The 144,179-nt window shown below is 41.1% G+C and overlaps 1 protein-coding gene across 2 annotated transcripts; it reads left to right on the top strand.

Moving 5' to 3' along the window:
• The first annotated feature begins 42,310 nt into the window (after positions 1-42,310).
• col5a1 (procollagen, type V, alpha 1) lies at positions 42,311-121,960 on the top strand. Of its 2 annotated transcripts, none has more exons than XM_080510111.1 (66): positions 42,311-42,725; positions 59,860-60,027; positions 65,635-65,848; positions 66,272-66,434; positions 77,459-77,590; positions 78,318-78,431; positions 78,521-78,967; positions 79,475-80,113; positions 80,228-80,284; positions 81,785-81,826; positions 82,230-82,292; positions 82,401-82,475; positions 83,913-84,005; positions 84,337-84,393; positions 84,552-84,605; positions 84,803-84,856; positions 84,993-85,046; positions 85,138-85,191; positions 85,276-85,329; positions 85,741-85,785; positions 86,520-86,573; positions 87,068-87,112; positions 87,798-87,851; positions 87,942-87,986; positions 89,471-89,524; positions 90,593-90,637; positions 90,844-90,897; positions 91,649-91,693; positions 91,981-92,034; positions 95,173-95,280; positions 97,733-97,786; positions 98,303-98,356; positions 99,424-99,468; positions 99,674-99,727; positions 99,818-99,862; positions 99,965-100,018; positions 100,117-100,170; positions 100,262-100,315; positions 101,739-101,846; positions 102,378-102,467; positions 102,944-102,997; positions 103,253-103,360; positions 103,459-103,566; positions 104,621-104,674; positions 104,796-104,849; positions 105,998-106,105; positions 106,202-106,255; positions 106,356-106,463; positions 108,001-108,054; positions 109,048-109,155; positions 109,247-109,300; positions 109,389-109,442; positions 109,536-109,589; positions 109,695-109,748; positions 109,882-109,989; positions 110,361-110,414; positions 110,519-110,572; positions 111,010-111,117; positions 111,284-111,337; positions 111,417-111,452; positions 111,538-111,591; positions 111,738-112,005; positions 114,355-114,467; positions 116,190-116,258; positions 119,149-119,382; positions 119,535-121,960. In XM_080510111.1, exons 1-66 carry the CDS (start codon positions 42,626-42,628, stop codon positions 119,679-119,681), a joined length of 6,174 nt encoding a protein of 2,057 aa, XP_080366237.1. In that variant the 5' UTR covers positions 42,311-42,625; the 3' UTR covers positions 119,682-121,960. The 2 variants fall into 2 exon arrangements, with proteins under 2 accessions (XP_080366237.1, XP_080366236.1); XM_080510110.1 differs by lacking the exon at positions 116,190-116,258 and adding an exon at positions 116,059-116,127 and having other exon boundaries at positions 42,312-42,725.
• Positions 121,961-144,179: the final 22,219 nt, after the last annotated feature.

The raw sequence follows: 144,179 nt of genomic DNA, 5'->3' as shown, positions 1-144,179 counted from the left end.
TTAATAAATTACCTAAATTGCTTGCAGCCAGGATTGACGTCATGTAAGGTTAAGAGACATATGCTCATCATTCATGTTAATGGGGGAAACACATTCCTGTGTGCCGTTGAAGGGGATTTAAAGAAGTGGTGAGGGAAAAAAAAAGTTTTCTCATGAGGTTAGCGTTAAATTAAAAAAAACACTAGATGCTGATGCATAGAATATAGATGATGGTTTGGATAGTCTTAGTAGCAGTGCATATGTTGGTTCCTCATTCTACTTCTTCTTGACACAGACACTCAGATGGCAGTAATTATCAATCAAAAAATGTGTGGATGGAACAGAATCTTGTAGGCAGTCAAAACTTTTATAAAATCACCCCTCTCTCCTGTTTCAGGGACTTCTGTTTTTCTTTTCTATACCGACTCCCCTCCCACAAATTCAGTGGGACCTCTCAGCTCTGAGACATCTGACCCGGTGTTTTGGGCTTCAAGGAGCACTTTTGTTGAGCCTTTTTTTGCTTTTGTTGGATACTTCCAAAAATAAACAAAAGCACAATATGCCTATTCTTGAAGGTGAAGTAGCGTTTTAGTCCTCCCGTCGGCCTGCAATCACGGGTCACTTGTGGAACTTTAAACAGTTTTTTTTCAGTCAGCGTTCCATTCAACTGGTGTGTGTTATTACAGCAAATGATGAAGTATGTGTTTGTTTGACTGGGTTTATGTCTGTGCGAGGATTATAAGGACATACAGGGAGGAGGGGGACACAAAGAGAAGCAACGCAGTTCACTCTCCTGTATCCAAGGCAAAAAAGTAGAGGAAGGAAATCAGTATTTTCTTATTACCTGCTGATTTGAGTCTCCCTCTTCCAAACCCATTTCCCTTGACAGCACAGACCTCTGACCCGTTACCAACCAGGACCCGGGGCAAAAACAAATGAGCTCATCCTACGCCCCAACCACCCCTCACTTCTCTCAAGTTAAGGCCATAAATTACCTCAGATATCAGCTCAAAGATCTGAGCCACGGAAGACATCAATACCCATAAGAAGTACACCATCTTCACCCCTTCTCTCGACGTTTACGCCCCACAGCTCTTCCTTTCGGCTCCTCGCAGTCTGGTGAGCCTGCTGTGGCCACATCGACATTTTCTCAGGCTTTTCTTGCCTTTCGATTGACGAGACCGAAGTGTTTGTTCTTCAACAAACCACCCCGGGGGAAGATAACCTTGTCTGGGCAGATGTATCAATCCCTCAACTGCTGTGCCACGACTCCAGCATGTCGCCACATCACAGATCCGTAACCAACTCCCCCATTCCAAAAAACATAATCGAAACTTCTTCTTTTTTTTTTTTAAATGTAGCATGAACCACAGGACATAAACACGGTTTTTCACTGAATTTATGATCCAAATTTGTTCTGATTTCTCATGTGCGGCAGCGGTTGGCTTTCCTTTCGTCAGAATTACTCAGAGTCTGTGCTCGATTCCATATTGGTCATTACTGGTAAGACGGGGGGGGGGGGGGGGGGGGTAGAGGTATGGTCTGTAAAACCCAAATGAGGGAAATTGCTGTCTAACTGCACCGTGACTCACTCCTGTAGCACATCGCTTCAGTCACGCTGCACAACGGTCTCACACTGTACGTCTCAGGATGGCAACGCAGCATCTCGGTGCGTGGGCTGAAATAGAAAGGCGAGAAGATGTAGCCCACTTCTTAAAGAATAAACAAACTGGCTGCGCAGACTTCACAGACGGCGGAAGATGTTGACAGTGGAGATGGCCGGCGCTCTCTGATCTCCTCTCAGTAATTGTTCAGCTGTGGGAGGATTTGCAATGCTCCGTCGTGAACATGTGTTGATGTTTGTGCACATGTGTCAAAGAGGGGAAAGAGGCATGTTTTGTGGAAGGCTGCATTTGTGGTAACCCAATGAGTGCTCTCCATCCTCAGTCTTTCCACCCCGGCCACATCTATCTCAGCCCCCCCCACCCCCTTCTTCGTCTTGATTTTGTGTCTTGTGTTTTAGCTGGCAGACATAAATCAAGTGTCTGGAATGGAAACACTCACGTTACTGGTGTGCCACATGTGTTTATATTTAAAGCCTTTTCCTCTTTTTTTCTTAAACCCTCGTGCACGAGCGAGAGCACCTGAAAAACACAGGAGCAGGGGGAAACCACTGGAAAGTGTGATTCAACCGAAAATGTCTGCCCCCCCCTCCTCCTCCTCCTCTTGAGCTCCCACTCCAGCAGCTTAGCAGAGTCATATCAGTGTATTAACCAGGGGAAAAGGAGGAGAGAGAGAGAGAGAGAGAGAGAGAGAGAGAGAGAGAGAGGGGAAAAGAGGAGGTATGGTTTTGCTTGACCCGTGAGGCCGACAGAGGTGGAAAGAATGTGCTGTCCAGCCGGTGAACACGTTAACATAGAGGGAGAAAAAAACTTCCTACAAGCAGCTTTCCCACCATCCTCCACCCCCCCCCAACACCGTTTACACATGGACGAGAGGAGGAAGGGAGCATGGAGGAGGAGTAAGAAGGAATGGGAGGAGGGGAACGGGGGGGTACAGAAAAAAGAAAAGCAGAAGTAGCCCAGAGTAAAAAGAAAATGTTAGCTTTTATTTCAAGGAGATTAAACAGAGCAAATTCAAGGACTTACAAAAAAAAAAAAAAGAGAACAAAACATAACAATAATTTGGCCGATTGCTGCTGAGCGTTAACCAGAATAGCCAGAATAACAAATCATGCTTTAATGGCACGTTTTTCCTCCAACTCTAATAACACCACACCTCAGTGTGTTGAGCACTCCCTTTACAGACACTTTGTCCTCCTGAGGTTACATATAGACTGGATCTTAAACCCTAATGCACCAACTCCAGGACATTACATATTATGTCAACGTTGGACTGAGATGAAACACATATTTAAGATGTAATGGGGCATATACTTTCCATGCATTTTTTTTGTGTGAATATAACAAATAAACACCAACAAAAGGGAGTTTAACTGCACAACATCAACATCATCTCTCTTTCTGTGTAGCTGTTAGCTGACATTGACTTCAAAGGGTCGGAACATAAAAGGCCATATCAAATATAAAAAAAAACACATAAATTTTCAAATATATAAATAAATAAAATTATGATATTGAAGTCACATGTGTGAAAAATCCAGTTCAGTCCAAAGTGGCTCTGCAGGGTTTGATTAGTTGCTTCACCAACAGACCAAACAAAGTGTTTGCAACTTCAGAATTGTTTATGACAGAAAAAGTAAAGTCAGAAATGGATTTTCGCTCGATGCACTGGAGTTCATGTGACAGAAAATGATGCAGACCCTGTTCTGCTCCCTGAATAGTTTGTATTAATGTCATAAGACATAAAGTCTATCTCAGCACACTAGCTCACCAGATAATGGCCACTTCCTTAAAGAACAGAGATGCTATATATTACAAATAATGTGGCAGCTTTACTGTATCGCAACTTTATTGCAACAACACATCATCAGTAGGGTAAAACTAACCTGTCTCACGACGGTGTAATCCCAGCTCACATTTCCTATTAATGGGTGAACAATTCAACGGTCGGTTGCTTCAGAAAGACAAAAGAGGCCATAGCCAGTATTTTTTCAGGGTGGGGAGATGAACTCAGCAATGAACTCAATGTGTGGGGTGTATTTTACACCGGGTGTGCATTCTACACAACTCTCTTTATGAAAGGTGTGCACTATTTTTCATGAGTCACACACTTTACATGTTGGTTTCTTGAAAACAGGTGGACCACAACTCACTCCACACACTGCACTGTGCACTCATATCATCACACTTAAGTTAATGTACAGAGATTTGGGGCTATGCAAACAAATGTACACTGCAATGGTATTTGCAAACTTCTGAAAATCCTCAAGGGGAAGGATTCATTGTGCTCAAGGGGTAAAGAACACAAGTTAATCTTCTTTCTGCTCCCTTTCATTCATTTTTTTCTGCAGTTGTATTGTATGTTTTCTTTTTATTTCAATAAACAAAACAAACAAACAAATAGCTTATTGCGCACCAATTGTGAAGCAATTTGATAATTCATTGACAGACCTACATGTTGTGAAACAGGTCATTGAAGTAATTGCCGTCATTTTATTTGCCCGAGAATGAAGAATGAATGCTTTATGAATACTATAAAGAAGAAAGAGAAATAAGCGAATAGATATCAAAGATATTCTATCAAATAAAGATAGAAATATAATTTCCCATTAAACATTTGGCTCAGCTGAGGGCATCAAAGGGAAAGTTGTCATAATTTGTATGACTGGTGAATGTACATCAGGTTAAAATAATCATCATCGTCATATTATGTGTGTGTAATAAATAGAATAAGTACAGGTATTTTCCCCTATGGATGTATTACACAAGCATGAGCAAGTTGGATAAAACACTCCTGCCTCTTTTCCTAAAAAGAGACTCTTTCACTATTTATACAGTGTCTCATTTCCTTTGTTGCTCTTGTTAGATCAAGCTTGATCCCTCCAGGTTACAATAAATGTTTCTTTTTGAATCCATTCATCCAAAGAAGCACAGATCTGAGAATGACGCCTCCCACCTCGAATGATCAAGTGTGGTAAAGTATGTTGCTCAAGGGCACAACTTGGGGAATCTCATGGCCAGTGGGTGGTCAGCAGAGGATTTGACCCTCTGACCTGTTGGCTCTCCAATTTAATACACAGACCAGTGAGCCACTTTGCAATGTTTGGAATGGACCAAAGCTGTCTTTTTTCAGAACGATGAATCATAGAGACGTTTTAGTAACTAAAATGTGAAAAATAGTGGGTTAAGGTCTTTTAACTGAATTCGAGTGAATTCTGTGCACAAATACACGTTAAAAAAGATATTATTGAATATTCTATTGACAAGTAATCGATGAGCATTTTCATAGTTAAACTGAAAAGTTTGAAGAATCCTTCTGCATAAGAAACTTTTAGGGTCCTCTTGGAGATGGAAACTGATTCCTTGCCAGCACCTTTAAAGGTTCGCTGTGGCCTTATAGGGTTCCGCATAACAGGCACGCTGTTCCTGGCATAGCGCGACAATATTTTTCAAATGCAACTTCTAATGATTTGTGCAGCCGACTTTCCAAATTCCATTGACTTCCATTGTATCTGAGGGGAAATCATGAATCTCAAAAATGGCCAAGCCGAACCTGGATGGTCTGGGGTTTTTTTTTCTTTAAATAAATGAGAAATAATCACTTTAAGAGTAAAGAGAGTATGGAAACTGTCGAACCAAAAAAACGCGATTAAAACAATGCTGAAATGTTGACAGCCGAGATGTTTCCTGTTGTTTCTGCAAACAAGTGGGCCCACCCAGCCAGCCTAAAGGTGCCTGTGTGTGTTTGTGTGTGTGTGTGTGTGTGTGTGTGTGTGTGTGTGTGTGTGTGTGTGTGTGTGTGTGTGTGTGTGTGTGTGTGTGTGTGTGTGTGTGTGTGTGTGTGTGTGTGTGTGTGTGTGTGTGTGTCCACAGTTACAGACATAGGTGTCAGGCCTCTTCTGGGGGTCTCTGGCCCTGTTAGAGTCAGTTTATGGGAAACAGACCCACACCTGTTCGCCTGTCTGCTGTTTCAAGCAACAGCCAATGGTCGGCATTCGTCTCCAAGCGAGGGGGGGGGCCTCTCGAGTTCCACGTGGAGCCAGCTTCCTACTGTGGGAGGGAGGGGTGGTGGCTCTATGTCATGAATCGGGATGACCTCCCAGGAGGTGTAGCATCCTGTGCATCAAGCCAAGAGTCCCACTGGAAATGGAAACAGTGTGAGTCCAAGGCGGAGAGGAGGAGGACGGGGAGAGGAGAACCAGGGAGGGGTCAGAGGGGCCCAAGCCTGCCCAGAATCTGGCTCCATCTGACTGGGATGACTCAAGTGTAAAGCATCTCTTTCCAGGCAAAACATCCACGTCAGCACTCTCCCACAAGCCCATTGGGTCTTTTTTACTCAAAGTCTGGACTGACTTTTCCATGATTGCAAGACTCGGAGAAAACTTTATGCCTTTCTAAAATACTCTCACATTTGCGAAACAGGTGAACACAGCAGATTTTAAAAAATCTTCTTTTTCTTCATTTGCGAGGGTGTAAAAGATTTAATCCGAGTAGTCATGGCTGAGATTAGGTGCTATCATTCCTGGAAGTGTTGCCGGGGCTGAAGGGAGGCGACTCCTGATGTATTTAGCAGGCTGTGGATTCTGTAAACAGCCGTGACGATCTCAGTCCGGAACCTCACGAGCAGCATCCTGTCCTCCAGAGGGACCCTCAACTGCATCTTCATGCAATCCATTTGATTTTTTTTCTCAACTGACCACAATGAACTCCCAGCAACCAGAAATTATTTCATTCTGAATTGTTTTTTTCTTCACTCAAGAGCTTATAACAATGCATATACTTTATTTTTGAATGTCACAGTGAAAACATCACAAAAAAGGATAATAAATAGAGTCTCATCACATAAAATCTACAGTTGATTGGTGGATGATGTATCTTGGCATGGGCATGACCTCAATGTTCAGCCGTCTATCTCGCATTTATCTAATAGAAACAAATGTGCTTCGATTTTGGCTCCAGCTTTTTTTAAACATGTAACAACAGCGTGAGAATTATCTCTACACAACACTTGAATGCATTTACAAGCGTTTTAAACGGAGGTGTTTCTGCGATGTCCGCCAAAACGTGAGGTAACCTACGCCCAGCGATGTGCTTGGAGGCATCTGGTGGAGACACAGATGGAGGGCTGGAGCCGCTGCTCCGCTAACACGACGCTTTCTGCACACAGTTTGTGTATACACAGATCAACTGACAGGCAGAATCTGTCCCCACTGCAGATAACGTAACGAGAACCGCTGCTCAAACTTAGCGCTTCTGATAATAATGATGGCCTCGATGATAACAATAGGTCTTTTTGCATGGTTCCAGTGATGTGTTTAATCACTAAAATCTGATAAATAATTAACTGGATTCATTTCGTTCTTTCATATCTGCTCTTGTTTTAAAAGAAAATCTTTGTAAGCGGAAGGGACTTAGTCACAACATGAGCATATAACAAAAAGATAACTGAGATAAGAGTGCTGCAGTGAAGAACAGGGGAATTATTGTTAAGTTAAATGAACACCATCCCATACAGGTAATGTTAAATGTGTTACACCATGTTCAACAAGACCGGGCCAAACATTTCTCTTACGTCACTATTTCCGTACTACAAAAGGCAGGGGAGTGAATCTATCACTAAGTAAATATAGAAAAGCAGACCACCACACATAATTACAATCACACCTGTGGTAAATGTGGAGAGACAATTAGACTAATAGGCGCGTTTTTGCCCTGTAGCCAGAAACGTCAAAACTGATTTTTACGGTTATGTTAGATGAACTGTAAGTATCAACGAAGGCTGCCAGTCATATTCCATTTTCACATTCTCATAAAACCAAGGTGCACTGACCGCATTCAAACTCACGAGATGGTGACCGTCCTTCTCCTCCCTCTGATCTATGGTTCAGTTGGTTGAGCAAATCCTTTTGGGTTTTTTCCCCAATCAGAGGGTTTGAGCCCCAATCTGTCCATATGTCAAAGTGCCCTTGAGCAATGCACTAAACGCCAAGCTGCTCCCAATAGATGGTTGAGTACCGTCCATGGCAGCCGCCTCCGTTGATGTTGGAGTGTGTGTGAATGGATAAAATTAACAATTTTCAAGTGTTTTGGAACCTGTGAAATCAGCTTTTTCCTTCTCCAGGGTGTGAAATGCTGCTTTCTCATGTGAGATTCTTGTTCTCCCCCCCCCCCCATAAAAGGACATCAATGTAGGACTCCAGGTTTATTAAAGCTAAAATTAATTGAGGGGAATTTTATTACATTGTATGTGTAGGAATAAGTAAAACAACCCCACCACTTATATATATAAGTAACTAATGACTGTAACGAATTCTCGATTTTCAGTAACTACATAAGTGACCGTGATTGGTTGAACATGAGAATCAGTATGCGAGGACAACTATCCAATCCTAACTATCATGTAGAAATACACGTGGTTGATTGTTGAGTCCGGGAAATTCCTTTCAAGTGACGACAAAGTGCGAAAGTTGTTCTGCTGACGCTGCATTTCATGATTTCAGAGCGCTCGATGGTCACACATCTAACCAGCGTTCGTGAGCAACACTCCGAGGTTGAGAAGTCAACCTCAAGAAAGTCTCCAGATGCCTTTAAACACATGTTTTAACACCACCTCTCTGAGTGTCTAGGAAAACCTTTTTTTTCTTTCTTTTAATGTTTTCTTAGCAGCACATAACTGTTGCCCTGAGCTGCATTACAAGCAAGTGAGTACATGTTAAAAGTTGGGACTGTGTTTCTGTACATTGTAGTCATGCGTAACCATGCACAACTTTCTCGTTTCTTCAATATTTACCCGGATTAACTTTGGTTTATGTTGATATTTAAAGCCTGAGCGACAGATTTCCACCAAAACCAGAAGCACTCCTGCTTTGGCCTTTACATGACCAGCAGCACAATCATTCATATTGATTAATTGTTTTCTAAAAGAAAAGGATGGCGGATTAGTGTAACCTTTGCAAAGGTTGCTGTCTGGATTTTATGAATATTTGTCACTTCCAGTTTCAGCTTTCTTTCCTTTTTCGCTTTTTCGTTGTCATTTGCTGACATTTCAATGCTCAAACAGTGGGATGAAAGTTGTCAGGGAGGTAACTTGAATGTTAACAAAATACATCCCATGTACTCTCTTTAATCTACGGCAATTCTCTGAAAGAGTCATTCATTGTTCACTCTTTTGGATTTCCTTCCACCTGAAATACAATATTTATATGACACCACCTTAAACTTTTAATCAAGTCCAAGCTTTTTCTTCTCCACGGCTTAAAATTAATCTGGAATTCCACCACAAAATCTCTTGCAGTGTTTTAGACTGTGTTACAGAAAAACATTGTTATGCTTAGAGTTGCTAATCTCAGAACCAGTGCCCAACCACATTAGCTAAAAGCCAGATGATGCCAATTAAGGACAATGTGCAAGTAAAAAAAAAAAAAGAAATTGTATTTTATTTTCATTATGGCTAAACTTTCAATTTTGTTGAAAAACTTATTTGACAGGATCTTGGTAACATAAGCTCACCCTATATTAAAAAAAACCCCAAAAAAAAACATTCCAAACAAATGCATTTCATGAGAAGACACTAATGATGTTGTATTGTTTGGTTTTACTGCTATAAAAAAAAGAAAAAAAGAAAAAGAAAAGGCAGCTGAAGTTAAGGCTCATTAAGTGGTGCTAAATACGATATCCTGGAGCTTGGGAGAAGTTCAGAGTGAAGGCAAAACATGCCTTGAAACAACCCACATCACACAATGCAGTCATGCAGCCACAGAATGCCAATCACTCTATGTCAGAGGTTGTAAGTAGTGACTTTGAGGAAGTGCACTGCACCACAGATCCTGCCAGTCTGAAGGGATTTCAAATAATTAAAATAAAATGTTCAAGCCAAGTCCAACTTGCTTGAGCTTTAGTGGCAGAGACGTTCAGAATGGAGATAAAAAATGGAATAATGGAATATTAAACAAAATTTTACTCAAGGAAATGTGCGAACATAAGCTCAAAGCGCTTTAAAATATAATTCACATTGTCTGCTCTGCAAAGACTTAACGTTTGTGTCATTTTTTCTAAAAATAAATTGGTTAGGCCGTTGCACCTTTTTGCAGAAAGTGAAGCGAGCAAGGGTATTTGGGTACACCAGGAGCTGCTGTGCTCTGCCTCAACCTGAATTGGAAAAAGAACTATCACGCCCTTTTCTTAACCTGTGGCGAGACTTATCTATATATTAAAAAAATAGATGAAAAGATATTTTCCATTTTCAGCCAGCTGTGCATTCCAAATGTCAAATTTAATTTGACATCACCTGACACCTAAATTGTGCATCAACTACGAAAAGCTACAGCTCCAAACAGGCAATATCTCAGGTTGAATCCACGTAGCCATAGAGCAGCGTGACAGACAAGCATCCACAAGGGCATGATTTAAACACTCGTTTGATCACAGGAGCTAAAAGTAGTTGTGGTAATGAAGCCTTAATTTTCCAAAGTTGTGGTGTTCTATAATTTCCTATCAACCTGACCTAAATCAAATTTATTTACGACTACATTAGGAATGTTTAGAGTTGACTAATTATCATGATTGTGATCAAGGTGGTGTGGTTTTGTCCAATTTGTGTGTGTTTAAGTACAATAAGTAAACAATCCATTAATAAAATAAAATAAAAATGAGTCAGTGACAAAGTGGATCATATTAAAAAAAAAATCTGAATAGAAATAAAGTGAAATCATTAAAATGTTTGAAAGTTTTGACCCTGATGAAAACTTGGTGTATTCCCCAGAATGGCATGACGATTACTTTAAGCACACTTGAACCTGGCATCAAGTAGATGAGAAGTAACTGAATCACTGAGCTTTCTTCAATATAAAACATGCATTTTGATCACAATTAGAAACATACAATAACGTTTTTTTCAATCAAATTAGCTACTATAATTCCAACAAATCCTTTTTGTAGAGATGTCGTAATAGCTTGAGTTCTATTTAACAACAATAGTTATCCAATGTTATAGATTGGAGGTATTTTAATAGGTGGGGAGGCACCCCATCTATTAAATGGATAAATGGATCAAGATCTGAAACAAAGTTGTAAATAAGCTTTTTTTTTTACTTTCCTCTTTCTGATATTAATGGAGTTTTAGTTGAATGTTGTAAACACCAGTGAAAAAAAACAAATCCCACTAGTGATGCTTTTATGCAATAACACAAGGCTGAATAAGACCACAAGGACCACCTTAATGAGACCATATTTCAATTTCCATGAAAAGGGGATAATGGCTTGTCCCAACCTCGTGACACTTATAATGAAACCCAAAGTTTTCTCCAGTTATGCCATGTGCAGCAAAATATCGTGGTGTGCAGTGCAGAGCAGCACACTTAAATGTAATTGCATTCATCTCAGCTGTTAAAAAAAGAAAATTTCAAGGCAAATGTCTATGCTAAACTTTACTATGTGCAGATTTATCAATTTGGTACTATTATGGTGCAGATGAGAAGAAAACAGTCTGTAGCAGGAGTGAAAATGACAAGTCATGCAGTCACAGCACAGTCAACAGTTTGGATAGAAAGAGTATTCAGCCTGCAAAATCATGAAACTGTTTCATGTTATTATCCTGCTTAGCAACGCTTGGAATATGTACAGAATTATGTCGTTGTTGTAATATCCCTATTTGTGTGCTGGTACGTCGCTTGACAATGCTGTTTGCAAGACTTTTCATCTTTAATTTGATATTTGAACATGAGAAAACAACAAGAAATCCCTGTGTCTGCTGGGTGGAGGACTTAGTGGAATTTCAGTTTGACAAAACCAGCAACGGGCTAATCATGACACTCAATGTGTTTTTGTCCTTTCATCCCACAATAATACAAAATCTCCAAGCTTCCCATCATAGAGGACATTGAGAGGAACCACAGCTTGCTGTTTGTGTCATCTATTTAAATGCATCATAGACAGGGAGATTTCTCTCATTTAACTTCATTAACAAGAAGTTTTGAGGGGGGGAAAAAAAGGGACAAGCTCCGTGGAAAAAAAAAATGAAAAAAGAATGCTGTTTACATTTTTGTCTGGAACAAGAAGAGGGAATGTCTGTTTATCATCAGGACCAGAGTCTTCCTCATGACAGACCCCGGAGGTGTTTGTCACGTGGTCTCAGACAAAGCTGTGACATCCCAAAAACAGCCTTTTGTTTGTCCTCCTAAATCATCCAAGTTTGGTTTTTTTCTTTCTTTCTGGAGTCATACCACCCTTCACTCCGATTGGTTTGAATCATGCTGACAGTGCGATATTGGATACCCGGTCACAGTAAATGACAATCCTATCGTCCAAGACAGAAATGGAAGCAAAACCAACCTTTAGGAAGGGCTACATGGTGAAGAAAAGAAGGGAGAGAAGAGGAGGACGAGAGGGATCTGGAAGGAGGTCATAAAAATGGGGGGAAAGAAAGGAGGGGAGAGTTGAGAGAACCTCCTGAGAGGAGAAAAAGAGATTCAAGTGAAGGAGGGAGCAGAGAGGGGGGGGGGGGGTTGACGGAAAGTTAAAAGGTGGGAGCTTTGAGAACGTGAGGCGGGCGGAGCAGCGAGTGATGCAAAAGGGTGGGATGGAATTTGCTCAAAAGCAGGAGCCAAGGCAAAAGCGCAGCTGTCAAGGACTTTTGTTCTCTTAAAAAAAAAAAAAAAACATCTTTCAATCTTTGGGCAACTTGTTTCAACACACGACGATAGGGTCGAAGGTGTAAATCAGCGAGGACAAAGACAAACATGACAAGGGGGAACGACAGACACGGAGTGAGAATTTTGGAGAAAAGAAAAGTGGAGGATAAAAAAAATGGGAAGAAGAGTGCTTGAAGTACGGACCAGCAAGTTTGTCTCACATATGGAGCAAACTAAAAAGGTGGGGAGAAGTTCGGCAGACCTGTACGGTCCATGGTGAGAAAAGATCAACATAGCAGACGGGAAGTGGGAAGAAAGAAAGAAGGAAGGAGGAAGAGAATTAATAGTATTTTTTCGTGCACCGTGTATCCCTCACCCTCCCTGTGGACCCAGGGCCCATGCACATGTCGGCACACCACTGCGCATATGTTTCTACTATTACATGATAGGCTGTGGAGGAAATATAGGAAAACCGTATCTGTGTGTGCATTGGGAGGGGGCTGAGGGAGAAAAAGGGGCGGAGTGATAATCGACAAAGCTGCCTCTCCAACAATGAGCTCCACCTTCATGTGTCTGAAGTTTTTCAGCCTGGGCCCAGAAGCTCCTCTCTCTCTCTCTCTCTCTCTCTCTCTCTGACTGAACAATGAATATTTCACCTGTGAAATATTCAGTCCTGTCAGCAGCCGTACTTCCTCTCCTATTTCAGACCCTGACAGCCGTCGTGCACCTGTCCACCCTTGAATACTCAGCTGAAGTTTCAAAGTTTACTTCCTTGTTTTTTTTTTACACCATTTAAAACCTCAGGGGGTAACTGTATTTGTCACTTCGATGTGCATTGGTTTTCCTCATTCACAAATCCTCACACTGTACATCAACAGTTCCATGGGCGAGGACAGCGCGGTGACGCAATAACCTTAAAAAGCCCGTCTGGTATGTGGCCGCTGTGTCGTCTGAGCATCGGTCCCATGATGCTGACGTCTGGTGGGGCTGTGCAGCAGCCGGGTTAAATGAAGTATGTGTTGGATGGGAGAAGGAAGCAAGGTGCTGCAGTGATTTCACACCATGAGATCATCGGCAACCTGATGGGATGGTGTAATCGTTATGGGCGCTCGTTTTCCACCACATCTGTGCAGTGTCTTTAGTGGACCTGTCACAATACTGATATTGATGGTAACCATGATGTAAAAAATAAATAAATTTAAAAAACTGTATTTCAAAAATGTGTGTGACATCATGCGTTGCCCAACACTGAAATTGAGTAGCTGGACTTTAGTGTGGCTCCGTGGTGACTACTACTAAACGTGATAGATGGCCCAGTTGGATGAAATCCCACTTTAGCAAAAGAAACTAGAACAAGACTCTCATGTCTGGTACAAACTGTGCAATTTTAGAGTAAAACTTCCTAAGCGTACATCATCCATTCACAAAAAATATACAAAAAAATAAAAACCTTGCAAAGCATGAATAATGCTCTTGTAGCATTTATATGTTTGAAGACAATTCCCAAAAAGAGGTTTACTTTCCATATACGTTTTTTTTTTTTTTTTTGACAGATTTTGTGGTTCTAACTGCAAAACATCTATTTGGTTGTAGCATCAGTGTGTCATCTCATACTTTATTTCTATTGGATAGAATAGTTGATGTAGGTTCACAGGAGCAGACACAAACCTCCCAAATTTCACAGATGGAATTTTTTCCACAGGTTGTCTTGGGTCAGACCATGACGTGTCCGATTTAGAACCAAGACCAAAGATAAAGCCAGGATTTTCTCACAATTGCGATCTGTTGTTTGGGACAGCCAACAATTGCAGTGTGCAGAAGGCATAAAGGGACGGCACAGAGTCAAGACAAAGATCTTCAAAAAGTGGTCTTGGGTACTACAACACTACTGATCGCTGCAAAGAGTTAGAGCAGTGGCTGTACAAAGAAAGTGGCTGGAATGTGACTTTAACCTCTGGTGGAGGTTTGCGGGCTATTATTACTGGCCTCCTCTCACGCTGCAAAGACAAGATGAAAATCTTCTCAAACAGCTCCTCATTGTCTTTTTATCCCCTGCACTCCTGATTGGCTGGTCAACCAGGAAGCGTTCTGCCAACAGGTCACAGGTGATTTCAATCTCTCATCCAATGGAGCCCAGGAAGACCTAATTGTTAAACACCGCAAAACAACCAGATATTCTTTCCATTACAAAATAAAACCTGATTGATATGTTAAGTACATGTAAGAAATAAACTATATATAATGCAACAAACTTCAAATATCAACATTGATGTGAAGGTGAGAGAAATATGCACCTTTTTTTTTTTTTTTTACCTAAACAACACAGATCCAAAGAAAAAGCCACAATGAATATCATCACTGAAGTGAGACACCAGAATAAAGATGAGGATTAAAGTCAGTAAATCAGGTAACAATTTCCTCAATAAAGAATATTTGATAAAATATCCAGTGTACAGTTATTGCCATCGGGGCAGATCTTGTCAGTCGTGCTTTCCATTATAATGACTTTCCAAAGCATAAATCCACATTCAGGAAGAAATACACAGCTTGTCTGTGAGATTCAGTGATACCAATACAAATTAACATTTTTAAGATTAGATCTTACTGACAGATCATCGATAGCATTTTTGAACAAATGTGAAAAGTACTAGAAAGCAAATAAGAACAATTACAATGGAAAACTGTTTCAGGATGACACAAACTCCGTTTTCAGAAAATTTAAGGACAAATAATTCACTCAACTATGAAGTTGAACCAAAAAAAGCTTGACACAGCTGAGTCTGTATTGATTGCTTTCATATTGGACAAATGACGTTCAGAACAGAAATGTTCACGTTATTCACTTTCCTAAGAGAAATATCTTGTTCATTAGTAACAAAGTTAAACGACATTAGACTTTTTTTTTTTGTAGCATGCTGCTCTAGAAGCCCCGTTTACATGTGAAAACAGAGCACTTTTATTGCGTTTCGGTTTGTCAATTTGCATGACAATGGTACTCGGAGCCAGAGAATACACCCTAAAATTTGAGGAAAACAATTCCCATGGCAAAACTTTTTGAAAATGCTCCAAATCCATGTCTGTGTAAACAAGGAAAAACAACTTTTTGAGAATGCTCTGATTCTATCTCTGTGGAAATGGGGTTAAAATGCTACTTTTCTGAAATACTGCTTTTGTGCTGGCTCGCAAAAAACCCCAACAGCACCCACTAGTGGCCCGCATGAAAATGACATAATTTTAAGCGTTTCTGCTGTTTCCGAGTAAAAGGACATCATTGATTCACTGTGTGAATGCAAAAGTTTTCTGAACCGAAAATTTAGCGTGCATTTTTACATTTCACGTTAATCATGTAAACAGAGCCTGAAAACCAATTTAAATAAAGTTCCATTATTTTTTCCTCATTGTTGAAAGGAATCATCATGTTGTGAGTTTTTTTTTATGAGCTAAGTGTATGAAATTATTGGCGGCCACTTATCTTTAAAGTCGGAATCGTACGTCTTTCACATGCTTTGGGACGAATACCACCGAGGCACAGGAGAGGAAATACTCTGAAACATCCACTCGTCGCTGATGAGCCTGTCAAACAAACTGTGTGTGGGATCGAATGTACGTAAAAGAGAGCAATGGAGACATTCCGATGCTAATGAGTTTATATTCTCACACTTAGAGCGCAAATGTACATACTAGTGTGAATGGGGGGGGGGGACATCCATCTTTTTAATTCTGTCCTTTCTAAATTTGTGGGCCATAAACACGCCGTGTATGTTAGTTTGTGTGTATTTTGGAGGGGCAGAGTAAAGTGACAGCCAGAGAGTAAATGGAGATAGGGGCTGTGAGTGTCCCGTGTCAACAGACTTTATATTTAGTGAGGGGCCTTGTATATATAGACAGGCCATCCTAAATAAATCGGAGTGACCCTTCTTTCTCTCTTCATCTATCTCTGACTTACATCATAGGAACAGCATGCACAGGTGGCGGTTAATGTTATCGTACATTGAATGAAAGTGTACATTTCCTCGTCTGATTTGTGATTGTTAGCAGGGATGTCACGCGGCTGGAGAGGATCTCTGAATGGTGGAGCTTGTTGCTTTGTCATTTGACTATATTCTGTTAATTCCTGCCAAAAGGTAAAACAGGGTTTCCGCTATCCTTTATGCCCATATTGGTATAAATGCTGCTTTGCAAACGTCACAGGTCACATATAATGAAACTAGCATTCAATCTGCAGTGAGAAAACATCTTGAAAGAGACAAACAAAACTGTGTCCTGCAGCAGATGGTTTTATTTGCCTTTATTTGCCCCCCCCCAAAAAAAAAAAAAAAAAAGGGATCCAGCGACTGCACAGGGCTGTACTGGTTAATTTGATTCCAGGGTTGGCACTTTTTTGCAAAGATTGCATGTTCTCCCTTATCTAGGTTTATTTTCCTGTTTCCAAAAACTTGTGTTTGAGGTTATTGACTTTAAAATAATTGTCTGTCAATGTGAATGCTAGTGTGTGTGTGTGTGTGTGTGTGTGTGTGTGTGTGTGTGTGTGTGTGTGTGTGTGTGTGTGTGTGTGTGTGGTTATCTTTATCTCTGTTTGCCCTGTGATTGACTGGCGACCAGTCCAAGTGCATCCCGCATAGTAACCACTGACTCTGATAAGGCTAAATTGGATAAAGTTGTATTAATTAATGGTCCATAGCAGTGGTAGAGGCTGTGTTTCGCTGTAATTGTGGTAAGTTAAAATACATAAACAATGCTAATCTGCTGATGGTTCATCATTTACATACTTTGCTGCCTTTTCATTTCAGATAGGTGAATACACACAAAAAATATTGTCACTAGCATGTGTAAACGTGGCCTCAAACCTGGAGGCAGGGTAGTGGGTAAAAACAAGCAGAAGAACCCAGACAAATCAACAAGGGAGGCAGGACTGACGAGACACAGCAGACAACGATCAAGGATAATCATGGGAGGAGAGGAAGCGCAGAGGAGGACACGAAGGGGTAGAAAACAGACGCAGAACACAGGCAGGGATACAGAAGTCAATGAAAGACATGAAGAATAGGAAATGCACAGAATATACACAACTATGACATCTTGATGTTTTTGGCTCGCCACTCATCAGTGTGTATTATTTCTAATGTTCACAGCCAGTCTCATGCTTTTTACATCTTTTAATAAAAATTGAATTACCTTAGGGTTTTTTTTTCTTCATCTTGACATGTCCACATATATACTAATATACTTAGAGTCGCAGGGTGATAAGACGAGTGGGTAGAAGCTGAGTACACACTCGATGGACCGTTCACTCCCGAATAAAAAAAGAATAAATAACAAATACTAACTAAATCCTCAACATAAGCTAAGCATAAAGATTTTGATCTAGCAATGACAGACTGAAGCAAAAGTCAGATTAATGACCATCAAAAGCCCCTTGCTAAAAATAGTAGAGGTAAAAGACGTGATTTGAAGAAGAAGAAAAAAAAAAGCTCAGTGCCTCTTATGCCAAACATGTGGTTTTCTATATCATCGCACTGGATCAGAAGAAAAAGAACAAGCCAGTTGGCATTTTCTTTGCTCTTAATAACACTTTTCTTGATGTCTTTTTTGATTCTTCAGCTAAGTTGACTCTATCTCTGCCTCTTCCCATCTGCCGCTGCTCGAGACCTTGGCTTTGTTGTGCTATCGCTTTCAAAATATGGATGGTCTGTCTTGTTGTTCCTGCATTTTTTTAGGAATCTGTGCTATTTCAATTGTAATTGACCCAACAGGTTGTTGGGTTGCATTCCGACAGTCCAGATAGTTGCCAAATCAGTGAAAATGTGTACAGAATTTTCTCACTATATACATTTTGTTTTTAACTATATATTTTCATTTGATGCTTCTGAGTCTTTAAATGCCTGCATATGTTAAGACAAATTGCCGATGTGCACAGTTCAGAGAGTTCGGGCTTGTGTCTCCATCGTCCAACTTGGCTCCGTGTTAAAACCGCTTTACCGTCATTTTGTCTATTTTCAAATCAGTTGATGCAAGAAGTGTCAATAAACCACACAGGAAAATACAGTCTTTTTTTTTTTTTTTTTTAATAGATCATTTACCGGCATCCTACGCTACAGAGCAACCCTCAAGACTGAGAATCAGGAATTTGAGAGGAGTTAACAAGCAGCCCAAAAGCTCATATGTGACACAGATGGACAAACAATTGTTAAAAAAAAGAAAAAAGAAGTACTTCCTGAACATCTAAAGAACCGGTTCTGTTATTTGCCACGTTTTCTCTGCTTTTTTATTTATTTATTTTTTAACCATGATTATTCATAGTAGTTCTCACCTTGGAGGCAAGGTACAGTGTTTCTTTTTTTTTGCAATTTAAGAAGAAAATTAATGATTAATGTCTAGATTCAACCTTGAATGTCTTTATTGTAGACAACTACAGAGTATATCAAAATCTATTGTTCTCACCTCTTACAAAGAGAATTGCAGTTATTCCCCTCAGATTGGGGCCTTGTTATCTTGAAATGTTGAAAAGACAAATACAGGGGCAGCTTTTTCTTTTACCCTTTATGGTTTAACTTCAGTACATAGCTTGTTGTGTACATTTTAATGATTTATATTATCTTGCAGCAAATCATTGGAACTTATACTGTAGGCTTGGATAGTTTTTATATCAGAGGCCATAACTGCAGAGCCAGGAAAGGTAAAAACATACAAGCAAACAAAAAGGAATAAATCACATAAATATTACTGACTCCATAGAGAAATAATACTTCTTCGTAACACCCAAAGGCTCATCGGTACTCGGCATTGGAGGGAGGGATACACCAAGCCCTCCTTCAGTTGTTTTGTTGATGTTTGTGTCCATCCTCTAGCAGCTTCTGTTTAGGAGCCTCTGGAGCAGTGACACTAATGTTGCTGTACTTGAGACAGTCTTTTTTGAGACCTGAGATCTTGCTCTTGACTCTGTCTCAGCCCATTAAAATGTTGTGATGCTCTGGTCTTTGTCTTGACTTGGTTTCAGCCTCCTAAGTTCTTGGTTTCGCCTTGGTCGTGGAACACTCTGGTCTCGGTCGTGACTATGTCTCTGGACTGCAACTCAAAGTACCACAGGAAGCTGTTGGGGGCAGTGTCGGCATACGGGGTTGAATAACAATTAGAGGAAGTCTGTGAAGGTTTTCTGTATGAAGGTGTTTGCCTGCAACTCTGCCTCCGATTACAACATTTTGTAAATATCAATTGAATGCTACCTCCATCGCCATTATGGTTGTTGACTTCCTTCTTCCCTCTAAAGAAAAACACTGGTGCCCTAATTATGCCAATCCTGTATCCGAAATATAGAACAGTATTTACTCCCTATCGATCAACCCGGTGAACAAAGTACACTGTGTGTATTCACATCTTCATAGCCGTTTAGCTCATTCAACATTCGGGATATTTGATGAAGCTTAGCTTTTAAAAGTAAACAATAATATGACAATAATAAGTCCTTAATTTTTTACTAATTCAATGAGATTTTAAATGAAAAGCATTGACATGAGGGTTCTGATGAATGAAACGGACCAGATTTACATGTTTTGCTGGATTAACATTCTACAAATGGTAAATGACCCATTCTATATCATGGTAAGAAAGCTACTATATGTTGTTTATCCACAAAAATGTACCTCAAATGGGAAAAGTTTTAAGTTTTTCAAGTATGAGTATGGGGTATATTGTAGACTACTGCAATGTCATACTAACGTTCAGTTTTCCATGTTTGATGAAAATACTCTTAATATCATAAGCCTCTGAAATTCTCATCAACATGGTTCGTCAATACGGCCTTTTAGGGAAACACTTTTTTTTCCCGCTGTCTCCTTAAATTACTTTTATGAGAGTTGTAAAGTCTGTGTAAAATGGTAATGAATCTGAGTTTTCATATAGCTCCCAACCAAATTAGAATGGATACAACATTGCCAGTATTCAAAATTAGGTCTCAACATTATGAATGAGCCAGCATGGGTGTAGGTTCTGCATTAGTGAGGTGATGTCAGCTAATGAAGCCGAAAACCAAATGGAAAGGTCAGACTTTCAAATGTCAACACGAGGTGAAAATGGTTTTATGACGTAGCAATTATAAGGTCATTATGGCATAAACACACAAACACACACGCACACACACACACACACACACACACACACTGCAATGGAGAGTTATTGATGAAGCAGGAACAGTTGGTTATTTCTGAATCCGTGTCAGCTCTGATAAAAATGGGTAAAATCACAGCAGACAAAGTGAAATAGTCTTCAGCTGCTCATAAAATTAATCAGTTTCCACTGAAATTAGAGAAAAAGGTGAGGTAGTATTTGGAATGGCTCGGTGACAGACGTTATGAGTCTCTGTTGTTGATTGTAATCTAAATTACACACATGGTTACATCATTAACGTTGTGTTATAGTCACTTGTTAATGAGATTAAGCCACCGAGCAGCTTGGGTGGCTTCAAGCAAAGATCATGGTCTGCGGTTTATTACTGGAGCAACTACTCCTCCAAGTTAAATACTAAGTTAAATTCATGACATGAGTTGGAATATTTCTTTTTTTTTCACTTTTTCCTTCACACAAAAGTCCTGTTTTTAAACCATCTTGAGGAACTCCAATTAAGCTCCCCTTCTTAGTCAATCCTCATTTACAAAACAACAATCGGCTCAAAACTGTATGAATTTTATGTTTTTGTTCTAGAAAAGTTCACATGCTGATGGAAACGCAACATTTGGACTATGAACGCCCTGCTAAAACAAGATAAACATGGAAAACAATGCAGTTTCTACTATGGGGGGGTGTTGTTTAACCCTTTATGGGTCAAGTAACCATATATAGTCACTTTTAGGTTTAGCCAATTTTGAATTCGCAAATGATTTTTTTTATGTGTCAATACAAGATTGATCCTAGAAAAGTACGGCTTTACTTTCTGATTTCTAGAACATTGACTTTCTCATACACCCACATATCAAAACATTTCTCCTGTCCTTATCATGAATTATGAGCTATGCTTTGTCAGATGATGAATACCTGAAGTGACAGGCGGGCAAACTTTCTCCTGAAGAGCCTTGGATCTTTTTTCTTTTTTTCTTTTCTTTTTTTTTTTTGTGTTCAATCTAGTGCAAAGCCAATATTTCATGCTGGTCCAATCTGGGCGTTTGGCATCCCTGATGAAATGTTGGCACGGAGGATTCCTTCACTGGGTTCAGCTGGAACTGCTGGAGATAGTATTAGGATAAAGGAAGTCGGCAAATCTACGTGGGATTTTACACTCTGTGACCTGCTCCATTCGTGCCATGCTGTCAATGTAATCAGGTTCATTGAGTTACCCTTTAATTCCACTGATATGTGCCAGTGAGTGAATGACATGATGTCTCTCAGCTTTTCTATAGCCTGTCTGTCTGTAAAAAAAAAAAAAAGCAACTTCCATCTGCGTGCTCTACTTCTTTTAATTGTCTACTTTTTTTTTTTTAACTGTTCTCTTTGCGTACTTCTGTTTGGGGCCTCTGCAGTGTCTGTTGTGTCGTCACATCAAATCCCCTCGGCTGTGTGCCAAACTACAGCAACACCAACCGCAGAAGACGTTATGTTATCTGGTTTAATTAATGTGGCATGTTAAGTCCCAGCCTCTTTCTTTGTGAAAACACACTGTAAAGCAGTTTTTTTTTACAAGTTTCTAACTGTACATTTTTCTCAGTGGGTTGTATCGCTTAATAACTCCCAGCAGCTCCCATTCGAAAAGACAAACCTCCATGCTTCCTCTCCCCTACCTTCTTTCCCCTGGCCTCCCACCCCATCTTGTAATTTGCTGAAGATTCTGGAAAGGGCTACCTCACCCTCTCTATAAACCCCCAGCTCCTTAACAAAACAGGGTGCAATACTTCACGTGTGGCTTACTGACTTTCCACAGAACCTGCTAAATCTGGATTGTTTAAGAGCCTGTTCATTTGTGCACCAAATGTTAAAAATACACACCGTTTCTTGCCCCCCCCCCATGCTTTTGGTAGAGTCATTACCACTGTCATGTTTAAGCAATTTCGAGTGGAAGTGGCCAACCTCAGCATTAGGGCCTCGAGAGAGATCAGACAGAAAATCAATTAGAGAATCCAGGTATGAATCCTGTCTTTGCCGCTGATGAAAAAGTACAATCTGTCTCTCTATTTCTCTCTCTCTCACACACACACACACACACGTATCTACCATCTGCTAGGAATGTGGCGGGGGCCAGCGCTGCAGAAAGGACGGAAAAATGGCGTGAGGCAAGGCAGGAAGAAGAAAGAGGGGGGTTCACAAAGGGGAAAGGGATCAGTGGAAGGAATATGAATGGGAAAGGAGAGCGGAGTGAGGGAGGGCGGGGGGGAGCACCGTGTGATGGGCACGGAGACTATAAACCCGGAGATGATGGTCTAAAAACAGAAGATCTGGAGTAAGCCTCATCAGAGCCCTGCACACATGCCCTGAGAGTGCAGCACGCATTACTAACGCTCACTTCAAAGCACGGAGCTCAGGCAGGCCAGGAACAGTCTAGACACGCTCTTCCCATTCCACCATCCAGTCTTCTCCCCCTCTCTGTTCATTTTGGCCTCTCTCCACTTCTTTTAAGTTTATTATTCCCCCCCCCCCCCCAACTATGTTGTCCCCCTTCTGGACTTTGTCGCTGCCTTTTAAGAAGGACCGATAGAGCTTGATAATATTTATATGGCCTCTTTGTCCTCAGATGACTGAAATGGTGGAGGAACACGACTTCACAGCCACTTTGGGAGTGTGTGAGACTCTCAATTCAAACCTGTCATGCACACTTTAATGATCCAATAGTAAAGAAGAAGAAGAAGAAGAAGAAGAAGAAGAAGAAGAAGAAGAAGAAGAAGAAGAAGAAGAAGAAGAAGAAGAAGAAGAAGAAGAAGAAGAAGAAGAAGAAGAAGAAGAAGAAGAAGAAGAAGAAGAAGAAGAAGAAGAAGAAGAAGAAGAAGAAGAAGAAGAAGAAGAAGAAGAAGAAGAAGAAGAAGAAGAAGAAGAAGAAGAAGAAGAAGAAGAAGAAGAAGAAGAAGAAGAAGAAGAAGAAGAAAGAAGTTCTGGTTTGTTGTTATAACTGATCCAAGTCACAATCTTTCATGTGAACTACCCGCATGTATCCTGAAACGACCCGGCACAATTATGTGTGATCGCGAGGAAATAGCATGACATCATTTCAGAAACATCTGCATATTGTGCTGTGGAGATATTGACTTGAAACTAGCGAGCAAAGGACAGTTAAGGGATGTTTTGTCTTGTTATTCCACTTTGAAACGCAATATTGTGTTTTAAGTATCTCCGCTGTCTGTTCTGATTTAAGTCCAACAAGCGAGCAACAGACAATAACATATACTGTCTCCTGGTTGCTACCAACAATGGTTTATTTATTGATTTTATTTTTTTAACATAAAACTGTAATTAACAAAGCTGATTTGACCTTTTCACCACACCCACCTGCTCTCTGCAAGAGGAACAGAAGTAAAACAAGACTGACGTTGTTCTCTGCCACTGGAGACAACTGTTGGCAAGTAAAGGAATTGAGTTTGATGCTTGCGAAATCTCTTCGAGAGCGGTGAATAAACAGCTGTTAATGTCGACGTAGCCAACTGAGTGACATTACAGCATCGGTTCGCTCGCAACGTTCATGATGCTTGGGAGAGTTGAACTCGAGCGATATATCCTGATGTTGTCCAGCATGTCTCTCCCAGTAAAAATAAAAAAGGTCCTTCGGCGAAGTGTTTATTGATACTAATCCAGACTAGTTATAATAGCTGGCTAGCCCAGCTCCCAAATGAGATAATGTTATGAAAGAAACAAATCACATGTACTGAGCTCCACAAAATAAAATAAAAAACTACCTTCGAACAGATCTTTAGTGACTTTAATGCTGACAGAAACTGAACAAAAATAGAAAATTATGCAGTTTCACTCATGATTATTGAATGAAATTAATCCAAAGCAGACTATAAGCTGCTAAAAGCTTTCATCAGAACATAACATTAAGTTGAGAGATTAAGCTCACGTTAAAGTAACTTATTGGACTAGAGCAAAGTTGTTAAAGTGAGAATGCATCGTTTTTGCTTTTTCGTTTTGGAAAAGTTTGGTGTTTACACGACAACGTTTTGGATTGGGCGTCATGACACTCTCCAGGCCACCATTGGTGTTATTAACCATTTACTGCATGTGCAGAAGAACCATTAATTACAACACAGTAGCAGCATTTCAGAAAAAAATAGATTTTCCCCGTTTCTACAGAGCTGTTTTCAGAATGTTGCATTTTCAGTGGCTCCGAGCACCACAGTTGTGTAAACAGACACCCAAAGCCCAACGTTTTCAGTTTTTACTTCAAAAACGTTCTATAAACGGGGCCTTACATTTCTGTAGTTGCCTTCACTACTCAATTCTAGATCTATGAAATCAGTGAAATAGGAGAAATCTAACCCTGGAGTAAAGGTGGATAAGCTGAGCCTGTAGGGAGCCACGCGGCTGGTTGTGTTAAGAAACATTCAGCAGTGGGAAAAACAACATGGACAATGTTCAAACAGAAGTGAGAGAAACAAGCAAAATAGGGAATGAAACGTAGACAGAGAGTGGATGAGAAGCTCCCAGAAAGCATTACTGGGAAAATCCCCTCCTCCCTCCTCACATCTCTGTTTCCTCTCTCCTCCCACACCAGTGGTTCCAGTCTTAAGGGACCAGGCCTGGATGAGCCTGAACTGGACTGACTCAAGGTTAGACAGTGTGCAGACAGTAAGGCAGTATGTTCCACCGATCGTCACACACGTGCTTCTGGAGGGTTTTCTCCCGTTATGTTCCCGTCATTATTTCACCGTGCACACTTTTTGCGTTGTTTATGGAGCAAAGTGTCTGAACCCAGAGCCAGTCTGTTGTAGTCTGGGGTTTGTATTAAAGGAAAATCTTTGCAGACATTTATTGTTCATTGAGAGTTTTTTGCGGCGCGGGCGTGTGAGTGTGTCATCAGCCACATAAAAAGACCAACTTCACTGGGATTTCTGACGTACGCCGGCACACGACTGGCACCGCCGCGTCTTAAAAATGTCATGACCTGTGGCCTGTCTGCTTGATGTCCATCTGTGTTTTAAGAAAGACACCTAAACAGTTTTACGCCATATGGTGTTTCCCACTGAAGATCATCCTTCTTCACCAAATTTCATCCCCTCTCACGACCCCCCAAAACTTTCTGACTCCCTTTTTCGCTTATTCTCCTGCTCCCTCCCTCTTTTTTTTTCCACTTAGAAAGACCCTCCTCCTGTACTTTTTCCAACTGTGCATTCACCAGCGCACATCTGGATTTCAAGTGAACTCCATTACATGGTAACGGCTCAAGCTTTTATGATCTTAGCAAGAGGAGCGGCAAGTCGCGGCCATAAAATTACAGACATCTAAAGAGCGGCGTTACTGTAACAGGCATGAGTGCGTAAATTGTTCCCCCTGTGTTGCTTTTATCTCGAGCTTTGATTAGAATTTAAAGATTTTCATTTATACATGTTTTAGCTTTATATCTGCATCAAGACGTCCACGCTGCGCCACAAGTCTCCTCTCCAGACGTTGTGTTTATCAAGCCCCAATGAGCACTTTGGGATGAGTTGCAGTGTTAAGATTTTCCACGGGACCGCTGCCAAACCTCAATGAGATGTTTGTGATGAATCGCGTTAGATGGAAAGTGTATTAAACGGGGCCGAGCGGGGAGATTACCAGCAAGATGATGAGCGATGGAACAGTTGCGCTCATGTGTGTGCATTGTATATCTGTGTGCACGTGTGCACGTGCACTAAAAATCACAGGATCACAGGGATGCTTGTATAAACACGCGTTATACTCAGAAATCCATTACTCTTTGTGTGTAGAGCCTTGAGGAGAAGCAGGGGGAGGGGATGGCAGTGGATTTTGAGTGAAGTCCATGGGTCTCTGGTCCTCCTGCCTGCCTGCAGCTCCACCTGGCTGTTCACGCCTCTCCTTAATATGCTCGTCCACGCGTACAATAAACACGGGGTTTTCTTCGGCGGCAGGAACAAGGGCCGAGGTGAGATGGGTTCTTCCCTGAAGCTTGAAACACCACGGGGAAATAGTTTGCATGTCTGAAACGTTTGCTCTTGGACTCCAAAAAGACCCATCATCTGCATAAAGGACAGAGCTGTATTACATTTGGGCGAGCTTTATTATGCTTCTGAGAACGTCTGCCGGGCACATCAGGGATGAAAGTGAGATGAGGGCAAGGCAGGTATCAGCTCTTGATCTCGGCGAACATTATACATTTTGGATGATTCATCAACCTCAGCTTTATACTTGGCTGACCTTGTAAAACTGGGAAAATGTCCTATAATATTTATATATACTAAACTGAAGTCAGTTTGTGAGCGTGTATTAGAAAGACACATACTGTCCTGAAGTGTCTCTTTTAAAAGGTTTGCATGAGGTTGAATGAAAACCATCAAATTGGACCTCTTAGTCAGAGGGGAGGCTCAGCCAATGTCATCATAACCAGTCAGGGGGAAAAAGTTGACCACAGGCTGCTTGACTCAGCACATCCCACTCTTTTCCAACATTTCCTGGGAATCTGACTTTATACTCCAAGGAAGATCTGGAGAAACTGATGATAAAGCTCCAATTTGAAAAGGTTTTGGATGATGAAATGAATGAAAGATCATCCAAAACAGTCATCCAAGGGATGATGAAACTTTACATGTATGGCACATTTCAGCATTAAAGCAACAAGAATTCCTTCACAACAAGAAACACCAAGAGAAGCAGCAGTAATAGCAGTAAAATGAATTTATACTCTTCCCTGTCTTCTTCACAATTCAACCCAATTTAATTTTGTTGTGTTTTGCGAGTCTATTTACATGACAAAGATACTTGAAGCCGCTGAAAATGTAAATTTATGAATAAGCTCAGTGTCATATTTTTTCAAAATGTTGGCACATAAGCGCAAAACATTTCTGAAGCGAAAACCTGAAAACGATATGTTTCCACTTAAAATGTTGTGTCAACAAGGCCTAACTTAGAAGGTTGTATTCCCACCATTTGTTTTGTCTCTTACCTGAAGGCGGCGAGCGTGGTCTGTGTCATGGAGGTCTCGTTTGAGGGTTTATTTTTTTATTCATTCTTGTCCACTGTTAAAGATTTTTCAAGTTTTTAAACATATGGTCTGTATGTTATCTTTTTGTTGTTCTAAATTCTTTGTTCATTGTTTATATTTTTAGCATGTTGTGCTCTGTTAACTTGTTTTACTTTTAAATTAAATTAAATTAATTTATTTTGATTACATTTTTTATAATACTTGATTATGTTCTATCCATTCATCCATCTTCTATACCACTCATATCACGTCCAGGGTCACGGGATCCCATCTCAATTGTTGACTAATCTTATTTAGTTCACGATCTGCTGTGGCTCCTCCCTTTGTGTGTCCTCTCTGCAGATTACCAATCCACAGCTACATTTTGTTCCACGGTCTCTTTGGTATATTAAAGTGGTGTGCTTGCAGTTTCTCGTGTCCATATTTCAAGACTGTGTCGTGACTCGTAATCGTCTTCTCCTCTTGTATTGCATCCTATTTCAATATTTTTGAGTCATTAATTGCTCCCTGGCTTGGTTTTGACCCGACTGGTCTCAAGTTGTTTTTGCTTCTGTGTTCTCACTTGGATAATGTTGCTTTTTCTGCATACTAAGCTCTGTCTTCAAGAAACTTTGTTTATACGCATCGATCTGAGTCATGTGTTTGAGTTCTTGCAAGAAAACCGTGTCAATTTGGTAGAAACTGGGATAAGAGGTTTGTGTGTATTGGTATCTAAGCCTTATACTGGTTTCCAAAATTGGGATAATAGTCACATCAACAAAATGGGTAATAACTATACTAAAATTGACTAAGTAGATATATACCAAGTTGGGGAGTAATCCAGCTATTAGCTGTTGAAACCTTGCAAGTTAATCAACTTTAACAGGTTTTTTCTAGGCATTTAAGCTGTTACTGAAACAAAATGTTAATGATAAACATTTTATTACGTTACTTTCCCTTGTAATTTAGGATTTAAATTTCTGTTTTATCCTCTGGCAGGCCACAGGGAAGAAATCCCGCAGAAGATCCAAAGATCATCAAAGCAACAACAAACTGACAGAAAACGTTCTGCGATAAAATTCAAATTTAAACCAGATTTTGGGACAAACCCCTTCCAAACCCCCCGATGACACCACTTAAGTTTAAGCCATACCACTTCAGACATGTAATGTAGGCATTTTTCCCTCAACACGACCACCCCCACCCATACTGCAGCTGGCCTGGGCTCCATCTCTGATACTCCACTTCAACGGACAAGTCTGATGGTGCTTAATTCTTACAGCCTGCATGTGATATTTAATTCATGACATCAGCTCTGTAAAGAATAAAAAATAAATAACTAACAGAGTGGGACGGAGAACAGCAGGGCCAATGCGAGCCAAGAACAGGGGCTGCATGCCACATGTGAGACCAGGGTACTGTATCTGTATCTGCCTGCCTGCAGAGTTAAGAGTACAGTCAGCCTGAGGGCAAGCAGCAATCCAAGCCTTTATCGCACCTGATGACCTGGTCATTACGTCACGTACGAATGAAAAAAAAACTTCCTCCGACATGCATTGCTGTTCGCATCATTACTTTGTCAGCCACATTGAACCAACATGCTTACTTAAACCATCACAGACATTCTGCCGTAAACAAATACCAAAATAAAATCACCTTCTTCACTGCTTTTCATAGCAAAATGTATATTATCATATGTATTTCTAATTTTTCTGCTATATTTCTACTTTTTATTTCATGTGTGGCATGCAGACGTACTTTAATTGTCTGCCTTCATGAATTGCATCTTGAATCAAATCATAACTGAAAATGACTTAAGTATTTGTAAATTATTACTTTAACCCAATTAAATTGTATTAACAAAACCATGTTGACCTCTGAGTTTAGTAATGTATATGGATTCTTCTGCGACAGTGACTGTTTTGCTCTTTGTTAAAAGTCAAATGGAAACTATGCAGAAACGCAGTGATGAAAGCACCTTGATCAATAAACAGAAGGATATACTTTATCATTGCAACGGCAAACAAATACGCTGGTACGAAAAACATTTGGTGTAATGCCCTTCTGGACATTCACTTCAAGTTATGGGATGACAAATTGTTTCCTGCTCTTTAAAAGTAATTAAGCAATTTTAACATGGACACAAATAATAATAGTAATGTAGCTTTGAGTATCTCACAGCCATGATAAATGTAGGTAATTTGGCCCCAGCGTCACTGCAGTGCAAACGGTTGCTGTGCTGGAAGCAAACATGATGCAAGCACAACTTTCATAGATGTGTTAATCAACAATTGAGTGAATGAAATCTTACATGTGACATAAGAAAACATAGGTAGAAGATGGTTTAAGATAAAACCATCCAAAAGATAGCAGTTGATTTTAAATTAAATGTGTGTGTTTTTTGGTATACTTTTTATCCAAAAAGGTTTCACGCACTGAAAAGATTACACTCCAGACATGGGGAAGAGGTATTTCCCCTCCAGAGTACAAACATGCCGGCAACAGGACACTGCCAATGTCGGATTTCGCTCTCAGGTGATAACTGGCAGCTGGGTAGTTCATGACAACGTGTCAAGTGTGTGAAGTGTCTTTGTGTGCAGGGGAAATCTGTGTATCGGTTTGTGTTTGTTAAAGTCTGTGTGAGACTGAGAGTGTGTGCATATCCGTGCTTCTAAAGTCTAATCTGATGGGATGCGAGGAGCTGCTGAACACTCACACATGTGCACAAGTCTCATGCACTTGTGATAATATTTATATGCCCTCGGGTCGGTTAGTAAAGTTCCAATGGAAACTCTGTGTTTTCTGCACTCTGTGTTATCATGACCAACACAATCAGTGAAATAAGGGGGTGCATAATGTGAGTTTATTTACGTCTGTATAGGTGTCTCCAAGCAACCATCGAAACAGAAACTCGAAAATAGACGCTGAAGGTATTTACTTTCAAATGCATGCCACTTTAACCAAGTAAGTGTTGTGAAATTTCCCAAAATTGATTTGAAAGATGCACACATAAACAGCTGGGGGCAGTTTCGGATGTGACTGGGTGTTTTTGGGGGTGAGTATTCGCAATTACAAGAAAGACTATACACAAAATCCACGATGGTGGCCATATTGACATCATCCTGTTTTATTCTATAAATCTGTAGACTCATGTTAAATTCCTTAAGTAACACGTAAAGTATAAAAGCTAGTATGTGAACGATTATCTTCAACATCCCCCAGTGTTGTTTGCTGTTTCATGCATGGCTGCATTGCGCAGCCTGATTCTGCCCTTCAGATTTCTTCGCCCAGTTTATAGTGATGAGGGTAATGGTGGGCAGCAGTTTGGGAGACAAACGGGTCCATTACAGAGTCTAAATGTAGTAATCATGCGCTTGGAGCAGAGCGTCTTCATTGGTCTGCAGGTTTGACTCAAAAAGCTGACTTCTGCACTACTGTGTTACCACAGCTTGATTTTTTTCCCCCGGACTTGCTTTTATAAAGTAAATGTCTTAAATATATAAGACAGATAGTATAACCAGTAGCAGGAAGAAGAAGCCTGAGGTTGGTAGTAACATTAACACAGTGATTGCTTCCAGCCATGGATTATTCACTACACTTGATATTGTTAATGTAATGGACAGTTCAAATCATCACATGTTTTATTGTGCTCTTTTTTGGCTTGACTTGCCAGAGCAGAAAGCCGAACTCCCTACCACAGCGCTACTTGCATCATGGCGAAGTCGAAGTGCTTCAAGTCGATGATGATGTGGTGGGATGGTTGGACGGGTGGAATAATGGGGCAGTGTGGCAGTGGTCACACTTTTGGTTTTGTCAGCAAAATCTTAAATCGTCGTTTAATCATGAAGCCGATGTGTCAGAGTTGCCTTTTCCTGCTTTTTAATTTTTTTTTAAGGAATGCTGTGAAATCCCTATGGAAATGTAAACTCACGAGATCTGGAAAGTGAACTGTGTGTTTCGCCCCGGACAAAGGCTGGTGGCTTGTTTGAGAGGCAGCGAAACCCTTATGAAAGATGACCCTGACCCAGAGCTGTTTCCTTTCAATGCTGGAAAGACGGCCGCAAGCAGAGAATGTGGTGGGCTAAAGGGAGCAAATTAACTAATGATATATTTGTCTACCATGTTATGTAATCCTCCACAAGTTTGTAATCAACACTTTGGGGTGGACCTGTGTCAAAAAAAAAAAAAAAAAAAGAGGCCCACGCAGAGGCTACAGCGTAGGCTTGTATGCAGTAATAAGCAGGATACCGTGAGCTGTATAGGCTACCAAAGAATGTGGAAGTGTTGATTAAAAAAGCTGCTTCTTTCTGTCCTTCATCAAGTGATTGAAGACTATAAACACAGTTAACACTGTGGGTTGAGGTGGCTGTGTGGATTAAAAAAAACATGATCACAATTCACTTAAGTATGTTTAGTACAATTGTTATACTGCTATAATTACTATTGCAGAGTATGGTGTGGATCAACCAATAAAACACTGCCTGCTGGTAAAATAATTGTGAATATTTCAAATGTAAGAAAAGCCTTTAGCTTGATGAAATAGTAAACTATGTTTTTACAGCTATAATTGATAGTGCTTTACCGTATGCATCCTCAGTGAATGAGAACTGCAACTGCACCGAATGTTTTGGTAACCAAACTGCACAAAACTTACAAAAAAAGCATCTTTTTGCTAGAAATGCAGTTCGAGTGATGTATTTGGCTGCAGTTTTTAAATTTTCAATAGGATTTGTTTAAAATGCAACTCCTTAACTTATTACATTACATGCACAATGTTATTATGAAAATGGCTCACAAATCCTATCACATCATTGGCTTTATCACATTTAAAATGGCCACATTTGTTACATCATAGGCCATAATTACATTATTGGTTGTTGTAAACTGTGAGCAGTATAAGATAAACAATGTTTATTGTTTTTTTTTCATCCACAACATCTTCATTTTTGTTTTCACATCAACCCAAATCCAAAGCAATTTATTCACACCTGATTTCTCATAATTTTTGGATAATGTGGTTAATCTGAAGGGGGACATCTAATCACACTTGGAATTTGAATCAAATTCAACAAAACATTGTATCTGCAATTAGTCTGAAGGGATTTATTCATCTGTGCTTCACGAAATAAGGAATATGTCATCATCTTGGCTCCAAATGGAATACTTCTGTTCTGTCGACTCACACTAATGGGGCACTTAGCTGTGAGGAGTTGTCATAGCATATTTGTTAAAAATAGATGTAAAACTGAATTGTTATTCTGAGAATAAAATGGAGTTAATGTGAAAGAAATATTAGGATCTGATATAATCTTCATTCCTCATGCTCTTCTTTGAGGCGTCTCTGTGCAGGATTGAGGTCTGATGCAATCCCACCACGAGTCACCGTGAAGCTGCCAGGCCACAACCTTTGTGAATTTATTCAAATGGAAAAGCGTCTGAGAAAGTGAGTGAAATACAAACCCGTCTGCATTTTTCAGATTCTTCTGGATTCACTTTGGCCATCTTGAAAAGAAATTTCTCACTTTTTTTTTTACAGTTGCGCGCACAAAGTTTCAGTCTCATAAAGAGCTCAGAGGATTCCTGCAGTCCATCCGCAGTCGGCCTCGCCCAAGTATTTATTAGCCGCAATCATTTTCTATGATTTGATCATTGCAACTGTGGCTCTCTCCGCAACAACACAAACGCAGGTCAGTTTGCTGAAATGGGTGCTTATTGGTTGACTCTCCATACACCTCCAATTTAGGCTGCGTAAACTACTGTAACAAAATATGAAAATATATCAATAAATTGCTCTGCTCAGATTAGCTCGCTGAATAGAATAGAAGATAGCATTTGGCAATGCTGTAAAATACACAAATATGCTAAGTAACATAAATAATTAACATAACAATATTCTTAGAAAAAGTATTTCCTGAAACAAAACTTACCTCTCATACGTTTACTCAAACGGGAAAAAAATACAAAAACGTGGATATGAAACACTTAACATTTCGAGCATACGGCATAGCAATTACTGTATTAACCACACTATAAGTCACACTATTTTTAGTTGTTTAGCCAATCATGCAACTTGTTTAAATAAGCAATTTTACCTCCAATGACTTTCATATTTGAGTGTGCAAGCAGAATTGAGGCTAAAGAAAAACGACAGAGCAGAATTTAAACTAAAAATGTTATCAGCCAAACATTTTAAACAGTGAAACCTAAAGAGTATGGAATGTCTGAAAAATTGTGGGGGATTGATAAAAAGATTAGAAAACTGAACAAAGGCTAATTGAGAGTTAAAAGCAGATAAACTGACTGAAGATTGTTGAAAGTGCAGCTACATCTGTGCATGTATAAAAATAAATGCAACTTACACACCAGTGCAAGATTTTTCCTCTTCGTGATGCATTGCTTTGATAGAATCGACTTACAGTCCAAAAATTACGGTAATCTTACATCTAAAGAAGATTAGATTGCTGAATTTGATCTCAGGTGGAACAAATATTGAAAGTCAGTGATGGATTTTCAACTTGTTTTTCAACAGCTTTGCTTGTTTGTTTGAGGTTCAAAGAATTTCTCATCAGGACTTGTAACTCGTCGGCGCGGTGTTGCTCCTTAAGCTCGTGCAATTATACAACAGGCCTCCCTCAGCAGTCAGAGGAACATAACAAATGTGTCTTGTTAAAACACATGGGGTATAAACTGTCTTCCATAATTACAGTCACCACTACAAAGAGCCGACAGGGCGGAGCTGGGCGCGCAGGCGCGGGGAAGGAGACATGGTTAGTTAACGGGCGACAAGTTGGGCACTTTTAATCTTGTTTCTTTGGTCGGCGTGGAGATTTTATTTAAAGTCCCTTCATGCGAGGGCTGAGGATGACTCACAATCTCAACAAAAGATAATTTCAAAAATAGCTTTGCCTTTTGAGTGAATATATTCATATGTGCAATTTATAAAACAAATATGGTCTCATTAGAATAACTGTAATTTCCAGAGACAACAAAGACCACATTTCTCACCAGTATATTCATTAGGAGAGTAAAGTTTGACTAGTTAACACTGACATCAAAGTAAGCATGAAGTATTTTCCTCACTCCTCACAAGAAAATCTGTGAAGACTCGCTTCCGTCAACATCTTTTTTTGGCAACCCTGTTCTTCGTCCTAGTTTGCTCCCTGAACCTGAGTCCTTAATGTTTGAGTTATGTCAGTAAAGCATTTAAGCTTCACATTTACATCTACATTAAACTTAAAAGAAAAATCTACCATTAAGCAGAAACTTGCCTCGGGACGTGTGACCTTAATTATGGTATGAAATATGTCAAACTGAAGCGGCAATAAATCCATATATCACATTATCTTTTAATGATGAATGCTAAACACTCAGACAGATGAGAATAACAGTATATGTTTCAATGGTACCTTATAATACCCTGAATTAATAAGGTGAACTTGATAAACCTATCTTTTCTGTTTGGATGATTGATCACAGTCATCCCAGGCAGCTTTTTAACTGTGCTCACTTATACTTTTTTCCCCCCTCTATATATGTACCTTTGATTCGTCCAGCTCCTCATAAAATAGATCATTTATATCACTTGCATCTGTCACTTCAAGCACAAGCTTGCCTCGAGACATAGAAAGATGAGACATTGAAGTGAGCGCCACGGTACATTATCTAAAAAAAAGAAATGTTCTTGATTGAATGGATTGTACTATTTATGGTCGTTTGAACAAAATGTCTAGATTCTCTCGAAAGAATACTGCTAAAATGATCCACTTTTTTAAAAACCTATTTGGTACTATTTATGTGATATTTTCTGAAACAAACACAAATATGCTTCAAACTTTCACCAATATGGACATTTATTTTTGAGAAACAACAATTAATAGCATATCAAAGTTCCAGGCCTTGTTACACTTGTGGAGCCAATCTTAATCTGACTATGGGCAAATGCAGGGTACACCTTCGACAGATCAATACAGGACAATCATAGAGCAGCCGAGACTCACATACACGCACATTCACATCAACAGGCAATTCAGGCCCCATTTAGACAATGTTTTTAAGTGAAATTGGAAAACTTTTGTTGTGTTTTGGGTGTTTGCCATTGAAAACACAATTTTTGGAAAATGCTAAAACTCTGTCTCCGTGTAAATGGGGGTAAAAATGCAACTTTTATTAAACGCTGCCTCCATGGTGGTAGTAAATAGTTCTTGTGTACGTACGTAAATAGATGGACAATAACAACGATGGCGGCCTCCAGAGTGTCATTACTCACAGCCCATATTCTCCCGGGACTTGGTAGTTTTATAGTTTTAAGTCACCTGTAACGACAATCCAACCTTGTTGTCTGTCCATTGCATTAAGTTTAGGTTGAAAACTACAATATTTACAGTGATACCGCTATCATTTTCCAAATATTGCCATGTAAACACAAAACTTTCCTAGACCAAAAACAAACCATTTTCACTTGAAACATATTAAACTTGGCCTACAAAGTCACCACTTCACTTCAAATATACGTGGGTTTTGTTTTTTTTGGCTGTGGTAGGAAACCAGTGCATGAACAAGGAGAACGTGCAAACTCAGCGCCAGGCATTGTTCACCATCACGCAGCTGTCCTATTGCACAATTTCATAAGCACCCCCCCCCCATCAGTTTTCTGCACAATGAATGAGTACTTGGTGTTTGAAGTTTGACGTTTTTTTACCTGTACGTTAGAGGTGTGTGAAGTTGTGTGATGAAGTTTTCTGGGTGTAACTCCCCTCATCAACAGATTTAGGTAAGCCCGATTTACAGTTTTCTTTTTTTTTTTTTTAAATACAGCTGCGATATAATTATGTGTTTACACACATCTGCAGCACTGAAAAACCAAAGCACAGGAAGTTTTTGTGTCTTAAATCCATAGTTTCTTTTCTAGGTCTGGCAATATCTTCGGCTGTAGGAGAAACCAAGACAACATTATAAATCCACACTTTAGGAGCTTCAATGTGCCCAAGGTAGCATATTAAACTGATCAGCAGTGTATAAAAAGCTAAACCTTAACACCACCTTAACACACAAAAATAATAACAGGATTAGAGTATTGGTTAGCTCCCAAAAGCTAACACTTGTGCAGAGTGCAAGCAGATGTTCTGAGTTTTTGCAGCAGCGCAAATCTGGATGAAGCTCAGTGGTGTTGAAACACGACGGCAGAAGTCAAAACTCTGCAGTAAACAAGAGTTTGCCACATGGATTACATACTTAACTTGTTGTTGCTCTCGAGCTGAATTTCTCTCTGGAAGCTTTACGATCCTTTTCTCTAAATCCTATACCTGCTTCACACGCTGCAAGTTTATGCGAGTCCTGCAAGGCCATACATGCACCAGAATCTTGTCGTGTTTAATTTAGCTAATGCACATTTGATTGATTTGTGCTTGGCTTCAGTAAATTTTTTTGGCCCGCTTCTTTACAAGAGGAAATCTTGTGCTTGCAAAGTTTTTCCAATACTGGGCGTCAAAGCAGATGAGCAGCAGCTGGAGGTATGAGCCGATAGGTGAGAGTGACTCATCCAACAACGTTTCACTTGTCTGATGACAGACGTGGTGTTGTCATCATACCGACTGCAGGTCGACTATATAGTTTTTTCATTTATTTATTTGTTTTTTGTCTTGAAGCATGCTATAAAACTTCCCTACAGTTTTCTCCGGGGGAACTTTGCCATGATAAGAATCTGGCAACGGGAAGGAGTCACACACCGGACGGAAAAAATGGTGTACTGCCATAAAATCCATCGTGCCAAAAACAGGCTTTAAACTACGCATAACAACAACATCTGACTGAGAAGGCACCGGGTTCATCTTCTGGAACTGATCCCTGTGATGTCTGCAAGATAAATTCATACACTAATGCATCTTGTTCTGCAAAGTCTTTATAATCCACAAGTACTTTCGGTGGTTTTCAAAGTTAATCGCCCCCTGATTAGGATTTTCTTTACATTATCAACAGAGATTCATCTTTATGATGCATTTTCCTCACTTGCATTCTCGGACTTGTGTCTGTACAAACCGCACACAAAGAATAATAAAACAGCCGAACACACGTGCTGCATTTCAAGTACATATTTCTTTTGTTCGCACTGAGAATTTTGATCTCAACTACAACATCCTGCATTATGTAAAGGTGTAATCTATGTCTAGGGCTGCCAGGAGCTGCTCAGTGCCAGGATCCGCTCTTTATCCAGTCTTTGTTGGATTGCTGCATTTCCTTGTTTCTCCCTCCTCAAGAAAATATGATTAAAGTGAAACCAGAGCAGAATCCGCCGATTTTGTAAATCAACTCCGTCACAACAATGGAAACGCGATATTTTGACGTGAGTTCTGGGAAAGATTATTGGTTTAGATCTAACAGGAAGGATCGGATCTCTATCTTGAACAAAGTCTACAGCTTCTTGACAAACGATTTGGCTCTTGGGGAACCTGAAGCCGGAAGAAGATGTGTGGGGAGAAAAAAAAGCGCAATTTTTCAATATACTCGAAAATTCTCCACATGTTTAATGTTACAGTCTTAATAAACTTTTCAGAAAAAAAGGAGAAATCATATTTCTTAGGCTGTGCCAATATTGTTTCTAAAACTATACAATTACACCAAATAAGCTGTAGTATTTACATATAGTTTAATGTAGACTCCGTTATGAAGTTCACGTTCATTTCTAATTGTGAAGACAACTGATCCTCGGTGTGTTTGTCTGGGTGTGGATGTATTTATATGTGTGCATATATGTGTACTCGATGGATATATAACTATGTATAACTGTAATGGGTTGTAATGTGATATAGTGTTCATACTTATATTAATAAGATAGTCAAGAGCTTAAAGGGGGTTTGAATAAAAGACAGTACTAAGATCTCCATTTTGAACAGCCTCCACTAGAATTGGCTTATTTAATCTGTTTTCTGTTGCGTTTCGATAGCGTCATTATTTTACTGTTTACTTACATGGTTTTAACTCACCTCCATTCACTTGAATGGAGACATAAACTGTGTTTGTCGAGGCTTTATTTCAACAGTCCAAGAGTAGGATTGCATAGTTAAGGATCTCATTAAATTGCACATATTCAAACGTTCCAGGTTAGTTCCAGGTTAGACATGCTGGTGAATTTTACATGGTTGGTCATATTTAAGCGCCTGGCAGTCACTGGGTCAACTATTCTCTACATATGAGCCAGTTTGTGTGGTGCAGCCCCTTTTGATTTAGTGCTGCGTAAATCTTTACTTCACCAATGTTACAACTAGGCTTAGTTTGAACTTAGAAACAGCTGGTGCACGCTGTTGTTTCAAGCTTGTGTTTACCGAGGCCACTGCCAAGCATGAGTTTGGAATTTCTGAGCAGGATGAAATAACCATGTCTCTGTCTGTAGGTGCTGCTTTAATGCTGGAGAACGATTAAGAAAAAAACACAAAAAAACCCCTGATTGATATCAGTTTCTCTCTGGCTTTTATGTCCATTCGGACACCCCGTGAATGTAAATGTGGAAAATACAAGGCGATCAGACCGAAGACATGAAGGGAAACGGTTGAGCATTTAATCATTATTTCCTTCTTCAGGCAACATATTTATTATATCTCATGGTCACATCTTTGTTGAAAGATCATAGTCGATCTGAGGCTGAGCCATCAGTGTTTCAGTTTTTGTAGAAAAACAAAGTGATTTTTTTTGGTGGGGGGGTCAGATGACAAATTTTGTGGCCAAGTGAAGGCTTAACACAGGAGTACTTTGTGAGCTTTTCAAACCAGTGTGGCAGAGGCGTAAACCCATGTTAACCATAGGACTCAGGCCATAATTTCACCCATATATCTGACCACGTAACTGTTATATGGCCAAGCGGTCAGTCCACTTGTTCATTCTCAACATAAATCTTGCGGCTCGACTAGGAATTTCATAGAGTTGAGTCAGAAATTGGGCATCTTTAAATTCTCGGAAGTCTTCACATGTGGTGAAAGGGGTTACACGAGGTAAAACTGTGTGTACAGCAACAGCTTCTGAGGAAGAATAACAGGTGTGACCTAATGTAGATATTCCCGTCACGACTCGCCTCTTTCAGCTGCTTTTCCCACTGACGGGGGTTCATTGCATGAAATACAATGAAATTATGTCAGTAAGAGCATGACAGTCATCATGGGCATTGAAAGCCACGACCAAATATGAAAAGTGAAAAATAAAACAAAGTGCCCCCTGGACAGGTCGCCAGTCCAGTTTTTCTTTGTTTTTTAATCACATTCGCTGTCTGAGTAAGAGGGTTGGGGGGAGAAGACGATATGTCTGTAGACGAAGAAAGAGCCTCTGTGTTTAACATGCAAACCACTTTGTTTCTACATTTGAATGTATGGAAAGGGCTCTTTAAATTAAAATTGATTTATTGGAACACAGAGAGACAGACCCCACATGTATATGCTTTTGGACTGTGGCAGGAAACCAATGCAAGCACAGAGAGCATTTTCAGTTGGTGTGACTCTATTTTCATTTTGTACAAGGAAGAGGGAATTAAATAATAGTCTAAATTACTATTACTTAATTCCATGTGTCTCTAGTGAGGCAAATATATTATTTTGTTACATATTTATAATTTAAGTAACTTAATGCTGCCTCAAATATGTTCTTTTTTTGGAAATCAAAATATACGACCATAATAAATGTTACAGAGTTGCCAGTTGCAGAAACTTAATATAACGTCTACTTTAAAAGCCTCAAATGTCAACAAATGTAATTTATTGCTCGTATCAGCTGTCAGTCATTAAATTCTCGAATGTAAAAATACTGGATATGCAACATTCAACAATATTTTCATTGTGGGTGGATACACACACAGTGCAGTTAGTGTGATTCTACAGTTTATCCTATAGTTTTCTCTCTAATTGAGTGAGAGAGGTATGAAATGCCTAGTGAACTAACTTTAACCACTATGAAGGAGAGATCGATTTTATCCCCCAATGAAGTAAATAGACCAGGGGGGGAGGATATATGTGCGAACTGTAAATTGTTCATTCAAAGCACGAAACCACAGTGAAATAAGCCCCAATTCAACATGTTTGGCAGCAGAGAACCATACGCTTGAAATTTGATTTTGTGAATAGTAAAAATAGCCCTCAGTTGCTTAACAAGAATGGGTTTTTGCAGGATTTTCTGTGTCATGCAATGACACATCAGAGATGGTTATTTGGCCACTCATCACTTCCATTTGACCTGCAAGTATTAACTCAGCCTGTTTGGAACCACTGCGGAGTCAGGGCTAAGGAGTACCAGGTGCTTTGCCTGGATAGAATAAAAAAAAAAAAGATAAATAGGCAAGCTGAGCTTTCCCATGTGGCAGGAATCTGGCTTTTTGCATGAAACATCCAAATGTAACTCTTGACAAGGGGCAACATCACCATGCCTGAGTAAACCGTCTCACTTCAGCTCACACCTCAGCCGAAACCTTCCCTCAAACCTCGCGACGTGCCGGCATGACTACTGGGAAATTAGTTTACTGTTTTTTTTTAAAGGCAACTTTTATGAGACAGTTAATGGATATCTGCCCCTTCACCGGAGCAGCCAAATGACAGCTTATAAAAGACAGCTGTCATTTTTGGCAGTTCTTGAGTCGACCGCGGCAGCGAGAGCTGGCGTCTCACACTTCGCGAAGCTCAAAAAGGAAATCATTTACATAAACAGGCACTGTTGTTCATTATATATAAATTTAATATGCAGTCAAGCTGACAACATGAGTCAAACGTGGCATTTGAGTTTTTCTACATTTTCATTATGAGTAAATATTTGTCAAAGTTGTATTGGGGCGTATACATTTCCAGCTCTACTATGAGTTGTCTCTGTTATTTCAGGGTTGAAATATTGATCTGAGGGTCCCGTACTTGGCCATATTGGTAATTTTTTGGTATTAACTTTCCCACAGTCCATGAATTCATCTTGAAATTATCCACTGTTTGATCAGTTGGAGAACATTTCACGCAGTTTGAGCAAAAGAAACGATTTTATTTATTATTTTTTATTTATTAATATATTTGCCCATATTTTAGAGAATACACACTGTGAACAAGGACAATATTACAAATATTTGTATTGGTTTAAAAAAAATGCTAAAACAATTGCAGATATTTTTCTTTTCCCCTTATTGCTTTAATAGTTCACTGAAAGCCCTCCACAAATTAAAATAAAGATGGGCATCGCATCAACCTGTGTGTGGATTAACTATTTGGGATCTCTGAAGCAGTTAGAACAACATAATTGATTTAATATTTAATCCTTTAAACAGATCTTTTTAATATTACTCTATTCCTGTGAAAATAATTGAAACAACACTGCCTAATGGATGTATAGAAGTGCTAGAATTGCACTATGTGCCATCAACACTTAAAGGTTGAACAGGATCGAGACACAGAGCAGCCATGAACTCTGGAAAAGTTCATACTTTTAGTGCCCACCTGTTGGTGATGTGAGAGTTTGCCATGAAGCCCAAGAGCGTTAGATCCAGAGAGAAACACCGAGATTTCAGTTCATTATTTGTCACAAAGGCAGCTGTCTTTTCTTTTCCCTCTCTCTCTCTCTCTCTCTCTCTCTCTCTCTCTCTCTCTCTCTCTCTCTCTCTCTCTCTCTCTCTCTCTCTCTCTGTCTTTCTCTCCCCTCTTGGAAATAAGACGACTCCATGCAAAAAAAAAAGTGCAAGAATTGGAGGCGTGAAACTTTCCCCTCAACTTTTCCTCCCAGGCTCGGCCAATAACAGGGCTGGCTCTAATAAATGGACTCCTCTGATTTGCCTGAGCTTGCTGTCCTTGGAAGTGAGTGACAGCCGAGGGAAAGCCTTTTTTTTTTAATGTGTGTGTGTGTGTGTGTGTGTGTGTGTGTGTGTGTGTGTGTGTGTGTGTGTGTGTGTGTGTGTGTGTGTGTGTGTGTGTGTGTGTGTGTGTGTGTGTGCTGCCCCGTTGACTGGGGGGGGTGCTCTACGTGACGACCCAGCGAGGGGGCAACACACTCCAGATCGGAGGCGCAGCCCTGCAGGAGAGTCGAGACGCGCAGAAGAGGGAGCGGAGCAGTGCGGGAGAGACGGAGTCCATCCGTCAAGCAAAGTTGGAGGAACCCACACTAACAAACCCCTTATGGCTGCTTGAGAAATAACGATACATCCCCCCTCCCCCCCTTTTTTTTTCTCTTTCTCTGGGACTTTTGGCTTTTATTTTTAATTTTTTTCTTCTTCTTTTGTCCTGAGCAGAAGTTTTGCTGCAAAGTCCAATTAAGACGCTCCAAAGTGAGAAAGTGAATCCACTTTGCAGTGGACGTCTGTGGCGGTCATGGATACCCCTATAAGATGGAAAGTTAAACGGAGGATAAGGGACGCTCAAATCACTTTAGCGGTGATTTTGCTTTTTGTCACGTCGCACACAACTTCAGGTAAGATGCGACGGTGGGATTTTTTGTTGCTGTTGTATGCGCTTTTTTTTACGCAGAAGCGCAGCTCTGCTGGGGGGAAAAAAGAAGTTTTTTCTCTCTCTTTGGGTATAGAGGATTGCTGATGTCTGCCCCTCCTCCTTTATTTTGTGCCTTAATGTATTCAGTTTGGGTTGTCTGGGAGTATGGGACTTGTCAAAGGTTTATATTGTCTGGTGGAAAAAAGGACGCCAAGTTTGCGCAAAGTTTTACGCACGCGGCAGCATATTGTGTGCATTTGTTTATAATCTTATGTGATTTATTGCAAAAAGTTTCTATGCATATTAACATAATAAAGTTACAGATGGAAAAGTAGGACATGTGTTTCTCAAAAGTCACTTTAAGAAGACTTTTTATGTGTTAGAGTTTAAAGACACTTTTCTGCGTCTTTTTTTTTTTTTTTTTTTTTTGGTAACAGATGAGGATGAGCAGAGCTTTTTTTGAGAGGGAGGGGTCTGGAGTGTCTGAAGTGGTTGGGTGGAGCCGCTTTAACTGCTCCAACATCTCGCGGCACAGTCTCCAAATCAATATGGGCCCAACAGCAGAGGCTCCAACAAACACATATCTCACTAATTGCATTCTGCAAATTCCCCCCATGCTTGTTAGTAACAGTTATATAACCCCGCAGTCTGAAATTATACATGCAACTGGTTGGTATCTTGGCCTAAATGTCACTGCATTAATTAGGCTGGATGGAAGATGTGATATGTATCATCCCAGAGTACCACTCTTTGGGCTGTGGAGAGGTCATGCAGTGGCCTAAGTATTATTAGCACCTTAAGAGTGCCTGGCATGGTTGGTGGTGCTTTCTGCTCCAGAGCTCTGACACGGGACCTTGAGGTGAACAGGTGGCTTCCTCCATCTGATTTGCACAGTTTGCTGATGGTGTGAATTTGATGGGGTGCCTTGAGGAGCCTAAATGTTGGATTTAAAGCTGGTTGTGGCTGCAGAGAATGTATGCTTTGTGGAAATGTCTGTGGTTTTAGAGGCTTTAAATGCTCTGCCAGACATGCAAGAAATACTGCAGCTTGTTTACTTTCATGTTGCCTTGTAAATGTTAAGAGTTAAACTTAAGTCACTGCATGATAGTTAGATCCAGATTTTCGGGTGATTTTGTATAGCCAGACAAGAGTTGGGATGACAAGAGCATGCAGGTCTGGAGTCTTTTTGACGCTTTCAGGCTGGATTTAATTAACTCTTAAAAGTGACATAGAGGAACCAGAGTCATGTAAGTGATCCTCAAGGGGACTGGTACACTTCCTGAAACTCGACACTTGACACATGCCAAATGGGAAATACTTGATGAGTGTTAGCAACATTCCAACCACAGGCAGACTTTGCGTAAACTAATTATCTAGAATATAGAAATTAAGAAACATACATATTTTATTTAATTGTTTAGACTCGTTTGCGTTCAGTGAAACAGCAACCATGGTAAAACTGTTGCTTTATGTTCAGTTTTGGTCATATTACTAAACTGAATGCATTGTATTCTACATATCTTCTCTTTGAGAGTGAGTGACACTAATTGCAAGTGATTAGTCAGTTCTTCAGCCTTAATATGTTCATCTCTACCAAAATCTCATGACCTCCAGCCAAAGGGAGTGAGTGCACACTCTAACAGAGGTTTGCAGAGGCCTGCCGTCACATACCATCATTGGTTCTGGGACTTATCAGGTCTGTACATTGAGTTGGAAAAAAAAAGATCCCCTCAATAACAGCAAGATATAACATCTAGTCAGTGACATGATAGCTTTATGTCTTCATTGTTACTTTATCAATTTTTTATCTTACAATTGTTACATTGTTTTACAGAGCTGATGTCACTAATAACATTTTCAAATTAATCATGTAGCATGGAGACTTGTGTGTTTTGTGTGTAGTTTACTCAGTTTATTAGTAGGCCCACGATTAATCCAATTCCCAAGACTCTAATGTGGCCAAAACCATATCATCACAAAACTGAATTTACGTCTTTTATTAATAGTTTGGATATGAATGAGGATGATCATGTTGATAAATTGAAATGACTTCGCTTTTAATGTAGCCATTTGACTACTTTCACCACTTGAGGGCAGCAAAACAAGACAGCAATGACGAGAACTATTTTATGTATTCTCATCGTTTTTACGGACTTGTTCTGTAAATGTTTTTGTCTTGCAAAATGTGCTAATGTTGCGAACTGGCACCGGTCGTCTTCAGCGAGTTGGATACAGCTGGTTTCTGTAAAGTTGATCTGACTTTGACTTTCTGGTAACTTACTGCCACTTGCAACAAAATCGAGGAAAAAAACCCCCCCACATTTCTTTCGAGGAAAAACTACGCAATGCCTATCTGTAAATCGAAAGAGAGAAAAGCTAAAATGCTCTCAAGCTGAAATGCTGAAAAGTTAAAATGCTCAAGTCGCTTAGTTAGCCTGCTTGCGAAATGGTTTTCGTGTGTGTTACAAAGCCAGTGTTGAAATATGCCCATACATTTTCTTGAAGCCATTACTTCTTGTTACATATTACCAAATTGTCTCACCAGCTGGAGCGGTTGAGGATGAGCACACTGGTTATGAGTTGAGCTTTGTTTAGTGAGACTGAGTCCCAATTCACAGAGCTTCTGGGAGGTCATCTTGTTTTTGCATGTGTGAAGGAACCTTGCTTTTCAAACTATGCGAAAAAAAGAAAGTGGTAATAACAGCGGGCCCATAAGACACAAAGATCAAGAATGAGAAGGGAGGTTGGGGTTCAGAGGTGAAGGTCAGGACTTTCAGATTGCCGCTGCTGTCAGGTTTACAGTTTCATGGCCTGAAGAAAGGAATTCTTTCTGTCGTAGCTCCACCAGTTCCTGTTTTAGTGAATTCTCTCGCTCTTGAGGGGTGAAAGAGGGGGAAAAAAATCTCTTTCGCAGTTTACAAGGGATTTTAACCTTTGTTTGTGTGTTGCTTGTTTATAGTCTGTGGGACATAACTGGGGCATAATTTCTACCCAAATTCAGCTTTTTTTTAATGCTGAGTTGCTTTCTTTTTAATCAATGGCCTCTTTTTTTCTCCCCCCAAAAATATGTTTTGACTCGTTTCACTGTGGTTTGTTGTCTTTACCAAAAGCTCTCTTGGATGGACTTTGACTGTAACAAACATTCACACTGGAGCAGAATTGACTTGTACCAAGTGTTTTAGTCATCAGAAATTCTGGAATAACATTCTTTGAATACCTTGTGCAAATGAAAACAAGGATGGATTTTGGCCAAAGCCACCGATGGCGACTGAAAGGACTAGTCGATGTGCTAAGAAATCATGAAGCGTCCTCATGACCCGAGAGTTGTGCTATATATTAGGGAGCTGATATATTTTTTTAATCCTTAAGTACGTTTTAAAAGGGCTAAAGAGAAGAAGGCCTGGCTGTTTTACTGAGCGCCTTTCCATCTGGATTTGATAAGTTCCATTGTGCTGTCTGCTAAACCCTCCAAAAAGCCAGAAAAAATGTCTTCCAGATGTTTTCTTCCCATTCTTGGTGGAACAGGGGACCACGAAAAAAAAAAAAAAAAAAGAATACTGTTGCCTTTTTTTTCAAGGGAAAATACATCGTCCTGTGCTAGGTTTTGGAGAGAATTTCAAACCAAAATACCATCTGCAGTCTTAAAGCACAGTTTGTTAAAATAATAGCAGCATGTCTTGCCTTTTAGCCGGGTTTGCACATTCACATCCAGGGTCATTAAAAGGTTCTTTTTTTGGGGGGGGGGTTCAAGCAGGCCGAATTTATGACAGGGTTAAAGGTCGAATACAGCTGGTCCACAGCTGCTTTTCATTTACAGTCTCTTTATATCTGGACAATTTGTCTTCAAAAGGAATTTATTTGGATAAGTCAAATTTTCCTCTTTGGTCACCCTTGGTAAAGACCCTCATGAGGGAAAGATTCCATACAACGTTGGGGAAATTGTATAACTCAGTTTTTTTGGGTATTTATATGATAAGTTTACAGCTGCTTGCCCTGAAATATACAAGTGAGACCATTTCCATGTCCAGTAATATAAGTTTTGAGTTAAAACACAAACATTCACTTGTATGCTAATCTTAAAAAAAGTTGCTAATCTCTCTCAAATATTGTATTTAAACCAAGGGCGAGAGAGAGAGAGAGAGAGAGAGAGAGAGAGCGAGAGAGATCAGTTCCTGTTAGTTGAAGCAAGTCTCCAGAATGAGCATTGTACACAAGCATTTAAACTGCTGACGTTTCATAACTGAAAATACATCTCTTATCCATATTTATACCACTGCCGAGTGCACTGGACCTTCATCATCATGTCAACAAAAATAAACACAATGTCAGTGTTGTGGTTTGGATATTTTCAGGCACCCACTGCCTTTTAGATGACCACCCCACCAGTTGTCTCCTGGAAGACGATGCATGGTTATATACACGCAACTGCCATCAACTGTCCTCCTGAATGAAGCCTTTTTAATTCCAGTTATTTTACTTTCTTCGTTGGTCCTGCCAAAATCATTCCGGCCACTAGAGAGCACCGGCGGTCTCACTGTCCCAATAACCTCAACAGTGGACATAGTCATCTTTCGAGCCAGCTTTTGTCCTCGAGGTTCCTCTCCCCAGTAATCATCCTCCAGAGTGAGAAAACTTTACATTTAAAAAAAAAAAAAAAGCTGTTTGTTATGCACCTTTATAGAGCAGCCCTGAGGTCATGCCCAACTCAAATCAGATAAGAGGCAAAGGGGAAAAGTGGGCTCTTGTGTGTACGCCAATCGCCATGGCGGTGGGTAAGGAATCTGAGTGAGGTGGGCTGTCGAGACGCAGTGACCCCTCGACTGCATGTGCCACTTCAGTCTGTAAATGCAGGCTTTGTGGAAAGGACTCTGTAAATCAGCTCTAATGCCTGATAATAACATGGAAGATAAAACAAAGTATGCGGGACCAGGTTTCGACCCACTGTCAGAGTTAAGGAGATCCTTTGTGCTGCACAAACAGTGCATTATTTGCCATATCCTGGACACTATATCGCCTATTCCTTTCCAGACGAATTAAGGGTCAAATAATTGTTTTGAACTACTCAATGGTGGTTTGTACTCATGAGACATTGTGCTTGATTCAAAGCCAGTGGCTAATTAAGGTGATCCCTTGCCCAAACCTAGTATCTGATCATTTCACTTTAAAAGTGTTCTTTTTGTCTTTTTGTCTTTTTGTCTTGTCTTAGAGATAAAACAAAAAAACCACAAAACTAATAAAGCCCAAGAAAAATGGAAACAGCATTATTTGAAATGTCAACACGAGGCACCTCAATGATGTAAAAGTTGGATGAGTTTGCCCATGATGCAACTCCCACTCCCACTCCCGGTGTTTGATTCTAACAGTATGCTTTGTTGCAACACGCAGTGCATGGCAGAGTGAAAAGTTAAAGTCTGGTCCAGGCTCACAAGCCGAGTGTTCACTTCAGCTGGGAAACAGTACTTTTCTCTGTAATGGGGTATTATAATCATTGAGCATGGAAAGCAATGTATGAGTCATCCTTTCCAACCCCATTCCCCCTTCCCCAGCCCGAGCTTAGCCACAGCCTGGGCAGCAGAAGAACTGACTGTAAGCAGTTTTTCTTTTTTTTACCCTTCTAAGGAGAAACACAATGATTTCTGATGACTTCAGATAGTTTACTGTTGTGAGTTGGGTTCTATTTGTAATTTATTTGGTGACAAAGTTAGTGAAACATTGACTGGAAAGGCAGCGGATTTTTGCTCATTCAGCAGTATTTTCGCTGTTAAACCCGAGACTTAATTAAATTGGTTTAATTGCGAAAAAACGGACGGAGCCGAAGATTGACCGCAAATGCTCACATGTTGTGAAGCAAGCTCAAGGAAATGTGGCAGACCGATGGGAAAAATAAAAGAGCCACGTGTCAGCTGCAGACATTTAGCAATTGTGTGTTGAAGGTCTGAAATGTTGTTTGGAACAATTGATTGATGTACCCAGAAATTGTATGGATTTGTCGAATGGAAATAATAAGAAAATATTCTCCGTTATGGTGAAAACTCTTATCCCCTGTGCAATATAATTTAATGGGAAATAAGGCAAGCGCTTCATTACAGTTATGCACAGATATTCCCACTTCGGAGTATGACCGACGATTCATCTTGAAAACATTTTTTTTTTTTTTTTTTTTGAAGCATGAGATGCAGTGATGCTGCCTGAATATACAGCCAAAACCACAATCTTTGTGCAACAAAAGCCTTTTTGGCTTCAGTTAGGCAAAGTCCAACCACATCCAGGACTCGAGAAGCAAACCACAGCCTGTGGCATCAAAAGTTCAATTGCACCAAAATCTCTGCTGACCGGACCGGACTGAGCAGTAGTCATTAAAATGTCATCGCGGTTGGCTGTATACTGGTGTGTGATTTCTTAAAGAGGGTGCGCTTTTGATTTAAAATGGAGTTTCATTAAAATCATGTATAGACTTACCAATGAACACTCTAATGGTTCTAAGTTCAGTGTGCAGAAAATGTAATAAATTGGCTCTTCTTTTTTTTTTAATCTTTAATGTTAAATCAGTAAACACTCTGGTGTTTGGCACCAGGATTAAATCCATGATGTTAATGCTAATCAATTGTGGTCGGTGGCTATTATAAGTCATGCAGCTTCAGATAAACAGTTGTTATTGCCAGTTCTTCACTAATGTGGCATTAAACCGCAGGGAAAAAAAAAAATAGGGATGACATCACCGAAAGAGGACTTATTGGTGAAAACTGATATTTTGGATGGCTCTGCTGGATTTTGTTTAATAGCCCCCAGCTCAAACCATTTTGATCCAGTAGTTATGTCAGATTGTTCAGGAATAGTTTGCTGATTTCGATGATTTATACTTGATGAGGGAGCTGAATGATTTTCACGGTAGTTAACTCGCACACGGACCTCTGTTTCACCCACGGGCTTGAAGTTCCTAAAGCACGACACTGCTTCCCGTGTCAGTGGGAGAATTGATGGTTGACTTCTCTTGTCATTGCAACTTGTGCGTTATATTTGGCACGGTGCATGAGATGGCAATGTTTCCTTTCCTCAGGCTTCAGTTGCTGTATGTGTGTGCTACCACTAGTACAAGAACAATGATTGATTTACTAAGTGTTCCCATTGTATCTTGGCACTGTTTATCCAGCTTTCTGACAAAAATCTTTGGTTGCCTGTTATTTTCTTTTCATTTTGACACCTTTCAAGATTGCATGTGCATTTCAAAACTAATGTATGCTACTGTTGATGCAATGTATTTTCTGAAGCATCTTCCCTTGTAAATACCGACAGTCTAGTGGAATTCCAGGACTTTTGTCAAGTAATTAGCTAAAAAAAAAAAAAAAAAATCAAAAACCCCACTATAAAAGCATATTTTGATCGTTTTGTCTCAGAAAAAAGTAATCTGACCTGGAAGCCTCAACATATTTAGTCACTGTGTTCATTATGCTTAAAATAACATGTTAGAGAATGAAAAGTGAAGATAACAAAAATCAAGTTTAGTTGTGATATGTTTTTATTGTGACAAAAACCAAAAAAACTGAAGTTGTACAACCGTTTCCCAATTACAGGGTCATTATATTACTTAAACCAACAACTTTGAGACTCAAGATAATGTTAAGTTAAAGTGAACTTAAAAATTGAGCTCAGCTTAACTAAATATTTTGTTGAATTAACTTATCCTCTTTAGGTTATCCTAATCTTATTATTTGTTTTGGGCACAGTTAAGCTTGGATTGAACCAATCTCACAAAAAATTGTTGAGATGGCATTGTTTATCATTTAAAAAATTTTTTTAAAAAAAGTACAGCTGTAAATAGACTTTGGCAATCTCTGATTGATTTAGTGTTTTGAGGTTTAGTAATTTGAAGATGAAGCTCATCCTCTGCCAGAAAACATTGCATATTTGGATCAATTCCTGATATTAGCCAGAGGCGCTGCACCACCTTGAGAATGTGCTGCTGAGCTTCACTTCTGTCAGACCTGGAAAGTCTTTAACAAAGATAAAAGCTTAATTTCTCTGCAGGATATTATATACATTAGTTTCCATTCCGTAGTTTTTCTTTTGTTTTTTTTTGTCAAGCTGTTGATTGCTGGAGCAATGGTAATAATCTATGAAGCCGTGCGTGTGGGAATGGTTGTGTTGTGTCGGTGCTGCAGGGCCATCATTTTTATGAATTTCTCAGCAGCCAAACCATTAAAAACCACATCTGCAGTGGGAGATGCAAAATAATAAGAAAGCTTATTGCAGGAGAAGATGAAACAGGCAGTTGGAGATGTCACTGTAAATGAAGAGGAAGACAAAGCCACAGAGGGAGGGCGGTGGTAAACAGATAAAAAGCCAGAGATAACCGGTGATCACAAAGGTAACTATTTCTGCACTTTCCTGGTGCAAAATGAGCGCTCGGAGGTGCGCCGTGGAATCTTGACTCAGTTTTTCCATCTTAGTCTGCGGCAGGCAATGATTTATCTTTGCTGCTGTGAGCTGCAGTGCGGAGACAGTGAAGTAAACCATCTGGAATTCCCACTGTTAAAGCAATAAGAGCTGAAATGAAGCGCTGAGTCCCAAAGAACACAGGAGGAGCTCTGGTCAGAAAACCCCCCCCCCCCAAAAAAACTCTGTGCTCTGGATCGTCTTTCAGGTGTGTTTTGTGTGTGTGTGACTTGTGTGTGTGTGTGTGACACTTTCTGCAGTCTGCCTACTGTCTTGTCCTTTTACAATCAGAGAAGGAGATTTTATGCTGCAGCATCTAATGGAAATCGCCAGCGTGTGTTGATCAAACTTACTGAAGTGAACGCATTTGGCAAATAAACACAGAGACCTCACTCTCCTCTCATTTCCTCTTCTGCCTGGTCCTCCCTGCTGCTTTTTCCACGTGCAGCTCACAGCTCAGGTCACTGTGTCAGTGTCCTGAAATGCCTGGACCTGGAGTTTGCAGATAAAAGGAAACTTAGCTGAACTAATTTTGCAGGCTTAATTTTTTTTTCATTTTGTGTTGTTTAAATCTGAGTTGGCTCCGAGAGGAAAAAACTCCTCCACGATAAAGCGATATGCTTTCACCCTAATGGTGTTGGATGGTACATTTTTGTTGCAAACAAAGGAGCTGCCAACAACATCACTCCTTTTGCTACGACTAAAAACAGCATGTGAAGTCAGGTGAAGCAGTTGCGGAACTCTGCTGATAGCATTAATCAGAATATGTAAAAAAAACAAAACACAAACTAAAAGCATGACAAAAAAATCTAAAAATTACAGGCTTGTTTTTTTATGCATGGACTTATTTTTCTTCTTGATGAGTACATTCATAGTGCCAGATCAGAATTGGTGTAACTTAAGCCTTCGTCTGAACCTCACAAAGTGATGAGGGCAATGCTATTGTAGTCACCAAGAAGCCCGTCTGAGTACTTTTAATTAAGCTGAGGTGTGGAGGTATGTGTGATGGCTTGACATCTCGCACCTCGGCATCCCCGTTCTTGTACATGCTTGCATAAGTTTACTCATGTGTTGCACATCTGCAGTGTAATGTGCGCAATCTAGCATAAAGCCAATGCCTGGAGGATGATTCCCAACGTCTGGTCACATGACACCGAGGGGCAACAGGTTGAGGTCAGCGAAGGAGGGATGAGTTTGGTTGTCGGGGTTGTTTTCTTATTGAATGCATATATTTGAGATTCTTAAACTCCATGAAGTCATGGGTTGGTTGACAAAATAGTCTGATAAGCATTAGACTGTAATTCTGGCAGAGAAGTTTATGTCTTGTGGCCACTTAGTCAGGACAAGTTGTACCAACTTAAAGCTGTAAAAGAATGAAAGGCAACACTTAATTGGAATGTCAAATTAAGCTTTGATTGAAAAAAAGTTCCTATAAAAAGTAACCAGTGTTTACTAGCTAATTGATTTAACGAAATATTTTTTAAAGCATTTCTCTACACCAGTTGGATACAGTTGATGTTTGAAGTATATTTAATGAATTTATGCCTGTATTTTATACTTGGTAAGATGTTTCAGAAACAGTTCCCATTTACAAACATGATCCAGTTCATGCATTTGTGGCCTTGTGGTCAAACTGGCTGTAAAAATCGGCGTTAAGTCCTCAAGTCCTGCTTTTGTAATCCAGTTATCATTTGGTCGCCTTCAACAAATACCAACTTTGTAAACTAAATACAGGTTGGACCACTTCTATGTGAAGTATTTATATATTAAGTGTAAAGAATAAGCATGATTAGGTCTGAGGTTATGCCCATTATTTCTTTGAATCCCCTCAGATTTCCAGAAAGACTCCAGAAAACTTCACCAATCTCTTGATTTGCTAAACCATTAAAGTGAAGCCAAACACATGCGTACACACTGACACAGCCTTCGAAATGTCAGAAATGGAAAGTTCCACAGTCTGATTTAGGTTCCAGTGTTGTGTTATAGTTCTATTTGGCACGCGCAGGTATAATTATAATAAACTCCTAGAAACCAATGGGGTCTTGTCCCGAGGTTGGGAACTGCTTTAGTCATTGTGTGAGCATCCAAATGATATCCAGGGAAAATGTTTTAATAGGATAAACTGATAAGACTGACAAGACTGTTTTTATATCTTTAGCTCAGCATTTAACACTGTTACCAAAATGGAATAAATGCTTCAATGAAGTGTACCAGAGGAATATTACACAGCTTAAGTGTGAGAACCACTAAACAGCGTGAATCGTTGGTTATATTACACCAAATAAGGCTTAGATGTTAAGCCCATTGACAATCCTGAATTAAACATGTGCTTTTCATCGGTTATGAATTCCACTTTTAAACTCTGTGTGCCAGGACGTCATACTTCCTCTTTTAAACTTCACATAGATTTACTGTAATTAAAGTCACGGGGGTGCTTTAATTGTAACCTGATGCACCCACGGTGAGCTTCCTGCTTCACAACAGTTGGCTTCAAGTTTTATAACAAAATCAGCTGAAGTAAAAAAAAAAAAAGACTCTTGCACCCTGGCTGTCGGTGATGCGCTCTAGGAGGGGGAAGTCTCTCATTGGGCGTTCTTGTTTTCAGCTGTGCAGGTTTCCAAGAAGGGCAGGGTCCTCTTTATGGCTGCTAATTACTCCTTGTCCTCAGCGCCAGGTCAAGCATGTGCCTGGAGAGTCAGCCCTCACTTCAGGAAGGGCCGGAGGAGGAGGATAGGGGGCAGTGAAAGCGGGAAGAATGTTAATCCACCCCCCCCTTGCACCCCACCCCTCCATGAAAAAGTCCTAATTCACTGGTGCGGCTCCCCTCCTCCTGTCAGATGAAATGGTGCCGTCTGGAGTGACTAAGTATTGCTACACAGCAGAGTGTGTGCGTACGTGAAAGTGTGCATTTCTGGAAATAGAGGCTAGGATGATTATTTAGAGGAATGGGATCCGCCACAATCTTGGCACGGAGCCAACGGCAGGATTATGAATCTGGCACCGTAGCTCGTAAAGACAGGAAAAAAAGAAGAAAGTGCAGTCAGGTAGGGAGGGAAACATATTTATATAAATAAAAGCACATCGGGCCTCCTTCTGTCTGCAGCAGTTTGTTGAAATGTAGTGTTTTGCCACAGCGTTTAAAATAACTCAAAGCCTAAATCTGTGCTTTTATGAATTCATTACATTTTACTACGCAGCATCGTGTTCAACCCATGTCTGACAAACAGACCTGTAAAAAGATGAAAACAAAGTAAACCACAAATTTTTGTGAGAATCACATTAAAAAAAAGCTCTTTTCTAACTTGTACTTCTCTCATCTCAGTTTATTCCTTTGCATGTGTTGTGTGACGAACCAACTGTCGATACGCCATCTTTTTTTTTTTTTAACACCATAGCCTTTAAAACATGAGCTTTGAAGAACATGTGCATGGTTTGAATGTACTGTATGTAATTGTAGTCATTTACTGCAGAAGCCTGTGGCCAACTCCGGTACTGCATGCATCTCGATTACGTCTTCAATGTGTTGCAATATGCATCATATGGCTGGGATGAGAGGCTGAAGAGCTCAATGGATTTGTTGTGTTTTGTTGGGTTGCTTCAGACAGTGGTTTAAAATCCAGTACCGAAGAGTCCTGCATGTTTTTGGAGTTTGTGTCTTTTCTAACATACTGCAATCTGGTGATGTGTCATCGTCAATCTGTGCAGCTTTACTGAGACTCCTGTGGGACAACGGCCCTCCTGAATCGGCTTACACTGGAGAAAAATGAAATCAAAATGCAAAATACCCTTTTGCAAATATTTAATGCAATGATGAACAATTTTTTGGTCTCCTATGATAGAAGTGTTGGTATGAGTGGTGGGAAATCCAAAGTAAATCCATCCGATATTGTCACTTTATACTCTCTCATAGCCGTGTTCTGCATGAGGCTGCAGAAACGTCCATTTCCGCGGTCGTGTTTGCTTGCGTGGAAGCATTCAAAGCCACCGAGGAGGGACACCAGACTGACCCTGAGAAAATGTACACACGACCGTGTCATGTAAACAGTTTGTGTGTGAGCCGCCTCCGGGATGTGAGGGTCTGTGGTCAACGGGGGGAAATAAAACCCAACATATTTTTAGCATCCAGTGCTGGAAGTGCCGCTCCCCGGAGGGAACGGCCCTGCTTAAGAAGGTAAACATCTCGTCTTAACAAGGTGGGACTGAGAGCCATACCTGTGGTTTGGGATGTGGCGAGGACTGCTTCCTCTGGAGGTTCACCCCGGAGAAGTGTATGAATGAAGGTGTGTGAGAATATGCTAATGAGAGGGAAGCAGAAGTGATAATGTGCACTTTTATAACACTCTGAAGTGCGAGGCCAAGAAAAATGGTTGTTGAGTTGGGTTTCCCCCCCCCCCCCCCCCCCCCCCCTTTGCATCGGGTGAATCATTACTTATTGAATAAGACATTTGCTGTTTTTCAGATGGATTTTCGATAGGTCTCTTATTTGTAGTTGGCGCCTGAGAAGCCATTTATTGTGCTTGCCTCTGGGCTTCCTTCTCAACTTATTGGCCTTTTCCACCTGGCTCACTTCCAGTTGCCCCTGGCCTGTGGCTGCTCTCAGATCCAAGGGGATCTAAAAACCTACGGTGATAAAAACAAGAACAAGGATTTCACGTGAGGATTAAAGGAACCTGGAGAGATGAGAAAGAACGTGTCGCACTTTGATGACATGATAAACTGATGGTTGAGGAGAGTGGTTATGATGTATGCAGTAAATGGAGTACTGGTGACCCCCCCCCCCCAAAAAAAAAAAGCTGCTGATCTTTCCTGGGATTTGATGGTGTCAGTGTGGATTAGCAAAGGCAACACTCCTCAGCAAGGGTCATGACACAGTTTGCATTGACTCCACCTTTTTTTCCTTCCCTGTGGATGTTTCCATGGTATTGTTATCATTTCTATGGTCGTCAACGGGTACTTTGTTGAAGCATTATCAATGTTTTTTGTGTTTGTGCTCGAATAAAATAGATGTGGCTTCTGGGTGGGTTAGGGTTAGGGTTAGGATTACATCATAATATACTTACTTGTCATTCTATATACCTGGGTGGGTAATGTTAAGACATTTTCAAACATAGAGATGTAGAGATTCAGGAGTAGAATTGAAAAATATAAATATAACAACAGTAAAAAAAAAAAATAATAATTTAGGTTGAAGAAAATTAAAATACCAGGGAAAATGTTTTATTAATACATTCAGGACATGATTAATAGAATTAACTTTAATGAGATTAAAGAGGAAAAGGTAATAATGAAGTTATAATGAAGGTATATATATATATATATATATATATGCTTTGTGGACGATGGGATGCTGCGATGGATTTCAATGATGAATTAGTTAAAGATGAGCTGAGGAGATTTCACCTGTTACAAGCACAGACTGCAGACCAAACAAAACAAAGCAAAGCTGTGTCCAAATTAGGAAAAGGGCACAATGTGTGCGGTACAGAGAGAGCGAGAGAGAGAGAGAGACTATGGCGACATGTTTAAAAGGGGCAGACGGAAAACGGAGGCGGTGGCTGGTCGGTTGTAAAAATCCTCAAATCCCAAACATCACTCCGCTGTCTGCAAACATTACGATCAGATTTTTAACACTGCATTTTGACTCTAATTTGGCAGCGGTTCAGTTAGAGCACTTGCACATGCGGTCACTGTGTCAGCTGCGACTTTGCTATTTCCATGCCTTGTATGGGCCGCCCTCGTGCAGCCGTCAGTGACCGGATTGATGTGTCTACCAAGGGATAATGTGCTGTTGGATGTTGGCAGGTTAGTAAGGAATTACTGTTGTGTCAGAGAAAAACTGTTGTGGTTTTTCACGGGGAACATTTGTGGCTGTCTGATGGAAAAAAAAAAAAATGGGGGTTGGGGAGAAAGCCTATGGGCTTACCCTTCGGTCAACCATGGCTGTTGTTAAACTTCATTTTAAATGAGAGTGGCCTGTCTGTGCCAGTTTATGTGTCACTCGTCTGTTAGTTTAGTGGCGAGGGAGCAGTCACTCCCTCTGTGTGTATATTGAAACTGATAATGAATTAATGCAACAGTTGCAGGGCTTGTTTTATAAAAAAAAAATTTATTACGACTTCTAAAATTAAATAAACTTTGTCTGACGTACTGTAGAGTTGAAGACAATCTCTGCCATTGCAATGACTTAATGTGGCGAGCCCTGTAAAAGAACGTACTTGACCTAACATTTAAACTTCAATACCTCCTTAAGTTGTGCATTGAGAGAAGTCTTGACCTTGAAACTTGAGGTCGTAGGTTTGAATCCAATTTGTGGCAGGTAGAGCACCCAGCGTACAAAGTAGCCTAGTCTATGGTATGGATTTGCTGTTGTCACACCTCTGAGAGGGAATGTTTGAATAGCTCATTGGGATTATAAAGACGGAAAAATTATTTCGATTGTGGGCTTGGTGGACTTAACGTGTGGAGCTTGTATGTTCTCCCTGTGGTAATCCAGCTAAAACCAAACTAAAAGTGACAATCAGCAGTAACGGGTCCAAGGCGTCAACAGCCAGGAAAACAAAATGTGAGTTATAAACCTTTATAAACTGAACTAATGCTTGGAATAAACTTGCAGAAACAAAATCTGAATAGAAATATGTTTATGGTCTATTGTATTCAGTTTGACAGTTTTCATAAGCTCTACATGTGCTTGTGATCTGCTGAGTAAATAAATCATTTTGAAACTGTGGTTTATTGTAAAATCATGATAAAATCATCAATAATTCCAAACATGAAAGTTAACTCGAGACAGAAGGATCGGGGCATTTTTCAATGAAAGCACATTCCCAACATGGTCGGTCCCATTAAAGGAACCTCTGTCATCGCGGTGAATGATAGACATTTTCTGGATGGTGGGCGGATTTCTGTGTCTTTTCATTGTAAGCTGATGACAGACAAAGATGTCTTTTTCTTTCTGCTTAGACCCTTCACCTGCTTAGAGGCTCTGTCATCCAGTGGCTCGGACTGACAGAAACATGAGTGTAGTTATCCTCTTGACGTGGTTTCAGGCCCGTCTTGGTGAGTCTCGAAACACTTGGGTGTGGTGCCCCGAGATTAAAAGGCTCCTGCGAGATGCACCTCTCGTTTCTGCCGTAAATGATTCCTCCTCATAGGCAATGCTGCCTTCTGCGATGGGAAGGTTCAAACACCCCAAGCTGATTAGACACATCAATCACCTTCTCCAATGAAAAAAACCAAAACGAATGTGTTGTAGATTTTGTTCGATTTAAACAAGTGTGTTCATTTCTCCTGTAACAAGCCGTTACATGCGTTTTGACTAATTATGGCTTCAGACTCTCCGTCGAGACTTTTGTTGTGCTGATAGAGGAAGTAAGATGCAATAGACTGTCGGTAAGGAAGTCATCTTTCACAGTCATTGCACAGCTGTGGAGGAACACGTGTAGCCAGACTGCTCATAAATGGAAACCTTTGCATAAGAACGTTTTTTTTTTTTTTCTTTTCTTTTTTTCTAATTGATCAGTGCTGCACGTGAATCATGTATAATGACATCCAGCTGCCGGTGGTTGCAGGGCAATGCAGACGGCACTGAGGCTTAGCTTCGATCGGCCGCTTCCCTTCCCTGAGCAGCAGCCCTTTCACTCTCAGATGGATAGGGCTATTGAGTGCGTTTTCTTTTTCTTTTTTCTTTTTTTTCTTTGAACAAACAGTGTGTGTGGTCTTTGTAGGCGGACACAAGGACTGCTTCACCTGCATGTGGGTGTGTGTGTGTTTTTGCGCTTTCAATCTCATCCAAGTGGGGTTTTTTTTTTTTTTTTTTTTTGCTCGTGCACATAATCAGGCGGAATACCACAGCCTGCCCGCTTTTGTTTTTGTTTTATTTCCTCAACTCCTGCGCCATAAAATCCTTCCCAGGTCTTGTTTTCAGTTTGTTTCCTCATTTTAGTGTTTGGCCTGCTCTAAAAAACCTCCGGCCGTCCATTGCTGTCTCAAAGGACATGGCCTTATTGCTCTGCTTGAGAAAGCCTGGATGTTAATGTGTGCCATTGTGCAGCTTGTTGTGCGTGCGTGCGTGTGTGTGTGTGTGTGCGTGCGTGCGTGTGTGTGTGTGTGTGCATCTGGCTGCAGGAACAGCTGGAACTGTTTGTCCTGGGCGGTTTTGGCACGTGATGGCGCGGTTCAGGGTCAAACCCCCGTTTTACATTGTTCTGACCCGCTGTACTCCTGCGGTGGCCTGACTGCAGCCGGACCGACTGGCTCGAGAGTGTGCAAATTGTACGTTTGCGGTCAGAGGGGGAGGTCGCAGGAGATTTAGCCTTGCAGGGAAATGGACAGTAGGGATGGTTTTCATGCGGCTCCAACCCATGATCTTGGTGATCGATATATGGGTAGATCTCTTTTTAGTACCGAAAGAGAGAGCAAAGATCTTCTCTGAGCCACAACAGTGATAACTCCTGCTAAGTACCGTAACTGCTATATCTGACTCGGCAAAACCAAGTGAATTATGAAAGTAATTTGGCATAATTATGATTTTATGCAAAAATGTATAATGTCTATATTTGTGTTTTTATAAACAATATTGTAAACTGGCCAATGTCTGGGAAAATAAAGCACCATTCAACATGATTCTTCTTTATAGCTAACATCTCTTTTTTTGTTCTGTTTCTCTTCTCTCGTTTTTTTTGTAGCCGAACCAGCAGACCTCTTGAAGATTTTAGATTTTCACAGTTTACCTGAGGGTGTTACAAGAACAACGGGTTTCTGTTCACAAAGGAGGTCATCACAAGGGTCCGATGTTGCTTACAGAGTAACCAAAGATGCCCAACTCAGTGCCCCCACCAAACAGCTTTACCCAGGTGAGTGTCTGCCTCCATCCACTTTCAACACTCTTCCCAACCGTGACTCATTGTCCCACCACGAGTTGGAGCTGCAGTGTCATCAGGCAGCTGCATGCAAAATGTGTTTGACATCCCTGATCTACACTATTTGACTTATCTTAACAGAGAATTAGACATCAGGGACATCCCTACCCGAAGTCTATTAAATCAGAACTCCTGACCAGTTCTTATAATACACTTCAGATGTAAGTGGTCCTTCCTACATCTTTAACTCACCTCCCATTATTGCCACCTGGTCGGCTTTGTGACCTCTCACCCTTTCCTCATTGTAAACTGCAGATATAATGTTTTAACATGACTGGAAAGCAATTTGTATTTGCTCCCACCTAACCTGTTCCTTTCTTCCCCTCCAGGTAGCGCTTTTATTGGCTGCTATAACTTGATTATTTATGTCAACTCTACTTTTACTTTATAGGATCTTGGGCAGGCTCTGCCCGGTGTTTAATCTTTCACTTCCCTGTTTAACTAGTTCACTCCTTGCTGAAACATGTGAGCAATGTCTCTGTGCTTTACAACAAAACCTATATATTAAAAAAAAAAAAAACTGTTGTTGCTTAGTCACATGCAAATGTTGGACAAACCTAGATAATGCATGTCCCTCTTGAAAGTACGTAGCAGATGTGTGTGATCCAGCCCTGTAATATTGTGTGATGTTGTAGGAGGAGCTGGATGATGGAAAAGCAGTGAAAACAGGGGTGGCGGAGGGAGGGAAGTCTGGGGTTCCACTTTTGCCTCGTTCTATTGTGCTGACGTGGCTCCGAGCTGCTGCTCGATGGTGCGCTGCAGGTCTCTCTTTCTCTCCTCCTTCTCCCTCCTTCCCACTTTGTTTTCCCTGAGGCGTCATCATTTTTTTCCCTCTATCAGTTCTCACTGCTGCGTCTTATTTAACTTTTGCTTTTGCGAGACATGATAATCTGCCCCTCTCTATCCTTGTCATATCTTCCCAACTCAAAGCAGACATTCCCAATCATAGTTAAGTGATTCAGACAACAAATGTACACACACACACGCACGCACGCACACACACAAAAATGCTGCAAATGTTTGGATATAGCAAGGGCGGATAAAATATAGATATAATATCCATTCCTGTAATCTTGGCCTCCACAATGGTTAGATTAGATGACAGCCTCATAGGGATGTTACACTGGCCTTGGCGGACCTTTTTATCCATAGCATGACTCTTTCTCTGGGCTTAAAGTGAAGCCTGCTGTGGCCTGCGTGCCCTCGCATGCTCTTCAATCAAACGAATACTGCTCACTTTGATGCCGTATGACAGCACAGCCCCATATGTCTAACTCTGTTTAGACACACACATGCTGTAATTACACAGATAGTGCTATGGATCATCCGAAATAACAGTCTACATAAAACAAACCAACTTGGAGGAGTCCATAACCGGCACCACACCGTCTTAAGGGGCAAACAGCTTAATGTGATGTCTGTGGCTTTGGAGGCTTTAAGATTCACTTGCAGTTGTAGCGATGTGGCCCCTCTCTTGCCTCGACATTATGAGAATGTACAGCTAATATATTCCAGGAGGCAGGCAGCTGAAAGTGTGAGCTCATCCTGTTCATTTCCACCCCCCCCTAACTGAGTTAGCCCCTGAGTTATGACTTTGGCCTCAAATTTGAATTTTCAATCCAGAATCCCGACTCTAAAAACAGGTGACCAACAAGTCATATGCAGAAACTTAAGTCATCCAAATAAACTTGAATCTTCTTCTGACCATAATGTTAAAAGCTTGAGAACACCCTGGCCCGTGACCCCATAACCAGAGACAGCCAGTGATGATGTGCTGGAAAAGAGCGAGTTCAGACATGCACTCATTAGGCAAACATGTGGAAGAGATGATTCATTTTGAAAGTACTAAAGCAGTGAGAGTAGAAAAGAGCTTTCTTTTACCTTTATTATGTGGATGGGAAATAAAGAAAATGGCCAATGTAGCAGTCTGCTCCCTTCACAACACTCACTGTTTTGACTGCGCCTATGATTAAAACATCTGTCTGAATTAAAAAAAAAAACCAAAACAAATCTACCTCTGGTTTCAATTATGCTTCTTGTAATAGGAGAAGATAAACTGAAACAGCTCATTAATTTTGTCTCAGTTAGTTATAGCTTAGGTTATGCACAGCTGTCTTCTAGAGTAAAATGACAAGATCCCAAGCTGTGAAAGCAACTCTTGCTATTTATTCAAAATCGTTTTATCTTCAAAATATTCTTTTAATTCAGACAAAAATGTACTTCTGATTGCATTAAATAGATGCACCACACCTTTCAATACATTCGTGATTAGGCGGAGTGTCAATTAAGAGGATTGACATGTTATTTAGCAAACTATAATATCATTATATTGATTAAAACCACGATAATCAATGCGACATTTGGTGGGGAAGTGCTACATGGTCTAATGGATGTCTGTTAACCTAGATGCCAATTTAAATATCATTACAGCTAATTTAGATAATGACAGCAATAGTTAACTAATCATGTTTTCGTCTAATTGTGCAGTTTGTCGCTTATAATAGATTTTTGCTTTGTTAATTTGAGGAGACATCAACTTTAATGGACTGCTGAACAATTAGTTCTATTGTTTTTTCCAAATTGATCTCAATTTAATGCAGGAAGTTACTTGGAGATACCTCAAAGGCTTCTACCAGTTCTGCCTTTCCATTAGAGCCACTTACACTCAGGGTCAATCACCTGTGTCCATTACTCATCCATGCCTTTGACTCACTACACCGACAGAAGGGTCCAGTCGTCTCTGCTGCTATATGCAGTCCCATTGGAATGCAGCTTGTCTCATGCACGGATCTGGATTTTGACACAACGTTGACTGATTGATCAACCACAGGACTTGCAGGACTTTTCTACCCCATTTACCTGTTTGTATGAAAAGTGACAGATCAGTTGAAGTGCCGACCCTGTGTGACTTTTGAGTTTTTCTTCAGGATATTGCAAGTTTTACAGTGAGAAAAAGAGAGAGAGCGAGAGCAAAAACAAAGTTAGGTTTTACCTGTCAAATATATATATATCAGCAGTGTGAGATCAGTCCCAGGGCAACCCGCCCTCTCCGACTGCTTGAACTTGTAAATAAAACCTCTCATTATCAGGATTGAAACTTCTCTCAGAGGAAATTAAAAGCTGGTCATATTATACTAAAGATATTTTTTATCAAAATAGAAGGAAGCACTTTTTTGGTTATTCAAGCTGGAAAAACGATAGTGTTTTCTTATCGAGCTTGGGGCTGCCTTTGAATCTGTCAGACAGTTTTTGGCCCGGCATCAGTGCTGCTGGCGATGCCAGGTTAAACTCCCAGGACTCCTGGCACTAAAGTCTTTCCAGTGCCATCATGTCGGTGCACCAACCCCCCCCACCCAAAATGCACTCCCACACTAAAGGGGGAATGAGGTATCTATCATCTGGTGGCCTGAAGTAGCAGGTTAAGAGACACATTCCAGAGAAACGAGAGCTTTTTGTTTTGTGCACCCCCGCTTTTCTTCCTTTTACTCAATCTCCAAAGTGAAAGGGAAGCTGTGACCCTCCTGTTATTCTGCTGTCTGCAATGCAGATTTGTAGACTTTGACCAATGAGTCAAGTAATGGACTACACATTGGGAGTTATTCCCCAAAAGAGAAAGCTTATTTTCTTTTGATTGGTTAACTTTTCTCGGTACAGTGGCAGCGTCTGGCATGATTGAAATAAGCCAAACGATGCTGGTGTCAAATTATGTGCACTTGCAGGCCGCGATCCATTTGGAGGACGGGGACCTTTTTCAAACTGGAAGAAAGCATGCTTTCAGGAAAGGCACTAAAATGGAAATAAATAAATAAAAAATTAGCTGATGTAATAAATAAGGATGTTTGAATCAGAAAGTTTGAAAAAATATCTTAAAATCCAACATAATATGTCCACTTTATTAATTTTCATCCTAATTGTGCTAAATCCGTCAAAAACAAATGTTTCCTACAACTTTTCAGGGTGCCCGTCTCCCTCTCACCCTAAGCCGAACCTTTCACATCCACACAAACAGACAATACTCAGTCATTGTCTCAGACTCATCTCAGGTGTAAACGGATACAGCAATAAAGTTCACTTCACTGTGTCTTTTAAATTTTTTTCCCCAAAACTCCTTTCACATCTTTCCTCTTCTATTTCACTCACCTAATAAAAGATTATTCTAAATCTGTCTTCCTCATCAAACTCCCTTCTATTCAAACTCGTTACCGTTTTTTTTTCCAGAGGTTTGCCTGTCTCGTCTCGCTCTCTCTTGCGCTCCCCCCCTCGCCTGCTTTCTGCTTTATGCCGTCCTTGTGAAGCGTCTGTCAATTAAAGCAATGTTTCTCATATGATGCCAAGTTGAATTCCTGAGGGAGCACACTGCCAAGGCATGTGCTCTCCGCATGATGCGATTCAACGCCTGGCATTAATGAAGGAATGATAGAGAAAGGCAGGAAGGGAAGACAGGAAGACAAACAGACATCCAGATGCTGACAGGGGTGAGAGAGGATGAAGACTGGATAGGGGAATGAGAATGGGTTACTGATAAAATTCATTACTGTAGCCTCATATGATTCTGATTAGCACTCTTAACAATAGTTACTCCGGTTCAGAATTTTCCAGCTTGCCGTCTATTATTCTGAGAAAAAGTGCTTTCACGACTGCACAAGAGATCAATAATTGTGTTATGTTAAACCTTATCCAGAAAGCTAGTTTCACATGATTTGATTGAACCTATCGGATTAGAAAACTCGCTTTAATCGTTGAACCTTCACATCTGCATCCTGCCCCATTTTTTTTTTAATCGGGTCCTGAAAACACCTCAGTTGGGGAATCTATCTGGCAGATGTGCTCCATACTTTCACTAAATGGCACAAAAACTTGCCGCAGCACACAAGACCAAACAGATGAAAGCTTTTTTTTTCTATCTGCAATATGTTTACATGTCAAGATATTGTTGATTTTTCGAAATTAAAAACATTTTTTTTTTAATTGCATCTCCGATCAAGACTTTTAAGCTCCTCTCCAGCCCGGCCGTTGCCTGTTAGATCCCTCAGCTGTGGGACAGAGGAGTGGAGAGGAGGAGACTGAGGGATAGTTTGTCTCCCAGGATCACATGCTTTTGTCATTAATGCTTCTCATCCTGTGCTGCACTGGACACGAGCCACTTTGCCCCTCATCTCCCAAGTTTTTGTTTTTCCCTCCCTCCCCTCGCTCGTCGGCTTCCACTCTGCCAGCCATTCTTTGCAGTTTCAGATAAATCCGATCCCATTTTTTAGGCGCTTTGCAAATCGCTGGCGTTTCCTCTTTTGGTGCTTGAAACCCGTCGTCCTAATTCCTCCTGTCTAAATGATCTTGTCTGCTTTTGCATCATTTCTCCCTAGTGGAAGCAACAATAAAAACATTATGCTCTCCTTTGACAGCAGAGATCACAGTCACGACTGCTGAAATAATTCTACCACATCATCACATCTTGACCTCAACGTTAATATTTCATCCCTCTCACGTCGACATCCGCTTAGAACTTTTCACATTTTTTTCTCTCGCACCGTTCAATTCCTTCAGGCGACGTCTTCCCAGAGGACTTCTCCATCATGGCCACAGTGAAGCCGAACAAGGGCAGCCAGTCCTTCCTCTTGTCGGTGTACAACGAGCAAGGCATCCAGCAGCTCGGACTGGAAGTGGGCCGATCTCCCGTGTTCCTGTACGAGGACCACACAGGCAAGCCCAGCCCCGAGGACTACCCCCTCTTCAGAGGAGTCAACCTGGCTGACGGAAAGTAGGTGGACTCCGGCGTGCAAAGATAAAATGAGTATCAGACTCTGTTTCATGCGCCTTGCCCTTTAATCAGAGTGCAGGTGGAAGTTACCCGGCTTTGATAGTGGTTTATTTTCATCTAAGTGGTTGAGTAGCACCTGAAGCAGGTGTTTCTTTCGCAAACAGATTTCCTTCCAGCAAAGCCTCTTTGCAGAATTGTACATCTAATCCTCAATTGTGTAACTTAAACCTGCAGTGTGTGACAGAGAACACTTTTAGCACAAAAAAAAATTTGAATTTGGGAGAAAGAAAAAAGTTTCAATTTCAGCCATACATTTGAATGACAACAGAACGACACAAAAGGGAGCTGCAACCGATTGGCGCTTTGCAACCGGGCAGCTTGTAACCCAGTAAGTGTGTGAATTAACTTTTCCTCTCATTCCAGGTGGCATCGAGTGGCCATCAGTGTGCACAAGCAGACCATCACTCTCATTCTGGACTGTAAAAAGAAGGCCACCCAGAAGCTGCTCCGAAGCCCCCACCCCATCGTTGATACCAAAGGAATTTTAGTGTTTGGGACTAGAATACTTGATGAAGAAGTCTTTGAGGTAGGCACAACAATACAAACGTCAATGTACATGTTTAGATCTCCAACTTGCTGTCTGTTGTCTGATTTACAGTTGCTTTCCGCTCAAATGTTTTAATCCATTCTGTTTTCAAAGTAACAAATTGCACGGAGGCACATGCTTTACATGACATCTTTGTTGAACTTCTTAGTTGACATGCGGTTTTATATATAGTCTACAGTTTGCTCCTCACATAGATAGCCTACTTTCACTCCAGCTGTAGGTGTTCTCACACGCTGCCTCATCCTCAGTGCCATCCAAAGCATCTGAGATGCAACTTTTTCCAACCCGTTGAACGGCTTCTCAACAACAATGACCAGCACCTGAATCTGGCTTCTCTTCCACTGCTCATTGTGTCGAGATTAAATCCAGCATGTTTCTTCTGAGGCAGAACTCAGAAATCAAAGCATTTTCTTTTTAGAACAGTTTACTTTCACTGGAGATTTTATCACTGTCAGAGCTACGTTAGTTTAAGTTAGAGTTTGAGAAAATATTTTGTTTGGCCTTCAAACATTGAGACTTTGATGTGTGAGGATGTACTTCCTCCTCTTCCCAAGATGGGCATGTGTGGGCGGAGCCAGTCCAGCTCATGTGATTCAATATTCCAAGCAATGAAAATCAAGGAAAAGCTGGATTTGGGGCAAATAAACTTTGAATATAAAAATTTTTAAACAACAAGATCATGTGAAAGTGTTGAAAAGTTCCATAATATGACTCCTTTAAGGGGAATATTTGAAATTGTGAGCACAAGGAGCAGAAAGAGTTAAAATGTACATGAAATGAGTTCAAAAGGAGACGAGAATTTTAAATGTCTTTATAACAGTATACCTGTAATTTTTTAAATACTATATATTTGAACCAGTGGCCCATCCAGACTTTTTTATGTGGACTATAGCCCTGTTTGAATCTACAGTATATTTTGATTACAGTGCACTGTACATGTGACTGTGGAGCATGTGATGGTCCATCCTCTCTCCCCGTTCTGCTTGACGCGGCTCTCAAAAATTGACGATTTGCGGTCACTGCCACATCCTCCATAGAAGTGTGGATTTTGGTTTGTGGACTCCCCAACATCTGATGGCCAGAACTGCACCACCCACATGCACACAAATTACACGTCATTTTAGGTGGAATATACTCCACATCTTCCACAAAGAGTTTTCTTTTTCTTGCTGAGTTTTTCTTCACTTCGATTTATGTTGCAGCCTCTGCTGTTGTTGGTGGATGCTAAGTGGTCCGGTCTGGTAGTCTAAAACGCCTGGAGCATTTTGATCTTGAAGTTGCCACATGATGGGTTTATTGAATTGAAAGCTTTATTTTTATGGCTGTAAAAGCTTTGTGGGAAAGTATGAAAGACAGAAAGCCTTGTGGAGTTTGTAAAACCTGGAGATACCTGCTATGATTAGAATACATTCTGTCTAATCTAGTGTGAGAATAAGAATTAATTTGGGATGTAGTCAACTTTAATGTGCGCTCGTGTGGACATTTCTGGCCCTTAAACGTGACTCCTGCGAGGGGCACACAGAAGTGCGCACACCAAAACACACAGAGCGGCACAAGGAATAGTGTTGTCTTTGTCCCTTCAGAGTTGTGCTTGTTTAAAGGGGGATTAGTCTATGAGGCTGAGGCCCTCGATAATAATTAGTAACAGAGGCTGACTGATGTGACTGATGCTGAGCCAGCTGACCTTTGACCTTAGTGCTGCTCAGCGAGAACGGACCAAAAGAAAGAAATATGACATCACCGCCAACATCAAACCCCCCCCTCGCCCGCCGCTTTTAGTTAAGTCTGCCGGGCCATAGGGGTGAGAGATATACGATGGGTTGTAAAACTAAGATTTAACTGCTTGTCCTCAGTCAGAACCACGACCCAATCATAGTGTTTCAACAAATACAAGTATCTGTCAGTTCAACTGTACATTTTTTGTGTGTGTGTGTGAAAATGTGGTTTATTAGTGTAGGAGGGTGTTACAATGCTGCTTTATGGTGCACAGACCATGTTCACATTTTCAGTAAAACTATGAACTGTGAAATATTTAATGAGGCATACATGCACATGTTTTTATAGTGCACAAGTGTGTTATACCTATTATTTTCCCATTAGTCTGGTAGCTGGGAATTCTTCCAGCTGCCAACAAGACGACGCCATTTATTCAGGATAAGCTGTATAACAATAAGATTACGAATAATATGAATAGCAAATCTTTGCATGTCACCCCTCACACACAGACTGCAGCTCAAAGTGCTTTTAGACTAAATAAAAACAATAAAATCGAATTATGTGATTCAAAAAAGGGTGTTGAAAAGTTAATCTAAAAAAACAAGCAATAAAGCCGACATTGAAACATAACTTTTTTTTTTTAATTAAAAACTAAAATAAATGATGAAGGCAATGGAAACCAAGTAGATTAGCATGAAAAAAAAAAAGTCTCTTTTTTTTAAAACTGTCTGAATATGATATAATGCATGAATTGGCAGTTAATGTCACTGTACTCTATATTTGTTATATTAAGCAGTCCGAGTAGCGTTTGTACAACAGAATACATAAAGTGAGGCAGGTATGAGGGCACAAAGCCATGACAAAACTTTACAAACCAATACAAATAATGAAAACGAATCCTAAAAGCTGCACAAATCCAGTGAGACGTTGCTCAAACTTGGTATTGTAGCTGTAGCATCTCCATCAGGAAAGGGAGGCGATACCAGGAGCATCGTAAATATGCGTTGGCTGTCAGAGCCGCCAAAACGGTCCAGCGGTTACCGTGGGAACAGCCAGATATTTTGTGAGAGACGTTTAAAGCCCTCCTGCTGTGCGTCTGCCAGTTGGGAGACAGGATAGGCTCCAGTGCGTGCAGAAAATGGAAAATATGCCACATACTTTCCAAATTATGCTCAGGCTGCGCTGGCTTTTCCTCCTCCTAAACTCCCTCTTCTCACTCTTTCGCAGTGTCGGCTGATATTGTGTTGACTTTTGCCAGAGTGGGTTACTGGTCAGAGGTGTCCCGCATGAAAGCTTGTGTAATCTAATTCAGTTTGACCCCCCCCCCCCCCCTCCAAAAGAGAGAGAAAAAAAAAACAGTGATTGAAAGTTGAATGTAAAGTCTCTGATCAGTGGTGGGGTTTAATTAAAGATCATCATGGGGTTCTGGAGGAGGGAGAGGAGACATAATTTGAGTGACAGTGCAGGATCTGCCTACTAACTTCTTTCTTTCTTTACATACAGCATTTAGAAGAGAAGTAGTACTTATGCGCTGAAGGCGGTTTGTGGTTTGGTTTCTGACACGGTTATTGTGGTTGCAGGGAGACTGTCTGCCCTCTATAAGTGCCATAATGTTGTTTTTTTTCAGCAGCTTGCATAAAAGTGCTGCTCATATGCTTATGACTGAAAAGAATATGAAGCTGATTGAAGTTTATGTAAGCATGCAGATTTTTTTTTCACCTGGTAATCAGAGCTCCACACAGTGGCAAAGGGGAATTGTAATTACTTTTCCTATAATGACTGTAATGCAAATGTAAAAATCAGTCATCAAGTCTAATTATCCTCAGCTAGTGACTTTTCACTGTCGTGTTCCTTGATTAGTTTCAGATTGTGAATGTTGAGTATTTTTTTAAGTGTTTTCTTTTTTCTTTTTTTTTTTTAGCCGGTTAGACAACTACGGAGGAAAAAAAGATTGTATCTGCTGATTTCTCCATTCACTGTTGTTTCCGTGTGAGTTTGCCAAGGAAAACCGGAGATGATTCAACATACATACCTTTTTTGGTTTTGAAGTGCAGTAAATGTCTGTGGTCGGTTACGAGGGAACACGTGAACTGCGTGGCCTCATTCGGGAGGAGATCAGGGGGAGAGGGTTTGATGTTGAGAGGAACAAGATACAAAGTGCGAGATTCAGATGGTGCGTTAGAAGGGGGGGGGGGGTTTGGGTAGAGGAGCCAAAAATTTTGGGTCTTATTCTGGAAAGAATGAGGAGCTCTCTCTCTCTCCCCGCTGATGTCAGCCTTGGAACGCCAGCTGTACCACATGACTTCATCCAGAGGTTTCCTTGGTATCCGCTGATATCCACTCCCAGGCTGACGGCGTGACCAAGCCTTGGGAGACGTGCGTACGTGGGGTGGGTGATTAATCGGTAGAGGATGGAACTAACAAAGTGGGAAGAAGATGAGAGGAAGATGGGGGCTGAGATATACTGAGAAAGAGGGATTAGAGATGGTATGAGTGGGGGAGTTTGAGGCGCTGTGATAAGGAAAAAGGCTGAGGAAGCTTTTAAGGACTGGGACGAGACAAGCTGTGCAGCCAGAGACAGGGGAAAGTAATAAAAACACACAACACATGAGCTTGATGCTCGTTTAATTTTGTAACAGCCTGATGAGTTCTACACATCCTGTTTTCGAGACTTCTCTTCATATTTTAAATGAGAGATTTGACAGTGTGATTTCAAAATATTCTGACTCTATTTTTTATGGTTGGTCTGAGTGACTCTGCCAGGCTTTGACTTGGCTTCTCCTAACAATAACTCTCAGTAGCTCCACTAAGGCTTTTGAAACAGTGGCTTTGCTTTTTTTGCAAATGTACCAGGGCTCAGACTTTTTTTTTTTTTTTTGCTGTGAAAAGCCAAGTGGGTGTCAAAAAGCAATAACAGTTCGTTCACTGTTTAAGGCGTGAATAATGGCTTCTCTCCTGGAGCCCCATTAGAGGAGACCTGGAAATTTGATGCCCTGCTTTGGCCTTCGCTGGTAAAAAAAAAAAAAAAAAAAAAAATGTGAGGGGGCGTTCAGACTGTTTTCAGGCTAAACGAAAATCTGTCTTGGAGGAGTGGATTGGAACTGAAGTGGACAGTGGAAGCTGCATATTGCAGGAGAATGCTCACAAAAACTTTGTGTACAGAACATGAAGATAATGTGACACACATGTGCACAGTGAATGTGGATGAGTCATTGCATTTTAATGCAGCATGTGGATGTCTTGCTCATGCAGTATCGCTTGAAAAACCCGGCTCTGCATAGATTTTAACTTCACTAGTGTCACACAGATGTTTTCCATTAAATCTCCATTGTTCTGCTTTTATTCCCCAAGACACTTTATTGAAAAGTGCATCGGTCAACATATTTCCTGTCATTTCGTGTCTTAGCCACAGTCACACTGGAAGAATTTGATCCAAAGTTAAGCCGCTGGCTGTCTGCAGGTTTCCGGCTTTGAAATAACCAACCGATGACCACAAATTTATTGTGTTTCTCTCATGACTGTCACTGAGTCACAGTTACCCCCTGAGAGAAGGACCCCAAAACTGTATTTGACAAGTTTTATGTCATAAAAACAAAGCAGAAAAACCCCAATGCAGACAAGTTTTAAAGGCATCCATATGAAGCAAAACTGAGGGTTCACTTATAATGTCTTGCACACAATGCTTCATCCCATATGACTATGAGTCATCAGTTATCTTCAAATGCAAAACTGTGGGGAGGAAACCATAATGTTCACATGGGGAACATGCGAACTAACAAGGTTTTTTTTTTAATTTGCTCTCTTATGTAAGAATAAGGCTGATTAAACACAATGCAGCCCCACAGCACCACAAATGCAGTCTGATTATAGAGGCACAATAGCAAAAATGCTGATATTTTGTGCAAATCTGTGCATTTTTTTTTTTATTAAAGTGCAGTTTTCCCAGTGCTTGAATCAAGTTTTTATTTCCAGACTGAATGAATCTTGGTGTATTGTGGCGATAATATTAATGGCATTATCTTCAAACACAAACCTAGATTACTGAACTTTTGTATTGGCTTGTATTTGTCTGCTCTATCTTGTCCAAGGTATATGTCGTGCTTCACTGCCAGAGCACACTGCATCAATACATTTCAGCTTTGGCTTGGTGTGGTTCAGGGGGACATGGAGTTTCCATCACTTCTAATTAAGAGAATTTCCTTTAACTAATGTCAGATGTTTGTCTTTTGCCCCAATATTCTCACTGCCATTCCTTTACTGTGTCAGCAAGCACTGAAGTGTCCCCTCAGCACTTTTTCTTTTTCCTTTTTGAATGCAAATTTCAGCAAAATGACCAAACCAAACGCTAAGAACCGACGTCTGTTAGGTGAGGTGAGCCGTTCTGGGTTCCACTCGTCCAAAAAGAACAGGAAATGGAAATATGGCTGCCCACAGCCCTTTGAGACGTGGGATTAAAATCTTGTGCAGCAGGGAGTGTTTATGAGGGCTGGGAAAGTGAGGAGCTGTAATGGTGAAGAAGACTGAGAGGGAGTCAGAAAAATGGGACAACAGTAGAGGGGAGAGGGAATAGTTGGAGTGGTGGGTAAGTGGCAGACGGGCTTGTTGCTCTTGGCAGCGTCTCTGGGTGTCGAGATTTCACTTTAAGACTGCAGGGAACAGCGAATGTGGCAGAAAGTGCTACTGATGTCTGCTGAAGGTTTAGGCCAGCTAATCGTGTGCATGTTTGTGTGCACGTGTAGACCACGTACGTCTTGTTTGTTTGTGTCCCCAAGGTCATTTATTGCCCCCCGGAGGCAATATGCTGACCTCTACAACGTGTTGTTTGGTTTATTTGGTTAGTTTGGAAAATGCCCAGGCGCTGGGGACCGCGGGTGTGTCGGTGTGGGCTGGCAGTGGGACCAAGGCCTGGCTTAGAGCTCAAGGGTGACTGTGTAAATATGTCGGGAAAAGTAACTCCCCTTTAAAATGCAGCAAAGGCTCGGGACCTCCCAAGGTCTTGTCCTGCTCCGTGGGGCCCTCCTACCCATTTTTCTTTGCTGTCATCTCACCAGGAAAACAAAAAACAAAAAAAGAGAACCATAGTAAGTTTTTCTTCTTGAAAACATGTGGGAGACATCCTGTGTTTGAAGATAAACAGAGCCATTTTCAGGTATCCTTTAGGATTCCATGAAATAATGAGCATTGCTATGTGCTGTTTATTTCATGGTATGCCGCTCAAGGCTCAAGCAATTGTGGATTTCATGGGACACTGAGTCTTGGTCCCCCAAAACTGACCTGCAGGGGGTTGTTTGACATCACTTAAAGACCTTCCCTTAATCAAAATAACCCATTTGTCAGTGTCTTTTCTCCTCACCCTGAAGGTATGTGGGAGAACAAGGCCTATACATGTGAAATTGAAGTTTTAGCACCTTATGGAGCAATTTTAACCCCGTTTGCTCTGGTTCGCTGCAGTGCAATGATTTTAAAACAGCCCCAGAGTTGCTTTTCTTCCCATGCATCATATTTTTTCAATTCAGAAGAGGGAACACAATGAACCTGGTCCACCCTGCATGATTGTGGGTCAGATTTAGATGAAGACAGATGTTTGGCTGGGCACTCATCAGAGCTCTCTCCTGCCCCCATCTGGACAAAGCCAGAAAATCCAGCCGGGAATAGTGTGTGTGTGTGTGTGTGTGTGTGTGTGTGTGTGTGTGTGTGTGTGTGTGTGTGTGTGTGTGTGTGTGTGTGTGTGTGTGTGTGTGTGTGTGTGTGTGTGTGTGTGTGTGTGTGTGTGTGTGTGTGTGTGTGTGTGTGTGTGTGTGTGTGAGGGTGGGGTTGAAGGGGGAAAAAAATATGTGCTTTTCTGTCGAGAACTATATTCAGGTGTCACTGATCAGTATGGATTTATTATACCTGCAATCTGTAGCTCCAGGCTACAGCCTTACATTCGCCTTGGGATTGATTTGCATTTTTTTTTTTTTTTTTTTTTTTGTGTGTGTGTGTGTGTACCTTCCACAGTTTCTTTAACATGAAGGATGTCAAACGAGTTCAGCAGTTGTTCACAGCCACAGGCTCTTCCACCAGAGCTCAACATGGAGGAGAGCATTGGCCAGGAGCAGAGTCATATTTCAGCTGAGTCCAGGGAGATGCTGACAGCCCTGTTATTGTCTGAAAATTATGCCTTAAGCAGCACTCTGATGTGCCACATGATGCTCCGGAGTGATAAATGCCACTGTCCCTTCCCTAACAGGAAAGCCGATTGCATGTGTTTTATGGGGTACCCCCCCCCCCCCCCCCCCCCAGAGATTTGGGTGTGATGGCTCTTTTTGTTACCCTGTGGCGTGTGCTCTCTTTGGGGGGTGGGATCACTTGTGCTTGTGTGCTCACATTTGCACGTAATGCTGTGTATTAATCATACCACATATGGCATATTTAGGTCTGCCTCTGGGTTGCACATCATCTCCCTTTGGTATGACTTTTAAAATGAAATATGAGCTGCAATTTCCCTCAAAGTTTTTTTAAGCATTTAGGTTAAGCAGTCAGCCTCAGCGTGTGCTGAAACTCTGACTTGGCAAGTGCAGCCGTCGCAATTCATCATATAATGATATTGCACCAATTAATAGTAAAATCATCCATCAAACTACCACTTTATCCAACTATGGATGAGAGCTGGACATGTCACCAGGTAATCACAGGGCAAAAACACAAGAAAAGATGACAGCATACACTCAAGAAATGTTTTTAAACTGTTGGAAGAAAATAGCTGGACAGAGATGCCTATTGGGGTAGAAAAATGAATGAAGGAGTCAGCATTAGCATATAGCTGGACACCAGCTGCAACAAAACAAAATGTGCAGATCTTTTACGCCCGACAAGAGCAAACATGTATAAAATACATCTGATTATTTTTAATCTGACATGTAAAATTGTGTGCAGAAAGGCCATATTGTGCAGCATAAAGTGTGAAATTGGTGAAGGAGTTGACGCATGCATTTGCTCGGCAGGAAAAGCCTAATGAAGACACACTGGGAAGTTGCATGGTGTGAAAAATAACTCTTGTTTAAGCCACTCGGAAATGCCCATAACAGTTGACGTCTAACTGTTCCTTTCTCCTCTAAGTGCACCTTTAAGTTGCTCGAATGCGCCACCAAGTAATAAAAGTGTGTCTAACTTTTCTCTGCCTATCCATCTGAAGTTAGTTTGGTGCAGGACTCATTTTCTGGCTTGCTTTTTTTATTTTTTATTTTTATTGTCCAGTACTTTAAGTGCAGAATAAAACTTTAAGATTGTTGGAACTGCTGGTATGTTGGATGATCCAAGGTGACTGAGTGCAGAGCCACATTCCATTTCTTTTTTTTTTACTCACACATAGCTTTTATTATAGAGCTAGTACCATCAAATGGAGTCATCATTTGTTCTTCCGTCTGTAGGGCTCCAACATCAGCCCACTTTTCTTTCTAGGTATGCACATGCTTCTTTTTTTTTACCTCCCTTCACTGTGTACATGTCACACATCATTAAGCATGTTGTACCGTGACGCTCTCAGTGCTGCAAGGATTGTCTCATTAAAACCTAAGGTATATGATTAATTATTATATCCTGGGTAACGTGGGATCCCACCCATGGTGGTCATAATCTACTATGATATTCCCGTGGTTGCTTTGAGAGCGAAAAAGAAAGCAAAAAAAAAAAAGAAAATTGCATTGCTTGAAGACAGTGGGACTGTTTTGTGGTACAGGGGGCTTATTTCTTATTGAGTGTGACCTCATTTCAAACGTTGAATACCCATCATCCCGTTTCAGCGCAGCTGTGACACACGATTTTTTTCAGGAATTGAGGAGAAAAGAGCATCTAGTTGATGCCACGTCGAGCCTCTTCATAGTGTGCAGCTTTCATCCACTGGCTCAGAGGTAGCCATTTGGAAGTTTCCTGAGAGCTCAGCGCTAGAAGCACTGTGTAATGGCTCCAGCAGTCCTCTTTTTCCTTTTTCCTTTTTTTTTTTTTTTTGGAGGAAGGGATTTGTTTGCCTGCATCCACTAGTAAACCCCTTCTGATAACATAAGCCAAGGACAGAGCAGGAAACGTCATCTTGCGAAGTGTTTCGCAAGGGTTATTAAAGGATGTGTGACTGGGAGTTCTGTGTTGTACGTTGGGACGTCGCAGTGGGACTGGGACTCCTCAGCGAGCTGTTGCTGGTTAGACCACAAATTCAATCCGTTGCTCCAGAAAAGCACAGTCTGTGGGGAGCTTCAGCTGAGGAGATTGTACAACATGTTGGCAATTGGGACATAATCAAAAACACTTTATCCTCTTTGGCGGTCTGTTTCCCATAGTTCGGTGGGTTTCATGAGTTTCCGCCGCCCGCCCCCTCGTCTCCTTGCAAATATATTTGCGTTGCTGTCGTTGATTGATGTGAAATGACATCACTGGATTTGGACTTGTGATCAGGACGTGTTTGTATAAATGCAGCGCTGTGTTTTCTGTGCCATATGCAATCTTTTCAGAAACATGTGGCAAACACACCCAGCTCCCTATGTAGCCCGGGGATCCTTCAGAGCCTTTTTTCTCTCTTGTTCTCGCTTGCTTTTTTTTCTATCAATCTCCTCGGTTCTGTCTCCTTTGTGAGTTTTCTCTCGCTGAAAGATCCCTCCACCCCCCCCCCCCCCCCCCCCTACCGTTCCACCCCCACACCATGGATCAGTATATACATACGCCTCTTTAAGTCAGGTTGTGCAGGTCAGCTATCTGTATGTGCAGGTTTGCTCCTGTAAGTCCTGTTGCACAGGCAATTTGTCTTACACAATCCGCTCAGGGTTGGGCTGGCATGCTCTGTTTGAAATAATTCATCTTGTTCAAGCCTTCTCTCTGCATATGTGTTTGTGGGTCTCTTGTTATGTGTGTGTTTGTGTTGTCATCCCCGGCTAAATGAAGCCAGTTGTTCATTTTTTTTTTCATTTTTTTTTTTTTTTTTGAAGCTTCTCGCTATTTGCTGGAAGCTTTTTGTTTCAACTCTGGTGCTTGACTCCGATGCAAAACAGCCCCTATTGGACCTTTGACAAAGTTCCTCATCTTTTAGTCACCGTTTGGTTCCCGTGGCTTGACCTAGTTTTTAAACAGCCTGTTCTGCAGGTCCTATGTAGATGGTGATACTTTCATTTTTTTTCCCCTTTACAAGTCACAGCAGAGTCACACCATTACTTTTTCCATTTGCTTGTTTATTTATATGCAGATCATTTTTGCTGTTCAATGATTCAATGAGCCTCATTGTTTTGTTTTGTTTTGGTTTTTTTCCTTCTTGTGCCTTTCAGGGAGAGATCCAGCAGCTAATGATTGTAGCAGACCATCGGGCTGCCTATGACTACTGTGAGCACTACAGCCCCGATTGTGAAGTGCCAATGCCCGATCAGCCGCAGAACCAGGACCCCAACACAGACGAATATGTAAGTAACTATTTTATGTATAAAACAAATGTCAATGCCCAGCTTTCCAAACAAAGGCCTGCGACATACAAGAGATGATGCCATTGTAAGACACTGAAAGAGAGACAATTATGGTTCAATTAAATTTCCTTTAATCAATAATTATGTCTAATGCTTGAATAAAATCTTGCATCTTCTTGCTGCAATGGGCCAGTTAGCTTATGCAAGAGAAGTGCAATGTGCCAGAGCAAAGTGCTGACTGTGGAGAACAGGGTTATCGGGCTATGCAGCTAGTTAATAATGTTCAGGAATGATGTGGTGCCTGCCTAAGCTTGCATCCCTCTATGGTACAGTATTCTGCGCTGAATACCAATATACTGTGTGCAAACTCATTAAAAACCAAAAAAAAAAAAAGTTTAAAAGGAAACACTTCTCATTGACCTTGCTCTGCCCGAGTCCTGCAATGTACATGTGAATTTGACTTTTTTTTTTCATCTTAAAGACATTCGACAAACTCATTAAGAAAACTGTGGAGAAGTAATTTGTCATTTAGTCATTGCAAGTTACAACAGAGAGAGATTCAGCATGAAGTAGAATGCATTCCTGTGTGTTTCTGATCAATGAGCAACCTGTCAGACATACATCAGCCAGCCAGGAGCAGCAGAGCAGTGGATCATGTTTAAAAATAGCTATAATTTATCCTGCAGTCACAATTGTGATTACTCACTGTCACGGCTTCTCTTTTAAGGACACAGAGAACTATTATTATGAATACCCTTACTATGAAGACATGGACGGCAAGCCTCTCAAATCAACCTCTGATGCTGATGCTGATTCTGATGCGACCGTAAAAGAAGCCGAGGTAGTTCATCAATCAACGTTTCGCTTCATTATCAAACGCATGATATGAAATGCAATAATATGACATATAAACTTCTTGTCATGTCACAGGTGACAGATAGCGACAGCGACGTGGTGACCCGACTGCAGGAAGCTCTGACCGGTGGTTTGGGCGGTGCCGGCAGCAAAGTCGTGACCTCAACCTCTGTCTCCTCCGGTTCTTCTTCCTCCTCGTCTTCTGCCGGCTCATCCAGCAGCTCCTCGGCGAGCTCCTCTGGCGCTGCCGCTGGAGCAGGGGACGCCTACGGAGAGGAGACCAGCCCTTACGATGGCTACGATGGCTATGGTAACTACGAGACCTACTACGACGAATCCACAGCCAAGCCCGACGGTGACACCACCAGACGGGTAACCATCACCAGCATCGGCACCGGGGGCGATCTGAACCTGGGAGCAGGTGGAAAGGTCGACCTTGGAACGGGAACTGTAGTGGACAGGAAGGTGATCAGCAGTGGAGGCGATGGAGGATCTTCCATAACAATCACCAGCAATAAAACCGTAAGTTGACATTGTTATCCGGACGGAGTGTCTTTTGTGAACCCTGTATTGGGAAGTACAGAGAATCCTTTGGCGTCATTTTTTTGTGTTTTGCTTTCACTAAATGAGGAAATCAAATCCAACATGGACACATAAAAAAACACAGCAAAACTTAGATTCTTTAGACATGAAATTCAAGATCAGTCAAAAACGACAATGTATGCTATGCTTAAATAGGAATTCACCCTGTATCAAAACAACTTTGTATTATGTTTATGAGTTTCATCACTTTGGACTTTTCAAATGTCTTTTTTTAAGGGGCATTTTTCCAGATTAATAATCATTGGCCCTTGCAGCATTAGTATGCAACACAAATACCACAAATGTAACTTCTAATTATAATTTTTCCGACATTACTTGTAAAATGCATGCCTCATACATACATCATAGAGTTTGTTATTCGTCATATCGCTGCTTTTTAAAAAAGGAGATTTCTGCATTGTATAACGTACATCTATGTATTCATAGGGAGGAAGTTCCTATGATGATTACAGCCACATGTATGACTATGGTGTGGATGGTCATTACACCACTGGCGGCGGCGGTGGCGGCAGCAGCAGCAGCAGCACGGTGCATGTTGGAGGTGGCGGCAGCAGCGGTACAGTGCACATTGGTGGTGGCGGCGGCAGCAGCAGCAGCACGGTGGACATCGGTGGTGGCGGCAGCAGCAGCAGCAGCAGTACCGTGCATATTGGTGGTGGCGGCGGAAGCAGCAGCAGTACCATGCACATTGGTGGTGGCGGCAGCAGCAGCAGTACCATGCACATTGGTGGTGGTGGCAGCAGCAGCAGTTCTACGATCACCATCGGGGGCGGATCAGCTGGCGGCGGCTCCGTTTCGGTAGGAGGCGGATCAGTATCGGTTGGAGGATCTTCCACCTCCAGCGGCGGGTCAGCCAGCGCCGGTACTGGCGCCGGGGGCTCTATCGCCACAGGAACCGGTCTGGGTGTGGACTTTGACGGTGACTACACAGATCTGGATGGGTTCAAGGAGGAAGACATCACGGCTTATGGCGACGTAGATGCCTATGGCGACTATGCAGATCTGGAGTACACCGACAAGGAGAGCAAAGTGCTGCCTGCTGAGACTGACGAGTACTATGGACAGGTGAAACACAATGCAAGCGTACTACCAGAAATACACGCTTAAAGACGACAATCTGAGTGATTAAAGCAAAGAGGGTGGAGGTTGATTTTGTTTGTGTCTGTGTTTGGTGTCTAGGTCGATGGAGCTCGTGGCGAGAAAGGACAGAAGGGGGAGCCTGCTATTATTGAGCCTGTGAGTATCACTATTTGGAGGACATAGCTGGAGCGGCAGATTTAGGAAACATGTATGCACAAGAGGGCATCTGCGCGTACATATACATGTGAGCCATATCCAAACACGTCCCATTCTTCACTTCTGATTGAGATTCCTCAATCCAAACACACACGTCAGGCCACACCAGACCTTTCTCCTGGATGTACGGTGCAACTGCAGCATAAACATTTGGAGAACAGCCATGCAGGGATTGTCAATAATCTCCAAACACAGTGTGGGTAGTGTGTAAACACAAGGGGAAGCAGAAGGAGTAAAGGAACCCAAGAGGGTAAGAAATACATTTCCTGCTGCTTTTCCCCAAAATTTCTAATTACATGCGGCGGGGCGGGATACAACCATCCTTCATTCAGATACATCTATATAGACGCAATGCAGTGAAGGGGCGGAGGACTTTGTTTTATCTATTTGTAAAGTACATCAGGAAAATACTCATATCTTTGATGCAAGTGCAGCTGTTTCGCTTTAAACAAATGTCACCGGGCTGCACTGAGTGTACACGCTCCTGTGATTGAGAGTCCTGGTGTTTATACACGAGAGCAGAATCAGAGTGTGTGTTTTTGATTCTATTTCCTCGATGACCCTTTTGTGTGCGAGCATGTTCGAGTGCACTCCTTTGTCTCCTGTAAACATTCAGAGATCTGACGGCGCCAAAACACCACACAGCCGTGCCCTTTCTGCAGGAGCACAGCTGATATATATATAACAGGCAAAGATCTTTGCAGTGACTTTATGATGGAAAAGCTCAGAGGATGCAGCTTTGAGGTCTGCACTTTGAATAATAGTTGAGTTTTTGTTTACATAAAAATAAGGAAACCAGAATGTTAACTCCAGAACAAACGGAGAAAGTAGTATTTGTGTGCGTTTCGCTGCAACAGTGCTAGAACAGTGCACCTCTCAGTTAGATGCTTGGGAGTCATAGCTGAAGTGCCCGGGCAGCTTTTTCACGCAATTCATTAAAAATTAACCCGAATAGACATAATTTCAAATATCAAAGCACACTCACATAGATACTCTAGTTTAATTCAACACGCATAATCAAATAGCTCATTTGCTTGTGTGAAATAAATTAATAATCCCTGATGAGTACTTTTCTGAGCGTATGCAGGTAGAAGAGCACCTCAGGGTGTCTCTCTCTCTCTCTCTCTCTCTCTCTCTATCTCTCTCTTTGTGCAGTGTCATTTACCTTCCTGTACTGAGGATTAATTGTGAGCGCACCTGAAATGACATGCAAGAATGTATATTAAGTTCGCAAAAAATGGAAACCTAATAGACAGTTGTGTTCAGACACATTTCCACGTGTGTATAGTGAACCAGAGCTGTGTATTAATAGCCACGAAAAGCCTCTGGGTACACGATTTGAGACGGTTGTGAACAGATGTTTGTACATTAGAATGAGGGCATGATAAAACAGCATTGACTCTTGTGTTCACCAATAATTTCTGTGCCTGTGTGTTTCAGGGAATGCTGGTGGAGGGTCCGCCTGGGCCTGAAGGGCCAACAGTAAGTCAGTTTATCTGGTGCTGGATCACTGGAACAACTTAACTTCCTCTTTTTTCCTCCTTAACGTGTCTTCTTTACAATGATTAACCAAAAAAAGGAAAAAATACCCCACCTGTTTTTAAATGCGCCAAAGACAGCTTCACTGAAGCGATATGTGCTTGGATGTGTTTGAATTTGATGGTTTATTTATGGAGATTTGACATCCTGCAGATGTATTCCCTCAGTGACCATCCGGTCAATGCTTTAGCTACAGTATAGACAAATAACAAGCTCCTCACGAAAGGATTTACAGCTTGTCCAGCTGTCCCATAAGGCTGCATGCATTCCTTTCTTCTATGTCTGAAAAACTTTACATCATCTCACATATGCATAGAAGTCAAATGAGGTCTTCTTTTTCAAATAGGGCCTGCCAGGACCCCCAGGTTCTTCTGGACCACCAGGCAGTTCTGGAGATCCCGGAGACAGGGTGAGGAGACATTTTTTATATGTCACGGGTTTTCACTGAATATCAAACCGACTTGGTTCCACTTGTAGTTTGAGTACTCATGTGTGCGTCCATTATTTTCCATTTAAGGGTCTTCCGGGTCGTCCTGGTCTTCCTGGTGCAGATGGTCTGCCAGGACCCCCTGGTACCGTCATGATGCTGCCTGTAAGTAAATAACAGTTGCTAAGAGGGGAAACAACATCATAAAACATGCTTTTTTTCTCCCCCTCCCCCTCCGTTTTGCGCTAAAACATTTTCCAACGGCTCCTCGTACAACATGTCTAATGCCAAGTATGATGCGTGTTTCGCTGTTTTATCAATAACTCTTACATGTGCTTTACACCGTGTACTGGAATGAAGGGGATTTCCTGTGAAGACATGTTTGAGAGACTTATTTCTTTCAAATATTTGACAATTTATCTCTGTGCTTTAGCAGCCCCTTGTGGCATGCTACATAAGATAGATGACTGTCACCTGTTGAGCTCATGCTTAGTTGTTCTCCACCTACTTTTTTTTCTTTTTTTTGCAAACCTATCCCACATTCTTTTGCCAAACTCGGGCCTATTGAGTGTCTGCCCAGGAAGTCGTCTGGCTCTCGACAGGAAGCGGTGCAGTCGGTTTCTTACTGTAGCTTCAGCTGCGCCCAATGATTCAGTTGCAGACAACTTTCTGCAGTGCCTACCTTCTGTATTTTCTTTTAGCTCATATTTGGGAGATGTCTGACGACGGGCCGCTGTCGGAGCTGATTAGTTGTGCAGATGTGAAGTTGCGGTTTTCAGGGTTTTTTTCGCAGAGCTGTCTGGCTGAGCCGTGAGGCTGGCTCTGTCTGGACAGTGACTCAAGTTACTGCTGGAGTTCAAACCTACAGGTCTAATCAGAAACATGCATTGTTTTTCTTTTCACTTCAGTTTTTTTTTTTTTTTTTGCACCTTTGTGCCACCGTGATGCTTCTTGGGCATCTTGTACAGAAAATGTTGAAACAGGCATGTTTTTATTGTGGTGAAATCTGGTCGCTGGCCTTGTCTTTTCCTTTTCCTTTTCAGAAAAGAGGTGTGATTGCAACCAAAATATAAAGAGTAAATTGATCAAACTCGGAAAGAGAGTTTAGATACGAATAACAGTTGTGAAACTCTGGTGCTGTGGAGAAAATTAGTTTGTTGTGGTTGAGTTGCAATAGATGTGACTCAGCCCTCATGGTTTGAATCAACTGTTTTGTATTTCTTTTTTTTTGCCGTCTTGGTAACAAAGACTGCTGCACCGTATTTCACTGTGGTGCTGATGTGCATCTGTACGGCTGACCGCAGTGCCGTGTAATCCGACCCAAGGCGTCTGGCTCGCACCACGACCATCCAGAGCTTGTGAGCCTCGTATTCTCTCATGCTGTAATGCTGGTTTATCGCCACCAGATGGCTGTAGAATTTGAAGCTCATTTCTGCCAGACAGGCATTGATGGAGCTCATGTGACAGCAAGAGGCTGATGCTAAGTTCAGCATCTGTTGCACAGTCCAAGCATTCATCTTCCTAATGAAATGTGGCAAATTTTTTTTCTTGTTGGTTTCATCTTAACTAAACGAAAACTAACTCTTTCATTCCCTCCCGCAGTTCAGAATGAGTGCTGGAGGCGACTCTGGACAGAAGGGACCTGCCGTATCAGCGCAGGAGGCCCAGATGCAAGCCATCATGCAGCAGGCCAGGGTAACAGTTCAAACCTAAACCAAGTACATATCGTTTTCACCAGTATCCAGGTTTGTTCTGAAGGGAAAAGTGCAGATATTTTAAGCATTTTCCTAATAAGCATCAATCACATAATCCCGTCCACTTGGAATCTTACAATATTTACATAGTGGATTTCATGCATTTTATATGGTTGATTATTAATAATTTTACATATAGTGGTTAGTTCACGTGTATCGTTCAAACACAGCACACACAAACAGAAACTTGCAAAAATGTATCCGACATGTTAAGGTTCCCACTTGTTTAACTTTGATCCTGTTGTTCTAATTTCTTTGTTTTCTGTGTTCAGCTCGCTATGCGTGGATCTACAGGACCGATGGGTTTGACCGGCAGACCTGGCCCTCTGGTACGAAAAACAAAATCAATACTAAACTCTTTCTAAAAAAGGATAACACAGCAGCTAGTACAGTGCACAGTAGTAACAATGAAAACAGACACAGATTAAAGTTTTGTTTAATTTATTGTGTGCATCACTTTTTTTTTACCCACCGTTTCGCTTCCCAGGGTCCTCCTGGTGTATCAGGTCTGAAGGGAGAATCTGGAGAGGCAGGACCTCAGGTACTGCTATGTAGCAACACACAGCTCTTTTTATGCTCAACCTTCAAAGCGTGTTTACGAGAAGTAACGTTACACAGTAATTGGTGTGCTTTTCCTTGATTTAATGCCATATTTTCTGGTTTTAGAGACATGAAATGAATAGAAAAAAAATGGACAAAGAAAGGTATTTGTATTGAGCACAAGTGTGTCTTTTTCAGGGGCCACGCGGGCCTTTGGGAGGATCCGGACCTACCGGAAAGCCTGGCAGGAGGGTGGGTTGTCAACCGAGTTGTCGGGATCAAACACTAAAGCGGTTCATGTGCATTTCCCAGCGCGCGTGTGTGATGTGGTGAGTGCTAAATGAGCATCTTCACGCATTTACGTATGAGCACCTGTTGTTTCCCACAGGGTCGCCCAGGATCTGATGGCGCCAGAGGCATGCCAGGACAGACTGGACCAAAGGTATCCCATGTCCTAATCCACTTGAATGCACCCTATTTCCTGATGTTTGAATATATCTGAGAGCTAACTTTTTTTTCTCCGCGCTTTTCAGGGAGATCGAGGTTTTGACGGTCTGGCTGGACTTCCTGGTGAAAAAGGACACAGAGTGAGTCTTTCCTGCCATCTGTGGAGAACGTGCATTATTCTTGACACAAACAACCGTTAGACATGCTAATGTTTGTTTTCGCAGGGCGAGTCTGGTCCCTCTGGACCTCCCGGTGGTCCAGGAGAAGATGGAGAGAGGGTAATAAAGAAATATTTGATTTCACACCTGCCTCTTTGTTTTCTTTCCCCCTACAAACGTGTGAGGAATACATTTCCTGCATCTCGCCTTTTTTGCTGTAGTTGTTATGCAGCCGAGTTGAACATTTTTCTTTTCACCAAACTCACCTTTTTGTCACCACTCCAGCATTTTTTTTTTTTCTTACTTCCTTTCTGGATTTCCCACCTTTATCTGTATCTAATCTCCCTCTCCTTCCACATTACCCTCAGCTGATGCAACCTGATCCCCTCTCCCTTTACTTTTTCTCTCCGTGTCTCCCGATTATCTCTGATCTCAGCAACGCAGATACCCCCCCCCACCCCACCCGCCCCCATCCCTGCATTATCATTCACTGTCTGTTCCACAGTCTGACCTGTTCTGTCTCTTTCCCAGGGAGATGATGGAGAGATCGGACCCAGGGGACTTCCTGGTGAACCAGTGAGTGATCGCTCGTATTACCATCCAGTCTCACACAGCCGAGAGATCGTGTGATAGAGAGGCGTGCTCCGGGCCTGCAAGTCGCCGTGTTATTGTGTTAGCAAACAATCATTCGGTCTGATGGTACCATAGATCATCTGCAGACCGCACTTCCCTTGTTCATATACATATGAATTGAGATATAAAAATTTTTTTCTTTTCGCTCTACGCTGCTGCAAAGTGCATGCGGATCAGGCTTTCCTTGCGCCTTTGGAGGTGAAGAAAAGCAGGCAGCTCACATCAAGCTTGTTATAATAGCCTCCCACTCTCTCAGGCAGGATAGTCCCCACGGAGGAGTGGGGGGGGGGGGGGGGGGGGGGAGGCAGGGAAGGAGGAATCAGCACAAGGTCCTTGACATCCACTGTTATGATTTACTTTGTCCACAAGGGTGTGCTACATCGGTTTGCGTGCAGGTTGTCTAGTTAGGTAACCCGGCTATGAGGCACAGCAAGGAATATCAAAGCAGCGTTGGATAGGCACAGCTGTGGGGGAACGAGTGTGTAGTAGAGAGAGAAAGAAAAGACACAATCCCACTGTTGAATATCCTCAAGGACGTTTGCGAAGCGGGGTTATTTGCAGTCGTGGAATTCTAAAACTTGATTTAGCTGAACGTGTTTAAAAATTCATTCCTCCCCTTCGCAGGTGTGATGTCATTCTTGATTTCATTTCCCTCTTTTTTTTTTGCTTCCAAACAGGGTCCACGTGGTTTGCTGGGACCAAAAGGACCTCAGGGACCTCCTGGATCACCTGTGAGTCCCCCCTTGTGTCCTCCTCTTTATCGTTTCATATCCTCAGTGTCAACTTAAACGTATTGTTTAGTGAGCATAATCAATTTTTCATACCATCTCACGGGCGACGAAGAACAAAATGCACTGCAGAACAACACCCACGGGGAGATTCAGAAACTCAGCGCACCTCAAACAGAATACACAACATGTAGCTTGTGTTATTGGCTTTAGCTCAAGTGTTTCAGACAAATGCAGAGTGAAGCTTTAAGTCTGATGTGATTATAGGGTCCACAGATTTTCAGCAGTAATCTGATATCTCTCTGCAGCGTTTTCAAGATTCCAAAATATAATAAATCATAAGCACAAGAGCCATATAGTGCAGATGGAACTGATGTTTCTGAATATTAAAAAAAAACAAAAAAACAATGCATCTGAAATTCCATATTTTACAGATGTGTTGGCCTTTGTTTTTGTTGGTTTTTTTAAAATTGTATTGTATGTCTCCTCTGCATTAGGGCGTTACTGGAATGGATGGCCCCTCCGGACCCAAAGGAAACATCGTAAGTGCAGATTAAATTAAGTAAACCCGTTAATGCACTTATAAAAATAAAACAAATACACAACTGCTGCTGAACCCTGAGACGCAGCATCTCTTCAGAGATAGACTTCACATCCGCTGCATCCACTCCTTCTGTTTCACGCGAACAAAGAATATACTATTTGGATCTATTGGAGGAGTCCACCGTGGCCAATTTGATCATTTCAGCTCAATTTCTGGTAGTACACCACAATGAGAGAATATCTAACCGGAACAGTTTGTGTGTTCTTTTGGGACTTTTACCAACAAGGTAGAGATAGAAGATCAACACCCTTCCCAGCCTCATGGACTGAGGAAACATAATTGATTGCCAGTTATCTCGGAGGGAAGGTGGTTCAGCAGTTCCTTTCATTAGCAATATAGGTTTGAGAGTGTATGCTTAGTGTTTTTATGTTTGTATTCTTTGAACCAGAGCAAGACGTTGTGTTTTTAGTTAAGAAAAAAAGAAAAAAAAAACGGTAATGCAGTGATGCACTGTTGGACATTGTTTAATTGATGCCTTTTTAGAGGTGCATTTCGCTTTTAATGAACCTTGTGGAGCAGCAAATTACTCCTCACTTCACGTGGGTTTTACTCGGGTAAATAAAGTAATCAATCTTTTAATTCATAATGAGATCTCTAAAAAATGTGCTTTGTTTCTTTTCAAGGGACCTCAAGGAGAGCCAGGGCCTCCTGGACAGCAAGGCAACCCAGGTGCTCAGGTGAGTGATGACTGTATTGTCTGGCATTAAATTTCTCTCCCCTCATACATCACATTAAATGTTTTTGAGCGCGTTGCATTGTTTCTACAGGGACTGGCAGGCCCTCAAGGAGCCATCGGGCCCCCAGGAGACAAGGTAAGATATCTCACGATTGCTGAATGTCATTACACCACAATTATGTAATTCCTGCGACTACAACGGGAAACTCTGCCAGCTGATAAAACGCAGATTTGTCCAGACCCACAATTGATCAAATTTGCTGAAGATTGTCTCATTCATTTCTATGAGGAAAAAGGCAAGTTGCCATCTTCTTCCGTTCCAAATGCTTATCACACTGTTATGCAAGGGAGGAGACAGTGCAGGCAGATTTAAATCCTGAAGCATTTTAATCAAATTTCAGCTAAGTCACAATTCATATTATATTCAGTTTATTATTGAATAGCTGGATCAGAAAAATTAAGGTATTGCAGGTGTTGTGCTCCCCTTTAATATAAAGACAAGATGATAAAAAACAATGGCGTTGCATGAAGTATAATCGAATGATACAAAAGGAAATCATTCTTTAAACATGGAAATAGCTACACGCTGAAAGGCAATATATCAGTAAGGCTGTAACTTAAAGGTGCAACAAAACCTCAGAGAAATTGGCTTAGATTTGATGAAGAACAGAAATAGGGTAAAAATCACATTCTGTAGCCACGTATAATTTGTCATTTTTATTATTTTGTGCCGCCATTGTTGAGGCAATCATCTATATCTTTGATTCCACATCAGTTGTTTCTCTGGCGTCTATCACGAGGTTGACATTTGCAGGTTGTCAACAGTGTTTGCATGAAATGAAAAATGATAGCAAATAAGGGCCACATTATCATAATTCATCTTTTACGGATGAATCTGTCTTGGGACGGCTTTATCCAACGCCGGTTCACAGAGCAAAGGTAGTGTACACCTTGGACACGTCATTTTATTTGACATTTTCAACGGCATTGTCCTTCCTATATTAGACGATTTTTTGTTTTGTCCATATATTCTTAATCTGATAGTCTGACAGTTGTACGTTTTATGGATCTATCCATCAATAAAGCGAAAACTCATGGCACAAAAATGCTAAATTAAGATATAACTGAATTTTAATTCCCCTTTTAAGAAGAAAGTTAGCATTTTGGTCACAAAGCACTTTTGAATTGACAATTTTTTTTCTCTAATATCTTTTGTTTTTCTTTTTGTTTTATTTGCATGCTAACTTTATGGAATATTATTCGGGCCGCTGAAGAAACTTTTTTTTTCCACTGAGAAATAAAAGTTTTTTTTTTTTAAATAATTGTAAATAAAAAATCTTGACTTTGATTTTAAAAAAAATTCTGAAGCACGTGGTTTTAATTAAAAAATAATAATACCCTTCCGTACTAACTTAACTTTATTAATTTGTAGTACAACTTTATTTTAATGTTTAATTATCATAATGTATATACGTAGCTACCGTAAAGGTAAAATGTCCCTTATTGCATGCTACTTGACAACAATTATGCACCAACATGATATGACCCTCAACACTTTCTTTGAAATTCAAACATTGCAATGACATAACATTGAACTTCTGCCTTTTGTTTCCCATCTAGGGACCAACTGGAAAACCAGGTTTGCCAGGAATGCCAGGAGCTGACGGCCCACCGGTGAGCTAACATAGAAAACTTCTCATAAGCACACCTACAACCTTCTCTTCTTGCTCCCTCCCCCTTTCTGTTTCTGAGCCAGTGTATCATTAATTTCGAGCCACTTCACACATGCAAAAACACGCTGAGCTAATTGCACATATAAGACATATGCATGATGCAACCTATTATCACAGATGTAAATCGGCGGCGCAACACGCCCACGTAGATGCGTAGACGGTGTACGGGGAAACAGTTTCTTCCTCCATCTCTGCTCAGGCAGCACGCAGGACACCTGCACACACGGCAGATGTTCCTCAGAAGACACCAGGTGGCACCTGAGAGAGATTGAGACAAGATAGGGTGTGAAGTGTGAACATCAGGGCAAGAAAATACACCGGGGGAGAGAGTGAGGGAGGGAAGGAGGAGAGCCCACACCACTCCGTATCCCCCCCCCACCCCACTTCTCTTTTAATGGCTCTCTTTTCAGAGTAGAAATGGCTTTCCCCCATTTGCACACTAAGCTTTTTTTTTTTAATCCAGCCATTTGTTGCATGTACCATAATATTCTCAGTCTCAGTGCTTTCTCTCCAGCCCTGATTTCTGTACTCTCTTGTATCTATTTCCTTCCTCATCCTCATGTCACTAAAAACCCATCTGGGGATTTTCAAAGCTTCTTTTTCTCCTGAGAATCCAATCAATTTCCTCCTCGTCTCGCTCTCTTCTTATTTCAACTGGACATCATTGTGTGCATTGCAGTAGATGGGTATTTTTGTGACGTCTCTGTTGTGTATGTGTGTTCACATGCATGTACAGTTTGTATGTTATATATATTGTCGTAAATCATACTGGCAGTCATGGCTTTTAGACTGCAATAATAGCTGGTAGTGCCTCTGTAATACTCTGCATTAAAGGTAAAAAAAATCCTAAATGAGATCGAACTCGAAAGGCCCTTTGTGCAATTTCCAAGCCTGATATGTCCTCTAGTATTTTTACAGCTTAATCCCTCTGTTATAGGGGTGTTGTAGTATTTATGGTAGTAATTATCCTGTAATGATATGCAATAATATTACTCTTAATAATTCACAGGGTCACCCTGGAAAAGAAGGGCCTAATGGCGAGAAAGGACACATGGTGAGTTCTCTGTCTCTATTATTCTCTCTCTTAGTCTGCATTTAATTACAGATTTCTAGGTTCCCTTTTTTCATCCCGTCGTCCTAGTTCATGAGCATTTGCATAAAAATGTTTTGCATTAATGTGGATCGCATTAGCACTTTTGCATGCATTGGAATTGTGTGTACGCCTGCTGCAAAGCTCTCATCTAACATGTGTCTCTGCAGGGTCCCGCTGGCCCTCAAGGACCCCTTGGTTATCCTGGGCCCCGAGGCGTGAAGGTGAGCTTATTATCAACCACTAACAAATTAACTTTCCATATCGTTGTCTAGAACCCTGCAATTACCAACTCTTGTGGACTAATAGCGTCCATTATTTGACTCGAGCATCTCTGAAGAGGATTATTAATGTTGTTTTCACAAATTACATTGCTGTAATGAAACGGTTTGGATTAGTTTGATGTCATCTGCGTTTGTCACGGTGACACAGGGATAGTTTCAAGATAAAAATGGTGGAGAGGACAACACTCCAGAACTTATACTGCTCATCCCGTCAAAGGTAGTGGTGCTGAGGTTACTCGCGGCGGCTGACAGCAGCCGGAGGCGTGAAGCCTTTGTCTTGTTTGGTGTCATTAGCAGTTGATAAAACCGAGACAAAAGGAGCCCCGTCAAATAATTCCTGGCAAGACAGTGTGACTGATCCGATCATTAAAGCTTCCGCTGAGAAAAAGAGGATCACACAAGTGGCTTGACTTGCAGCTGACAGTTCTCCCCCTGTCATGTGAAGGGAAAATCTGCTCTCAGGGAAGATGAGAAAAACGGTGGGAAAAAGGGAAAAAAGAAACATGGGGATCTCCTGGGCTGAGCTATAAAGGAGAAAAAGAGCACTTAAATGCATCAAAATGCACACAATGGGGGAAGAAATGTCGCTGTCAGCACACTTCAGATGACTTTGGAAGGTTAAGAAAATCTTTCCTGTTGAAGAAAATGTCCCTTTTTTTTGTCCCGTATTGAATCTTCCCTTGTGTCGCAGGGTGCTGACGGTGTTCGCGGCCTTAAAGGGAACAAGGGTGAAAAGGTGAGCCGATGCAGCAGAGAAGATTCATGTGTATATGGAACATTAACACATGGATAACACTGATGGCGATTATAGCCATGAGTTTATTGGTGAATGTCGGTTTTATGCTGATGACGATCTCAATTAAGGTGGTAATTTGCTGGTGCTGCAGAATATGTGCTTGTTTTTGAGTGTCCTGTCCCCCCTCTCCCTCCCCCTCCTTCCGCCTGAGCATCAACACAAATGGCTTTAACATCTGTATTATGAAGGACCCCATCATCACTCTGTCATCTGTATTTCCTCATCAGGGAGAAGACGGCTTCCCCGGCTTCAAGGGAGACATGGGCATCAAGGGCGACAGGGTGAGTCTTGTTTACACTATGATCAAACACTCAAGTGTGCTAATTTGATGGTTTTTACTCTGAGAGGAATGACAGCTCTCTATATTTATCCCACACCTGCCTTGTGTTATAACTTTGATTCGTCTTCATGACATAATACACCATCGTGAATTATTTGTCATTTTCACTTTTGATGTAACCAATCAAAATGTTTTATCTTTGCCAACAAATGTTGAGGCGAAGCTTATTTATTTATTTATTTATTTATTTGTAGGTATGTATGTATTTTCTCGACATTTCGCAAAATCTTCAGAAAAGACATTTTCAGTGAAGATTTGTCTCAATCGAAGGATGATCCCATTAAATATTGAGAGCAATTGGGTCAAAGGTCAAGGTCTTGGTCACAAAATGGTCAAAAATGTATTTTCATCATAACATGGTCAGTTTTAATCTGATTAATGTCAAACCAACACCAACATTTTCTGACAAACCACATGATGCAGTGACATCCTTACCCTGCTTTGTGGTTGGGGGTCAAATATCAGGAGGTGGGGGGGGGGTCACACGGAAATGGTAAAAAAGTGATAACATGAAGCAATTCAAATGACCACAACAAATTATGAAAGGAGTAGTGTGGTGGATCAAATAGCCTTGCAATCCATTGGTTTCCATGGTGACAAATGTGGCCTTATCGAAAGTATGCGCTCTACCACATGCTCGTTCTAGTTCATATTGCACTTCAAACAATAAAATGAAAGATTCCCTCGGTAATACAAACTTCGAAACTGTCCTATAGAATATAATGGGAAATAATCAAAAATGGGAGCTGAAGTATGCTATCACAATAAATAGATAGGAATTGACTCAGAATATTAGTTTTACATTGTTTATTTTTTTGTTTGTTTGTTTTAATCAATCATGAGTAAAATGCACAGGAGGCAAGGCATGCTGGTTTCATGACATCTATCCATCCCTAGCTTTCTTGAAAATATATTGTCAATGTTCAGTTACTGAATTTCAGTGTTTGAGTCACATTCCCATCCACACAGTCTTAAACAGTCATTAGGCAGTGGTACGTCATCAAATCCAGTCTATTTAAGCTTTTGATAATTATTATTTTACGAACACCAGATTGTATCTCATCTCTCAGCGTTCATATTATGAGCTGATGCCTTTCTAAATTATGAAAACTCCCATGATTCACTGCAGACGTTTTCAGGCACCTCCTGAGGGAAACAGGGCCCACACTTTCAAAACCCCTACCTTTGACTGCTATGAGTTTTAATGCTCCTTTTTTGGGGTTTGTTTCTTTTAGAAGTGACCTTTACGTGCACTTAGTGAAAGTACCATGCACTTGAGTCACGTTAGCACCTCATTGCTTAAGCCTGCATGACCTCTGTGGAATTCTGGATAATGAGCAAACATAAGGTGTTGCTCCAATAGCCAGCTGTCAATGTTCGCGTGCGTGAGCACTTTTCCCTTTTCTCTCCATCTACTTCACCACTTCCCTGTCAATCCAAACCTCAGCAGCTTAACGAGGAGAAACGGGAGCTTGACAGAAGCACCCGGCAACAGATTCCTTCTCCAAAGTGCATTAGGGATTTTACGCTGTCTAAGTCGCAGGAAAAAGAAAAAAAAGAAAAAGAAAAAACACTCTCCAGTGCAAAACATAACTTGCTCCTGTCGGCACATCAAACCTGCAATCCCTGACCAGACTGTCCCCTGGCTGAGTGCAGAACGGAAAGAAAAATCAATGGCACTTTTAACCCCCCCCCTTCAAGGGAAAGACGGGGCTCCAGCCTTGTTTTACTCTTGATATGTACACACACACACGTGTGTGTGTGTAAGTGTAAGGAAAGCAGAGAGTGTGTGAGTGCTCAATTTAAAGTGTTCTCTTTGATAAGCTCGTAGTGCAAGTGCAAGTCAAGTATAGTATACTTGATGCCATTTCATGTGTATTTGATTGTCTGTGTATGTGCGTGTGTGTGCGTGCGTGCGTGTGTGTGTGTTTGTGTGTCTGAGTGCAACTCTGCAACTCTGCACAAGGCTTTAACTAGACACCTTTCACACACACCACCGGGTCTCTGCAGCAGCGACTGGTTGCCAGAATGAGTTTGTACTCATGTCGTTTAAAGCGTGTCCTATTAGAACCGGTGCACGCTTATGGACAGGAGCAATAATAGAATTGCTAACTACTTTAAAGGGACGGGAATGAAAAGTATTCTCAAAGACACATATGAACAAATTACCTGTTATGTACAAGGCATTTAATTTCGCATATCCATATATAGCTTGCAAAATACTTCGGGAATAAACTGTTATTTAAATTCAAAATTACACAAGCTTTTATTAAAAACTGGATATTGTTCCATTTATGAGCAAAATCACAAGTCTCCTGTTGTACGTTAGTCACAAAAAAAATCTCTTGAAGTGTCAGTGTCCTTGGGCAGCCTGAGTCACTGTCGCGTTGCACTAATGTGTCCCCCACCTGTCCTGACTGAGCATCTTCTGTCAGTCACATTTGTTGTTCTGAGACTTGTATCTCATGCTCAGCAAAGCATGATCCGCTGGAAAACGTCGCAGGGGAACCGATGCTTTCAGGGTTCACAAAAACCTGTCCTGCAGGCTGATTACAACCACAAATTCACATTCAATCCAAATCCTTTCGGTCTTTTTTTTGGGGGGGAGGGTATTTCATTCACCAGATAGAAGGCCAAATTATCATACAGACATGATCATCATTGCACACCTGACAATACTGCTAATGCATCCAGTTACATTTAAAACCCTTTGAATCACAGACATGGCATGTTTTTAAAAAAATCTGTATTGAAAAATGTGAGACTAAAGCAGAATGATAGTGAAGGTCTCGGCATAAAAACCAAGTTTTCAACTCGCAGTGATAGATCAATGATAAACACTTGTTCAAAACCTTAATCTGTGGAGCCCCAATGCATTACTTACAACCTCGCAAAGTGGTTTTTCAACGATTCGATCATCTATTTCCACCTGTATTTCCTTGCAGTCAAACACTATTAGGTTGACAGTGTAAAACATGTTTAATGCAATGGCTTGTCAGAACCAATATCGACACTATTATAAGTATATGTACCTGTACATTCAACTATGTTTCTGCTTTGTGCCTGATGTATTTTCCAGGGAGAGCTGGGAGCATTAGGACCAAGAGGAGAAGACGGTCCCGAGGGGCCGAAGGGTCGTTCAGGGCTCCCGGGAGATTCTGGTCCTCTTGGCCCGTCCGGTGAGAAGGTGAGCTCTTTTTTTTTCTAGATTTTGCTTTTACACTTAAAACGACACAGATTTTCTCACCAACAGATAAAAGTGAATCCATTTCTTTTCTTTCTTTTTTTTTTTTTGCCTCTTGTATGATGTTTGATGGAGGGTGATGGCTCAGCAGGGTTTTAGAAGGAAAATAGCTTTTCCAATCGTTCTGCTCTGAGCAACCAATTTTTCATTGGCTCACTCTCCGAGCCGCTGAGAGCATAAATGGATTCTGATACAAAGCATTAATGTGGAACTGAGTCACTGGGTATGCTGTTGCTTTCAACTCTTTGCCCAAATGAGAATATATTTTGTGTCATTTTCTTGTGATGAAGTTTCAGGAATTGTCTTTAAAGCAGAAGCTGATTTGACCAATAAGTAAAGCTTATGTTGGGTTACTCTTAAGTGTCAATATATTACAACTATGGTGTTCAGTTCAAATGTAATTGGTATTTTGAGTTTACTCCAGGGAACATTCATTTACTTTGAGTAACATCCATATTTGATCAAATGGATGTGGCTGCCAACATCAGTCCTGGTTAATAATAATCCTGCTGCTGTAAACAAGCAAATTCAACTCTGGTTGTAACTTCTTAAATAAAGCCTTAATTGTAATTACTTAGATATGTGGTTTTTAATCCTGGTCCTGCAGAGAAGCATTAATGCAGGCCGCCGTGCTTCAACACACATACTTTTAATTAGTATTTGTTAATTGGGCTTTCTGTTGAGCTTTATGACGACACACGTATGAGATTCAGGTGTTTTTTGCTGCAGTGACAACTCAAATCTGCTGATTATCGATGGACATACCGTAAGACTGGTGTGCTCTGTCTTTGTGTGAAAGTTAGAGCTTCTGAATTTGCTCTGCAGAATTTCTGCTCATCTCCTCATAAGTAGATCCCCGTGTGGCATGTGTGGGCATCCTGAAGCGATTCCTGCTATTTTGGTGCGTGTAGGTGCAGCAGGAGCACGAAGTATGACATCAAGTATGAATAAAATCCAAATATGAATTTGAGAGGTGTGGTGGTTTAATGAATGCATGTCGGGTTTTTTCGGGTCAGAGCCGGGAGCTTGTGAAAAAATAGTCAGTGAAAAAAATTTGGATTCACAATCCACTGTGGTCATGAATAGATGATCCTTATTCTTGTGAGGTTTTCTGGTATTTCCAAGAATACAAGTAAATAATCAGAAATAATCCGATTTTTTTCCCCCATTTCTTTCATCACCACAAAACACTCATGTTATAGTCGCCATCACCAATATGACCGCAGCATATTGTGATTGTTCGGAGTTCACAAGGAGAGGGACCCAAATGTACAACCCTGAAGGCAGAAGGTGGAAGCAGAAGGTGAACTTTATTTGCAGGCAGCAGGTGAAATAACAAGAAGCACACAGCGCAAGCTAAATACCAATGGGTAGGCAGAGGAAGTGCACGGAGAAAAATAAAAAAAAAAGGCAAGCAGAATGTGAGGGGTAAGCTCAAGGCAGACGCTAGAGACTGTGGGGGTCAAACGCTGGCAAGACACTCAGGAGATAACAAGTGGGGCCAAGGTTCAAGAACAGAGAGCCAATGGTTGTTCTTAAAATCCCTCATGTATTCGCTTCAGCCTATTTAGGGCTGGTTTATTCAATAGCCAGCCAGAAAATCAAGATTTGCATTATAATTAGCGGCATCTTATGTAAGGCAATACAGTATGTGAACTCTTTCTTTTTTTTTTTTTTCTATTGTGATATTTCTGAGAGCATAGATTTTCACACTCCATACACATCAAATCGTCTATGCAGTGCAGTATGTTGTAAATAAGTGGTGAGTTCAGACAGAGGCAATCGCAGTGATTTGGCTCTGAGCAGTACAGAAAAGTTGGAGGACATATACTGCTGAGGCAATCAGGCGAGTGAATGCAGGTGGGCTGATTGGAGAACGGCGAGCGGGTGCCGCTGGCCGGGCCTCATTTGCACATGATTTAATCAAGCAAAACACAGTGGACTTTCTGTAGTGTCCTGCTGCCTTTGGATGATTGCAGCAATTTAATAAAACCGCGGGATGAGGTTCGCATGCGGCACCGAGCAGATGACACCAGAGGAAAAAAATGTTCGCGCTAATAAATAAATAACAGCGTCGGGCGTATTAAATGTTTTAACGTGATTGTTTACGCACTTGTTTTTCTCTTGTTGGTGCCAGAAAAAATACTTTCTCAACTCAAAGTCTGACTTGTCATTGGAAAAAAAAAAAGAAAAAAAAAAGAAACAGTCAGCATCCACTGTTGTACTTCCAGTTTTCAATTACATCCATCCATCTTCCATACGGCTTCATCCAACTCAGGCGAAATCCCACATGTGCACAAAAATCTACAAAAAGGCCCCCAAGCGCCGGACCACTAACCTCTACGCCGCTCTGCTGCCCGGTTACTAAATCTAATGAACTATTTCTCTCTCACAGGGTAAACTTGGAGTGCCTGGACTGCCCGGATACCCAGGAAGACAAGGACCAAAGGCAAGTGCACCGGTCGTGCTAAGCAATATTATCACTATTTCGGCAAGAATAGGCTTCAACATTTCAGATTGAGGGAGAATGTAGTCGTCCAAACTGTCACTAAAGTGTGTTGGTGTGGGTTTTTGAAAGAGAATGAAAAATGCTTGCATGTGCATGCGAGGGCTGCGTTCTCTGATCTTTTGATGGCTCATCCTTTAGCCGCTCCGAGGCGGAGCCACGGTCTGACAAATGGACATGCTTGAAGCGTCCTGATCAAAGAGATGGTGGATTTGAATATGCTATCTGGTGTCAGGCTTCAGCTGCTGATGCGACAACAATAATAATAAAATTAAAAAAAACAAAAAAAAAACTGTGCTGTTATTTATGTGCACGCCATCCCCTGTTGCATTTAATGAAGCAAAGTCGGGAAGGGGGTGGTGGGGGCCGGGGTGGGGGAGGGATCTCTGGGAATAAACAGATGTATCTTTTAAAGTTCGACTCGTAAATGATTGATTATTTTTCCTTCCTTGCTTACAGGGATCTCAGGGTTTCCAAGGCTTCCCTGGTGCCAACGGAGAGAAGGGAACTCGGGTACGTCACATCGGCTTCTTGTTATTCATCTAATTCCTGAGAATTGCTGGACAGGGGCTCCAGCCGCCCCCCCAAAAACAAAACAAAAACAAAAACAAAACAAAACAGGACAAACAGACAATTTCATTCCCTCTTCATTACCACTTACATGACGTATTCCGGAGCTTCCAAAAAGCTTTGTTTATCACATTGCGGCGCTCGAGCAATGTTTCCTCTTCTTTGTTTTAAGGAATGGACCATTAGCTTGGCTGGATAGAGTAATGGTTTGTCACCACGAGTGAAGCAAAGGGACATAAAGCTTTTCATCTTTCACAAAACATTTGTTAAGTTTATGAGACTGAGCTCTCAGAGTGAAAAGGATGACACGATTATTATCACAGTTTCACAGCTCTCGTTTTCAAACTTGAATAGCAATGCAGCGATGTCATATTTCTCCTTGTTAAAGTTGTATCTCACTGCTGGAATTGCACTTGTGCCATGGCACAATTATATTATGCATCTGCTGGTCATAATAAGTCAAATATTAATGGTAATTTCAAAACAGGTTGCTTCGAGTTAATGATAAATATCGTCTCGTGGCCTCTTAAACGTTTTATGAGGGGGACGCCTGCATTTATTTTTGATTTAATGGCTGTAGAGTCGTCGGAAAATGTGCAATAAGTCAGTGGTGGATTTCACAGATAACTTCTACTTTGAATATCTGGCAGTTCTTTAATATTGCTTTGTGTTTCTGTTTGCTGTGAAGCTCGTATTGCAAATGTGTGAAGCGCTGGTGAATCTTGCTGTGATTCGACCACAATGACCGCAAAAGCTCGACTTTCTCGGTTTTCTTGTAGTTTTTAAAAATTCTTTCGATGTCATCAGAGATATAGGAGTTGCGATAAAGGTCTCAAAATCCTGTCTGCAGCGATGGGAAGGGAGTAAAAGCTTCAAATAGGCAAATTCTGTTTATCTCCATGCAAATGTTACCGTCTGCCGGCATTAGATTAATCCTTCAAGACGATGCAGCCTCTTAATGATGCAAGTGCCATTCCTTTGATCGTCGTGTGTGTTCTTTATGTCTGCAGGGAACAGCAGGAAAGCCAGGCCCACGCGGACAGAGAGGACCCACGGTAAGTCTTACTCAGCAGACTCGTGCCTATATGCAGATGGCACGCTTGGCACCTGAGTGAAAAAACAAAAAAAAAAGTGGTGGTTCAACCTGAGCTCGCTTGAGGGGAAAACACAAACTGTGATCATAATTAAGATGAACATATCTAGGCCTCTGTGATTTTAATCATCTCTCTCTCTCTCTTTTTTTTTTTTTTTTAAATCAAGGGACCTCGAGGAGAGCGAGGACCGAGAGGACCCACAGGAAAAGCTGGACCAAAGGTTCGTCAAACATCTTGCTGCTTTCTTTTCTGGCAGGTGTTTGTGGTGGTGCAGGTTCAAACGCTCACTATTTACGTTTTGTGTCTTCAGGGCAACTCAGGAAATGATGGCCCACCCGGACCCCCTGGTGAGAGGGTACGTGTCATCGCGCAGCCTCCAGGACTCATTCTATTCCTGATTTGAGCAGATCTCCTCCCAAGACGATTGATTATTCATCGCCACGTTGTTATTTTCTAGGGTTTGCCAGGACCTCAGGGACCCACAGGTTTCCCAGGACCAAAGGGGCCTCCCGTGAGTGCAACGCTATCTTTACAACCCCATGAAGTCTACTACTTTTTTTTTTTTTTGTCTTTTTGTATAATAACTGTCAATTTGTGCAAATCTCTCAGGGGCCTGCAGGAAAGGATGGACTGCCCGGACATCCTGGACAGAGAGGAGAGACCGTAAGTGCACTGGTTTGGTTAATTGCATTAATGAAATTGTTTTATTGTTGTCTTCAAGTAAGTTTAATGGAAATTTGTTTGTTTTCCACAGGGATTCCAAGGCAAGACCGGACCCCCTGGTCCTCCGGGTGTGGTTGGACCTCAGGTATCTGGAGTTTTTCAAAACACCTTTTGGCTTTTACTCCTTAACTCTAAATGGTCTACTCTACTCTCCATACTGACTCGTTTCTTGTTTTTAAACTTTATTCAGAGATATAGTGAGAGAGGAAATCTGATAATATCCACACTGGAGATGCAGAATTGAGTATAGTTGTTTGAGTTAATAACGATTAAAATTGTTTCATTTTTCACATTATATATCAAGTCCAGTTGAGTTAGAACAGAACAGAACAGGACAGAACAAAATAGAATAGAATAGAAAACGCAAACTTTTGTTTTTGCCACAATATTTATATTTAACTTTTCACATCAAAATACAGCTTCTTGGGTACATGTTGTGACTCAGTCATGTTGGAAATTAGTTGCTGTCCAAACATAATAAAATACTTATTATGATATTTAATCTTGTCTGCACAAAAAAACAAAACATAAATAAATCAAAACATAAAAAAAACATGACAAAATGATCTTCCACAAAACAATAAATGAAGTTGAGTCATGATGATTTAGTGTTTCCACACTGAAAAACATAGTGTTATTGTACCAATGCTCATTACATGCACATGTGCATTTACATGTCGGTGCAAAACAAACATTTTTATTGTCACATAAATCAAAGAATCTGTACTTTTACCGTTACCAAAGTCTTTCCTACATTAATACCTTCACTTAAGTAAATAATATGACTATGTTTGCCGACTCTGCTTTGTCTGTGTTTTACATGGTGGATTTATTTGATTATTGTGCTTTTGCTTGCTCAACTTATGTTGATTGTGTTCATTTGTGCGAGGCAGAGTCTGCAGAGTGCTGAAGCATAAAATGTATATTTGCATTGCTTGAAAAGTGACACTGAAGTAAAGGTGCTCTGCAGAAGAGAGAAAAAAAAAAGCAATACATGCACAAGCCAACAGGAAATAAAAAAACAATAATTGAGAACATTTTCTCGGCACTTTGTTATTCCAGCAAAACCTGATATATTCACTTAGCTATAATATCGAGAGCCGTACCTTATGGTAAGTGTTGTTTATCCTCTTTCATATTAGCAACCGGCTCTTCATCCATTATGCATGAATGTTTAACAGACTTTTCCTCCCAGCCTTGCTGCTAATGCCAGCTGAGAACATTCATGATAACGGAGCTGTATGAGCCTTTAATGACTTGTAGGCCTCCCACACAGCAAATGCTCCCCTCACCGTATTTTCATATGAGATAGACGGAGAAAATTGTATCGTTGTTTTTTTTTTGGTTGTTGGTTTTTTTTTGTTTTTTTTTTCATTTAAATGGCCACTTCTGCTCACAGTGTTCTCTTTTGCTTTCCTTCCATTTCACACCTCCTCTGCAATGTGGTTTCCTACTTCAGTTTTCACGATTTCTTTGCCATTAATCTATTGTCCTGTCGGATTTTGTAGGGACCAACGGGTGAGACTGGACCAATGGGAGATCGCGGTCACCCTGGACCTCCAGGTCCACCTGGCGAGCAGGGTCTACCTGGAGCTGCAGGAAAAGAAGGTGCCAAGGTAAAGGAAAAGAAAAATGGACTCTCGTCATAATAACAATGCCTGTTTGCTCTTCCAACTAGACGAATGTGTCCATCACATTTTGTACAAGGACTACATACAACCATATATGATCTCAGCTGGTCCAGAGCATTCAACGTATAGGATAATAACCTATGATCCAAAGTTTTTCCATAGTTTTAATGCGAAAAAAGATAGAAAACATGTCGTCAACTTGAATTTTATTTTAAGAAAATGTAACGTCGTTTTGCGGAATCCGAGGAAAAGAAAAGCATTTACTTTAATTGATACTTTAAAAGACACTTAAGTAGATTTACCTTCAAATAACAGTTAAACTTAAAAAATGTGGAACTGAAGTAGGTGAAGGTGAAGTCACATGAATTCTTAGCAATATTAGTTCACGTCATTGTTGGTTTTTAGACTTTACAAGGTCTGATTGAAGTCTCTTTCAGAGCAGGTTTTAAACTGCACGTTTGACTTCCTGACCTGCTGCATCTCAGAGGGTGAATGACTTTGCGCTGTGTCCTGTAGGGTGACCCTGGCCCTGCCGGTCCTGCTGGAAAAGATGGCCCTCCTGGTCTGAGAGGTTTCCCTGGAGACCGAGGTCTGCCCGGCCCTGTGGTGAGTCTTTTCTTTTTGGCTCACTTTAATCAGTAGTCTCTCCACAGCATCGTTATTACATAATAATCTAATATCTTCTGGGGGGGGATTTTTTTTTTTTTATTCCGGCTTCACAAAGTCATGACGTCTTAGTAGTTTTTGCAGATTTTCTCACTTTAAACTTGTGAGTAAGAAATTAATCAGAGACAGCTTTTTAAAAAAAAATAAACTTTATGATTCCCCCGCCACCAAAAAAAATTAATAATAAAAAATGCATAGCACACAAGCTCCTTTGTAATGTAAAAGATGTTTGCAGCAGCAGCTCGCTGTTCTCTCCCATCTGCTCTCAGCCTCCACTTTGGAGACGACAGGGAGGTTTTTCCATCTCACGCTGAGCCTGTTTGAAGCGACAGAGTCCAGCGTTGAGACAGGATGCGTGCCTCCCCGGGCGGATGTGTTTGTTTTTCTGAAGCCTCTCGTTTTATTCTGTTCTGCAGGGGGCTCACGGTCTGAAAGGGAACGAGGGTCCTCACGGCCCACCTGGCCCTGCTGTGAGTACAATCCGCCACATTCACACCCGCGGTCCGTCGCCTCCACCACGTATTTGCTCAGTTTCGATCTTCTTGTGTGAAGTGTGTGTATAGTGAAGCTCTTCTCAACTAATACAGGCCCTTGTTTAATGTAATGAGATGCTCGGTTTGATGATTATATAAGGCCAGTCTGACCTAGTTGATCCAGGAGATGCGTTTGACGTCGTGGCCCAGTTTCCAACGATTTGATTGCTGATGTTTATGTGCGGCGTGTAGGGTTCTCCCGGTGAACGTGGACCTGCCGGCCCAGCCGGACCCACAGGTCTCCCTGGACGTTCTGGCCCTCAGGGACCTCCGGGTCCAGCTGGAGAGAAAGGTGGACCGGTAAGAACATCACGTGCTTGAACTTCTTCTGACACTCAAGAACGATGTAGATATCTCTGATAACGTGTTTAAAAAAAAAAAAAAAAAAATCAATTTAGGGTGAGAAAGGACCTCAAGGCCCAGCAGGAAGAGATGGTATTCAGGGACCAGTGGGTCTGCCTGGACCCGGAGGACCTCCCGGACCACCCGGAGAGGACGGCGACAAGGTGAGCGTTCAGTAAAACCTGCACCCTGCAGATTTATCACCTCGCACAACTTTATAGTAGAGCTCTCACCAAGATATTCGCTTGTCTGTTTCTCTCTGACCTTAAAGAGGTCTGAGGGGAATTTGTCTGACAGAGTTTGCATTGATTAGCGAATCTTTAAAAAGGCGAACTGGCCTTTGTTGCTGCTTTGTACGCTTCTCCGCAAAAACAGACCGGGGGAGAGGGAGAATTTCTCTGGCAGTGACAGAATGTGTGAAAGTGACCCTTTAGTATTCACAAGCAACAGCGGCTCCACGTCTCTCCCCTGAAAAACATTTGCAGGGAGATCAGCTCGAGAGATACTCGGAGGATAATCTCTCGTCCTTTTGAAGAATGCCTCAGTTCTTAGCCGGCCTTACGACGGTCCCTGCGGTTTAGACGGACACGGAGAATACGGCGGGTGTTCACCACGCAAGATAAATAAGGATCTTGCGAGCTGATGTTTACACACATTCACACACTTTTTCATTATAAGGCCCATCTATGGGGAGCAGACAACCCCAAGGCCTTTTTTTAAGTCACCTAGTGCGAGCATTGTCTGACTCGTACCCATAAGTAATTGCGTTTTGGCTCTGGTAGTCGTCATTAGTTCGCCAAACACCCACTGCATGTGGAGGCTTTGAACGACTGGTGCAAAATTGTTCTTTCTGTATAATCTTATGCAAACAGGTTCAGATGGGAGTAATTATCCACCCTGTTTTGGCTGCCGGTTTTTTTTTGCCAGTGACTCAGCCATCATGATAAGCCTCCCCCTTCAGATATTCATTACTGTATCTGTCAACATTTTGTCAGAGCAGGAGAGATGTAATTGAAATGTTTACAGCAAAAGCAGCTAAACCATATCTTAAAAAAAAACAACAACAAAAAAACCAACACCATAAAACTGGGATACAGGTTTTAAAGCGCGTTGAGATGTCATCATCTGTATAACAGGGAAGGAATTGCATCACGTTCATACATACTGTAGGTTCCACACATCCTGATTTTAATGCAAACTGTTGTTGATGTTTCACAGGGAGAGTTTGGAGAGCCCGGACAGAAAGGAAGCAAAGGTGACAAAGGAGAGCATGTAAGTTATTTTTAAGATGTATAAAATATGTAAAAAACAAAAACAAAACAACAACAACAACATCTTGAATAGTACATCTCTTCCTTGCTACTTGTCTTGATGTTTTGCCTCTTCTCTGCAGGGTCCGCCTGGTCCCACCGGCCCTCAAGGTCCTGTTGGAGCTCCTGGTCCAGCTGTGAGTGTCTATCTTTTTTCTTTTTTTTTCCAGCAAATCCATATTTTAACAAGCATTAACAGTTGAAAGCACATTAACTCCTCCTGTCTGTCCTCTGTGTTCTTTCCACTGCTGCTGATGTGGATTTCCAACCTCGGTATTAGCAAAGCGACTCTCACAAACGTAGCGGCGGTGGGTGAGAGACTGTAGACATAGCGAGCGAAGATGTAATTTATTCAAATTTCACGCCTGTCGAACTCGTATCGCTAAAGGATTGGCTTTTTCCTCTCACAGAACTTTGTGTGCACTTATAGATGGTAACAAGGCACTGATCAGACAACTCATCTTTAACGTGTCTGCAGCAGCCGCTCCACTATGTTTAATCTGTTTATGTGTGTGGAGGAGCACACATAGAACACAACACAAAGAGAAAGAGAAAGGAGGGTGATTAATGACAAAATGAAGAAGTTAAGATAAACCTATATAAGAGCCAACACCTTCACACTTTATCAATATCTTTAACCTTTTATTGGGGAAAGTGAACATATTTGGGAGCTTTTGAATCCCTTCATGATGTTTTCTAAAGCAACCATGGAAGATTTTTGCAATACTGGAAAATAGGAAAACACATTTTGCCAGTAATTAAGATGAGTTCCTTTTTGTTTCTCCTGCTTATACCAGAAGAAACATATTTGGCCCATTTTGCTTTGAGCAAACCATCACAAAGTCCTACTTAGTGCAGCATATTGATGCTTCTCTATTTAGTCTATTGCACTGAATGAAGATGATACTTAATAGTGTGCAGACAATCTTTATGGGCATCTGAATCCCATTTTAAGAATTTCTTTTTTTTTTTAGCTATTAAGTTAAAGTATTAAAACAAGTGTAATTCTGCTCAATTTAACACCATTACGCAAGCTATTTTATTGTATAATTGGCACACAATGGAGCATCTTCGCACTAACTTTTAAAGTATTGAAGAACAGAAATAACCCTCAACAACACCATAGAATTAAAATAATCAGTTTAGATCTGTTTTATTGAGTGAACAATAAACGATTAAATACAGCTGTTTTCTTAGCCTCTTTTACGCACATGCACTTTTAATCTGTTTGCACGGTCCTTGCTGATATGATGTGATATCCTCTCCTATGTGTTTCCCTATGCAGGGTGCAGATGGAGAGCCTGGTCCCAGAGGTCAGCAGGGTATGTTTGGTCAGAAGGGAGATGAAGGATCCAGAGGTTTCCCCGGACCTCCAGGCCCAGTCGGGCTGCAGGTGAGGATCACTGCGAATAGTTGAACCTGTGAAAGGCGTTTCCGCTCACGTTTGAGCCACACGGTTTTAAACTAAAACACTGCAAACTCTTCACAGGGCTTACCCGGTCCACCTGGTGAGAAAGGTGAAACTGGAGATGTCGGTCAGATGGTAAGTTTAAAAGACACACGACAAAAAACAAAACACCACCTTACTTTTCAGTACAAAACAGAAGAAACAATTTGGAATATTGATTTTGCTCTCCTCGTAGGGTCCCCCTGGTCCTCCCGGACCCAGAGGTCCTTCTGGTCCCCCAGGAGCCGATGGCCCTCAGGGACCTCCTGGTGGTATAGGAAACCCCGGTGCTGTTGGAGAAAAGGTTAGCCTCTTCGCTCTATCCCACTCCATTTCGATTCTTTGCTACTCATGTTTTTCCAAAAAGCGACATTTTCCCACTCCAGCCTGGCGGATTCATAGTCTTACCACTTTGTTTGAGTGTTCTTTGGTAAAAGCTGTGCATGATACCTCTTCACAAGGCTTTTGCAGACATCAATATTTCAAATCCCTATTTATACGATGCCCTTTTAAATGTGGCTTGATCACTTTTTTTTTTTTTTTCCTACCTCAAGCAAGACAGATGCACGCCAAATCTAATGGACAGGCTGTCATCCCTTAACTTTAGTGCCGGTTGGAGGGTGTATGAATAAATAGTCAAAGGCATCATACTGCAATTCTAAGAAGATAGATGCATTATTAAAGACGGCTCTCATAAAAAAAAAAAAAAAAAAACGTCCCGGGCTGTTATTTGTTGTGGCTGTTTCATTACAAAATGGCCTGCTTTGGCAGCTTTCTGCAGCCACTGCTTTGCAGCACTTTTTCATCACTCTCCGTCTGCGGTGATGGTGCGATTTGTTTTATCTGGTTCAGTCAATAGCATCACCTTTGTGCTCTGTTGCAATCTCCCTGAGGATAGCCCGTCCTCCTCCCATGCGAACAAAACACAACACTATTTTTGGGCCACGATTGCGCTTCAGCTGAACTGGCGTTTTTATTCTGGCACGCTACAGAGACCGCACCTTTTTTTTGTTTTTTGTTTTTCCGTTTTCTGCTGCTCTCTTCTATAATTGTGATGAGCAGCTGTCTTTCATGCTCGTGATCGTCCTGTTGTCAGCGGATTTTTTTCCCCAGCAGCTTTCAGGTGAATGTCAGGAGGTTGTGTTGAGAAGAAAGAGTGAAACAGCCTCTCGAGGTAAAGGAGCAGCTCACGCCCACTAATATGGGAGGATCAGTCATGCTTTTTCTAACAAGGCCTGCCCACTGTGTAGAGTGGATTTCTCGACAGCAACAATGGAGGCTTTTGGAAGACAGCCAAACGCTAATTTACTATATGGATTCATCTTTATAATGGAGGAGTTGGTTTATTCTCCCCATAACACATCATCACGTCTGCGGAGCTCTCGATCAGCTCAACGACGACAACAATAACGTTCTGCCGGGCGGGTGTGGCAACCTGCATCTGTCGTGAACCCCGGCAGTGAGGACAGGACGGTGGGTTTATGTGACATTGAATAATGATGGCGGCTTGGTGTATAGGTGAGTCAACAGGGCAACTATCCAATAAGGCGAGGGTTTGAGGGACAAGATATATGGGCAGGGTCCGGGGAGAACAGTGAGGTCAGCGCCCTCCGTGCTCCAGCCACCCAATCTGCCCAGACGTGATGGATTGAAATCTCTTGTGTCATCTCTTTCTGTTCCCATTCGGGTGACAAGGGCACCGGGGACAGTGAGAGGCGCAGTAACTGATGGGATTTCGAGAAGCACGTTGGATAAACAAATCACACCCACTGATAATGTAGGGGTCTCTATGTCTCCCTGCCGCTGATACAAAACTCTCTCTCTCTCTCTTTTTTTCCCAGGGTGATGCTGGTGAATCAGGAGAACCTGGTCTTCAGGGAGAACTTGGCCCACCAGTGAGTTTTGTCATTTTTTCTTAATTTAAATGAAATAACAAGAAGAAAACGATCCTTGGTTCATTGAAACTCATCTACAGATTTTTCAAACATACCGGAAAATTATTTAAAAGCAAGTTAAAATGCAAATATCATTAAAAAAAAAGGAACGTACAAGATTTATGTCTATTCTTTGTTTACACCAATTTATCCAACTTAGGGACCAGCGGGCCACCACTGCATCATAAGGCAAACAGACATTCACACACTCAGGCATTTTAGAGCTTCAAATGCATGTTTTACAGGAAAACGTAGACAATCATAAGCCAAGACACACGTCACTCATTCAAATACACAATGTCAAAGACCTTCAAGGTCTCACAAATCCAAAAGAAGAACTGCAACTTGAATTTTTCTTTGTCGTCACATAAAGTAAATTACTGCCACTTCGAGATATTCAATAGTTTTCTAAAACACCAATTTTAACACATTTCCTTCACACTCAGTGCTCAGGTGAATATTATTTTTAAAATCAAGTGAGGGAACATCTACAAACTGCATTAAAATGACACTGGGAACCTAATAATGAGGATTTTAATGAAAATATGAGTTAAATCGATATATAATTTAAATTTTTCATCGCATTTATGACATTTAATGTTATACCTAAAGCCATTATGTGACACTAAACATCTAAAAGCAACATATAAAAGACTCACATTAACTATTGAAAGAAAGGCATCTATATTACTCACGATAAAAAAACATTACATTTTTAAATGTACGAGTTGTGTCCTTGGAGTTCATCTTACTGAAAAAGGTCACAAACTTTATTTCCATGTTAAAAAAAGGTTTAAAAAAATATATATTTACATTCTCACAATCAACTTTGACTGTATTTGAATATATTTTTTTCATTCAATTCATTGCAGATCTTATTTTGTTATTAATTTTCTTCGTACAATGCACAAAAACATAACAATGTATTTGCTGCCCTGCTGCATTTCATTGTAGGGACCGAGAGGAGAGCGAGGCGAGAAGGGAGAGTCCGGTCCGGCTGGCACTGCAGGACCCCCTGGCCCTAAAGGTCCCCCTGGAGATGACGGTCCCAAAGGCAGCCCAGTACGTCGTAGTTGATCCCCAGCCAATGGATTTGATGATGGTTAAACAGATGGAAATATAGCACAGCTCTCATCATTTCATTATTTCTTAGGGTCCAAGCGGTTTCCCCGGTGACCCTGGCCCCCCTGGAGAGACCGGTCCTGCCGTACGTATCGCACAACTCCCGATCTTATCTGTGTCTTCTCTTATTTGCAACACATTCCTGACAGAGGCTCGCTTTCATTTCCTCGCAGGGTTTAGACGGCCCGTCCGGTGACAAGGGAGACGACGGAGAGGCCGGTCAGGCTGTGAGTGCCCCGTCTTCCGTCTCCAACACTCGCCTCAACTTTAAATTTAGGGTCACTCAAACGTGTCACTGACCATCTGAATTCTTTCACCAGGGTTCACCTGGACCCACCGGAGAGTCGGGTCCCGGAGGACCACCAGGAAAGAGAGTAAGCGCCGCCCTGCGCTGTTTTTGCCTCTTTGTCCTTCGCAGAAGGTCGACGCTCAAATGTTCTTTCTTTGTGTTTATCTTGTTTTGTTTTGTTTTTAAACAGGGACCTCCAGGACCAGCAGGACCCGAGGGAAGACAAGGAGAGAAAGGAACCAAGGTAACTCAGCCAACAATCAAATAAAAGAGCCTTTTTTTTTTTTTTTTTGCCATTTCACACAATATTGTAAAACGGCTCAGAAATGGGCACAAATCTGACGGGCGTGCGTGAATCCTCTTCCCCCGCGTGACAGGGGGAGTCTGGATTGGAAGGTCCCCAAGGAAAGACGGGTCCTGTTGGCCCTCAAGGATCACCTGGCAAGCCCGGTTCCGAGGGACTCAGAGGAATCCCCGGTGCAGTGGTAAGTCGCATGCTGTCAGTTTACAGGCCCGAAATCATAGACATTCACACAAAGCATCGACGGCTCTGTGGACGTGGACTTTCATCTGGACATGCAAAGTGACAAATCACACTGACGTCGCATATTTATACGAGTTAAGTGGCTCGGATCTGATGAAACCGGAGTCTAAAAGAATAAAAGCATAAAAGACCAAGATGAGACAAAAACGTCTGACTTTTTCTTGCAGTGCAGCTTCAATCATACGTTAAAATTGTGTAGTATTCTCGCAACTGCATTTGTTTACTATATTTATAGAAAGCAGTTCTACTTGTACCCGAAAGGCTGACAACAACAAAAAACAAAAACAAAGGATAATTGGTTGTTCTTTGCAGGGAGAGCAAGGGTTACCTGGATCTCCAGGCCCAGATGGACCCGCCGGACCAATGGTGAGTTGAACTGATGACTGACCTTTGTCGAAGACGTCTCTTGTGTTGTGTGAGCTCATCCAAATTAACGTAACTTCTTTCTAACTCGCCATTTTCTCTGACAGGGTCCTCCTGGATTGGCCGGCTTGAAAGGAGACTCTGGTGTCAAAGGAGAAAAGGTGAGTCACAAACACAAAACGTGATTGGATAGAATTGGCCAAAGTACTTCTTTACTTGTCAAAAGAAAGAAAAAAAAAGACTTGGACTAAAGTGAATAAGTAAAATTGTACTTTTAATTGTATGGATAGACTTTGATTTTGTTGGGTAGCGTACATGCACGTGTATCCAGAAGACTGCACACATTTCAGTGTATATATGAGGACAAACAAACAAACTATTTTTCCAACTAAAAGTATTCTCCTTTAAAACACCTTGAAAACCATTTAAAACATTTACTTTCAGAGGCTAATTATTGATTATTGATGTAACTTGAGTCCTCCAAAATGGAACAACTTGTACATCATATAAATCATTCAGATACAGGTATATGCAGATACATGAGTGAAGTAGAATTGCTTTGTTACTTACATGATTGCATGACTTTGTCTCATTTCAGGGCCACCCAGGTCTTATTGGTCTTATCGGACCTCCAGGCGAACAGGGAGAAAAGGGTGACAGAGGACTTCCCGGTCCTTCAGGATCTTCTGGTCCCAAAGGAGACAATGTAAGTAAATAAAACGGCATGCTCGAGACACAGTATTTTAAATTGTACGTATCTATGGCATTATGAGTAAAGAAAACGGAGCCACTTGCACAAATTAAAAAACTAAATAAAAAATTCTGTTGAAACCTAACAGTTATGGATTTGTTTTGTTTTTTGTTTCTTTTAGGGTATTGCTGGTCCTTCTGGTCCAATTGGTCCCCTCGGCCCTCCAGGATTAACCGTAAGTCTGTGCTCATCATGTGTCTCATTGAGTGGCATGTAACGCATGACCCATTACTGATGAATTTTTTTGTCTTTAGGGGCCTCCCGGCCCCAAAGGAGCTAAGGGATCATCGGTAAGTAACTCGAGGATACATCAGAAGCAAAGTTATTCCTATCAAGTGATTTTTCAACAGTAATTCTCTAATGTGTCGCGCTCAGGGTCAAACTGGACCAAAAGGAGAATCTGGTCACCCTGGACCTCCTGGCCCTCCTGTGAGTGTTAACCTCCATTTCATGTCTGTGTCTTCTCCGCAGTGTGACTCATTATCACCTTGGTTTATACACGTTTTTTTTTTTCTCATGATCCTCATCCTCATCTCTAAACTTCCATCTGTCCTCGTTTCATCTCTCCCTCACAGGGTCCTCCTGGCGATGTCATCCACCCACTTCCCATCCAGGCTTCCATGAAGGGCAGAACGCGCAGGAACATCGACGCCAGCCAGATGTTGGACGACGCAGCCGTGGATGCAAATTACAAAGACTACGACGATGGCATGGAGGAGATCTTCGGCTCCCTGAACTCTCTGAAGCTGGAGATCGAGCAGATGAAGCACCCACTGGGCACTCAGGCCAATCCTGCTCGTACCTGCAAGGACCTGCAGCTCTGCCACGCCGATTTCCCAGATGGTTTGTATCCCAATATATCTAGAAAGCGTCGCAGTCTAATTTATTCTGCTCCGAAAACAGTCGTTATACAGCAGCAGCTGAAACTATTTCTGTTTTTAAAGAGATTTAGATGACTCTTCTTGTACTTACATACTTCTCATAACCACAATTACTATATATGTGACATTAAGAGGATTAAAAAAAATAAGCTCCCGCTAAGCTAAGAAAGAAGACATTTGCACCCTTCATCATGGTGACTCCCATGACTTTGTCCAATATAATCACAAAAAGATTCTCTCTTGTATAGCATAAGCATCTCGTTACCATTATAAAAAAAAGGAAGAAAAAAAAAGAAATGCAGCCCTTCTCATATAAAATGAGAGTCTACGCTTGGAACACCAACTCTGACCAATGTGACGGCTACAAAAGTGCCTGGGCATCTTTTCCTGAAGGATTTATGACAGTGATGGTCAATAATTCAATTAAAATAACTAAATGTATCTCTCTAAATTAATTATTGACTTTTTCAACCTTGATATAATAATGATTTACATCAGTGTGAAAGTTAGTTTTAATGACTTTCTTTCCACTTTTATTGTAAAATTGTCCCTTTGGCCAAATGGTAACCACAAACCTCTGATTGCTTGTGCCTAGTTAAGACATGAGATATCGTATTAGTGTCAGCATTGAATTGTATGTTTTTGCGGCATTGCAGATTTTGTCAAATCAATGGAGTGAAATTAACTGAAACTTTGATGCTGATCAGTGCCTTTACATTTCTACCTGAATACTATTACACCCTTCCAAAGATGGTCGTGTATCGAGGTCAGGCTGTCTGAAAGCACCCAACGCCACCTGATTGACTCCAATACGCCCAGTTGAATAAGTTCAAAAAAAAAAAAAAAAGGTTGCGTGACGGCATTTAAAAAGTCTGTAGTGGCCGACTCGCCACCCGTCACGCCATTTACACTGTGATGGGTCCAGTGAGGACAGAGAATCGTATAAAGCAGTTCGCAGGACATAAAAATCATAAAGTTGTATTCCTGTCTCGAGGTTTCACTCCGTCTTTATGGGTTTTTTTGGGGGGTCAGCTGACTGAGTGATTAAAGTTGTACCAGAGGTTGGCCTATTGCCATGACTTACTGTATCAATTTCAGATTTAAAGTCATCCGGTGTTTCATCTCCTGTCCTTTCGTAGACTTGTGCAGTGTTAATAATTTTTCTGCGCAAATACACTCTATCACAATCAATCCAATTATTTTACATTTTTTTCCCCCAAACGCAGCTCTCAAAGTCATTGAGGGAAATTGTTCATTTTTTTTTTTTTTTTTCCCCATAAAATATATTCACTCATCAGCCACTTTATTAGATTGCAAATAGACTTCATTCACAGAGCAGTTTCTCACCACATGAACAAGTCTCAGAGTGTTTTACAGAGCCGCAGAGCACAGTGCTCGCTTCGGTTGGCAGTAGCTTCGGGCTCCATTTTTTTTTTTTTTGCCCAAGGACACTTTGGCACATAGAGAGTTGGGGTTGGGCATCAAACTGTCGGCCTTGGGATTGGAAAGGCAACCCATTCTACCACAGCTGCTTATCATGCAGTCTAATATGAACACATAAAAGAGTTCATATGTTCTTTTAGTCTTTACAGCCTTTTAAGTTTAGGCTGTGGTTGTACTTTATGGTTTTGTTTAGTTTATCTATTTTTTTTTTTTTTAAGGGAAGTGATCATGTTGAATATTAAATACCGTCCCTAATATCAACCACCCCGTGTACGTTAGTGACGTGGCCATACAATGTAAAATGACTTCTTTTCACTTTAACTGCTATCTTCTGCCTTCATTTTAAACATGTAGCTACATTGTTATTCTCAAGCTCATTTTTACATTCTAGTAATTATAAAGGCAGTTGCATTGGGTGACATCATATTGCGCAGATGTACCGAATGATTGTGTTGGTCTTCGATACAACTGGGCTAAACCCTTAACTGTCCAGCATAGGGCAAACACGCACACACATTCATACCTATAGGCAATTAAAAGTAAATTGTTAACCTTGAGACATGTTTTTTTCAATTGTGGAAGGAAACTGGAGTTCCTGGAAAAAAAAAAAAAAACATGCAAATGCTGCACAGTGAAACAAACAGTCTACATGACCACGCAGGCTCAATATATGGAGGGGGAAAAAGTTGCCGCAGTGTCACTTGTTGTTTTTTCTCCAATTTTGCACAGACTTACTGGTCATAGACACGGATATTCTTTGTGCGATACCAATGTCAGGCGCTGCCTTGACCTTAACAAGCAGAGCATCAAATCATCTCTCTGCCTCTCACTGTCTCTGTATTTTCTGGCGGTCTCTTCATCTCTCCAGGTGAGTACTGGATTGATCCAAACCAGGGCTGCTCCCGGGACTCCTTCAAGGTTTACTGCAACTTCACAGCGGGCGGAGAGAGCTGCATCTTCCCAGATAAGAAATCTGAAGGGGTAAGTCTGACCGCGTGTGTGTGTACACGATTTCACTGGCGCTCACAAGAGACTGCCAGGATGAGCATACTGTAAGCAAAAAGGTTGAGATGGGGGGAATATATATATATATATATATATATATATATATGTGTGTTATATTTTCAGCAGCCAGCTTGTGGTGAGATTAACAGGAGGATTGTAAGCAGGATACACCAGATAACAAATGATTGTCTGTTGCTCACATGTGGGACTAACTGCTGTGCACATATAAATAACTTGAACATCACAAGATGCTATTTGCAACCTCTATTGTGCCTACCCAATGCCCATATATTACACTTCCATGAATATAACCTGCTGTATTGTTAACATGGATGTGTAGGAGATGATTCAGCACGAGTTCCCCATGGGAGCTATTCCACAAACATGTTTGTTCACACGCACGGTGTGCAACTCCGAAGAAATACCTCTCCAATTCTAACGTTTTTGGCCACATTCTCTTGTTTCAGTGCAATTTTTAGATGGAAGTATAATTACGGAATTCATCACATGTGAAATCCTTTGGCAGGTGACGGGCACGGCGAGATGAGTCCTGCTTCATTATGTATGAGTGTGTAGAGGCGAGGGGAGCAGCTTAGTGGTGAAACATTGGGAACGCCGCCTTTGACAAGTCCCGGGTTGTGTAATAGTGCACAGTGCTACAGCCATTTTAATGATCCCACTCACCAAGCCTCAGAGGAGCAGGAGTTTGCTTAAGCTCATAATAATGAAGCCAACTTTTTTTATAGCATGCTGGTGATGGGCTGTTCTCATTTGTGTCAGGTTGGTGGTGGTGGTGGGTGGAGGGGGGGGAATGTCTGTCTTCGCAACCGGGACTGAAAAAAAAAAAACACTCCCACGTGTTTGAAACTGACAGAGCTATTACAAGGTTACATATACTGTCCAGCATGCTTTATAGAATCAGACATGCTGCTTCACAAGGTGCTAAAAGGAAAACACTAACTTGAGGGTCACCTTGAAGTCAGCGTGGGCTTAATGTACGCCATCTCCCAGCGATAGGCGTCCTCCGGCCCATTCATTAACACATTAAACTATTGATGACAGTTCCATATCAAACCCTGCTCTCTAATTATGGAGAAATTCATCATTGTCATCCCTGAGACCATTAGCGCTGTGCCCCGTTGGCCAATTCACAGGTTAATGGCGTAACAAAGTTAGCACTCCACTGCTGCACAGGACTGACACTGAACAGCAGGAATAGAGGCCGCCGTATAAGATCTCCTCGCAGGCGATCATTTTGTAATTAATCACTGTGTACTCATGAATTTTTCAGCAGCAATTAGCCACCGGCTACAGTTTGTACTGTACAAAATGGGCATAATAGCTTACAAAAAAAGTGTCTGCCCCGGTCCAGTTAGTGTGGTTGATCTCACTGTGAGTGACTGTTGCAGGTGTGGAAGACTCCTCGGAGGACAAACGAGGGAGACGAAGGAAAAAGAGGGGATGTGGGAATTCTGCTATTTTCTTTTCTTTAACATACCTGTTTTTTCCTCCTCCTCCTCCTCCTCCTCTGCCTTTTTTGTTGTCAATCCGTTCCCCCCCTCCGCAGACTAGGCTCACATCCTGGGTAAAGGAGAATCCTGGTTCCTGGTTCAGTGAATTCAAACGTGGTAAACTGGTAAGCCCCCCCTACTGTCCCAAGTCCCTTTCCTTTCCCTGAATGCCTCTCATATTTTACAGAGCAAAATGGCAAAATGGCCGAAAGACTCGCCAGGCACATGGTATAGTCACTACAAGAGAGGTTCCCTGGTAAGTGGCCCCCGCCTGTGGTCTCAAGAGTCCTGGTCATGGCCTGGACTCTGTGAGGCCCAGGCTCTGCATGGTTCTGCCACATAAAGTATGTACGGTTTGGCTCCTTGCTTGGTGGTTCGTTACACTATCGGGGTGCATGATTCAGCACAAGCTGCACTCAACTTCAGTACAACAACCTAGGTGATGCTCTCATAAGAAAATGCAGGGGAGGCCTGTGCGTCGCGCTGACAGGAAGTGGATGTATCGAATGAATACATTTGGCATCTAATGCATTTGAAAAGACATAAACCAATCTTGCAGTTAAGCCTCTTAGATTATATTATCCACTCTGCCATGCCTCTTCTGCATTAAGAGAGCATCTCTCTGAGAGTGACTGTGTGCCTCGACGCTCCCGCATCTCAAGTAGCATCAGTATATCCGTAGACAGCCGATTTAATGGCGCGGACAAAACATTTCAGAGTGAACACATCACTTTGAACTTCTCTGCGTTACACATTTAGTTGTTTTTTTTTTTTTGTTTTTTTAGTTGTTGATCTTGAAAAGTTCCTGCCTCAGCAGGTTGTCCATCCTCCACCACAAATGGAGACGCATAAGTGCCATTCCCCTCTCCGCTGCAGCCTTTCAGCCACACTCACGGCTGCGGCGTCTCCCTCAAACAGTACTTAGATCCAGCAGAGTAGCTCCGAGCCAAACAGGTCAGGCACTCAGTCACAACCCAGGGGCTTCTGGGTCCTCAGCCACTGTTGACTTGCGACTGTGATGATGAAAGAGGTAATGTTTCTCTGGCGATGTTGGGCTGGATCCACACGCTGTGCCGGGCGGGAAGCGGGTGAAGGGGATGAAGAGCGGCGGGTGAATGACTAAAGCATGGCATGATCTGATTCATCCTCAGACGGGGATGAAACAGGTTTTTAATTTGAGTTCCAGTGCAGACACTCACAGACATCAATTGCACGATGAAGAGTTGTACCTTTGCAGTTAATTATCCGGTCGAATCAATTTATTGCCTCTAACTTGTTGCACAAATTCATAGAGATAAATAGAGATAATATCTATCTCTGCTGATGTCAAGTTTGGGTGTCGGCACTTATATATGCATGCTTGTATGTGTGTGAATGTCTGCTTCTGTGCAAGAACAAGTCAAGAAAGAACAGACCCTCGGACCGTTCGCTGCTCTACGGCTGCATGGCATGAGCTCTGCATGCGCTCTCCACTCAGTAAGTCCTGTTTGTCTGAAAGACGAAGCGACCATGTGGATCTTACGGATTCCTGAGGGTTGGTATACAGATATGGACATACAGACCAAAAAAGAAAAAAAAGCTGCTTTCAAATATTCACATTTTATGCATTTCAAAGTGCTATAATAAGCTTAAAGAGACATAGCTCAGTATTCTGCTCCATGCCAAAGGGCGAGTCTGTAGTTTAATTATAGGTTAATTAACACAATATGCAGATACAATATCCATTTCCTAAAATAGAGGAATATTTTAGGATTAATGTTCTCAAACTGGGAATATATCAAATTGCACAACGATACAATTAAGATTAAAAATAGGTGTTTAGTTATGCTTTAATTATATATTCCACAAGCCTCAACTTTAAGGTAATAATGGCCAACAGGACAGAGAAGCGGGAGTTTGCAAGTTCAAATTCAACAGATGACGAATGACCACTGTGAATTTCTGAGCAATTGGGTCAATGTACAAAAAAAAAAGGAATATCCTCAAGGGGATTAATAAAAGCATGATTAGTTTAGTTTCTGAGGCCTCAATATTCATTATTTTGCATCAATAATTTGACTACTGCATCTAAGTATTTACACAATAAATGTGTGGGATTTGCTGTGGTTGTGAGGGATAAACCCCCCTCGGGACTATGTATCCCCTCTGTTGCTTGCTACGTGTTTTTTTTTTGTTTTTTTTACCACACGAGGGAATGCAGTGTATCTCCTATTAAAAAGGTTTCGCTCTTAAGTAAAATATATAGTACCGGTAAGTTGCTGTTACTGTCAAACCTAAACTAAACTGAAAGACACAACTGTAAAGCTTTTATTCAAACAAATATAAATTTTCACACTAGTAAATCGCCACACATAAAAATGCTTTATGTGTTCACTTTCTGTCAATTGAACTTAATTAATTTAATGCACAAATGAGTACTGGGTGTCTGAAGAATGCTGCAGGGTTGTTAATCCTTTTGTCTTGTAGTAAATCTGTATTGACCTGCAGCTGAGAATAGACTCGTAACAAATGCACTTTCTGATCTTTTTGTCTCCTTTTTGGGTTTCAGTCTGCAGTTCACTGCACTTCTTTTTTTTTTTTTTTTTTAATCGGAATTTTTATGATGTCTTTTTAAAAATTTACATCCTTGGGAGTGGAAGAAAAAAAAATTATGTCGGGTGTTAAAAAGAGGACACTGAGAATTATTGAAAGGTGAATTGTGAATGTTCCCTCTTTTTTACGAGATTAGTTGGCAGGTGATTAACGTCAGCCTCGACGATTAGGGTCATTATGCTCTCCTATATTACTTACTTGGAAATGAAGTCATGTTAGTTTTGTCTCTGCCGCCTCGGAGCCTCATAGTTTATTAACTCGGTATCCTTGGATGACACCTCCTATTGACATTGTTGTCAAGAAGATGCACGCCCTATAAATCCCGCTGCGGCCATAAAACAAGAATACAAATTGCTAACTATCAATCACGTCAAAATGCCTCCCAAGTGACAGAAACACAGCACAGTGTGGAGACAACAGTGAATCTTTTTTAGCATCTTCCTCTTGGTCCACTCACTTTTTTTTTTTTTTTACACTCTGCCCCCTTTTCTACCACTGTTTGGGATTTTTGATGCTCAACTTCATCTGGGCTCTTTGGACTTGTCTTGTTGCAGCTCTCCTACGTGGATGCGGAGGGTAGCCCCATCGGCGTGGTCCAGATGACCTTCCTGAGGTTGCTCAGCGCCGCCGCCAAACAGAACATGACGTACAACTGCTACCAGTCGGTGGCCTGGCACAACCAGGAGCAGGACAACTACGACAAGGCCATCCGCTTCCTGGGCTCCAATGATGAGGAGATGTCTTACGACAACAACCCCTACATCCGCGCGGTGGTCGATGGCTGTGCGGTAAGCCGGGAAATTGTATTCGTGTTGTTGTTTAAGCCAAAAGAGCTCAGTCAGCAAAAGACCTTTCAAATGTTACAAATGTTTTCACCCTTAAAGAGTCCCAAAGTGCACTCATGCTTTTTTTTTTTTGTTGTGTTTTCTGTCTTCCACAGTTGAAAAAGGGCTATGAAAAGACAGTACTTGAGATCAACACACCAAAGGTGGAACAGGTGCCTTTTGTGGACATCATGTTCAACGATTTTGGCGGTTCCACGCAGAAGTTTGGATTCGAAGTGGGACCCGTCTGTTTCATGGGCTAAGACTTTTTTCAACTGAGCAAATGGAGAAAAAGAAAAGCATATTTTTGTTTTCTCAGAAAAAAAACAATTGAAAAATAATAAGACACTTTTATTTGTAAAAAAAAAAAAAAAAAAAAAAGTACCTTTTTTTTTTCCATAAAGCAACAAGTGTATGAGTAAAATGAAATCAAGTTGAGAATACAGTGAAATTTTATAGGGATAGAGGAAAATGAAATAACCTTGAAACCTCAGTGTGCCTTCTCCATCACATGCAAGTTTTGAAACTGGATGTCAGATCCTGCCTCCTTCACAGTACGCTCGCACACACAACCTAGTCCCGAGTCATCACTTGATTTTTTTTTTTTTTCATCGAAGGCGACCCTGAGTTCCAGATGGTCGCAGTATTTGCCATGGACTCCATCTGATTTGGTGCTTTTTCTTTTCTTTTTAGCTTTGATCTCATGTTTCCCCATCATCTCTCTGGCTTTCTTTTGTTTAGTTTTTTTCTCCACTACTCTACCGTTGGTTTTGTTTCACTCAATCTCTACGGGAGCTTTCGTTTGTGCATAATTGTCTCCCCATTCTCTTGGAATGGACCTTAAATATATAAATAAATATATATAAATGATTTTTTTTTTTTAATGTTTGTAAGTACATTCTGTATATTTTTTTTTCTCCTGGTAATGTTTATTGCTTCTGGCTTCAAAACGTGCATGTGACTTTATTAAGTGCGAGTTAGGAAATCATGGGATAATATCTAAATTGTAGAAACACACCGAAAGCAAGGAAATTCGACTTGACGTTAAAACGAGGGGGGGAAAGTAAACTCGGGGAAATTCCTGTCTTGTGGCAGTTGTGGAGCACACCTTGTTGTAATTTAAGAACAGAATGGAAATAAAGGAAGAAAACAAGCTCTGTGATATTATGTGAAAGTTAATTTGCAGACAAAAAGTAATACATTCCTCCTTTTGCTGCCCTCTGAACAGAATGCCTACCTTGGTGGCTATATTATTAACTTAATAAATGGCTTCTACGTTTTTTTGTTTTTTTTCCCTGAAATACTTACCTGTCTGACTATGCAGTGCGAGATGTCACATTTCAATGAAAACACAAAGAAATCAAAATCTAGGTGCTATTTTCTCTCTTCTGTGGTGCTATGTATTATTTTCTAGTTTTTTTTGTTTTTGTTTTTGTTGTTTGAATGAAAAAGAAATTTTGTGGTGGTCCCAGACTGTAACCAGCCGCCCCTCCACTCGCTAAACCGCCATGTGTGATACAGGTGGACCTTTTCTGCATCCATTTTTTTTCTTTTTCTTTCACTGCTGCTGTTTTTTTTTTATGTTTAGCTGTGATATTTGCATGGCCTTTCTCCTCCACGTATCCCCCTCAATGATCAGCACAGCATGTCGTGTGTTTCCTCCTGCTTCAGCAGATCCTTGAAGATAAGAAACGTGTCCGACACTTGTACCAAATGTTAGAAAATCACGAGAGGAAACAGATGCAGCTGTCGGCTTTTCATATCATTTGCTCTGTGATGCAGCTTTTTTTGTTTGTTTGTTTTTTTACTCTTACTTCGTCGCATCTTCTGTGCCCCATCAAACTGAAGGAGTTTGACAGGAAGTGATTTGTCCAAAGGAAAAGATTTAATTTGGTTTTTGAAGCCTTAAAACTATCCACCAAAGTTGTTTTTTTTAACGTAGCTTTAATTGGCTCAAGGTGGCTTGAGATCGTGTGTTTGTTTTTTTAATATGGGAACCAACTTGAAAAGTTATTCTTGATTTAATCACAGTAGAAACAAGTCAGTTAGAAGAAGTTTGCTGGCTCAGCGTCAACATTTTTCCTGTCAGTCTACTTTTTTTTTGCCTTTATTGTAACAATGCTCTTTGTTCGAACTATGCACTCTCTATGCTTATGACCACTAGTATCTACCACAGAATTTTATTTTTTTTTTACAGCTCTTCATACGTAGGCTTTTGTTTCCTTTATTTTTTAATCTTCAAATATGTGACTTGAACCATTTCTGTTAAAACAACACAATACGCTTGTAGATCTTTGGCTTTTCCATTGTGATGCAGTATGCCCAGATTTAACACTTTGCTCTCAATAAAAGAAAAAAGGACAAACATAATTTTTTTTTGTAAATTTCCAGAACCAGCAGTGATGCTGCCATTGTTTTGTTTTCATTTTGTAGATTTCTGTTTGTCTGTTTTGTTTGTTTTCACGGTCTTGTCAAACCTGTGTAAGGATAAGAGGATAGAAGATATATTGGTTTTTATGTCAATAAATTCAAGTTTACTGTGGCCATCCACTCTTGTATGTCTTTTGAAGCATTAAAACCTATCTGTATGCATGAAACTGTAAAGCTTTTTTCTCTTGTTATGATTTGTTGAGCGACATGATCTCCAGTCCACGCTTACTTCATCAGGACTCATCCGATTTTTTTTCTTCATCAGTGCTACAGATGAAACCAATGGTCATGTTCGGCAATTGTGAAGTGGAGAACAAATGATGAACTTGTAACTCTACAAAAGCCAAATGTTCGTTTGTAGTATATTTATTGTATTATTTAAAATAAAAAGAATAAATGTTAAATGACACCATAGTGTAAGTGTAAGAGGCCCCCTCTTTACGTGCACACAGGGGAAAAAAAGGGTTAACGGTATGCAACATGGGGAAAAAGTGCTGGAAATTATCATTTGGTGACACTTTTTTTAAATGTGGGATGTGTGTGAGAGAGAGAGCATGCGCTTTTTGAACTTTTAGATCATGCAAGTGCTTTAATGGTATACCTATTGAGGCTCTATGACAAATGAGACTGCAGGATATTTAAATAGTGTCCCAACCACCGACACCACAAGAGGAGCAGACTGCATCAGACCTACCGTCATCTATGGATAATTCCATGCTCATGCCTCCAATGACGACTGGGCTCCCAGCTATTCATTTGTGGATAGTTAATGTATGTGCTCCTATCTTTCCAAGCTGCTTTCCTTCCACTGCCTGCATTTCATTATGATAAGCAGCGGGAGGAGGGAAGGGAAAAAAATGCATTATTTGCTGTATGTACTTATTCAGGCCTTCTGCAGGAATCATTATAATAAAAGCATGCTTCAACCCTGTCATCCAACACTAATTTCAATAATCTGTAAAGCTTTGATCAAATCTGTGATAGTGGAGTCGACATGCAGCACTTCAAGTGTCTCATTAGGAGGAAAATCTTGCACGGTGAGTATTGAAGCCGAGCACAGCAAGATAGATAAATAAAAAAGAATTTTAAAAGTTGTTCTGCATGACGGCGGGATCAATATTTAATGCACTGTTTACAGGATGGTTTGAAGATGATCAGAATGCATGATTTTCTACTGAGGCAGCATCCAGGGCGAGCAGACCCGAGACCACAGCGAAAAGTTAGGGGCATGGAAGCAGGCTGGTTGGATGGAGAAGGAAGGAACGTGAGGAGGAGGAGTGGGGGATTTAGCTTCCATGCAATTATGGCAACAGGTGAAAGCCTACAGCAGCGCCCGAGCCTAATAGGCATGCGAGGGCTTTCAGAGGGGGTCGATTTGGGATGGGCTGAGATTTAGGATGGATGAAGAAATCAATGTGGGACATGCAAATACTCTCAGAGCAAAGCAGGAGTCCAGGAAATCTATAGTGGAGGAAATGTGTCTCCAGGCTGAAATGTACCAGGTGAGATCAGAGATCAAGGAAAAAAATAAAACCTTCTGAAATCCTAATCTATTAACGGAAAGATGCAAGCAATTGAAAATACATGTGCGCTTTTGCACTGGAGCGCGCCATGATTTACAGTCATCGTTTAACAATCTCTTGGCCTGGCTTGTGTCCAGAGCGTCACAAGATAAAGCAGATTTCATTACCACTGGACATGGCCATACAAGTTCTTTTGCAGTTTCTATTTTTTGCAGTTATCTACTGCCCTATGTCTTATGCCCTCAATAACATTTATCGTTCAGTGACGTTAGGAAAGGTCCTCGTAGAAATTCGGAAGCCGGTTCAATTAAAATGATTTATAGCCCTGCAATCTCCGGCAAGGCAAGTTAAAATTAAAGGTAAGTAGTCGCCACCAATATCTCTGTAAAGTTGAATGAATAAATTAAGACCACAAAGGAGAAAATAGCTTTTATACTTTCATTCGTTTATCAACAACCTTGTGGGATTTTCCTGGACCAATGCATAGGATTGAGTAGAATATTCTCATATTATATGAGAATATTATAAGGAATATTCCTTATAACACATCAAAATATATCTGCTACTAAATACTACGTAGTGGTTTACACTTTTCCTTCATGGTGAGAACATCTACAGGCAGGAGTTTTCATGCTCTCACAAGTGTGAATGTGTGTGATTTCTAAATCAATCCAGAGCTTGTAGGACCGTGATTGGACAACCCTGGTTTGGGTGTCTTGTTGCTCCGCCTTCTTGCCCTTTTTGTCTGATTGCAGGTTCCTTCCACGATTGCATCCACCTGTGTCTCGTTATACCTTCATTTCTATTTAAGCGCTGGATGCGACAGCTGCCTGCTCTTATGTGTGAAGAGTTTTAGTTGTGTTCAGGCTTGGTGTAGTTTTGCACTAATATGGGGTTAATATTTATTTGTTCTTTGGGTTTGTTTGTTTTTTGCTGGGCAAAGATGGAAAGCTGGGGAGAAAATGGGGAGACTATTGTCTCCTCCAACCTCTTTGTTCTGCGATCCCTGATCTGTTGCTTAACTTGGGGCGTCTTAGCCATGCAATCAAAGCGACGCCAGCATTTGCCACATATAAAGGCCCCTGTATACTCCCATAAGAACGCATAAGAACAAGACGAAACGTTCAGCAGGAGAGTTCATCCTCTGATAAGAAGCTTTTGAACTTGCAGGCCACACCCTCTCACAGCTTGATTCTTGCTTCAAATGTTTTCAGTAATGCATTTCGCTGAACTGTTTCAGTAATAAAAGAGAAAGTTTGTGTCCATGCAGTCCGTTTTTGACTGCAGGAGTTTACAGCTTAGAGTGATGCGTTCAGGGGCATCAAGTAACTCTGATCTCTGACATGTTAATGAGCTGCGGGGCTCATACAGTAGAGAGGTTACATGTTAAATATGACTGATAGTCATTAGTGAGCTGGAACATGCACGCGCAACACCCAGCATTGCCGAAGTTTGGGCGGCAATGGTGCTGCCCGGATGGTTGGCACAGCCAAAACAAAATTCTTCGGCCAGCTCTGTCATTTTGTTCGGCAGGACCCTGGAGTGCCAAACTTACTTCTTGTTCTAATGGAGTATGAATCGACCTTAACTATGAAAATGAGTATAATAAAGCAAGATTGTGATCCTAAATTTACTGGTTCAAATCTCATTGCTTTAGAATTAGTGTCAGTCCCGAAGAAAGGCCATTTTACTTTCTAAGGTTGTGTGAAACGTTATAGATTACATGGTCTGCCTGCATGTAAGCAGCTGTTAAAACACAGATAGGTCTGCCTGACCACCAAAAGTAAAGGTCGATGTGACATCTCAATAACTTAGTGGACAAATTCCCCCTCACTCATAATACAGCTGGTGGACAGAGATGAGGTCATGTTCAATGTGCCCTTTTCACTTAAGTATCATCAAACGTAATCCTTCAGATAATGTCTTTATACAGTATTTGCCATAAATGGTTTTGAATTGTAAAATTAAATATAAAGTCAAGGTCACTGCAAACTCACATTTGCTATTTTTTGAAAACACAGTCATTAAGTTCAGCACTTAAGGCCTTTGATTACATTTCAGTCTCGACTCAATATATTACATGAACGCAACCGCAAGGTTGACATTCATGTTCTGTGTTAAATTGGTTAAGTTGGGAACATGAAACTTTCTTATAACTTTTATATATAGAGAAATGTAGAAAGTAAAAAAAAATGGAAATAACCAAACTTTTGGCCAGACAGGAAACCCTGAAACAGCAGCAAATGAAGTGACCTTAACATTTTTTGAAATGGAGAAAATGCTGCTTAGATTCACTGAAGTAGCTATTTAAACTGGACCAACATTGTTTTCTGTGCATTAGAGAGGGTTTCTTGATATAGTCTATGTTACTGCTTGATGGAGAGAAAACCCCAAAACTCGGTCACTGTTGTGCAAATCAACAGCTCACAGTAGTCAAATAACAGTTATTTGTTCAAGATGTAAGAAACGTTTGTTCGTGCATCAAGAACTTTATAAGGATAATTTAGAAACAATTATCTAAGTTCTTCCAAGTCAGAAGTGAAAAAGTGCTGTTTAATGTGACGTCTGGGCTCGTTGGAGAAGAGCTGAACGATCAAGTGCCCGACGTTAAAAAGGGAAATTTTGGACGAAGCCCCCCGTGTTAATGTGTAATTGCTTTGAGCCTGTGGATCTCCATTTACCAGTGCCCATTGATAGCCCGGCTCCGGCTCCGGCTCCACTGACCTACTTACATACGAATCAGATCAAGGAGATAATGTTACAATACGGGCACTGACATATTAGAATATTAATAACCGGCTTTTGGGTTCTGATACATTTTATATAACTTTTTTTTTTTCCAAATGTGATTAGGAATGGCCACCCAAGATTTAAGCACTGCTACACTTCGCAAACACCACAGCTCTCATGGTGGTTCAGGTCACGTTTACACGTATCCAGTTAAAAAAAAAAAAAAAGATATTTCGCTCTCTACGTTTAATAAAAATTAAAAAAAAAACAATCTTCATTTACACTGACCCATACATACAGCTGGTTCAGACCTGCTATGAGAATGCCAAACCTGTAGGGGCAGTGTAGCAAGAATCATGAAGCCATGATAGCCAATCAGAATCCTGGAAAAACAACAGGACAAATTGTGATGAAAATATCCGCTTAACTGCCTTTAGATTCAAACAGAGACTTGGATTTTATCCAGATCTCCAATGTGGCCGGAGTTTCCAGGAATCATCGTTTGTGGTGAGTCGTAGCTACGTTTATGTGAAAATGCGCGGTCCAAACGCAGAGAAATATTATTTTCTCAGTATTTTTTCAGATACCCAGGTACATGTAAACGTGGCCTTGGTCTCACAGTCACTTTGTACACAGAAATAATGTGCTTTGGTTTCCAACTTCTTGATGCATTAGTACAGTTTTAAGCCACTCAAAGAAACATAAATCCAGTGCTGGTACAAGGCGCTTGCACAATTATCTTGCAGAAGCTCAGAGCCTTGCGACGTCTTGGCGGTCTGACTCCACCTTCACAGCTGCAGGCCCTCAGTCATTAGCTGATCCAATTAGGTGATACAAAAGACAAAGAAAAGCTACTACAACCTCCAACAGAGTTATTATATCTCTGCGGAGCAAAAATAACCTCATCCAAGACAGCAAAACAATAAATCATATTGCCTTTTAAATATAAACATATGAAGTTGGGATTCTGAATAAAGGACAGAAAAACAGGACAATATTTAAGCAGAATATGCAGAATATGAATAGGTTGCAGTAAGAATTGGGAGAGCTGCAGGTATGATTAAAACCAGCAAAGATTAAAACTAAACAACGTGCATTACTTGGTTTGCAAGTGCACTTCGCATTTCACTTTGTTGTACATTTGAGCATGTTTTTGCATGTACATTTTTGCATATATTCATGTTTAATTTGAACTAATTTACTCACAAACATAAATCACAAACATTCACAACATAAATCTTATCTTAATAGTATCTTATCATTAAAACTGGCCTTATGTTGAGATTGTAATCATTTTCAATCGACATTTTCATCACATATGCTCTATGCCACGACAAAGAAAATCTTTGAAGTTTATGGCACTATCTAACTGGTCCGACCCACTCAAGATGAAATTGTGCAAAATATCTATCCCCTAATAGTGTAGTAATTATATTACATCATAAAGTGAGTCAATAATTTAAGTCAAATATTTATATGTATTTCCATATACCGTTTTTGGCATTTTGGTATGATTACTGTTGGCCAAGTCATTTAAAGTCTTCTGTTGTCTATAATCTGTAATCTATTTCTCCAATTATCAGTACAAAATTAAGTATAAGCATTAAACACATTAAGATCACATTCAGATTCTTATTACATTATTGACCAGACATTAAATGTTGGTGTTTTATTACATAATCATTTTTTTTTTGTTTGTTTGTTTGTTGCATATCAGGCTCTAAAATGTCTTTTTATGAAATCAAAAGAGCAAAATTTTGAGGCAGAGACTGTCATGTTTATTTGATTTCAAGTTGAAGCAGTATTGCTGCTTTAACCAGTTTATTTTTATTTATTTATTTTTCTCCAAACAAATATCGGTACTTTTACCGGATGTGCACCTCCACACTCACTGTGAGTGTATTTCTCTTAAAATACCAAGGACATAACCTCAGTAGCTATTGAGCAAAAAGCCCAATTTATGGCATTGACCTCCATAGTTATAATGTCTTGTACTCGCACCTTTTCTCCAGCCACCTGGTACACGGGTCAAACTTTGCCACAACCGCTGCTGTAGTTCAAATGGATTTAATACTGCATGCAGCATCAGTCCAGGGCTTTAAATCATGTAATGGTGAGGTGGAGGAGAATTTAAACTACAAGCTTTCCAATGAAGACACTAATCTTTCAGTACCTGGAAAAAAAATGGTTGTTGTTGTTAAAAAAGAAAAAAAAAAGACTCCTGAATCTGTCACGAGAGTGAGGAAGATGTCAAACACGCCCACGCTGCATTACAGCACTTGTACGGGAATGCAGACGCTGATTAGGAACGGCTAAGGTCTGAATAATCAAATTTTGTTGTGTCAGAGCTTTCCTCATTATCTTAAAAGTCTCAGAGATCACCTCAAGCATTTTAAGCTATGATCTGCAACTCTGATGCCTCTCTTCCGCTATTTAGCTCCCCATTTACTTTCAAGTGATATCCTTCACGTAACAAAGGTAATCATTTGCTTTATGGTCTCATTTTAAGATGATTAGTGTTGAAGATTAGCAGGATAATGATTGTAGGATAAGGCTTGTCCTTTGTGTTGAGGGACTGACTTAAAGAGTTTGACTAAAGAAAGCTTAAGTAATGTAAAATGATTGGAAGGGACGTAAAACCAATAATGAGAGCAGATGGGTGAAGATCGTGGGAAAAAAAGGCACGAAATGAAAGCAGGGATGGGGAAATGAAGGAGGTGTTTGATGTGTAAATACACACACACACACACACACACACACACACACACACACACACACACACACACACACACACGCATGGTGTGTTTTCCCTGCAGACAGTCAGGTAAATTACACAAGTTCGGTTCAAATTTAGAATAATATTCAAATAAGTGTCGGTAGATATCATTAACATGCTGAAATTGAATTAGTCCCGTCGTCCTGCGCTTCTCCTTTGTTCCTTTCAGCTATTGTCAGCCGGGATGAGAACATCTGGGATGTCGTTAAATCCAGTTCCTCAGAAGATATGATATTCTCGAGGGGTCCGGGGAAAAAAAGCTCACATGTCTCCGGAATGAAAATCGTTGAAAGTTTGAAATTAAAAATATTAAAATCTGTCACATTAACACCAACAACACTTTTTTCTTTTAATGCTGCGCATCAGTGTAGGTGGATGCGACCTTTCAAAGACGAGATTGCTTCAGGACCTCTTGGCATTGAAGTGTTGCTGTGAACTCTGTGTGCCAAAAAAGAAACGCTAACAATATGACTTTGAGCCTTTTCTCAGCAGGAGAATCTTTGTCCCGCTCATGTAAAACTTAGTACTTGATTTAATTAGATAGTCTTCCTTTGCGGGCCAGAAGGAAGAGCATATGGTCCATGCACTTTTTCCCCCCTCCCTTCACTCACATACAGTCACTCTGTTCTATTTTCGGGATCCCGGAGTATCGGCTTTTGAAGCTGCTGGGCTTCTCCGCCACACGTCGGTGGTCCCCTGTCGTGAGGCGGGGGTCAAAGAAAGCGACAGTGCTGCAGGAACCAAAGAGCAGCCAAGGACAGGCCTAAATTAACAACATTAATTACCTCTCCCCGACACAGTCTGAGCGACTTTCCTTCCCCTTGATGTCATTCAAGAGAGACAAACAAGAATGGAGCTGATTACTCACCTAATGATGCTCTCTGGTTTTGGATTGTGCAACGTCGACATTACCCTAAAACTGAAGAGTCTTTTGGTTCAAACCTTTTGAGTCCCATCACACTGCAGATGCATTGTGACTTCCAAGTGCAGCGTGCATGTTTTTCCCCAGTCGTTTTACCAATTCACATTGTATTTTTGGCCTCGCCTCTAGCCATCTGTGCATCCATGAGCATGTTAGTCTGAAAATATTTCACTGCATTCAGGCAGCAGGAGGCAACTGACCAACTCAAGCCATTATTATGCTCTGGAGCACCCATCCCTTATAAACAATCCTGACCTTTGGACCTCTGCTATGACCAAAATAAAAAGAGATTTTATTGGGGGAATTAATCTGTATTGGCATTCTCTAGAGCAGTGGCTCCCTTGGTTTCATCACTGGAGCTTCTCCAGATTTCGTCAATGGCTTTGGAACCGACTTTCTAATCTCTAATTTGCCAAAGGATTACAGTGAAGCCAAACGCTGGCAGACATAGCCACTTTGATAAAGAGCTGCCCCTCTCTGTGTCCAAATTTAAAACAACTGCTCAGAGCTACCCACTTAAAAAATGTTCAGTTTCCTCATGCATTAATTTTGTGTTCAATTAATTATTAAATTTTTTTCTATATATTGTTAAATTTTACGCTTGAAAAGAATCCTACCTTACCTGGTTCAAAGCCTTTTTTTCCCACCATAATTATTCACACATGTACTTTGGGTTTTACATCAGGCAAAGCTGTTAGAGTGCCATTTTCCATTGCTTTGAAGAATTAGAGAACACATATACCTCAGTGGGAGGGTACATACATCAACCAGTAATGAAAGTGACAGCTTGGGCAGTGGCCGGAAGGCAATGGCTGTGTGAGAAATAAAACTCCACATAATCAAATGACGTAAGAACGTCACATTCTTTAAAAAATATACATAGACTTTACAGTGTTCACAGGTGCTTAGCGATTGCATGAACATAATTGAGACGTCCAATAACAAATCTCACCATAGATTTGATTCCTCAACAGATTGCCCATATTCCATCTGATAAGACCAAAGTCCCAAGGTAGCAGCCATTAGGGACTCAAATACAGCTGAGACGTTTGGATTTAGTTGAGGGAACAAATTACCTGAAGCAATAAATATGACTTTTTAAAAAAAATAAATAAATAAAGTTCCGCAAGACGTGTTTGAGTTGCGGGAGGGGATGTAGATCTCTTAAGGCTTGACATTTAAGAGACAGAAAAAAGGAGTTAAAAAAAAGAAGCTTTTCTGTATACTGAGGAGGGTTTACTAGGTCGATAAACACAGAAACGAATATTGTTTGCTCTCAGATTCAATCGAGAGATTTTTATTTGCAACTCTGTTAGCTGTCGGAAAACAATTTCTCCAGGTACTTTTGTGACTTAACAACCCCTCCAACATTCCTTCTTCATCCCACTCGTCACAACTGGTTTGCATCTTTGCTGATGAGTGCGCTGTTTCAACACAGGTGGGGAGTTGTGATTGGATTTGGAAGAAGAGAACATTGGGCCATGTCGACATTGCTATGCAGTTGTTTAACATGCAGATCGGTGTTTGATTTGTATACAAAAAGACACAACCACATATTTTGGAGTCATTTTCATAGGAGTACAGTAATAGCGAATATTTCCAAGAAACCAATTAGACATAGAACTTCATTGTGTAAAATAGCCCATTTAGATGACCATCTATTCACTGATTAAAACAAGTGGAGCAAAGTTATTATTAAGAATAAGTCAGCCTGGGTCAGTCGTCAATCATTCACCGTTTGCTAGGAAACCGCACATGCCTACTACATCTAAATGAATCAGGTGATAAAATCACTTGAGTGTCTGCACTCTCAACTGAATATTTCATGATGCTCGCGGAAGCGAATCGGCAGCACCGTATCTCCACAATCTTCTCCTGTGGTTTCACTCGCCGTTAAATCATTTGCGGGATGACAGAATCAAAATCCAGCCAAGGTGATTTGCAGATGCAAATTCAGCCTCAAACATATGTACACACTAGCATAAGGACACTAAGGTACAAGCATTACTCTGCCTGCACACTGCCATAATTGTGCCCTTCAGTCATTCTTCCAGCAGAGTAATTTCCTGTCTCATTCCTTCAAGCCTCTAGAGGTCCCCAGTGTCTGTTTTGAGTAGCTGGTTATCTGATGGTCACACCCACCTCCATCTTCATCCAACTTTCCCAATTTACACATCTGCACCTGTATATATACTGCACTAGCTGCACTACTTTTCAGCTTTTGGCTTTGCAGCAACCAATGGTAATGGTAATGACAACTATTGTAATTGTAATAAAGCCAAAAATATGCTACACAGCCATAACTTGATGATATTTGAAATGTAATCATTGATTGGGTTATTACCTTATGGAAGTAGCATTAATACAGTTCCTTTAGAATGTAATGCCAATGATTTTGGTACAGTTTCTAAAAAAGTTATGGTGTATGATAATTTACTTGAATGATTTTGTTAATCCCAATTATTACATTATTGGACTTTATTATATTATTGGTTGCTTGGCTTAAATCAGACAACATGAAAGTATTAAACAGTCAGAGTTCAAACCTCATGTTGAAGTTATTTATCAAAGAAAATTAAGTTAAATGAACAAGCAAGCAATATCAAAGTTCCACGAGGTCGGATGAAGTTCGTCGTCGTCTCTGTCTCGTCAGGCTTTGAGAAACACTCATTCAGCATTACAGATATTCAGATCCAGACATCAGAAGAGGCTCCTTCACTCATATGGGGACACATCTCATGTCTCTCAGCCTCCAGACTCCTGTACACCAGTGGGCTGTATTAGTAACCATTCACCATCACAGACAGTTAAACCACATACAAAGTGCCTCTTATATGCTCAATGTTGCTCAATAAAAGGGAGGTTGTGGTGAAGATTGTATTGGGACTAACGCTAATTATTAGAATCATATGTCAGTTTGTGCCATAACGTATCACTCTGGCTCCTGTTTTCTTAACACAAAGCCCCTGAAATGTTTCTGTTGTCTTTCGATTGTTTTAGAAATCATTGCAACAAACTTGGTTCAATGATATGTTTACAAGTGAAGATGACATTTATAATTTAAAGCTTTACCACATTGCCAGTGATGGTGAAAAAAAGAATATACAACACAATTGTATGACTTTAGCATTTCCACCATTTAACTTTCAGCTTGTGGTATTGCTTAAGCAAACTTTTCCCACTAAAATTGACTATTAGTTTTTGAAAGTTGAAGCAATTCGCAAATGGGTAAAGAAGATGGATGGATGTGGAAACATAAAGCTTTATGAGCGGACTAGTGTGAGTTTGATGAACTGATGTAAAGTCCTCTGTAGTCTAATTCAAGCACTTGTCAGCAACCAGCTTAAATATCACATCTGGGGTATTTGATGGAAGAAAATGTGAGAATGATAACAAATCTGATGGAAAAATACAATAATGATTTTTCCGGTGTGTGTGTGTGTGTGTGCTCTACATGTCGACCTTCTACACAAACATTCAAAAACAGCCTTTCATGTTGTGTTTTGGCTTCTGTTGATGCTGAGACTACTCTACTTCCATTTTCACGACTTAGTTTTTTTTTTTCATTTGCACTCATACAAAGACGGAAACGTATAAAATAAACAAGATAAATTGTACTGTACAAAGAAGGAGAAAAGGTGATGGGAGAGTCTCAGGTGTGTTAACCTGATTTTTTAAAATTGGATCACATTGTGCTGTTTACATGATCATCTGATTTATTCGATATCTTTAGAAATTCACTTATGATTAGATTTTTAGTGCACATGAAATTGCAGAAAGGTATTAATCTGATTTTCTTTACTTGTGTGTTTATTTTTTGAGCCGTTTCTAAATCATTTCTGTTCAGCACTATTTTTATTTATTTTTTTCCCACTGCTTCCACCCACCAGAGGTCACGGAGGTCCTCGGCCTCCAGCTGGCCACGCCCACCTCACCTGCTCCCCTTTCTCCTTCCATCAGCCCACCTGCAGCCACATGTCTGATTACCTCAGCTGCGTCGACACTGCAGAGTCTGGCCACGTCCCGCCACGACCCAGCGCCAGATCATCATCGTTGTTGTGTTTCTGCTCTTGTTCTAGTTATCTGGGATGTTTTTGGCACTGCGTGCACCCTGGCTCTGCTGGATTTATTTATCCAGCCTTCCCGCCCTGTCTGTGTAGTGTTTATTTGCCAGCTCCAAGTAAACTTCCACCCTTTTCCCCCGACTCGGACTGTGCATCTTGATTCTTTTTTTAAAACTCTCTGCTTCATAGATCACAATTTATATACATCAAGGATCCCAAGGCCCTTCTCTTTAGGTTTTTTAGCAGACAGAGACACTGACACAAAGCATCAGGATTGCTCCTTGAACTAGCCTTGACCACATCGGGTGCCAGTTTGTCTTACATACATACATTTAGAGGATTTCTTAATCCTAATTTTACACCCAGGAGTTGTCAATGCATGTGTGCACTTGCATGGAGTCTTAAAGCATTATTTAATCGTGTCCCTTTCTTGCGTTGAGTTCCTTTTTTCTTAAAAAAAAAATGCCCACTGCGGATTCAGTTCCGTGTTGATTAAAGTCACCTGGAATAAATCAGTGTCAATCCCTCTTGCCATAAAAAGTATAGCTATTTATTTATTTATTTAAAAAGAAAAGGAGAGAACATTAAATCAAAGTGTGAATGTACCACCTGAGGTCACAGCGCATGGAGGTAATTCATCACTGTCATTTCAGCATCAACACCTTTCCAGCGGGTCAAAAAGCTTCCTCTGATTAAACATCAAGAGGAGACAGTAATGCCAAGGAGAATCAAAAGCGGTGAAGCATCTTTGGCCTGCAGGAGACAGATCTCAAAAGCAATGCTGATGAGAAATGTTTGAATATTGCTCTTAACTGCTTGCAGCATTTTAACAGCAATTTTAATTCTTTTTTACCGGGTGCTAAATTTCCATCATTTAAATGAGACTGCAAATAATGTCTGTGACCTTTAACCAAAACCTGTGTTCACAGATGTATACAGAACACACACAAACTGTGCTTGGATGTGAATTTGTTTCTGCAGAGCTAATGCTTGCTGCAGCCTATTAGAGTGAATTGCATTCAGTTTGTGTCAATATTATTACATGCCCATTCATCAAACATTCAGATTGAGTAGCATGAATATTTAAGACCATTAACTTCATTTGTAAACATCAGTCTGACCTTTTTTCCCCCTCCGACTAGATTTATGCTTTACAGTTGGATTTTCTTGTGAGCATCCTTGTCTTTAATCACAGTTTTCAATCATGGGAAGATAAATTCAATCATCCATCCTCTTCATATCACCAACTGGTTTCACCAAATTAATCTAACGGGTTTGTCTTGCTCTGTGAGTCGTAGCTACAATGTACAAATTTCACACAAGAATTGACCCTAAATTGAACCTGTGCCATTTTGTTGTGAGGTGACTTTGCAAAGTCCATCATGTTCAAATTGTTAATCCCTGCATCATTTTATTATGCATCAAAGCACGAGCTTCGATCAATCAGTATTTCTGTTTTTAGAGTATTTTACCATGAACTAACACGCCTTGATATTATTCATAACTATTGCACTTTAATCCAATCTGTTTTTTTTTTTTACATAATCTACATTTCAGATTTCTCCATAGAAATCTACATTTTATCATTTTTTCTGTCAAACGTGTTGTCAAAAATGATTACAATCTCAACATGAATCCAATTTTAATGAAAACTTCTGGTGCGAAATGCAATAAAGTTTCACAAAAACTTCTCCTTTGACTGTTGCATTATGGGTGTTTTCCAGTCTAGTTTATTGACATTAACTGAACATGAAGTAAAAATAGAGCAGCCATTACTGGAGGTCTGGTGAGAGGATGTAGGCAGGAGACACAACACTGACAAAAAGAAAACAAACAAAAAAACAAGCAAATGCTCTCCGTTAATGAATAATATGTAGGTAGGTCAAATGTTATAGATTCCACTCTAATTGGCTTTTGTCAACGAATGGATCCTCTGGCGAGGCTACATTGATAAAGTGCAGTTTTTTTTTTTTAAATGTGGAGCTCCTTAAATATAGATCATGAATATGTATAGTTCACCATTATTTTAGGGATATTTACTTTTGTGTTCAGAGCTGTTCCTGGCTTCTTTTAAAATATTGAAGTGAGAAAAAAAACCCCAACATAACAGCCTTGTTATGTCAGTAGCTTAAGGAAAAGTCTTGACTTGACATGTGTCGTCTTTTGTTGTCAAGCAACCTGCACAGTAGAGAGAGAGAGAGAGAGAGAGAGAGAGAGAGAGAGAGAGAGAGAGAGAGAGAGAGATTGGATAACAGGGAGAATGCTCCCGACAGTTGAACTGAGAAGCTGGTGTGTCCAGGCCATTATAGGAACACTTTCCACCTGCCCAGGCTATCAAGACATCTTCCACGAGACCCCAGCTGATGTTGCTATAAATAGTACCAGTGTTAAGTGAAATATGCAGTCCGCAGTCATGTGCTCTGTGCATTGGGATGCCATCGGACGGAGACAGTGAAGATGAATGAGACTGGACTGGCCGGGCTAACGCCTGTCAAGCTTTTGCTACTCGCTGTCCGGAGCTAGACTGACATGGGTAGAATAATTCGCCTAATAGTATTGAGTTGACAAGTCTCACTGCTGTCAACGCTCGTCTCCCTTGGTACCAGCAGGAAGGCCATACTGCCGGCCCTGCTTGTATTTACACACACCACTCCATTATACAGAAACACTCCTTGTTTTGTGCTTTTCTCCTCATACACCTCGAGAGGAAATGGCCACTGTTTGATTAGTCCATATTTTTACTTAATCGTCAGTCAGACCTTTTTTGTCTCACCTATTTCTCAATGTTAATAGAACAACTGAAACAAAAGGGTAACTCTTACAACCCCATCTTCTCAAAAGAGTCCGGGTGCTGTGTAACTGTAAACAAACCCAGGATGCAATCATTTGCTCCATCTTCATGAACAGCTGTTTTTTTTCTTTTTCCCACAGCCGATTTAGAATAACATATCTGATGTTGAGATAAATGTTAGTTTATTTTCACCATTTCTTGAAAAATTATGTTTAATTTTAAATTCAATGGCAGAGGCAGCATTCAGTCGAATGAATAGAAAACAGCTGAGGTTAACTGGAAACATTTCAACAAGAGGACATGGTATAAACATATTTACAGAGCAAAAAAGTATTTAGTTTGTCTATGTGGTTTCCATATCACATAATTCATAGAATTTGCACAAATCTTCTCATGTTGGATGTCAGCAGGGCTGCATTAGGTGAACTTATGACATACGACAATGTTGTATATCGTGATGACATTATGATTTGCCCAAAATACAAGTACTTAAATTATATATGATATTAATTCATTGAGACTTGCTCTTGTAGATAACAGTGCGTCTAATAATGCCAGCTGTGAATGCATGGTTTACTCAAAGTGAAAGTAAAATGACCCAATACATTTCTCTTAGGTTTTCTTTATTTTACTGATTGTTTTCTTTATGATTATAGATTGGCTTGTTATTGTAGCACTTTGAGATTTCCAAATGTAAAGTGCACTTACTATTGATGAGCCTAAATAGAGTGTTGGAGCCCTAAAACATCTCTACCTGTTGTGCCTTGGCAGATTTAGTCAAATTGACTTTATTTCAGAGGCCGACTTCCCATCACGAGTCTCTGCGAGGTGTCATCACTGGTTACCAAAAGCGACAGCTGGATTAGGAAACGGCAAGTGCCCGAGCTCGCTAGAAATACAACAAAGACGTTTCATCATCAAAACCCAGCTGGATCAAATAAAACTCTGGCTGATACATCTTTAATGGGGCTGAGACAGGCATCAGGAAGCATTAAGTTTTTAAGGAGTAATCCACCCTCAGGTATTCTTACACTGTTGGTTATCATCAATCTGTGACACTCCTCTGATAAGAGCCTGCGGGGTGCCTCGTCTCCATAGTGCTCCATACTCCTGATTTACCCGAACAATCACCCACTTCAACTTTGAGTTCTCTGTAAGGACTTTCACTGAATCCAAAACGTGTGGATAAAAACACATATACCAGCTCTGGAATGAGTGTGCACACATACTTATTACTCGTGTCCTCCCTGTTCGTTCACAACGTATATCTCCTTCCAGCACCTGCTGTGAAGGTCTTCGTTAAAAGATGGCCTCTTGTCATAATGCAGTTTTATGACTTTAATTATTTTCTGTTCACACTCGTACTTCATATACTTTTAAATTAAGACGCAATCAAACGGCCATGTGGCCAGTTTAAAGCCAGGTGTTATTCCATAAAAGAAAACCTGCACGGAGAGTGCAACAAACATCAGATAATATGAAGCCCCACGAGCAGCAGTTTCACCATGAATGACCCGGAGGATTAATCAGGCCTCCCTGTCCAGACAGTGTCGTTATGGGTTATCATGTCATGTAAATTTCTGCAGTTATCCTTGCGAATAAGACAAATGTGGCGGCAAACAACAACACGGGGCCAAATATACGAGGCACATAATCAACAGCTGTTTGGGAAAGGACAATATGGCAAAAGCAGAAGCAGACATGCTGTTCAGCGTGATGCATTACATTAATCAAGGAGACAGTATGCTGTGACATCCTGCGTAATGCATTTTTTTGAAAGCAACGTCAGCCCGTGACTTTCATCAGGTAAGAAATACCTGCAGTTGTCAATATTTGTACAAAATGAAGTTCATAAGAAAATGCATGTGATATGTTTTGGCGGTAACGAAGCATGAATTCACAACCCAGGTGGACATCAATTTACTTTGCTTTAAGGGCAAATAAGATAAAAGGCACTTTTGCAAGGCTAAATTCAGAAACATATTCCCAATTTCCAGTCCTGGTGAATAAATGTCCTTGCGAATGATAAATGAAGAAGACATTTCTCTATTTGCTTTTCTGGTTCCAGTGTTACAGACACGCACATAGGCGTACATTCTTAACATTCTCCACGATTTGTATGTCTTGATAAAAATAAATGGGAACAAGCCTCAAAGGAAGACACTTCCTGAACTAATTAAAATGCTAAACTTTAATTTAAGGAATTGGCCATTCGTTTGTCATTACGCGGCAGGCTGTCGCTGAAATCCAGATGCTTTTCCGTGCCTCCGCATCTCCCGCTCACCATTTGTTGTTGTCATTAAGCGTTTCAATTCAGGTGCTTTTCAGACGAGAGTGCAATCGCGCCTGTCTGACGTGAAAGACGCCGCCGAGCGCCAGCACAGGTGTGCAGGTGGCAACTAGTGTCTCATGCAGAACTCGCTCTGACAGCTCAACGCTCAGCCTGATATCTCACTAACTGCTTCGCCACACGAGCATGACTTGACAGCCAGCACTTTAAATAGCAATGCAATGTGCAGAGAATGCGTATGTGGTCATTATAGTGAGCCTGCGCAAGGTCAAGTGCCATTGTTGGAGTTGCAATCTGAAATGGAAGTTAGTAAAACAAGTGAAATGTGATGCATGGCCTCTGGGATCCAAAACAAAGTGCTTGAGAATACTTAATATACTGTGGCCTAGTTTGGAGGAAGAATTGGGGGCAGAATGTTAACCTGCAAGTCTGGGCAGGAAAGGCAACTCTCTCCACTTTACAAATCCCAATTTGTCGGCGTCCACCTGTGTGAGCATTGTTAGAACGGGTTTGCAGTCTGGATATGTAACTTGGCTTCATGTTCACTCACAGCTGTCAGCTCTCCTCTGTACCTCGTGTTCATCTTCAGCGGTGGGATTTCGTATTAGCTTTGATGAGAGCAGAATCCTGCAGCAGTCAGGAGGGGGGATCATTATGAGAGCCACGTCTGGTTGCTACAGCCTTCGCTGCGGTGCAGTGGCTGATGGGATGGAATTAAACGCAGCTTGAGCCATGAGAGTGAAGGCCGTGACCACGAGGAAGTTTTTTTCACGCCTGGCCGTGAGACATCGCCGTGGTCTTTTGAGAGGTCTGGCCTCTGCAGAGCTTCCTGCATGGCATTGGCCATCAAAGGGCTGTGAGGGCTGTGAGAATTGTTGGGGAAGCTGCAGAACATCTGGTGTAAAAGTGTGTCCAACAACTGAGGATGTACAGTGTATTGGCTTTTTCCTTGTACATGGTACTTCTGAGGACGATTGTTACAGCCTGTCTTGTGAGTACCATTCCTGCTGGTTGTCACAGGGATCATCCATAATACATAATGCCCCGATAAAAAAACACATATAATAAATGAAAGTTATTAAATGTATTCTGTTTTGTTTTGACTTAATGCATTTGAAGAGCACATCTACTGGGACTCACAAGAGAAAGGCCAGGGCATAATTCCCCATAAAACCAAACCTCACAGTTATTCTTGTATAAAATATAGAAGAAACTTTTGAGCTTGTTTTTCTTTACTTTTATGCGGCTGTTTGTTACACCTGAATGGTTTGATAAAAGGTTTTTCAGCCACTTTTGGGGAACTGTAATCTTTTATTTTGTCCCTGGTAGCTGGCTGTGACACAGATCCTCAATCCTACCCTTGTTACGATACTGGAAAAGACAACTGTCAGCTCCAGAAAATAGAACTCCAGTTGAAATATATAAATTAATCTTTTATTCCTCTATTAAGAAATTAATATGATTGAAACAGAACCTCTGGTATGTTCACAGGATTCTCAAGATCCATCTCAAGGTGGTACTGGAGCCACTGACTACGAATAAAGAAAGTATAGTCTATTTGGGATGAAACCATCTCTTGACGCTTCCTCATTAGACGCTATATAGATATACAGTATATATACCTATTATAGTTAATATTACCTATTTCTCATTCTATTTGTCATCATATGTAAGAGACGCTTCCCATATGACATGTCTTTGGTCTTTTCAGTGAAAGTTTATATCGGACATCGGGACACAGCTTTTATTTCTTTTTCCCCCCGGTCCTGATTTCTTTTTCCTGCTGAAGGAATACAGACTATTTTTCATTCTATTTAGTAGTGTGCAATCAGGTGCTGGATAATCTAGGAATTCATCTGTGCTGATGTCTCCATCTCTGTTTCCTCCCGTCGCTTTCACATGATTTTTTCCACTTCAAGTGTCTTTTCTGTCAAGGACTGTGGAGACACCCCACTATTTTCAAACTCTACAGATCTTCTTTATAATGAAGTGATATTTTTGGTTCATCTGCAACTAGAAATCAAACTACATATTACTTTAAATGAAAGCTTGGATTTCTAAGTCAGAAAATGTGGTTTTTTAATGGCGCGTCATGTGAAAGAACTTTTGTTGTTGTTGCTCAGTGTGAAGGTCGCCATTGGAAACGGCTGTAGAGCTGCATTCTACTGTTATACACCTCCATTCCTCCCTGATGTTGAATTATTAACTTGAAGGAATGACTTATTATCTCGTTTTCCGTAGGTCACTGACATTTTACAACATATAGAGTCATACACATTCATGCCGACATGCAAGTTAGAATCACTAATGAGCTTTAGGCCCTTGTTTACATGACACAGTGAAAATGCAGTTTTTTTGCTTTTTGGTTTCCAGGAACGTTTGGCTTTTACTAAACAGCATTTGGGAAACAATGTCCATTTACACAGAAATGGCAGGAACATTAAAAGTGATGTCATTGTCATGTTGGGCCACTAGTGGGTGCTGTTGGCGGTTTGTAATGAAACCACACACATTCTTATGGACGGAAGACAAAGTTGGATTGCTGTTAAAGATGACTACTAAATCCCAGGAGAATATAGACTGGGAGTCATGACACTCTGAAAACAGTGATTGTTATTATTGTCCATCTGCTCCAGTATGTGATTTGCTATGGCCATGGTGCACCTGTGCATTGGAAGGGTTAAAAAGTTCCACCTTGGGAGCTGTTTTCTAAAAGCGTCATTGCTGCATAAACGGACCCCAAAACACCACAGAAGTTTTCTGTTTTCACTTGAAAATGTTGTAGAGCTTTGACTGTCCAAATGCAGAGGGAGAACAGGCAAACTCTGCAAAAAAACTCAACAGCGGTTGGCCCCAAAAATGTTAATCAACCCTTACTTTTTAAATCTAGCAACATTTAACGAGACTGCATTCTGGGGCTGTTTGGTTTGCTACAATTAAAATACAGGTGGTTCATTCACTGCTTTACTTGTAGTACATGGCAATAGTAAGAGCTGAGAAAGTCTGTTCGGCAATCCATGCGTGGACGTGAAAATCGGATGTCTCTCAGCCATCTGTCTTTGTTGACTCATTTCATTTCTCCCATACAGCCACTTTTCTTTCCTCCTCTTTCTCTAATTTGCCATTTCTCCTCAATAATGGCCGTGGCGCCTGATGCAATGTGCTGGCATGCGCACATTAACGCCAAAGTCAATGGGAAGACGAAGGGGGCGAAATGATTTGCACAGGACTGGGGGAATTAGTTGCGCGGCAGTCAGATACCCTGGGGTTACACAGGAAGGAAATTGGATCTAGAGGGAATGAGAGTGGGCCGTATGATGTCATTTATTACAGCGGATCGGTGTGGAGAGGTTGGATATCACTCATTACAGAGAGCAGTGAACACAGCTGAGCTGCTGCGCAACATGACAACTGGCTGCAGGAACCGTAAACTCTAACAGGGCCTTATATGTAGGTGGCAGTAATTAACTGAGCATCGTACTGCGTGGGTGTGATTCACAGCCAATAACTCTGAATCTGCATCAAAGATCAGCTTGTAAAAAGCTGACACCCCCCCCTCTTTTTGTATTACTGTCCACATCTGGTATTATCACTTCACTTCTCTGTGTGACCACTCAGTTTATTTGCCATCTCTGTATATCCCTTTGAAAATAGCAGCAGTGAGCAAACAAAGGTCTGGGAGGCTGATAATGGCTGTGTGGTTGCCATTTTGGCAGTAAATAAAAGGCAAATGAGAATATTTTCTGCAACTCAAAAATTGCTTTTGTGCTGTGGCGGACATGGTTCTCTCAGTCAATGCATTATTAATGATGTTGCGCTGCGATAACGCTGTAAGTGTCCAGTCCAGGATGGGCCAGGACACAAAAGCAAAAACACTAAATTTGGGACAAACATGCCTTGTTTGCTGAATGTGCACAGCTGAATACTGATTTCAGAGTATTTTTTTCTTTTTTATCAACTGAGCAGCTGTTAAAGTCCCAACTGAGTCTTGCGATCTGTTATTGTTTATAGACATTAAAAAAAAAAAAAAGAGGCTTTCGCACAACAAACAGAAGAAAATAGAATACAACAGATTTCAGTTTTTTTGGGTTCAATAGTGATTTTATCATTCTGACACAGTCCTTTAGTTTGAAGACGCAAATTGGACCTGTGCAGCTTGCCGCCAGCATCCACGTCATTTCAATGGGGCTCATTTAGGCATAAACTGGCCTCAGAGAGAGAACGAGGCTGGAGAACAAGGAATTAGCTGGAAGCCAAGTCACAAAGCATTCAGCACCTGATTCTCGACTAGGACAGATGGCAGAATTGCAGCACGGTGGCACAAACATGCAGGAAGATGAAGAGGGAGAGGCGCGCAGGCAGACACACACACACACACACACACACACACACACACACACACACACACACACACACACACACACACACACACACACACACACACACACACACACACACACACACACACACACACACACACACACACACACACACACACACAGTAGTGTCTCAGTGTTCCCCTAGGCGCGTGGCCAAGAAATCCAATGTTTCATAAGGATTAAAGTCTCTCCATGAAACCTGTGACTGAACATTGGATCATGAGACGCTGCCAAAACAGCTGTCGGGGGCATGTCACGGCACCGGCAGTGACTCACAGCTCCTTTCAACAGGCTGCCTATTTTGCCATGATTATAAAGATGTGAAATTCAGTGATTTTCAATTCAGCGACCATCACGCGTTGCCCACCATGTTCCAAATCCTCCCCCACCCAAACGTCACAGACCTTCAAAGTGTCGAAATTCCTGTGCCAAGGTGTTTATGCATCTGACGTCCTTCAGCTGGTTACTGTATTTTGGAGACTGTGATGTCTTTCATGATCAGACCTAAATTTGCATGGCGGTATTAGCTGCACTCTTCTAGTTTCTCAGGGGCTGCGTTAATCCACCAATACCCCGATCCGACTCTCCAGTCTGAGCTGCGCTAATAAAAGCGTAGACAGACAGAAGCTGATGATAACACATTATCCTCAATATCTAATCTCCCTTCTAATTAGAGACGCTGTCTTTGGGAGGAAAAAACAAACAAACAAACAAACCAACAAAACAAGAAAAACTGAAAGAAGATAGTTTTACAGCCACAGAGTTTGTTTGATTATACAAACAAGTCAATTAATGGAGCATAGATGTGGCTTTGAGTAGTTAAAAACAATAAGAACAACACAAGCTTGACATAGCT

Source organism: Blennius ocellaris (genome assembly GCF_963422515.1).
Source record: "Blennius ocellaris genome assembly, chromosome: 15".
NCBI classification, from domain to species: Eukaryota; Metazoa; Chordata; class Actinopteri; order Blenniiformes; family Blenniidae; genus Blennius; species Blennius ocellaris.
This window is presented reverse-complemented; position numbering and strand designations above follow the sequence as displayed.

Excerpts from the sequence above, each read along its gene's own strand:
- col5a1 (XM_080510111.1), top strand. The coding sequence starts at position 42,626 with ATGGATACCCCTATAAGATGGAAAGTTAAACGGAGGATAAGGGACGCT. Across the intron at positions 91,694-91,980 it reads AAGGGAACAAGGGTGAAAAG|GGAGAAGACGGCTTCCCCGG; the intron begins GTGAGCCGATGC and ends TTTCCTCATCAG. Across the intron at positions 110,573-111,009 it reads CTGGTGTCAAAGGAGAAAAG|GGCCACCCAGGTCTTATTGG; the intron begins GTGAGTCACAAA and ends GTCTCATTTCAG.